The 114,110-nt window shown below is 39.7% G+C and overlaps 1 protein-coding gene and 2 pseudogenes across 5 annotated transcripts; 1 reads left to right on the plus strand and 2 right to left on the minus strand.

Moving 5' to 3' along the window:
• Positions 1-14,177: 14,177 nt before the first annotated feature.
• Herc6 (HECT and RLD domain containing E3 ubiquitin protein ligase family member 6) lies at positions 14,178-90,183 on the minus strand. Of its 5 annotated transcripts, none has more exons than XM_076932147.1 (23): positions 89,751-90,183; positions 87,961-88,120; positions 86,497-86,573; positions 72,191-72,418; positions 70,940-71,034; positions 67,387-67,508; positions 63,999-64,135; positions 63,476-63,543; positions 59,968-60,086; positions 59,036-59,095; positions 52,429-52,522; positions 51,510-51,699; positions 46,195-46,349; positions 29,744-29,842; positions 28,819-28,926; positions 23,906-24,040; positions 21,690-21,833; positions 19,881-20,047; positions 18,350-18,413; positions 17,960-18,030; positions 16,017-16,200; positions 15,818-15,920; positions 14,178-15,574 (listed from the first exon to the last, which is right to left on the minus strand). In XM_076932147.1, the coding sequence occupies exons 1-23, from the start codon at positions 89,941-89,943 to the stop codon at positions 15,366-15,368; spliced, it is 2,982 nt and encodes a 993-aa protein (XP_076788262.1). In that variant the 5' UTR covers positions 89,944-90,183; the 3' UTR covers positions 14,178-15,365. The 5 variants fall into 5 exon arrangements, with proteins under 5 accessions (XP_076788262.1, XP_034355283.1, XP_076788264.1 ...); XM_034499392.2 differs by having other exon boundaries at positions 63,470-63,543; positions 89,751-90,181; XM_076932149.1 differs by lacking the exon at positions 21,690-21,833 and having other exon boundaries at positions 63,470-63,543; positions 89,751-90,182.
• Positions 47,776-49,696, minus strand: LOC117706552 (peroxisomal carnitine O-octanoyltransferase pseudogene; annotated as a pseudogene).
• LOC117706553 (small ribosomal subunit protein eS27 pseudogene) lies at positions 53,910-54,447 on the plus strand (annotated as a pseudogene).
• Positions 90,184-114,110: the final 23,927 nt, after the last annotated feature.

A 114,110-nucleotide genomic window follows, 5' to 3' on the forward strand; every position in this document is an offset into this window, starting at 1 on the left:
CCCACTCGCAAACACCTCTAACTGTTCAGGTACCGGTTATTCAGGCAAGGGCCGGCTGGACTTAGACCTCTCATCTACCCAGTGCAATGGGCCTAACCCCTGGGGTGCATAGACTGAGGGTTGCAGTCATAGTCAAATTTCAGGGAGGGATGCTTGCTCCAAGGCTGCGAGTGCTTAGGCTTTAGCTACCTTGTCACGTTTTTTGCTGGGCTTTAAGCTTACAAACCAACCATCTATGAATACGAATCCACATCATAGGGCTGTACCAAAACAGGCCTACCTTCCCTATTAGAAAGAAAGAAAGAAAGAAAAAGCAGAAGAAATTCAAGAAGTAAAATCTCCAGGGGAAACAGGTTCCATCCGCACTCCATCAAGACTCGAAATCCGGATTTGCAATTGCTGCTGTACCTGGTCCAACTTCCCATTCCACTTTCCTTCTAAATAAGCAGAAAGATTATGGCTTTAAATAAATGTATCATTCACAAATCTCAGAGGTGAAATACCTGGATGTGGGGTCGCTGACACACAGCTCATTTGAACCACATCCGCGAGCTGTTTCACATGGGCTTGGAGCGAATCAACTCTCTGATTGACCAACAGGATGCCTGCAACACATCCACTTTCTGTGGGAGGGTCAAAGCCTCAGAGGTTTTTTCTGAAATTTGATTAACAACAGTAGCTGCTGTAACTTGATTAACCATGTCTGAGTCAGCTGTCACAGCTGCAATTGTAGGGATGGTAATAGCAGCGATAAGGGCTGCAGTTATATCAAAATAAAATCAAGGTCTCAGACATCTGAACAGGGATAGGGATCAGAGTGGTAAACTGGCTATTAGGCCTGCTTATAGAAAAGCAGACCAGCACTGGAATATAAAGCGAGTTACATTGGTACAAGTTAGCAGAAGCAACGCCTTTTAAGAAGGCAAGGGCATAGGTTTTTGAGAAGCAGATGGGTTAACCATCTAAATTCACTGTATATACTAGGAACCCGATTTAGGAGAGTCCAAATGGGAGCTGGGAGCGTCTGCAGATGAATCCTTCGGGGGGGGGGGGGGGGTCCTTTTCAGGAACCGCGAGTTGCCGCGTCAGTCGCTCTGGCAGCCAAAATGGATTGTCTTCCCCCTGTGGAAACACACAAACCGCTCCCCGGGATCTTATTAAAATAGGATCCAGGCCTTTCCATAGACCAGTCAAAACGTCTTTCCATTTTACCATTTCTTTTGGCCTAGTTGGTTCCAGGCAATGGCGATCAGCCGCTGTGTTGCCCTGACTGTCCAAATTCAGAAAGTTGAGGGTAAAAAGTGCCAGAGAAACAGTAGCTCGTGGCACCGTGGGCAGAACTTCCTCAACTTCTCCTTTTTGTTTTATCAAATAAGTTTTAAGGGTACGATGAGCACGCTCAATGATGCCCTGTCCCTGGGGGTTATAAGGAAGATCCGTCAGGTGTGTCACTTCCATATGGCGACAAAATTGTTGAAATTTTTGAGAAATGTAGGCTGGCCCATTGTCAGTTTTAAAGATTTTAGGCTTTCCCCAAGCACTCCAAGCTTCGAGGCAATGTTGAATAACATAGGCCGCCTTTTCTCCGGTCAAAGGAGAGGCGAACATAACTCCAGAACAGGTATCAATGGAGACATGCAAATATTGTAATTTACCAAAGGTTGGGATGTGGGTAACATCCATTTGCCAGATTTGTAATGGCCTAATTCCCCGAGGGTTAACTCCTGTATGGGGAACAGGTAGGAATTGACAGCAGTTTTGGCATTGAGTCACAATATCTCTGGCCTCCTTTCTAGAGATGTTAAATCGACATCGTAATGTCTCAGCTGTCACATGAAACCTTTTGTGAAAAGCTTTAGCCACATCTAATTTTGGTGAAAGGGCAATTGCAATTAACCTTGTGGCTTGATCTGCCAGGTCATTTCCACAGGACATAGGTCCCGGTAAGCCTGAGTGAGCCCTAATATGAGTTATAAAGACAGGGAATCTACGCTTAGCCAGGGTAAGCTGAATCTTTTGAAAAACTTCTACAAGTCTGCTAGATGTCTTAACCCAGCAACTTCTAATGCTTTTACTGCATTAACCACATAGAAGGAATCTGAAACAATATTTAAGGGACCTGGAAAGATTTCCAGAACCTCTGACACCACTAAGCATTTCACAATTTGAGGTGAGGTTTCATGATATTGTTTGGATGTAACCTTATCATTAACCACATAGGCACCCACTCCTGTTTTTGACCCATCCGTATAAACTACCATTCCATCTGGGAGCGGCTCCTGAGACACAATATGTGGAAATATGATAGCTTGAGTTAAAGCAAATTGTATGATGGGATGCTTAGGATAATGATTATCTATTTGACCATTGAAGGAAGTAACCAGCACTGCCCAAACATCAGAGGTCGCCGTTAATATTTGGACTTGATGGGCAGTATAAGGCACTATCAAAACCTTAGGCTCTCTTCCAAAATGAGTAATGGCCGCTTTCAGCCCATGAAGGGCAAGTTGAGCAACTGCATCTGGATACCTTTCAATGATCTTTGTGGGAGAAGCATTGGGATGAACCCATAACAAGGGCCCCTCCTGCCATAATACAGCAGTTGGTAAGTGTCTAGTTTTAAAAACACATAAGTCAAAGGTTTTGGTTTCATTTATGCGTTTCAACTGAGCATCTTGTAAAGCGTTTTCTACTACTTGCAGAGCACGGCTCGCAGCTGGTGTTAAGGCCCTCGGTGAGGAAATATGAGCATCCCCTTCCAAAATATCAAATAAAGGTTTCAGCTCGGCCGAGGGAATTTTTAAAAATGGTCTTAACCAATTTATATCACCTAATAATTTCTGAAAATCATTTAAAGTATGTAAATGGTCTCTATGAATCTCCAATTTCTGAGGAATTATCTTTTCTGGATAGATAACTGTCCCTAAAAAGGAACCAATCTCTGAAAATTGAACTTTCTCAGTAGCAACATGTAGACCCCACTGTTCTAAGGTTTTTAATAATAAGGGGTATGAGGTCTGTAAAGTACCTAAATCCTTATAACACATAATAATATCATCTGTATAATGAGCCAGCAACAGCGAAGGAAATTGCTTCTTAATTGGCTCGAGGGCCATTTGTACATACAGCTGACATATAGTAGGGCTGTTGGCCATGCCCTGAGGCAGAACTTTCCACTGATATCTCTTATCAGGTTCAAAAGGATTAATAGTAGGTAGTGTAGGACTTGGTCAGTGAAGACCCAGGACAAAGGGAACTCTTGGCTCCTGAGCTGCAGAGCTCAGTCTGCATTGTCTTAATTTAAATGTAAATGTTTTTAATCTCCCGCCTGTTCTCTGAGGCCTGAACTGCACATTTTTTTTTTTAACTTTAAATTTAAACTTTAAAAGACACGTGTTGTATCTTTTTTCTATAAACATAGGCAAATCAAAAATTTTCAAACTCTTGGTTGGTTGAACTACCAACTGTAGCCAATGGAATATTGGTAGTTTAACTATGTTTTTAAGCCTCTTTTTTAATGTTAGAGTATAACCATATTTTTGAGAAACAAAACCAATCTTTAACGATGTAAGCAATCTATTTTCTTTAAAATCAACACCAAGTAAATTACCTTTATGCTATAAAGTTTTGCTGCCAGTTCTTATATATAAATGCACGATAGTGCAGCTTTAAATATCTCACCAAAGAGACACTGTTCTTAAATCTTACCTTTACACATCTGGTTTCTGAATGACTCCAACCCTGAGTCACCAATCTTAAGCCATCCTTTTTTACCAAGGTTGTAAACCTTTTTATCATATCCAATAACTTTAGGCCAATAATTTATAAAACCAGTTGGAAACAAAAATGAAATGACAACACATCTATATATTTAAACCAAACAAAATTTCTCGATTTCTCTAGCTGTAATTTCAAGATAAAAGCACCTTGTCACTTTGATTTTTCTAGGACAAACTCTTAACTTCCTTATTTAATCCAAAAAACATGTTGGTCCCTAGAAAAAGCAGCCTTTTCAGCTGAGCTCAACTCTTAGCTACATGTGTTAAGCAAACTTATCAGTCACTGCTCTGCATATTAAAACTGCCTTTGAAAACCAAGTTAGTCTAGACCAAGTGTTGAATCAAGCAATTTTAACGATCTTTTAAACATTAAACATAGAACATAAAACATAGACAACCAATCATTCACACAATGAGACACGTGGACAAAAAACACAATGAGACACATGGACATTGGTGCACCAAGGACAAGACAATAAACAAGGAAAGCAGAACTAAGGATTTCTCTTATACTAAGACGTCTCCTGAATTGTCTCTTGTTCCTCGGAGAGTTTTAAAACCGCCTTTTCACCCTTTTTTTTTTTTAATATATATATATATATATATATATATATATATATATATATATATATATACCAGCACCGCTACCCTTTGTATAGGCAGCTGCTTCCTGCCCCAGGCTCTCTTCCTCGGAGCTGCCCAGTTCTATGGAGTCAGGCTCCTTAATTGGGTGCAAGGGGCTCCCCCCGAACTCTGGTTTCTCTTCACCAGCCGGTGAAGGTTTGTTAGCTTTAATAGGCCCTGCAGTGGCCTGTATTCCTCCTGAATATTCTTTCCTATAACCAAGCTCTCTGGCCTGTCTCTCTCCAGACTTCTTCATCTGTTTCTCTTTTCCCAACCCTATGGCTGAGCGCCTGTTGCCACATCCTGGTTCTGATAGCTTGGAGCAGACCTTTTTTGAAACCTCTCGGCTTGCCCTATTAGCTGTGCCTCGGGCTGGGTCCTCACAACAAAAATAGACTGCCAACAAAAACCACACGAGCACAAGGCCAGCTGCTGCAGCAGCGGCAGTGAATGAAAATTCGGTCACAACAAAGGTCTCCACGCCAAGCATACCTTCCAAGATGCACCTCGAGTTCCGCAGTTTTTAACCCGTTGCAAAACTTGGGTGGTCTCCCGCAGCGCCTTAAAATTCCCGGGTTTCGGCACCAGATGTAACGAGCGCCCCCCTAAATCCCTTTTCGCCCGCGAATAAGGACAGGAGGCGGTAATCGGGTATACTGCCACGAGGACTTTTTACTACTCCACACGGTAAAGCAGAAAGACGGAAGAAACCGGAAGCGGCTCGCTTAAATACATCCTAGAGTGACGTATTCACTTCTGAATGGCTGTTCGCTCACCACCCAATATTACACCTTGGGATAGGCCAGTGACTTGGCGCTCTTTCTGCCTAGCAGCTGCGCAGAATAATTGTTTACTGCTGGGAAAACACGAGGCCAGCGCCATCTTGGAAAATGCAAATGTATAGCCACTGATAACAGTGGCTCACTACAATAAACATTATTTTTAAAAAATTTATAAATGCAAAAAGGAAAAGGGGGCATGGGATAGGGATTTCCTAAGGGGGGTGGGGGGGGGGAATGGGGAAAGGGGATGCCATCTGAAGTGTAAATAAAATATCTACTAAAAAAAAAAGTATAAAAAAAATTCTCATAGACATTATGAATATGTCCGCAGGGGATTCAGAGCTAGAAAATAAGTTTTGCAAAATGACAGTTACCAGAACAGCACAGGTTATGTCTGCTTAGTGTCTGGGTTGCCACATGGAAGCTAATTATTTGTTTATTCTCATCCAGCAGTTCTCAACTTGTGGGTCATGATCTACATGATGATTCTTAACAGTAGCAAAATTATAGTTGTGAAGTAGCAGTGAAATAGATTTATGGTTTGGAGCCACCAACATAAGGAACCATGTTAAAGGGTCACAGATTAAGTGTAGGTAATTGGGTAGAATGGCTGGGAAATCACTGAGGGTTCCTCCAGGGGGAAGGTAGGCCGGCTGCTGTGGCTCCACAGCCTCATGGCACAGCCCCAACGACACGAGAAAGTCCATGGGATTTTACAGGCTTTAATGTCATGGCGGATGTAGATGGATCTGGATGCACTCCCCCCAACCCCCACCCATAAAACCCACGGCAGTCCTGAGTTAAATAGCAGGGAGAGAGGGGGGAGGGGCTTGGGAAGTTTGCTTAGTTGGCTCCACCCCCTGGCCTTCAGGAACCTCATTAGTATGTAAACCTCTCTAGGGCCTAAGGCCTGTTATTCACGCCCTCCACCTGTGCCCTACTTGACTGAAGGGTGCCGGTTGAATGGAGATTAGACCTCTTGTCCAAGGCCCGACATTAAGAGTGTTGAGAAGCACTGGTCTTAGCTATAGACACTGGCCCAGATGTTTGGTATCTGCACTAACGTGGAACTCTTGTCTATTCTACTTTCACATCTGATTCAAAGTTCAAAATTTCTCTTACATTTTACAGCAATGGACACAAGGATGCTTAATTCAGGTTTCTGGGTGACATTTCAGCTTGATCCCAGGGGAAGAAATAAAAGTGATTTCAAGTAGAATGGCTATATGAATAAAACTGGAGGCCCAAAGTGTTGCTTTCCTTATAACGGGATTTTGTGTGTGTGTGTGCTATTAAAATTTTACTTATCAGCAAAAACAAAACAAAAATCCACAAGCAAGCAACAAAAAAACCTGACTTAAAATAGCATTTACTCATTAGATCAAAATACAAGAATCCAGAAAGTTAGCCTAAGTCGGTTTTCTTTACTACTGTATAATATTCCTCTTCATTTTGAGAAAATTTCTGTTTAAAAAAAAAAAAAAAAAAAAAAAAAGAACCAAAATGTATAGATTCTAATTCCTTAGACTGAGAGTTTTTACCATCTAAAGTACCATATACTTCAGTTAAGAGCATTAAAATTTAATGTTCTGTAGCACAACACAATGACTAAACTTCATGACACTTTATAAGATACAAGAAATATCCCTAACAAAATGTTTATGGATAGAGCAATTAGTTTCCTTATTTGATCATAGTATAATGTATACATGTATCATGCCCCTTGAGTATATGTAGTTTTGTATCAATTTAAAAGACACCTTACATTTTAGTATTTTACACTGTATCATGATTGCCTGTTTTTTGTCTTCTGTCTAGGCAGTAAACTCTTCTTCCAAAATTTTGTTTTCCTTTGGGTACTTAATTGCACCATGGAACTTTCTGTGTGGTAGATTACCATCACAACATTTTTATTTGTTTATTTTTTAAAGATTTATTTTATTCATACATGTCTGTGTGACTATGCTCACACATGTGTGCAGGTGACAAAGAGGCTGAAAAGACAGCAGATCCCTTGGGTCTGGAGTTTCAGGTATATGTGGGTATTAGAACCCAAATTCTGATCCTCTGATAGAGCAGTAAGTGCTCTTAACTCCTGAGGCATCTCTCCTGCTCCTTGTTTGTTTGAGACAGGATCTTTAAGCTCAGGCTGAAGCACCTACAAATCCTCCTGCCTCCTGGGTGCTGGTTTTGCACGCATAAGCCATTACACTTGGTTGTCACGACATTTCTAAAATAAGGCTTAGTACAAAGCAGGGAAGACATGACTCAGACAAGTCTTACTAATTTTTAGTGGTTTTATTTATTCTTAGACAGTCTTATACAAATACATACAGTGTACCTTGATCATATATACCCCCAAGTTCAACCCTAACACATGGCCCTCCCACCTTCATATCCTGCCCCTCCCCCCTTTTAAATAACCTAGTGAATTCAATTAGTGCTTCCTGAATAAGCACAGGGAGCTTACCAGGAAGTTTTATCAATTGATGACTTAGGTTCATCTTGAGAATTAGAAAACCTTTTGTTTAAGTAGAATTGTGAGGATCAGGGTTGAGGAGATGGCTCAGTGGGTAAAAGTGTTTTATTAAGCCTGAGGACATCATTTTAAGTGCCTAAAACCCACATTTTAAAACATGGATGTAGTTATACAACCTCAGTAGTCATAACATTGCAGAGTGCAGAGGCAGGTTAGGTAGGTCTTACTGACTAGCTCCAGATTCAGTGGAGATGTCTCAGTGGAATAACACAGTTATACAATGTATAACAAAGTAATAAAATAGACTATGCAATGACCTCAGCCTCCATGTGCATGCACCCAGGCACAGGTTTAACTACACATAAATAAATATATGACATACACAAACATTAAAATTCTGAGCATCAAGTTGAAATTTACAATGGGAAAGTTCTTCATAAAGAATTAAATGAGTTAAGCATCATGGGACACACCTTTAATCCTGGCATGCAAGAGGCAGAGGCTAGTGAGTTGGAGGGCATCCTGATCAACATAGTTCCAGGATAGGCAGGGCTTTGTAGAAATTCTGTCTCAAATAAATAAACAAACAAACAATATTGACTTGTGTAATGATAGTATATGAAACTCCACAAACCAGTTCTCTAGGGAAACAATCCTTCAGTTAAAATTATAAAACATAAATTGTTTCATGGACATACTGCTTTTGAGACATTTAAGAAAACCTTAGTCAGAACAGTGAGCTGTTACTGCCTAGGCCACCAACAATTTTCTTTTCCCATCTCAGTGCAGAGCGATGGCCACTACAGTAGATGTAGCCAAGAATCTAGGACTCTTTTCCTTAAGAGTTATCAGGTAAAAGTTAAAGTAACTTTTTGGAGGATCACCAGAATAATTATGTAATTATTAAAGACAATATATGCATTTATTTCTTTAACTGATTTGTGGAACAACTGAAGAAAACTATATATAACTCTATTGGTAGGCTATAACATAACACTCTTGCTATTAGCTGTGTGGGGGGAGTAGATGTGAGCAAAGCTGTAATTAGAGCAAGCAAATGATACCAGATGGTAACTTAAATTCACAGTGACACAGAAGAGACTCAGAAACCATAAAGGTAATGTAGTCAATTCTATAAACATACTTGTTTTTTTTTCTAAAAAAAAAAAAAACAACTTTCAAAAATACCAAAAGAGAAAAATCTAAAAAATCAAGCAAAGAAGCAATAAAAAAAAAAAAAACAACAACAACAAAAGAACACCCTTTAAAATGCCCAAACAAAGCAAATGAGATAAAAAGTCTACAAAAATAAGATTGAATTAGAGTTGGGTATGGGGTTTGCTCTTAAATTTGGTTACTATACCAAATGAGACTCCCTTGGAAAAAATCTGATTTTTCCCTTTGCTACTGGGTATGAATTACAGATAGCTTCCGGGTTGTGGATGTAGACTGTGCCTATTTCCGTCTGTCAATCCTGGGACCCTGTGTATCTTGTACAGGTTTTATGTGTGCTGCCACAGACTTTGTGAGTTCATATGTTTATTAGACCTTTTGTGTCTGGAAGACACTGTTTCTTTAGAGTCATCTATCACCTCTGGTTTGTATAATCAATTCACTTATCTTCTGCATAGATCCCTGTGCCTTGAGGGAGGACTTTGATGAAGGTATCCCATTTAGGAGTGACTGCTCCAGAGAATCTCACTCTCTTCTTGCTGTCCTGGAGAAGCCAGCAACTACGGATGCCAGAAGCAGCGGCAGGGGCAGGCAATCTCCCCTCTCCGATCACGCCCTGCCACCAACCTGGAGACTGTTGAGGGACATCCTCCAGGACCAGGGTTCAACAAGGGTCCATATGCAAAATTCTACAATAAGCATTACACTGGGACTATATTAAGATAAAAATAATATTTCCATTGCCTTCATGCCTCAAGCAGCTTGAAGCCAGATTGGGGATATTGTGCCTTCCATCTATAAGGCACTTTGTTCATAGGCCTCAGTGGAGGCCAGAAATGTCAATAGTCTGGAACTGTATGTAAGTTATATTTTCCTATGAGTGCACACTTTTTCTAAACATTCAAATTTTTACTTCAAGAGACTACTTGATTTAAGCATATTAAAATTTGCCATATCACTATTAATATACCATGGAGCTATAACTAAATCAGGGATACTTGATCCCAGGCACTGTGATACCTCCTTGTCAGTGTGGAAAAAATAAAAGATGGTTTATATCTTGGGTGAAACAGAATAAGATGGTACTTAGAATATTCAACAAATTCAATTGTATGAGATGTTTGCTTTTGTTTAATATTTTTGGGTTGAAGGTAGGCTAAATACTAAGCTGAACTACAGAAAGTGAAACCACTTTGATTCTTGTGTAGAAAAAGGCAAGCAGAAAAAAATGGGTAAAGTATAAGACAGGCAAGGAAGAAAAACATTCCCTGGAGTATAAATGGCCTACATATATGGGAGAATACAGCACTCTGGGAAGACTGGTCAGATGTCCCATTCTGAACTAAATATTCAGAAATAGGCTGAACCTTCACAGAGGGCTCTCAATAATTCGGAGTGTGTTACAACATAGATGTGATTTATGAAGATAAGAAAAAGAAGATAACTGTTTCTCAAAGGTAAGGACTCAGAAAATCAAAGGTAAGGCTGAGAAAGTCACTGGTGAGGTGTGGAGGCACATTGGAAGGAACTGAGCCTTAAAGGCTGCAACTCTCCTCTGTAGATGGAGCCAACTAACCCTCTTTACTCCTGTGACCTGGTGTCCTCCTTGCAGAAAACATAATTTAAGACCTTAATAGACTTGTTTTAATGACTCATTATACCACAAAAAGGGACACAGAAAAGGGCAGAGAAATACCAAATGATGACCAGATAGATCATGTGCTGATGGTAAATAAAACGAGCAGGGGGGCACAAAGGCAAGTAACATGCTTTTGCTAATATATGCGACTTAGGGGAGTGCAAAGGAAGGCATCGAAGTAAAATAGCCAATTAAGGATGAGGAAGGGGGACGTAACATCAAAATCTAATTTGTAAAACTGATTTATTATTTTATGTGTACGAGTTTTTATCTGTGTGTATGTGTATGCACCAAATGCATGGTTGGAGTCCAATGACATCAGATCCCTTGGGACTGGAGTCACAAAGGGTTGTAAGCTGCCATGGGAGTCAAACCTAGTTCCTCTGAAAGAGTCGGTTCTCTTAACCACTCAATAACCACCTCAAAGATAATATAGGGGTTGGATATGCTCAAAATGCATTTTCTATTTATGAAAATGTCAAATTGAAACCTGATACAAGTAATGTATGCCAATCAAAAAATTTAAAAATGGTAAGTGTGATCAATAGTTCAGACAAAATGACAATATAAAAAATTTAATGAGGAAACTAAAATTTTACACTTTAAAGAGTGTAACAACTAAAGTTAAAATGTACAAAATCTCCTGTATTTAAAGAGGCTAGAGAACTGGAAGGTGTCAGAAAATTAAAATTTAAGGGGAAAACTTCCAAAGTATCCCAGTATAAAGACTTGTTATTTCAAAAGAAGCCAGGTGTGATGGCACACACCTGTAGTACCAGCTACCCAGCACTGAGGTAAGAGCATCTCTTGAACCCAGAAGTCCACAGCCAGCCTGGGCAAAAAAGAAGACTGCCTCAAAGAAAAAAACAACAAATATTCATAAAGTTTGTTATAAACTAAAACAAGAATAAGCAACCCATTTATTATATGCTGTTGATAATAGACCTTAAATGTAAATACACAAAACTATGTAATTAAGGTCAGGGTTGGGAAGAAGGCTGCATGGGTAAAGTGTTTAGTATATAAGTATGAGGACCTGAGGTTGGTTCTACATACCAGCTTCCATGTAAGAGCCAAGAGAGGCAGATTCTAGAGGCTCACTGGCTAGTAAGTCTAGATGAGACAGAGTAGTCTGGGTTCAATAAAAGACCCTGTCTCAAAAAGTTAGTAGAGAATGGTCAAGGAAGATATTAAAACTCAAACTCTGGCCCATACAGACATGCCAATGAAAATACACTCACATACCCACATATACACATACCCACATACCCACATACATCCATGCATAACACACACACACACAGAGAGTGAGAGAGAGAGAGAGAGAGAGAGAGAGAGAGAGAGAGAGAGAGAGAGAGAGAGAGAGGGACGGACAGACAGACAACATGAACATAAGGGAAAAAAGAAGAAATAGTTAAAGTCAAAGAATGGGAAAACCTGGAGAGAAATGTCATTAACAAATTGGATGGGGTGTGGGCAGAATCATGAGAGGGATAATGGGAAAGGCCAAAGGAACCCCTTCAGAGAACATCTTTGGGAGCACCTTTCCCAGAAAAATCTTCCTAGAGCATCTCAGCTTAATCACCAGAAGAAAAAAAAATCTGACCTTTTTTCATAATTTTTAGGTGTAGCAGGAATTTGACACCATGAAATTTATTTTAGTATAGTGTATGTGATAAAAAGCATGGAAAAGCCAGATACTGGTTTGGACCATAAATGAGGAGTTTCTGTTGGGCCACAGTACAGACTGAAAACTAACTCTGTATCTCAGAGAAAACTGCTGGGAAGTGAGGTCGGATTCAGGCCTGTGCTCTTACCAAGGGTTAGGTTATATAATTCATAATATTTGGCTAGCATGTACAAAGTTTTATACTCTACTCCCAGATTCAAGGAAAGAGAATCTTGGTTAGCCATATTTTATTGGACATATTTCTGACTTTTCAGTTCTGGTCTATGTGATCGTACACACGCCCTCCCAATTCACACCATCTTTTTCACTTTATACTCAAAGTGAGTCACAAAATCAATATATGTAAGCCCCCTGTATTAGTTACTTTTCTATTGCTATAATAAAACATCATAAACAAGGCATCTTATAGAAGGGACATTTATTTGGAGCTTTAGGTCCAGAGGGATAAGAGTCCATCACAATCACAGTGGGGAAGTGTGGCAGAAGTGCAGGCAAGCATGGTGGCTGCAGCTGCAAGCTTAGACCTTGATCTATAAGCATGAAGCAGACCATGCAAACTGGGAATGGTGCATAGCTTTTGAAACACTAAAGTCCACCCCCAGTGATGCACTTCCTCCAGCAAGGCCAAACCTTCTAAACCTACCCACCCAGGGCCACCAACCGGGAACCAAGTATTTAAATATCTTAGCATATTGGACCATTCTCATTCAAACAACCATACCCTTCACCATTCATCGCTTTTTAAAACTTTGCCTCAGCTATTCTGAACCCTTTGCGTAATAAATTGAATAAACAGAATAAACTGCTGAAATTAAATGATCATTTGACTACATGTGCTAGTCAGTAGTCTCAGCTTTTCTAGGTCTAAGACCAAACAACCTCTCCAAACAGTAAGCAGCACAGTAAGTCTCATACACAGACATAGACAGTCACACCACACACACATAGAAAATACACAATATACACAAAAATATAGACACAGACACACATACTGAGATACAGACATGCACACATACACACCATACACACACGCAAAAATACACACACAAACACATATCATATACACAGAGACACAGACATGCACAAATATACACACACAGACAAAGATACACACACAAATGCATACCCTACATACACACAAACACACACATACACACAAACCTTGGAAAAATGGCAATGTTGCTATCAGTAAATCTGACATTTCTACATGTATTAATTTATGACTTTTTTAGTTTCTTTAAACAATATAGTTTCATTGTAAAATATTTAAAAACATTAAAATTACCCTCTGTTATTTAATATTTTTTATATTGTAGATGACAATGTTTTTCCAATTCACTGTGTGTCTGTGATCTTGAGCCCTGAGCTCTTTCTATATTTACTTAATGTGCTTTTTAATAGACTCTTCTACATAATTAATGTAATCTAAAAATAAGGCATTTTGTTATTTGGTTTTGAATTAATGTCTTTTATTGTCATTATTTATAATATGAATTCATATCCTGAATATAATGTTACATGGATATGATATGACTTCCCATCTCTTTGGCAGTGGGCAGCATTTAGTCTTTTGCCATTAAGAAGTCAAGTGTATCTAGGTTTTGTCAAATTGGCAGTTTCCTTTAGGCCTTGTTTGCTTTCTCATACATGACTAGCTGCTAAATTTTGCTCAGTTACTTTTCTACCTATTCTGAGGTATTATATGGGCATTCTTTCCTATTAATCTGTTGAGATGATTTTTAAGTGCATCTTTGGGTTAATTCCTACTTGGTTGTGAAGCATTATCCTCTCTGCATTTTATTAGATGTTCTAAGTATATTAAAATGTAACAAAGGATTTTGATGTCTGTTTATATAAGATATCTATGGTTTCCTTTCTCTGTGACATCTTTGTCTGGTACTGGAGCAATGTTGGGACCAGAGAACTAACTGAGGAGTATTCCCTTTTCTAATGATTCATTTGTTTTTGTTGTTGCAATTGATGACAATCATTTTATTATCTTTAAACAATCTGTTTTTAATTAGTTTATTTGGTTACTTTGGAGTCCAGTAAACACCTTACATGTGAAGTCTGAGAAGTCTATAATGATACAACATCTTTATAGAAATGGAACTTTTATAGTGAGTGCTTGTCACAGCAGCTTATATGTCATTCTTACGACCAATTATGTGAGTTTATGAAATCATTTCAAAGCAGTAGAATGCAGTTTAAGTTTTAACATTAGGTAGAACTAGTATACGAGATGTGTTGGTTATTTCCCATAGCAGTTATGTTGCTTTATTAATTTACTCTATAGCATCATAAGAAGACATATTTCAACTGCTTCACATTTTGCCAGCCACAAGTAGGTGCAAGTTCCTAACTGTGTTCAGTATTTGACTAAAATCACAGTATCTATATTTAGAGTGTATTTTGGAACACTGTACTAAGTATAAGTATCTTTGAAGAGTAATAAACGCCAACACTTGGAAGTTGAAAATAAATCATTTAGCATTTTCTAAAATCACAACTCTAAATATATTCCTTAATACAAAATATACATCTATATGATTCAAAAACATGTTGAAAGCAGTGTATACTTTTTCTTATTTTTTCCAAACTTGGTTTCTTAATAATTTCAAACTAATAGTTTATTATTGTTACAATAACACTCTAAATAAATACTATTTTATTTATTTTTATTTTATTTTAATTTAGGTGTATAAGTGTTTTTTAGCATGCATGTCTGTGTACCATATCCATGAAGTGTCTTGGAAACTAGAGGAGGGTGTTGGATCCTCCAGAACTTAAGTTACAGACAGGATGTGAGCAGCCATGTTGGTGCTGGGAATTGAGCCTTGGTCCTCTGGAAGAGCAGCCAGTGATCTTAACCACTGAGCTCTTTCCTTAGCCACCAATATTGAACATTTTAAATACTTAGTATATTATTAAATGAACATTATTGTTCAGAAAATATTTCAGTGAAAACAAACATTCTAAAATAGCAAGGTTAGGAATGCAGCTAATAAAAAAGGAATACAGCTAATGTTTTACAGAATTTTTTCACTAAAAATATTAACTTATAACTTATTTATCTCTAAAGTAAAAATCTTTTAACCTCCTGTCCCTACTTAGATTAAGGAAAGACAGAAGAACCCCAAAGTGAAAAACCTCATTCCTGAGCCTGCGACTGCTAGGGAGGTGAATGTTGCTGCTTCACTCATGAGACAAATCTCTTGTTATTGTTGATTGCAACCTGAAGTGCTTCCTTCATCCTTCTCATTGAGGAATATTTAGGCAGGTCTAGAATACGGTGACATGTCAATGATCTTGGGTTATCTTTTTCACTGAAGCCTTCAGGACACCGAAATACTATCCCTTCATTCTGTAGGCCTTTAACATGTAGCTTATCACATCCTGTGAGAAACACTAGAAAGCAATACAATTTTGTTAAGAATTTTCATCTAGAAATTTTCAAGATACATAAGAAGAATGAATGATCACATTTAATAAATATTGAGTACACTTTTTGTGCAGAAAAACTGCACAGAAGCAGGGGCAGGGAAAGCCTAGAAAAGTCAAGGCTTTGGGGGTTTGTGCTCCACAAATATATGTGCCTTGTCATTAAAATGATCTATTACATAAAGACTGGATATCTATTGTAGTACTTACAGAGAAATTTTCTCTTTTCATCCAGAGTTAATTCATGGAAAGCCTTCCAAAACAGCAGGATAGTTCGGTGTGATTTGTCATATCCATTTTGATACTTTGAATTCTTGAGAACAAGAGAAAAAAAGAGTTAGAGAAATTTTTAGACGAGATATGTATCAGTTATTTGGAAAAGTTAGAGGGTACTTGGGTTAGCACTTACATTTTCAAATTGTTTCCAGTCACAATTAGCATTTCCAATTATTGCTGACATTAGTTCTTCAGGCTGGAAATGCCTAATTATATCCCAGTTACACACTTTGTAAAATCCTCTATGAAATTCTTCATAAATTGTCCTTATAGAGATGTTAAAAATGTAATCAACATACTTAGACACATAGTCTCTCCTTGAGGGAAGAAAAATAAAATACCAATGATGTGCCTTATCCATGACTAAAATACTATTTTTCTCTTTTTACTCTATCGAGAAAGAAAAGTTTATCTTCTGTATAGCCCACAAGTCTATAACAAGATAGGAAAATGAAAACCTGGCTAACTAGAAAAAAAGGTCCTTAGGGAATATAGGAGAAGGACTCAGACTGTAGGGTCTTCCCATTTTCCTTATTGTAAGCAGCAATTATACTCCAATCTGAACATTTGACTTTGAACAGGGATTTGTCCCAGTAAGCTCGTTATACATGGAAAATGCATTTTAACACATCTGACCTACCAAATATCGTAGCTTAGCCATTTTTCCTCACTAGCTGCTCTCCAGCATCAAAAGAATGTATTGTATCATATATAGCTAAAGAATGGTAAAAATCCAAAATTTATGGAGTATGGTGACTATGGAATGTCATATGCTTTCACATCACAGGAAACACGGGGAAACATGCTTCCTCTTTCCTGGCAATTGCTATGCAATCATCAGATTTTCCTATGAAAATGAAATTCTCAGAGCTGGCTCTTCTGTTCTCCCCCTCCCCAACACCTCCCCCCCCCCCCACCTCTCTTTTAGTGGATCACTTTGTGAAAATAAGTTCTGCACGGCTGGCCTTGCATTATAGGATGCACTTTCCATAATATGATAGATTAGTGATACATAATATGATAGATTAGTAAGTGATACCGTGTGACTCTGTCCCAAGCATATATGCAGTGAAATTTATTTCTCCCATTGGGTATTAAGAAGGTAGAAACTTGATCAAATGATAGTGTTCATGGTGGGACCTTTGGAGAGGGATTACAGTTACATGAACTCTGGTAGCCTTACCAAGTAAGGGAGGAAGATGAAAAGAGACACACATTCATCACACTCTTTATGTCTGTCAGGTGCTGCCCTCTCACACTCAAGATGAAGCTAGCAAGAAGGTGACCCACAGATATGGTCCTTTAATTTCCAGAACTGTGACATAAATAAAACCTTTTCCTTATAAAGTTTTCCAGTGTTTGATATTTCATTATAGTAATGGAAAGTGAACTAAGTGGAGTAGCCATTTAGAAACATGTCCACCCCCACTCCCCACCCCTCCTTTAAACAGCTTTTGGTAACTATGAACCACTTCTCCCTGTCCTCCCTATAACCAATCGTGTGCTGCCAGTGTAACAGTCAGTTCCCAAAAGGAAGGAAAGAAAGGGTGGGATGTAAGGAGACAGAAAGGAAGAGAAATACAGAGAAAGGGCAGAGGGAGGGGAAATAGGAAAGACAGGAAGGAAAACCTAATTTGGATCATTTGCCAATGTTTATGATCTAAATGTTTCTGCCATGGCTGACTTCAAATTACTAATACTTTAAATAATAACCTTTGAACACTGATGAAAATTTTACAGTCAGATCCCATAAACTGGTACCAACTGGTTTATTTGATACATTACATGATCGTCTATTTGGGTATCAGCTTTCTGACCACTAGGATATAAGTTACGTATTTCACCTTTTGCATGCTTCTAAAACCAATATCTATAATACAGTGTGGCATAGAATAGGGACTAAAAAGAGGACAGAAATATTTATTCTTGAATCATTTCTTCTCTTCTCCTACATGTTTAGCATTCTAAAAATAAAAAAATCTAAACCGAACATCCAAGAAGCTCAATACTTCAAATTGTATCAATACAAACATTTTATGCCTATTCAAAATAGATATTTTGGGTCTCTAAACATACTTGTTGGCTTCGTTCACAGGCACAGAGATCCCATTTGGAATTAAATCAACATCTTTTTGATCCCAGTATATCTGTAACCAAAAAATAATCAATTGATAAACATGAACATGAATCTGTCATTATTATGCATACATCTTCCCTAAAATTTTACAGAAATTAATTATCTTTAAGCATATTGATATTTCATATTAAAGGTTCCATAATAAAATTATTTTAAAGTAATAGATAATGGCTGGAGATCTATCTTAATTGTATAATACTTTATTGGCATAAGTGCAATCTCTAGCAACTCCTTGTGACACTAAAACATACAAACATACATACATATATATATACATACAACAAAAACTGATTAAAGCCAACCTATAATCTAGATTTCTTGCTACTCACAGAAAAATACATCTGAAGTTCTTCAATATCACCAGCCTCACAATTTAGAACTTCTTGCAAATTCCTATTGAAAAATTGATTTAAAATGATATATTTGACACAATAAAATTTCAAAGTAATAATCATTCAATGGGGAAAATTAAGTAAAACAGACATGAACAAAATTTAGTATGAATTTTGTCTCCTACTCCTTCCCACTTCTCTTCCTAGAATGATCTTGATTTAGAATTTGATTTGTTAGTCCACTCTACCTCATTATAGTGCTGAGTATTGTGAGGATGATTATGCAGACAAGATTCTAAAGCAGAGAGGATTTATTCTGCAAAGTCCAGGGGTGTCTTTGGTTGTCACGGTTAAAGGTTGTCATCTAGTGACTATTGAATGCATCACATGCCCTGAACAACCTGCCACAAAGAGAGTTAAAACAACCACATGCCTGTGGTTATGGCTCAGTAGATGCTCTTGTTTAAGAGGGAGGAGCCCAGGGTCAGATCCCCAGTCAAAAAATTCAAAACAGAAAAGGCCAAAATGTCAAAATTGCCACTCTTGAGAAACTCCTCCTTAATAAAAATCTACCACTAATGGACAGTGAAAATAAAAGGACTCATTTCATTCAATTTGCTATCAATACTCTGAGAAAAACTTGTGGCAGACAAAAGGCATTTTATGTATATCTACCTAGTCCCTAGTGAACTTGAACATGCTTTTAGTTTTGGGTAAACCATATACATATTTACCTATGGCACTATATGTTTATAAACCACATGTACATACATTTATGGTACTAAATCAATTTATAAACTGTATAAATGTACTATATTAATAAACCATATCTATATACATGCACTTATAACACTGTATCTATTTATAAAGTAAATCTCTATAAACATAGTCATTGTACTATATTTTTACAAATCATATCTATCTATCACACTATATTTATAATCATTATCTCTGTATATATACAGACTTATATCACTATATCCATTTATAAACCACATCTATGTACATGTACTTATCACATTATATTTATTATAAATCATATGTATATATATATGAACTTATAACACTATTTATAAATCATATCTATCTATACATATATGCACTTATAGCACTAATTTACTTATAAACCACATTGCATATACTTGTAAGTATAGCACTGCATCTGTTTATAAGCTACATATAAATGCACTTATACATTGCACACATTTGTAGGCCATATCTATATAGGTGTATGCACTTATAGCATTATATATATTTGTAGGATGTTCATCCTGAGAACTCCCCTAAGAACTTTCTACCTTGATAAAGAGCCCAGGTTCAAACTCTTTATTATATTAGTTCTTTTATCAGAGGAACATCTGATTTTTCTTCATTTCTGATGGCTTACTCTATTTGTTACTAATGGAAGCCCATCTACAGAACACACAGTATTAAAATTGAAAGCCTTACCTGTGTCATGTGTGATATTATTTATACTTAAAAAGATGAGACTTAATGCTGCTTTCATAAAACAAATATATGTACTTACTTCCCCAAAGGAAGACTAAGTTCTTTTAAGTCTTCCAAGGATGGCTTTTGGTTCAAAAGTTTTTTATATAAAGCCAGTGGGAAAGGAAGGTTGATAACCTTTAAATTATGTAAGGCGAGTCCACATAAGATCCCAAATAGGAAATAGTTTCTCTTCTCAAACTTGGGCTGGAAAACAAATTTGAAAAAAGTTCCTAAGCTATTATAAATAATCAGTTATACAAAGTTACAATTAGACCAAAAAAGAACAGATTTTAGCTCCCTTTTCTAACTAATATCACAAGTTAGATAAAAACTGGGTTTCAAAAGAATAAAAAAATCCAGACTTTTTAAATAAGTTATAATACATTTTAAATTTCTTCCATAATGTTCTTCCTATTCTTTATGCTTATTTGTTCGTTTGTTTGCTTGAGACACACTGAGCAAACTTCCTTTTGATAGTTCTCAAAACTAACTGTGTAGCTGAGGGTAACCTTGAACTCCTCTTGCCTGTACCTTTTAAATGAGGGATTATAGCCATGTGCTGCCATGCCCAGGTTTTTGCATAATTTTCAATATAAATTAACAATACAGAACATTAAGTAAATGAATCTTTGGTTACTGATAGTATTTCTGAAATGTAGAGACATGCTCAGGTGGAATTATAAATTTTCCTTTGGAATTTTAAGGTCCTGGCCTTCCAGTTCATGGAGACAGGTGACAATGAAGGACAGTTGTTCCGTAGCAAGATTTCAATGTAGCAGAATGAATGCCAGATGAGTGTTCCGGGAATGGTGGTGCCACTTGGCAATGCAGCCCCACATGGAGCTTACCACTGGAGTGGCGCTTTGGGGCCACTCTGGCATCCTGTCTTACAATGTAGACTCTTTGCCTGCAGACGATCCTGTTAGGATGCCTTGTGACAGGAAACCTCTTGAGAGCTGAGGCCAGGCACCAGGCCCTTGGACTTCGACCTCTGAGCTCCTTGACAAAGTAACAAAAACAGACCAAGGAGGCTGCCCTCACTTTTCTTCACTGCATCTTGTAGTCCTCATTAGAGAAACCAAATCAAAACAACAAAAACTTTCCAGACCAAAACCGCAGCCCAGGGAGGAAGCTTTCCTAGTGTGACATTTCAGGATACCTGCTCCAGTTCCTTTCTGGGCATTAGCAGGTTCAGTGACGTACAGGATGTGTCCCAACTCGCCCTACCCGATTTCTCCTGCAACACAAACAATCTGCAAACGCCTCTCCCAGTCAGTTTTCCATCTCATAATATGTAATATGTATTCTGGTTCAACTCAAGTTTGCTGTTTTATCAAGCCATATACAAATTAAAATAAAATTGTGTGTGTGTGTGTGTGTGTGTGTGTGTGTTCTACTGGACAGAACTGTATGAATGTGCTTAAGAGTGACAGTTTGCTGAGTGTGGTGCACTCCTACAATCCAAGCATTTAGAAGGTGGAGGCAGAATTGGAGTTCAAGGCTAGTTTAGAATAACACTGAATAAGACAACTTATAAAAAGATAAAAATGAAAAAAATTATAGTCAAAGGAATCAACCAACATTTCAGAATTACTAGTCTCTATTGGTTTACCAACAGTTTCTCTCTACTAATTTGAAACATTCTGCATTATAAGTCTAAACATTAAGGACACATGCCAGGACATGGTTTTCTACAAACGGCCTGATCATGCCATAGTTCAGCTGCTGCTCCATGGGTGATGTGGTATTACTCAAAATAGAGGAGCCAGGCTGTACAGTCTTGAGTTTACACGATGGCTTGCATATTGCAGCATGTAATGTGTTTCATGAGAAAGCCAGGGCTTACATTGACTGGAAACCACATGCTGGAACCATCTTCAGGATACATGAACATTTCATATTTGGCATCTGTCATCTCTTCAAATATACAGTGGAAGAACTCAGAACTCACTCCCCCACCCTCAGGACGAATTTCTTTAATAAATTCAACCTAAAGAAAGAAAATTTCAAGGCGCTTATTTAAAATATAGCTCTCTGCTCTTTATGCAAACGTCTTCAGCCTGTTCTGGCTTCTTGAGCTCACTACAATGCAAGATCCACCCAGCTCTTTTCCTTCTCACACTCTGTCTTCCCTCAGTCTGCTGCCAAGCAGTGAAAGCCAGGAGCCTATTTATTCTCAGCTTGGTAAAACAGTGAGTAGATCCTTTAGATTGACACTTAACCACTGGAAAAGGAACAATATCTTGATATAAAATTTGATATGCCTTAAACCCATGAGCCATGAAATTCTCAAGTTATTCCACCTCTCTGTCTTCATAGTAGCTTTCAGATTGAGCAACCTTGGTTCTAATGAACAGCCATTTGTATTCTCCAGCCCCTACTCAAAGTACTTCTAGTAAGCATCCTTTCCAGTGGGCTAAGTGTGCGTGTGCGTGTGCGTGTGCGTGTGTGTGTGTATTACACATTTCGAAAAAGACAATACACACACACACACACACACTCGATTCTCTTTTTAATAGTTCTCCGTGTCTCTGGATTTGACTTGATTTTACCCTGCCAATTCTGACAATTCCTTTTCTAGCTAACATAATTGCTTTCATTAATTTATATATCTGATTTTTGGTGCTAGGGATTGCACTGGGTCCTCAGGCACGCTAGGCAAGCATTGTACCACTCCCAGGTCTTGTATTTTGAATATGCGTGTCCTCACACTTCATTTTCCCAGTTTTTGCTCTTCTTGCTGTCTGAGAGCCCACACCTGCTACTGTTTGATCAAATGCTTTGGCCTCCTCAGGACTCACAGTGATGCCAAGGGTTAGGAAAGATGGTCTTGTCATGTGCAGTCTATTTTGTATAAATCTTGAAGTTAACATCTCCCTTACAGGAGAGTTATACAGGAGAGAAAAGAATTTTCTACTGATATCTTACTCATAGACAAAGTATAAGAAAACTAAATGCAAAGGCAGTCTGGTTTCTAAAATAAACTTGTTTCTTTATTTTCTACTTGAATCACATGCTGGGAAATAGCCCTTTCTGGTTTGAGTACTCTCTTCCAGAATCTGTTTTCTCTGGGAATTGACCACTCACACTCTCTGCTGGTATCAGGAAAATCCACTCCCTTTGGAACTCCAGGCTCCAGCTCTTATCCCAGCATCTGTCAGTATTCTGTTCTATATGTAATATTACCTGAGGTGCTGCACAGTAAACACTCTACCAGGCATACACAAAGGGTTAAATGAAGAGCGGCTGGAATCGAAACCTATTATTGCAGAGCCTAGACCTACAATGTGGGGGAAATGTGCATGTTATACTTGCTATCTGTTGGGTGCATGCACTGTCCCAGTTCTTCACTATTTCTTGATTGAATTATTTTGAATATGATTTTGCAACGTTTCTCATTAAGAGGTTAGTATATTTTCCCAGCCTTTGGCTTGGGTTCATTCATGAGTCTTCTTCAGCTCAAACAATATTTAATGATTACTAACTTGCATTTCCAGCACTTCTCTGAGAAGAATATGCTTGCTGGTCCCCAAAGGAAGGACATTAAAGTGTAACCCAATGTCCTCAGACAGTATATCATAGCATAGCCAATCCCCACCTAACTTTTGAATATGTAAACAAACTCAAGCAAAAATTTGTATGGCTGGGACTGTAGCTTATGGTAAAGCACTTGCTTAGCATGTGTGGAAACTCTGGTTCTATTCCTAGCCTCATACATACAAACACATATTCATAAAAAAAAGGCACCCAGAAATTCAGCTGAACTAGAAGATTTTTAAATAAATTGTTATTTTTATGGCATTAAGTATTGGAATGATTCATTATAACCATCAATAAGTTAACCTGAAACTAATTATGTAATTAAACATTGTATTGTCTCAAGGGAAAGGGGAAATTTCTGGAAACTGGGTTGTGAATGCAGCTCCTTAATTACGAAGGTTCCTTCCCACAAAAAGAAAGAGAGAAAGAAAGAAAGAGACCCAGTGAGGTGGTTTTTTTTTTTTTTTTTTTTTTTTTGTTTGTTTGTTTTTTTTTTTTTTTTTTTTTTTTTTTTTTTTTTACCGTTAGTGGTTTCCTAAGGTCAGAGTCTTCAGCTATTCTTAATTGACGCAAGGTGTCTTCCACCAGATGACTTCGTCTGACTTTCAGTGTAAAGAATTGGAAACCCATCATTTCTGGAGATGCCATGGCTTCAGACTTTTAGAAAAAAAAAATTTTTTTAGCTGATTATCTTTTGGCCCTTTAATACTGTCAGGGATAAAAGTGTGAATGATGGAGCAGGCCTTCAATCCCTGGGGTGGAGGCTGGAGGAGCGAAAATTCAAGACCTGAGATGGCTTAGTGGGCAAAGGAGCTTCCTGCCTAGCCTGCTAACCTCAATACCTCTCGGGAACCTACATGCTGGAGGGAGAGAACTGACTCAAGCAAGTTGTCCTCTGAACTCCATATGTCGATGGCAGCACATACATGTACAAGACATAAACGTAAAAGGCTTTTTAGAAACTCAAGGCCACCTTGGGTATATATACAAGACTCAAATTCAAGGCTGGTCTGGGCTACCTGGTTCCCCACCTTTTTACACTAAAAAATTTTAAGTACTTCTTTATTGTTTATTTTTTTGGTTTTGCTCTTGCAAAAGATGCAGCCACCATGTCCCACCCCAACCCCGCCACCCACCCAGTCAACCTTCTGAGTGTTGGAATTACAGGCACAAAGCATCAGGCTTAATTTATATGGAATAGTTCTAATAAAAATATCTTTTGTATCTTGCTGCCACCACTCTATATACTTATAATATGAGAAAGGTGTTATTAAACTGTAAGATTACAGGATCAAACAAGTTGTAGCACCTAGTGTTCATGTGCAAAAATAAGGAACTGGCCATGAGCAGTTAAGGAGTTAAAAATGTCTACGACTCCTTACTATAGCAGTCACAATGCCGACATCAAACGTGCTAAGTGCACAATCCACCAGAAATCCAGTGTTGCATGACCCTCAGAATGACTTCTAAGGGTCATGGGGCAGATGAGCAAAACTGACGCCAATAGGAAGAAGATAAAGGGAAGACATTTTCTGAGAGGATCCTCCGTGAAAATAATAACCATCCACTTTGGAAGTCTCTAAAACTGTCTCAGGGAACCACACTGTTCTGGAGCGTTGTTCTGGCCATTTAAAACAGGAGTGTCTAGAGCTGTCTTAAGCTGTCAATATTCCTTTAGCAGAAACAAGGCCTTGGTCTTGTTTCTGCTAAACTCCTTTGGATTAGAAATACAGCACTGGACTTGACTACTCTTGATTTAAACCTCTCTGTACCTCTGAGCTTCAGGTCTATCACACAAACAATAAAGCAATGTTTAGGAATTATGAGTCAAGATAGTTCCCTTGCGGTCTGATTTGCAACAGCAATACTTTGATTAATGGATAACGGGTTTCTAGGGCAGGTGTGCTTATTCACACAAGCTTTCTACCATCTTAGGTAAGGCGTATTCTATTCTGGGCTGGGGAACCCCTACTCCAGACCTCTACAACCCCACCACATACTGAGACATTTATACAATTCTACTGAATTGTTCTGTTATTCCTTGGGCTTTTCATTGACTCCTGTGTTCGGGAGTCTGTAGTTCCGGATGCTTAGCAACACTGACTATTAGACAATGTTGTCTATGGCTCTGAGTGACACATAGTGGCCATTGACCATAGCAGGCAGAAATTTCTCATGCCCAGTGAAGACCTAGCTTAAGCATCTTCATCTTATCCTACTGTCCACATTATCTCCGCCTGTTCTCTGTGTCTTCCCTTCCTACGCTTTTGTATTTGAATTGGTTAGGTTAATTTGGAGCTTACGGTTTTGACTTTATACATCAAATCCTTTGGAGAACAGAGCTATGAAGTTCCAGATATACCAGGAGAATTACTACTAGAAACACTCTCACGTAGTCCTTCTTTTTTGAAACTTGTAAAAGTTCACAAATCTTCTCATTAACATGATAGATCACACATTTCTATACAGGAAAATACTACGCAGGGAAGGAACTGCTTAAAGGAATTTTATGGGGAGGTTTCATTTGGGAGGAAAAGGCTTTACTTTTTCCCTTTGCCAGAATGTCAGGCAGATGAAAATAGGTAGGACTTGGTCAAACTGACTAATGACATGGTGATTAAAAGGAGCTAGTTATTAGCATTCCTTCTAGGCTCCAACCCACAGTTACCTGGGAATAGCCGGGTATGCCTGAATCACTATGAAAAGGGCTGTTTGCCCCCTCCTCTCTCTCTTTCTCTCTTACTCTCTTACCCTCTCTGTCCCTTCTCTCCCCATTCCCCCCACCTCCCTGTGTTCCTGGCCAGCCTCCACCCTCTACTCCCTCTACTCTTCTATTTTTATAAAACACAACACTAGTAACAGTAGAGGGATAAATCTTTATCCTTGGAATGATATTACTACTATGCTTCTTGTGTTATGATTTCTTATTGTAAAAACCCTGGAATTTATGGCATGGTGCCCTGGCAAAGTCATATCTAATTAATGCAGAATAAAAAGGAAATACTTTGTGGTCAAAATGGCTTCTTTTGTGGACATGGTAGCCTAGACTTCTTTGTTTTATATAAATGGCCAATGTTGTTTGGATTTATAACAAATATAATAATGTGTATGATGCTGGAGTCTAATAAATCATTAACATCTAAATATCATAAGTCAATATAAACCCTTCCTGAGAAATGACCTAGAAAACAAGCTGTAGCAATCAAAACAAGTTTGGATAATTTTTAGTATAATGTCTAGGACAATATTATGTATATATAATAATTATATATGATATAATTGCATGTTATACATAATCATTATATATAATATATATACAATTTTTCCTTAGACAAAATATGATATGCAACTGTGATATGTAAATGCTGTATGCTAGTAATATAATTTCGAGAGAGGAACAAAACAGTCAAAGTAGAAAGTAGTTCTAAAAATTACAAAGTATGTGTTAGATACAGGAGGTAGCTGTCATATTCGGCCTGTGCATTCTGCAGTCTCATTATTTGCATGTTGAGCAGTTATGGGTCTCTGTGCTAACTGCTATGTATTATAAGGAGACCTTTCTTTACTAGAGCTTGAGAAATTCACTAATAATCTATGTTTATAGCAATAAATCATTAGAAGTTATTTTAATACCATGTCCATTTAGCAGAATAATAATAGTAGGTTCTCTTCTAGGGCCTCTAAACTACCTAGAGGCACAAATTCCTCGGTCCTGACACTGGTGCAAGGTATTGGTTTAATCTCATAGAATGAGCTTTAAATTGAACAACAACAAAAAAAATGGTTGTGTTTTTCCATACACTCATGCCACTAGCAGCACTTGGCATATCTTGCCAGGACAGCCGTTATCTTGCAGGATTCATCTCTAGGTCAGACTGATGATTATTGTTTTTCTCCTGTGGTAGTGTGCATAGCACCTTCTAGGACCATAAAAGCTATCCAATAGGAATGAAGCTTCCAAGTCAGTACCTACTTGATTTGCTCTATGTTCTATGAGGCAAGTATTCAGCGTCTTCAGTGATAGGGCCTATATCACACCATCTCCCTGCGGCTCAGGGACCTTCACAGGAGAAGGGGTGGTAAGACTGTAAAACTCAGGAGTGGTAGATGGGCAACACTAACTGGACTAAGGATTAAAAACAGGGTGGAATGGAGAGAAAGAACATTAAATGAGGGTTAGGGTGGATCTGGGAGGAGCTTGATGAGGAATTAATATGATCAAAATACATTGTATGACATTCTCAAAGAATTAACAAAATAGTATTCAAATATGTTTATACTTATAAGCCAAGTTCTGAGAAACTGGGCAGGTAGGGGAGCACCCTCTCAGAGGCAGGGGGAGGGGGAAGGGGTGAAGAACTCGGGAAGGGAGACTGGGAAGAGGGCAACTTTTGGAATGTAAATAAATAAATTATTTATTAAAGTTAAATTAAAACATTTAATAAAAAAGAGTGAGAAAAATATTAAACTGGAAGCAGCATGAGATGACAAACACAGAAGAATGAGGTGCCTAGCACACAGAGGAATGAGGTTACCAGATTAGCACATTAAAGAATTTAATCCTGAAAAGAAATTTGAGCTGGCATTTGCCTTAAAATACTTCAGAAGAAAGAACTAGTAGTAACTGAAAAATTAACAAAAGTGGTAGACCAACACATGTGGTAAAATGTTTATACCTGAGGGTCTTGATAAAGGGTACCACTATTTTTAGTTTATACATGTTTTAAATTTTTCATCACACAAAAAAATGGTTACCCATATTGGCTTTGACTGAGTCTCCAAACATTCATGTGAAAGTTTGTCTTTAGTGTGGTCATAACTTTTAATTTGGAACTCCTGGAAGATAATTAGGTCATGGTACATGACCCTTGGAGTCATGTTGCATAAATTTAATTTTGGATGGCAAATCAAAGATAAACAGAAAATCACGGAAAATAAAGATATCAAAGGGTTGTGTAGACAACTAAAAAAGAAAAAAGAAGCAAACAACAATTTTGACAATAAAAAAATAACATTCATTTCTTTCATAACTTCATCACTATATTTACTGCTAGGATTTTTTTTGAATCTACTACAACAACATCTCCTCTTCCTTCTGTCATCTGTCTGTCTTTCCTTCTTTGTTTTTGAGACAAAATGTCATATATCCTCACAGAGTGTCATATATGAGCCTCACAGAGTGGGTTATTTCCTGTGAGAACAGGTTGTTATAAAGTGAGGCCATCCAATGCAACTGGCCCTTTTGACACATGGCAAAGTCCTTTTGTGGTTCTCCTCATGTTTTAATGCCGGTGGTAGGAGACAGGGTAGTGAAGAAATAAGAACAGGCCTATCAGGATTCCTACATCATGTCAGTAAACATTTAAGTTAAATAAATCTCTTTATAAAGGATATAGCCTCAGTTATTTTGGCATAGTAACAGAAAACATACATACCCACAGTTTTACAGATGAGTCATGTTGCATAAATTTAATTTTGGATGGCAAATCAAAGATAAACAGAAAATCACGGAAAATAAAGATATCAAAGGGTTGTGTAGACAACTAAAAAAGAAAAAAGAAGCAAACAACAATTTTGACAATGAAAAAATAACATTCATTTCTTTCATAACTTCATCATTATATTTACTGCTAGGATTTTTTTGAATCTACTACAACATCTCCTCTTCCTTCTGTCATCTGTCTGTCTTTCCTTCTTTGTTTTTGAGACAAAATGTCATATATCCTAGGTTGACCTCAAATTCACTATGTCCCAGAGAATGACCTTGCACTTCTTTTTTAAAAATTATTTTTAAAATTTTAAATTATTTTATCGTTTAAATATATGGGTTTTTATTTTTGCATGTGTGCCTGTGTATGACATGCATGCAGTGTCTACAATGTTTAAAGATGCCAGAAGATGATATCTGATCTTATTGAACTAGAGTTGCGGACAGTTGTGAACTACCATATGGATTCTAGGAATGGAACCAGGTTCTCTGGAAGAACATCCAGTTCTTTTAACCGTAGAGCCATCTCTCCAGCCCTGACCTTGCACTTCTGATCCTCTACCCTTCACCAAAGTATAAAGGTTATAGGCACTCACTGCCATACCTGGCCTATGCAGTACTAGGGATCAAGAACTCAGGCCTCATTTGTTCTAAGTAAGTACTCTAGCAAATGAGCGAAATGAGCCCTTAGAGATAATTTTACAACAAAAATAAATTTGTTTCATGAGCAAAGTGTTTAAGTTTTCAATGGCATGCAATTTAGCAAATTTAGTATTGTAATAAGGACATTTTGTGATGTAGGGATGACACAGTTGCTAACATGTCCTGCTTTCAGTCATGAACATTCTTACAGGGCGATATGTTATACTTACCAGATTGTTATTCAGTATTTTTATTTCTCCTGTATTGAAGTTAAAGATGTCAGAAAGCTCGTTTATGATGAAAGCAGTTTCTGGAAGTTGACAGTTAGCCTTAAAGAGAACATGATCTTGAATTTTACTTTCTATTAATGAATTATGTAACATGTAAAACCTAGATTCATATGCATATATACATTTGTCAGCAACTGAGTAAATGTGTTTTAGGCTAGTTGGATTGAATGGGATAAACTTCACTCAGCATATTTCACTAAAAAATCAAATTCTGTCACTCAAGAATTTTCCATATGCCAGGTGGTGGTGGTGTGCACCTTTAATTCAAGCACTCAGTAGGCATAGACAGGAGGATATCTGAGAGGCCAGTCTGGACTACAGAGTGAATTCCAGGACAGCCGAAGCTACACAGAGAAACTCTGTCTCAAAACAAAACAAAGGAACAAAAAAGCTGAACTCAAAGGAAAACAACAACAACAACAGAATTTTCCATCCTCATGGTATCTATCAGTCATTTAAAACAAATTCTGGCTTTTCCATAGTATCTTTTCTCATGCCAGTCTCTTTGTGCACTAGCAGGACTGTTGGGGTTTTTTCCCCCTTTACTTACAAATAAAACACTAGTTCTATGTCAATTTGTATGTGTGTCTTGCTTTTTCAGTTTCACACATAGATATGTTTGATTCTTAGGAAACACTGTGTTTATCCCATACAATCCATGTAAGGGACTCATGGTCATTTTACAAAGATCTTCTCAATAAATTTAATTATATATATATTTTAAAAACTATCTTGGGGGGAGATATTATTCTATGTCGGAGTAGGAATGGAGGAAGCGTAGGTCATTGTAGGAACACTGGGGTAAGGAATCCTTTAAAGTTATGGACAGGCCACAAAGAAGGTGACACATATATATTGACATATATATTGAAGGTGACAGATATATTGTTGTGACAGAAGAATTGCTTAAAACTACATCTTCCAAGAGCAGATAATTGTAAGAACTCCTGAGACACATCCTCAGAGGTTGCTTGCTCTGACCTCAAGCCAAATTGCTACTAGGCCTTTGAACCAAGATACCTATGACCTTGAGAATAAATTGCTGCTGGCTTAGCCAAAAACGTTTTTTTAAAAATAATAATTTTGTGTTACCTATCAGTTACTATACAGACACTAACCAGCAAACATCATCCTAAATACAGATAGTAATATTTTGTGCTTGGGTCCACATAGTTTCCCATAGCTATTCAACCTGGATATTTGGTATTACTCAGGGCAAGCCAATGAGTATGCTATGTTAAGACTTTATCTACAGAAGGCTGGAGAGATGGCTCAGCAGTTAAGAGCACTTGCTGCTCTTCTGGAGGACCTGAGTTCAATTCCCAGCACTACATGATAGTTCACAACTCCAGTTCTAGTGGATCCAGGGCCCTCTTCTGACCTCCATAGATATTTGTATACAAGCAGGACACAGACATACATGCAAGACAAACACCCATACTTATAAATTAAAAAGAAAAGTTTATTTGAAAAAAAAAAGAAGAGGCTGTTTGCAGATATGGATTGCCCACTTGTAAGTAATCAGAAAGTAGGCACACATCTAGGATATAGTTTCTCATTAGCTATGGATGTAAGGGCTGTGTGGGATGTAGCTTAACATGTAACAACAGAAGGGCTGTGTGGGATGTAGCTTAGTTCTGTGACAGAGTGCTTGCCTAGCATCTGTGAGGCTGTAGGTTGCATCTCCAGCACCACAAAAAAAGAGAGAAAGAAGGAAGGAAAAAGGGAGGGAAAGAGGAAGGGAAGAAGGGAGGGAGGGAAGTAACAAACTTTCATGCTTCAAAGGACACCACAGAGAAAGTGAAACAGATGTACAGAGTAAAGCAAAAGTGTAATAGATCATATAAAGAATCTGTACTTAATTCCTTTATGTCTTCCTTGACCAAGTTATCACTGAGTAGAGCGTTGTTCAGCTTCCATGTGTATGTGGGCTTTATGATGTTTTTGTTGTTATTGAAGACCAGCCTTAGTCCCTGGTGAACTGATAGGATACATGGGATTATTTCAATCTACTTGTATCAGTTGAGGATGGTTTTGTGACCAATTACATGATCCGTTTTGGAGAAAGTACCATGAGGTGCTGAGAAGAAGGTTTTAGGATGAAGTGTTCTATAGATATCTGTTAAAACCATTTGGTCCACCACTTCTGTTAGTTTTACTGTGTCTCTTTTTAGTTTGTGTTTCCATGATCTGTCCATTGATGAGAGTGAGGTGTTGAAGTCTCCAACTATTATTGTGTGACGTGCAATGTGTGCTTTGAGCTTTAGTAAAGTTTCTTTAATGAATCTGGGTGCTCTTGCATTTGGAGCATAGATGTTGAGAAATAAGAATTCTTCTTGGTGGATTTTTCCTTTGATGAGTATGAAACGTCCTTCCTTATCTTTTTTGGTAACTTTTGGTTGAAAGTCGATTTTATTCAATATTAGAATGGCTACTCCAGCTTGTTTCTTGGAACCATTTGCTTGGAAAATTTTTTTTCCAACCCTTTACTCTGAGGTAGTGTCTGACTTTGACACCCAGGTGCATTTCCTGTATGTAGCAAAATGCTGGGTCCTGTTTACATATCCACTCTGTTAGTCTATGTTTTTGTTATTGGAGAATTGAATCCATTGATGTTAAGAGATATTAAAGAATAGTGATTGTTACTTCCTGTTATTTTTGTTGTTAGAGGTGGAATTATGTTTGTGTGGCTGTCTTCTTTTAGGTTTGTTGGAAGATTACTTCCTTGCTTTTTTCTAGGGTGTAGTTTCCCTCCTTATGTTGGAGTTTTCTGTCTATTATCCTTTAGAATTTAATGAAAATGAAGGCACAACATATCCAAACTTATGGGACACAATGAAAGCAGTGCTAAGAGGAAAACTCATAGCTCTGAGTGCCTTGAAAAAGAAACTTGAGAGAGCATACACTAGCTGCTTAACAGCACACCTGAAAGCTCTAGAACAAAAAGAAGCAAATACACACAAGAGGAGTAGATGGCAGGAGGTAATCAAACTCAAGACTAAAATCAACCAAGTAGAAACAGAAAAAACTATACAAAGAATCAACAAAACCAGGAGCTGGTTCTCTGAGAAAATCTATCTATCTATCTATTTATCTATCTATCTATCTATCTATCTATCTTTCTTTCTTTCTTTCTTTCTTCCTTCCTTCCTTCCTTTCTTTCTTTTGTTCTTTGTTTTTATCAAATATAGTCTAACAGGAGTCAAACTTCAGTTGAGAAAATGTTTCTGTCAGATTGTCTAGTAGGCAAAAGATCATTGAGTATTTTCTTGACTGATAATTTACTATTACAAGTGCCATCCCTGAACAGCTGGAATAAGAAATCAATCTGCACAAGATAGTGATTCTATTCCTTCATGACCTTGTCTCCAGTGCCTGCCTCCAAATTCATGTTTGATTTCCTGTCCTGACTACCATTCATACTGTACTGTAAGATATAAGATGAAAAAACGTCTTTACTCTAAAAAAAAAGAATCTGTATATGCTAACTATATGCAATATACACACATACATATATAATTATAATTCAATAATAAAAACAAAGAAAACAAGAAAAAATGTCAAATAAGATTTATTCAGAAGGCTAAAGATTGGATGCTCCAATGTTCTGTAGTATAGGGATTGTCCAGGTATTCAGTGGTCTCTATAAATTGGCTAAGTTTTAGAAGCTATACTTTGTGCTTCCCATAATTTCAGTTAACTCAGTCATTCTGGATTTCTGACAGGGTTGAAAACCTATAGAGAGTTTAAATAATGCTTTGTTGACATTAATATTTAAGTCTTAAATTTAGTTGTGTGTGTGTGTGTGTGTGTGTGTGTGTGTGTGTGTGTGTGTGTGTAATTTTAAAGAATGCTGAGACACTGAGGTGTATTTATTCTGGCATCCTGCCTGATCCTACCTCAGACTGCCTCAAGGAGACAAATAACATAACTGCTAAGCTATGAACTATGGAAAGACTGGCTGCAGCCTGCTTATATTAAGGATGTCCTAACCTCAGAATGGAAGGAAGGAAATGTGATACTTTGGGGGAGAGATTTTGTATTTTTTCCATAGAAAAGAAAAGCTATACATTCCTTCCAAACTGAAAAAAAATCAGATCTGACAGATTTGACTTCAGACCCCTGAGATTGTGGCTACAGATAAAAAAAAAACAAACCAAAGCACAAACAAACAAACAAACAACAATAATCAAACAAAAAACCATGAAAACCAACTAAACAGATAGCTTGTTTTGCTGACCCTTCTCCATGGGGACATGGGGACAGTTCTGAGACTGGCTGACACATGAAAATGTTTTGAGCCAAAACTTCAGCTATGTGCAGCCAATAAATCACGTTGGCTATAGATTCCCAAGACTTATGATACCATCCTTTCAAATGGCCTAGATACAATTTATGTTATAGTATGGTTAAACAATCCATACTAACTTATAAAGAAGGACAGATACTTTACCTGCTCAAACAGAGAAAAGAGAATCATCTTAGGCTGGATTTTAAACACTTCACATCCCATGCATGTATAAATACATAAAATATGTACTCTAAACGCTTATATATTCATAGAGAAAAACAATCAGACAAGCAGCCCTGACAAGATTACCTTAAGGATACTGAAAAGGATACTGAGACATTGAGATATTCAAGCATCCTGCCTGATCCTACCTCAGACTGCCTCAATGCTGTTTCCTCAAAATTCTGTATCCAGGACAGATTCAAAGAAAGCTGCTGACCCAATTAGTGAGCATCACAGACTGTTCCACTCAGGACTTCAGTTAAGCCCTGAACTCTCTCAGCATGCAAAGACTGGACAATAAATGTTACAACTAGCTTTCTTAAGACTGACCCAAATCACAATTTTTAGGTGATTCCCAAAAGAAAAACAATGTCCCAAATCAGCAGGATGCAATTTTAAGATAACAACACCCCATTCCCCAAAAGACGATAAGTTAATCAAAAATAAAACAAGAAAGAACTTTTTTTTAAATTCTAGAGATAAACAAATATAAAAACACAACACCTGACATCTGAATACATTAAAAGGATTCCTCAGAGGGAAATAAAATAAGTAGAAACAATTAAACAATACAAAGTATCAACTAATCTAAGGCCTGGTTCTTTGGGAAAAATAAACAAAATCAATAGACCTTTGTCTCAACTAACTAAAATAAAGAGATGACCCAAACTAACACAATCAAAAATCAATAGAGATAGTAAGTCAATTAAATCTAGAGAGCAATAAGTCAAGAAGGATTTCCCTCAATTAATGAGGGATAACAATAAGAAAATAAGAATAAGTAAAATGCCCTATTTGCAGATGATATGATATGCGTAAAAGATACCAAAATCTTAATCAGAAAATTTCTAGAACTTCAGAAAAGTGGTAATATAGAGAATAAACTTAACAAAACTCATTAAACTTTCTATAAGCCCTAGAGGCACAGGAGTAGCAGGGTTCCACCCCAGGACCCTGAACCTGCCAGGCTCTACCGAGAGAACACTCAACCAGCCATAATGGCTGGGTCAAACCCCTCAAATAGGAAGTGGCCACACTCTGTCCCACAGAGTAAAATGGTCCAAGATCAGGCCATAAAGGCATTGTGCCTGTACAACACATTTAGGAATACAAGGCTTACACCCAGTCCTTCTTTAACTTTTTTAACTGATTTGGGACGGTTAGCCTATGAGTTAAGGGACTATAGCAAATTCATGGCTTTGAGTTTATTGTTAGGGTGTTTTCCATATTTTATTTAGAAATAGCTGAGAGGAGTTAACAGACTTTTGTCCAGGTTACCTTACATGGATAGTTGGTTTTCAAAAACGTCATAAGTCCATAGAATTGATGTTACAAATATTTCTATATTAATGTTCATTTTGATTAGAGACCTGTCTGCTCCTGACAGCTTCCTGTCGTGGATTCTAAGAAGAAATTGAGCATCCTCGGAGTTACTCCAGTTGTGCGGTGACAGCCACTAAGCAAGAATTGCCTCTTTCCATCTACAGACAAATTACTGTCCAGAAAAGGACACACTTGCAGAATAGTCAACTGATTATATCTGCCTAGACAGAGTAATCAGCCCTTAATAATTCTGCATCACTAAGGTCTGTCAGATGATTCTGGGCCAGAAGGCTGATGATTTGATGCTCCAACATTCAGTAGTATAGGGGCTTTCCAGGTGTTCAGTGGTCTCTATAAATTGGCTAAGTTTTAGAAGCTATGCTTTGTGCTTCCCATAATTTCAGTTAACTCAGTCATCCTGGATTTCTGACAGGGTTGAAAACTTACAGTCTCACAGCCAATCCTGGCTATTTACTTTGAGAGAAAAGATTTGAGAGGATGGTTTTCAGCTGACATTCATTCTAAAGCCAAGAAAAAAAAAAAAGCCAGGTTCAGAACTAAGTCTTTTATTTAGGAGAGATGACAGAGGTTCTGGTTAGTCAACAAAATGATGGACTGGGTATTAGGACTATCTTGTACCTCACTGGTACAATTAGGAATAATTATGTTCTAATTATATTTTGAGAGAAAAGTTTTATTTTAACAGGAAGAGTGATATGTAGGAGGAACTAAGGGGGAAGGAGTACTGAGAGGAAGAGATGGAGTAAGGAGAGGAGAAGATGAAGGAGAGGAGAAGCTAGGTGATGAGAGAGACAAAGAGAGAGAAAGAGAGTGGGGGCATGGAGGCAGATGTTCATGTGTCTCCACCAGTCAAAGATAGTTGATATATCTAGGTAGGGTATTGGGTTACACTTCTGATTGAGCATTACCAAACTTATAAAGCTTTTGATTAACATTAAAAAAAATTGTATAAAAGCCCAAAGGAGAAGGGGGTAAGGGATAGAGGTTTTCTAGGGAGGGGAAATGGGAAAAGGGGATGGCATGTGAAATGTAAATAAAATAAAAATAAAAAATCAGGCCATAAAATGCCACCAATTCCAGGCCACCCTAGAAAGCTCCGCCCTCAGGAAGCCCTATATTAAGTCTGCCTCCAGCTCAATTCTTTGATGCTTCTGTGCAACCAGAGGCAGCCACCCAGCCACCCTCCTGTTTTTTTCCCAATGAATCTTTTGTGTGAGGTTTGTTGTGCAGTGACTCAGTCAGCAGGCTGGCTTTCCAGGCCAAACATAGAGACACCCCTTATAGGCCCCACCCTTGGAGACTTCCAGCTGAAAGGCCTGACCCCTACCTGCATGCAAAGTAGGACATCCCATCCCTATGCCTTGAATAGCTCCAATTCCAGGGCTGGGCTCCTGAGAAGCTCCAGAGGCCCTTGAGGTAGAAGAGTAACCAGGGCCTACTCTATACAGAAAAAAAAAAAAAAAATCTCACCAAATCCTGAGCTTGCCCCAAGATCAGGCCATATAATTCCTCCAATAATCTCAGGCCACCATGGAAAGTTTCACTCCACAAGAAACTCTATATAAGTCTCTGATGCTTCTCACCCTGAACAGAGGCAGTCATTCTTCTGGGATTTTCCCTCCCAAGAAGTCTATTGTGTGAGGATTGTTGTGTGGTATTCCTCAGCTCTCAACTGCCAGGATATCTTTCCCTTCAGAGATGTAACACTTATATTCTCTATATACCAACAGGCAAAGATGCTGAGTACAAGATCATAAACACACTCCCATTAACAAAATATGAAAAATAAACCATCTAGGAATAAACCTAACCAAGGAAGTAAAGGACCTCTACAGCAAAAACTTTAAATCTCTGAAGAAAGAGATAGATAAAGATAGTAGAAAATGGAAAGATAGGCCATGCTTGTTGAAAAAAATTTAATACTGTAATTAATTAATGTTGTAATCAGTACAAATTAGTCCTGTATTACTCCAATCCCAATCAAGATATCCTCATTATTCTCCACAAAAAATACAAAAAAAAAAAAAAAAATAGAAAAATGCATATGGATCCAGAAAAGAATCCTTATAGTCAAAGAAATCCTAAGCAAAATGCTGGAGGGATTGCCGTTCCAGATCTCAGGATATACTGCAAAGCCATAGAAAAAGAGGAGGAGGACGGGTAGAAGGAGGGGGAGGAGGGGGAGGGGGGGAGGAGGAGGAAGAGGAGGAGGAAGAGGAGGAGGAGGGGGAGGAAGAGGAGGAGGGGGAAGAGGAGAAGGAAGAGGGGAGGAGGGGGAGGAAGAGGAGGAGGAGGGGGAGGAGGAGGACAGGGAGGAGGAGCAGGAAGAGGAGGAGGAAAAGGAGGAGGAGGGGGAGGAAGAGGAGAAGGAAGAGGGGAGGAGGGAGAGGAAGAGGAGGAGGAGGGGGAGGAGGAGGACAGGGAGGAGGAGCAGGAAGAGGAGGAGGAAAAGGAGGAGGAGGGGGAGGAAGAGGGGGAGGAGGGGGAGGAAGAGGAGGAGGGGGAAGAGGAGGAGGAAGAGGGGAGGAGGGGGAGGAAGAGGAGGAGGAGGGGGAGGAGGAGGAGGGGGAAGAGGAGGAGGAAGAGGGGAGGAGGGGGAGGAAGAGGAGGAGGAGGGGGAGGAGGAGGAGGGGGAAGAGGAGGAGGAAGAGGGGAGGAGGGGGAGGAAGAGGAGGAGGAGGGGGAGGAGGAGGACGGGGAGGAGGAGCAGGAAGAGGGGGAGGAAGTGGAAGAAGAGGAGGAGGGGGAGGAAGGGGAGGAAGAGGAGGAGGGGGAGGAGGGGGAGGAGGAGGAGGAAGAGGAAGAGGAAGAGGAGGAGAGGAGGAGGGGGAGGAAGAGGGGGAGGAGGGGGAGGAAGAAGGGGAGGAGGAGGAACAGAAAGGAGAAGGAAGAGAAAGGAGAAGGAAGGACACCTGCCTGCTCTGGCCTCATTGGGGAAGGTGCACCTAGTCCTTGAGATGCTTGAGGCCCCAGGGAAGAGGGCTGCCTAGGAGGGAGGGAAGGAGGAGGAATGAGATGAGGAACTGTTGGTGGGGGGACCTGAGGAGGGGCAATGGCTGGAATATAAACATACAAAATAATTTTAAACATCTAAAAAAATTTTAGAGAATGAGCTATGGGTCAGAAAAGAGTTCACAGGACAATAAATAAAAATGGCTAAGAAACATCTCAAAAAAATGCTCATCATCCTTAGGAATTAGAGAAATGCAATCAAACAATTTTGAGGTTTGATCTTACCCTAGTCACATGACTAAGATCACTAAAGCTGGTGACAACAGATACCAGAGAGACCTGCAGAGAGGGGGAACACTCATTCACTGTTAGTGAAATTGCAAATTGGTGCAACCACTCTGGAAAGGAAATCAGTGTGGAGAATCCTCAAAAAGCCAAAAATAAATTTACCACATAACCCAGTTATACCACTCCTTGATATATGCCAGTGGTTCTCAACCTCCCTCATGCTGTGATCTTTAATACAATTCCTCATGTTGTGGTGATCCCCAACCACAAAATTATTTTTTTATGTCAGCACTGGAATAATTCTTATTAATTTTTATTCCTGCCCATTGACCTCCATGTATCTTTACTTTTCTCCAGGAAAATCAAACACTACCAATATGGAAAGAAAGGAATTTACAAAAAAACATATAGGATGAAAATCAAAATCATTCACAAAAGCCAACTCTTCTCAGTTACAACTTTGAATGTAAGTGGACTTAACAGAAAGATTAAATTAGAGATTAATGCAACAAATTCCATAAAATTATTTTTATTGGATATTTTATTTATTTACAATACAGATGTCATCCCCTTTCCCCATTTCCCCTCCCTAGAACTCCCTGTGCTATACCCTCTCTTCCTTTATGCTTTTATACCATTTTGATTACATGCATAATACATGCATGTCTAGGTTGAGGGTCTAGCAATATAATAGATGCAAATAGTTGAGGAACAAGCAATACAATAAACACAAATAGTCAAAGAAAAAGCAAGGCATTAAACCCAGTCATGAGAACACTCCCGTGATCACTATTTCTAAAGGCTTATCAGGAGGATCAAAGTATCTGAGCCTACTTCCCTGTCCTAACCAAAGGTCATTTTCATGTCTGAAGCCTACTCCCTTGTTCTAGCCTAAAATTTAGATTACTGTCTGAAATTACTTCTTTGTTCTGGCCTAATATTTAGATTCCTCCCTTAGATTACTTCTTTGATGTAGCCTACAATTTAGACTCCTACCTGAAATTACTTCTTTGTTCTAGTCTAATGTCAGATTCCTGCTTGAAGCCTACTTCCTTGTCCTTGGCCAATGTCATATTCCTACCAAGCAGCCCCTTCCCTTGTCCTTGGCCCATGTCAGATTCTTGCCAAGCAGCCCCAAAGGCTCTCCACCTCTCTCCCTTTTCTTTTCTTATTTCGTTAACAAGACTGAGCCTGTCTTAGGTCATTTTGACAAGAATGCCTTCTTTACCAGTCATGGAATATGCATTATCAAAACAATGCACTTATGTCTTAGGTTGGTAAGGCTCTGTGCAGAATCTTACCCATCCTTGGCTTGCCAGCCTGTTAATTTGATAACTCTGTCTGGGGGTCCATTTTCAGGTTTAAGCCATGTACTTTGGCGGCCAACATGTTGATGTGGTTAAAGATAAGCTTTAACACAATGGGCAGGAATAAAAGTATTCCCAGGACAAAAAGGGCTAGCCTGATCAAGCTATCTATGCCTTCCTGAGGTTTGTCTAAAATGGAAATACTGAACTCAGGCCATGAATAATTTTATTGGCATTATCTGCAGCACCAAAGGTCAACAGAACAGCATTCTTTAAATTCATAATCTCCCTATGCAAAGTTGACATATCCAGAGAGGTGTGAGGATTATGCCAAATATTGTACAGGTGTCTTTTAACTTTTTTCTAATTATAATGACAATCATTTTGAATTTCAAAAGTAACACTACTCCAATGATATTTGTCATGATACTTGGGATGGCTCCTAACTCTTGAACCCTGAATCTCCTTCAGATAATTTGAATGGGTTATAGAGTATCATTCGTTGTTCTAGATACCTATATAAATCCTTTTGTATGCCCAATACATTAGTAACATTTTTTGCTAGATGGTTAACAAAAATAGTTGTCTTAACTCCTTGTGTCGATGCTATTGCAGAAGCAGTGATGCTAGTAATTAATGGAATTAAAGCTGTTATACCAGTAATAATCAAGCCTGCTACCCTCTTGCTTCTGCGTAAAGACTAATTCACCTTTTCCAGTACTTTCAAGCTTTTTTCAGAGAATCAAGGTTTTCTAATACTCAGGACAGTGAGATAAAAGCTGGTTGATAAACTCCCCCACCCCTGTAACAGACATGCCATGTTTTAACACTCGAACATAATTGGAAATTATACAGTCAATGCAACTTACAATAAATGCTGTAAAAGAGACAAAACCAATTTTAGCTTGACAATTAAAAGAGCCTTAAAACATGTACTAACCCCTGTTTGAAATCTAGATCCTGTCCCAACATTATCTCTTGCTATCCTAACATCATAGCGAGCCACAGCTAGCTTCCAAGTATGTTCCTGACAAAGTCCAGATCCAGTCTTCCAAAAGTAGACTGTTATTTCCCGAATTGGATTGATTTCTAGACCAGTCCTTATAGTCCCAATAGCTGGGCACCTTTAAGAAGAATGCAAGAGACATAATTTCTCTTTTCGATTCTCTATGTCATAAGGTCTAAAAACTTGAGGCAAGGCAGTTTGTCCCATCTGGGATATAGTCAGGCAAAGGTGAGTCAGGAACATATGTTCAATACAGCTCCCCAGTCACCCTTGTCAGGGCACTCAGCAAGCTCACAGGTCAGCATCATTCTTTGTCTCAGCAACAGTATGTCTCACTGATCTTTTTAAAGTTCCATGGGCCTCTTCCACAATACCTTGTCCTTGAGGATTATAGGAAATCCCCATAATGAATTGTTGACAAAGAGTCTGGACTGCTCATCTACATTTGCCAGACCCATTATCTGTTTTTTTTTTTTTTAAATTGGATATTTTATTTATTTACCTTTCAATGTTATCTCCTCTCACATTTCTTCCCAAAACCCCTACCCCATCTCCCATCCTCCTATTACTATGAGGGTGTGCTCCAACCATCCTCCCATTCCCGCCTTCTTGCTCTGGAATTCCCCAACACTAGGGAATCCAAACTTTCAGGCACCAAGGCTGTACACTTTCACTGATGCCAGGCAAGGCCACCCTCAACTACCTATACAGGTGGAGCCATGAGTCTTTCCCCTTGTGTTCTCGGGCTGGAGATTTTAGAGTGGCTACTCCAGCTTGTTTCTTAGGACCATTTGCTTGAAAAATTGTTTTCCAGCCTTTGATTCTAAGGTAGTGTCTGTCCTTGTCACTGAGGTGGGTTTCCTGTATGCAGCAAAATGCAGGGTCCTGTTTACATATCCAGTCCATTAGCCTATGTCTTTTAATTGGGGAGTTGAGTTCACTGATGTTAAGAGATACTAAGGAACACTGATTGTTGGTTCCTGTTATTTTTGTTATTAGAGGTGGAATTATCTTTGTGTGGCTATCTTCTTTTGGATTTCTTAGAAGAGGATTACTTTCTTGCACTTTCTGGGGTATAATTTCCCTCCTTGTATTCAAGCTTTCCCACCATTATCCATTGTAGTGTTAGTTTTGTGGTAAGATATTGTGTAAATCTGGTTTTGTCCTGGGATATCTTGGTTTCTCCATCTATGGTAATTGAGAGATTTGCTGGGTATAGTAGCCTGGGCTGGCATTTGTGTTCTCTTAGGGTCTGTATGATATCTGTCCAGCATCTTCTAGCTTTTATAGTATCTGGTGAGAAGTCTGGTGTAATTCTGATAGGTCTGCCTTTATATGTTACTTGGCCTTTCTCCCTTACTGCATTTAATATTCTTTCTTTGTTTTGTGTACTTGGTGTTTCGATTATTATGTGATGGGAGGTATTTCTTTTCTGGTCTAGTCTATTTGGCATTCAATAGGTTTCTTGTATGTTTATGGGCTTCCCATTCTTTAGATTAGGGAAGTTTTCTTCTATAATTTTGTTGAAGATATTTATTGGCCCTTTAAGTTGGGAAACTTCAGTCTCTTCTATACCTATTATCCTTAGGTTTGGTCTTCTCACTGAGGCCTGGATTTCCTGGATGTTTTGTGTTAAGAACTTTTTGCATTTTGCATTTTCTTTCAAAGTGTATGGTATCTTCTGCACCTGAGTTTCTGTTTTCTATCTCTTGTATTCTGTTGGTGATGCTTGTACCTATGACTCCTGATTTCTTTCCTAGGTTTTCTATCTCCAGGGTAGTCCCCTTTGTGATTTCTTTATTGTTTCTATTTTCATTTTTATCCTGAATGGTTTTGTTCAATTCCTTCACCTGTTTGGTTGTATTTTCTTTTAATTCTTTAAGGGATTTTTGTTTCCTCTTTAAGGGCTTCTACCTGATTACCTGTGCTATCTTCAAATTCTTTGAGAGTGTTATTTATGTCCTTCTTAAAGTCCTCTATCATCATCATTAGAAGTGATTTTAAATCTGAATCTTGCTTTCCTAGTGATATGGGGAATTTAGGACTTTCTTGTGTGGGAGAACTAGGTTCTAATGATGCCAAGTACCCTGGGTTGCTGATGCTTATGTTCTTGCACTTGTCTTTTGCCATCTGGATCTCCTTAGTGTTACCTACCCTGTCTCTGACTGGAGCCTGTCTTCCTATTATCTTGGTTGGGTCAGAACTGTGTGGGGTGGGTGTTGCTACTGGGGTTAGAGCTGAGGCCCAAGATCTGCTCAGTGCTTGGGTGCAGATGGGCCAGGAGTGAATTCCTGGGTCCCAGTGGTTCCCAGTTACTCCCTGTTTGGGGAAGGAGGGTGTTGCTGTCTCCTTACCTAAGATACTGCCCAGGTTAGAGCTTTTAGTAGCCCTGCTTCCTCTGGGTTCTGTGAGATTGGGTGCAGAGCTGCAGCCCGGGATCTGCTCAGTGCTTGGGCCCAGACTGGAAAGACCATAAAATTATTTTTTGTTGCTATATCATAACTATATTTTGCTACTGTTAAGAATCATAATCTGAATATCTCTGCTTTCTAATGGTGTTAGGTGAACCCTGTGAAATGGTTATTGGAACCCCTAGATAGGTTGTGACCCACACATCGAGAACTGCTTGTATATGCTCCAAGGACAAAACATCTTGACCAAAAAAAAAAAAAAAAAAAAACATAAAAGGAAGCATTTAATTATGATTATTGATTCAGAAGGTTGGAGTCCAAAAAGGCATGGCAACAGGAATAGGTAAGAGCACATATCTGTATGTATGTATGTATGTATGTATGTATCTATGTATGTATTCACACATCTTGATTACAAGTAGGAAGTAGAGAGAAGCAATCTAAAATAGCATAAATCCTTGAAACCTCAAAGCCTGCCCCCAGGGGCATAATTCTCCAAGTAACACACTTCCCCAGAAAGACCATATCTTATAATCCTTCCCAAACAGCCACCAACTGGAGGACAAGTATTTACACATAAAAGCCTGTGGGGCCATTTTCATTCAAAATATCACAACACCTTACTCCACAGATACTTTCTCAGCCATTCGCATTGTCATGCTATCTACAATAGCTAGGAAATGAAAACAACCTAAACAGAAACAACTTATGAATGGAAATGTAATGGGGTGCATATACACTACTGAATATTATTCAACTCTAAATAAAAGTGAAAATTTCATGGAAACAGAGCTATAAATGATTATGCTGCGTTAGGTAATGCAGACCCAGAAAGGCAACGGCACATGTTTTCTCTTATCCATATCCAAATCTTTGGGTGTGCGCATAGAACATGGAGAAACCAAAGAAACCAAGATGGTAAAAAGGGACTATGGGAATAGAGTGAAAGAGAAGAAATGCTTGAAGGGGAACAATCAGATACAAATGATATGAAAGGGGAAATGTGAAATCCTGAGAGACTTTAATTAGAGTGGAGACAGAGTATCAGTAGAAAAAAGGATGGGCCAGGGCAGAGAAAATGACATTAAGGATGTTCAAAAAAGCCATAAAAATCATTTTATTTTATATTAACCTACAATTACACACACACACACACACACACACACAGACATGCACTCACATTTGTGTGTGTGTGTGTGTGTGTGTGTGTGTGTGTGTGTGTGTGTGTGTAAAATGAAGTTATGTCACTTGGACTCAGAATGCACCCCACAAAGGCTATAGACTATCTAACAAAAGCTCCAGTGCTATGCATAAGAAATTACTTCCTTTAGAGTTTTGGTCATGGTAGCTCAAGAGACTCCCCAAAACAAATATGGGATATTGCTGCTGCCTTTGTCTGCTTCCCAGAGGGTAAAGACACCATATACTTCAGATGCTGGACTAACAGATGTGGATCTGACCTGAAAGCCTCCTCCCTGGGGTCCAGTTTTTATAGTCTCAGAAGTCTCAGAACATACTGCCAAGGGAGGGAAGCTACCATAGCCCTACCCAGTCATGATGCCTATGCTCCACGGCATGACCAATATGGCGAAATATCTCTAAAGGTGGCACTCAAATCCTGGTAGTAACCAACATCTCTTAAATTGGATGTAAGGCTTATTTAACAGGAAAGAAAACATACCTGGTACTGGAAACCTAGCCAATTACCCAGAGCTAGTGCGGTCATAGTCTTAGAGAAGACCCTACTACTGCCCACTTTACTAGACCAGTATAGTTCCTAACTGCATTCTAAACAATCATCTTTGTATCCCCAGATAATTGTAGCTCTTAACCCTCATTAAAAACTGCTTCTCTTTGTAACAAATGGAGACCATTACAGAAAACTACAACTGGTCAGAATGCAGAGAACAACTGATCATATGTTGCCCAGACCTAGAAGATACATCTACAACTTCTATATCCAAGTTTCAGACAACACTGTGAAGGAGGGGGTGAAAAGACTATAAAAGGTAGAGGACCAGGAAGTCTGGTGCATGATAGCATTTCCTAGAAATGAAAGGGAAGCTACACCTATTATGCCTTAATACTGAGGTTGCCAAAATGAGGATGGAGCAATGACAGTACCAACAGACATGCTACTGCAGAAGGCAGAACAGTCACAGGGTCCCACCCCTACAAAAAAGACGACAGTCAACCCAAGAACTGCTGAGAGGGAAATTAGTTATCTCCAGGGAGGATCCTCCAATTGGTTAGTTAATGCTAAGTGGCCAACTCTGAAATCACACGCATAGAAGCAGTGCTAATTGGACTCAATATATGAAAAATAATTAAGGAGTCCATGAATTTGAGAGAAAGTCAGGGAGACATGAAAGGGGTTTCAGAGAACAAGGAGAAGGAGAAATTATATAATTATACTTTAATTTAAAGTATTTTTTAAAATTTTAACTGACTGAGAACTAGGAATTATTATTTAATAAAATTTAAAGTATTTTTTAAAATTTTAACTGACTGAGAACTAGGAATTATTATTTAATAAATTGGCATATACATTCCTTAAGAGGAAAATTTACCTTATGCACCTTTTTTATCACTTCTAAAAGAACTTTAATATTAGACACATGCTGCATCGTTGGAACTCCATCACACAGTTGAGAGACGATGGTTTTCTTTAGCATCTGGACCAGTATGTTCAGAGAAGAAACTTCCAGAGATGCCCATCGCTTTCCTGAGGGTGTGAAAATCAAACATAATAAATGTATTCCTCTTCTTAGCCCTTAAATCCCTGTTTCTTCTGGGATGTTTAAGACAAGAAATAGACAGTGTTTCCCATATCTACCATCATAACCATAAAACAATTCTTCTATGGATATTATGACAAACATCATACTATTCAACAGATGTAGAGCAAAGTTCTAATCTACTAAAATTAAAGAAACTCAAATTTAGAATTTGAAGAAAATTGTTAATGATTTTGATTAACCAACTGGCCATCATTTTCTTTGCTTCTGCTGTTTTTGTTTGATTTGATGTTTCTGAGATAAGGTATTTTTATGCAACCCTTAATATGTAGCCTGAGCTAGCCCTGAGCTTCTACCAAGCTTCCTGCCTCATCATCTGGGTGCTTAGGTTATTATGTACTGACTTCATTACTTTCAAACTAGCAATTTTGTCAAACAGTTACAAAAATCTAAAAAATATACAGATGAATGCCATGTAATATTACTGACACTTCTACTTAAAAATTAAGTAATGCCTATTTTCAGATTACATAGACAGCTGTCACATATGGATATATACTTATTTTAAATAGCTTATACCTCACTTTTAATGTTATTGAGATTACACTGGATTTTGGTACTTTTAAAGAGGAGATGGTAAGAACATGTGGTTTTTAAAAAATTTTTTTCTTTGTTTTTTTTTCTTTGAGAATATAAACTACTTTGAATAGCAATGGGAGAAAGTCTATAGGCCACCATTTTGAATAACAATGAGAAACAATTGTAAAGTTCTGAGAATCATACTCAACATTTAACCCTTTAAAAGCTACTAGCTCTAACAAGTTTAAATGGAACTGCTTTAATTTTGTATTCACAAAATGAATTACAATATATCATAATGAGTCTTGCTAATATTCTTTTCTGTGGTAGTATAAAAATTTCTAATACAACTTGATCATTTTGTCTGTTCAAAGGAGCTAGTTTAGATCACTATTGAACAATAGTGGTTTTCCCATAAAATCTCACAGGCTGTGCTAGGTATGGAAGGCACTGATGTCAGGGAAATTAGTATCTAACCATGTGCTTTATCCCTCTGGCAATCAGAAAGTATTAAAGTGCTTGAGAAATAGACTCTACAATTACATTCACACAGGATTTGCAACCTACATATGTGCCCAAAAATATATTAACAATAGAGTAGAATTTGCATTGTTAAGATACACAGATTTGCACTGTTGAGGCTTAAACACTGCACAGTTGTATTCACTATGTCTGACTTTCCACTGCTGTTGCAACACAGGAGGTTTAAGGTAGAACAAATCTGGAGAGCATCACTCTCCGAATCCATACATTAACAGGCTTCCTTAAGCCGACGTTCCTTCCATGTCAGATCACCGTACTGAGTTTCTATGATCTGTGTCTGTCTCTGAGTCTCTAAAGATGAGCGGTGTCATTCAGCTGTACCATATCATGGAAAGCATGAAAAATCATCTGAACTAGTTTTCCCGCATCAGTCTCTGGACATGACCTGCAGGATGTACATGTCACCACAAACCTGTCATTTCTAATATGGTAGAAAAATCCATATCCATTATGTACCATAGGAACCACGACTCCCTGAACTTGTAAACAACCAACCAGACTTGTTGAGAGCACAAAATCTTCACCTCCTCCACTTCTGGAGAAAAGTGGGTCCTCAAATAGTTCCGGAACAGGCAGACCTTCCTCTTTTGCTATGAGCAAAAGGTGATGGTCAAATCCTTTTCCATGTGAACAATCTTTCATCATCTTATGCTTCACAAAGGACATCTTTTACTGACATTCAAGGAGACTGGCAGAGGGATATGCATGGCCTAGTACCACCTGATGGCCTCCATTGTACACAATCGCACAGTCTCTTTTCGGCCATGGTAAAAGTATCTTGTCATAGCTGTTTCATAGCAGCAACCAGGGCGTCCATGAAGTCTGTAATAGGCGAGCTGATGAGCAAGCTGAATAAAGGTATCAGGGTGAAGGGCCTCCTTCTTAGTGAGCTTTTTGCCAAAAGACATGAAGGTAGATACTGCTATCTGCAGATCAGACGCCACTTTGAGGTGTTGGGCTTTGGCTTGGGAGATATCATTCAGTATTTTCTCATCCACGGTAAAAACCAGCTCCTCTGGCAATAGTATATCCCAGACTTTTTCTGAATCCTTCCATCTTCCTTCTGTCTCTAAGAGTCTCTCATCAACATAACGTGAAATGGTCATTATAACCATTGTATCATAAGGAACATGCTCACAGCAACAGCCAAATATTCCATTAGCAAAGGAAATCAAAATATAGGACTTGTCACCCCAGTGTACTGCTGGATCTCCACCGAGAAGCATTTCAAAAACCTGAGAAAAATCTTCTGGGGTTGCATGGCAACTGGTGTCTTCTATGGAATATACAAATAAACTGGTTTCAATTTTCTTCTAATAAAGTCAAGTTCTCTGGATAAAGACCAATCAGATATTCTCTTGCCTTGGCCCACCGAGTTTGCTCCTCATTAGTTAATGCCACTATACTGGGTCCAACAGGTTTGTTCCAGCACTTCTTGTGGATATATGTCAATTGTCTGAGAAGTTTTGGCGGGGTGATCAAACATCCCTCATGCAGTAACATCAAAGACAAACGCTGTGCCTCGACACAACAGGGCAATCTGGGTTGGACAATGGCCTTCACTCTCAGTCTTAAAATAATTCATAATCGAATTTCTAGTAATTCCTGAAACCTCACAAACAGAGAACAACATTTGAAATTGGTTCATGTTTAGAGGAGTATTTCCGGATTTATGTACAGGCGATTTTTCTTGTCTTAGCAGCTGACAGTAGTTCAAGTTGTACCCCAGCAGTATCCTTCCTCTTTCTAACTGAGTGCCTTCCCTTGCAGGCCAGTAGTGTTCAAAATGGGGAGATGGACCCATGAAGTTCACGTTCAGTTGTGATGGAATATGCATGTCCAGGTAGGCAACACTGAGCCACCAGTCTTCCAGCCAGTTTCTTTTTTCTTTACCCCTTTCAAATAACTTCTGATGTAATCCTTTGCCAACTCCATCTTGAAACTTTTGAACTATTTCTTCATTTGTCTTATACTGTTCTTTATTTGCAAATGGCTTCACTGATTCAAGTTTTTTTTTTTTTTTTTTTTTTTTTATGATTCTTCAAGTGAAGAAACAGGCAGTGACAGAAGAGAGTCTTGGTACTGAAATGTTTGTTCTTCAATTGCTTTAGCCAATTGATTTTCCATGGTATAGACACAGTAAGAAAACAGTAAACCAAGATGAAGCGTTCAGGACTTCCAGGAGCCTGCTTGAACAATTCTGATAGGAAATCACAAATTCTGGAAAATTCTGATAGGGAAACCTGAACTGGCCAAGCCTGGTGACTCCCGTACCTGCTTTGCCCTCTGCATTCAGCCACCAGGTTCACTGGCCTGCCCTTGTTTGTTTTTTGTTTTTTTTTTTTTTTATTGTATTGTATATTTTAGCTATTTACATTTCAGAGATAGTTTAACCTTAAGCAACACTTGATAGTTCTTGAGAGAGGGTTGTTATAAGACATTCTCTCTCTCTCTCTCTCTCTCTCTCTCTCTCTCTCTCTCTCTCTCTCTGTGTGTGTGTGTGTGTGTGTGTGTGTGTGTGTGGTATTTACAGATGTGTGTGCTCATTTGTCGGTACATGCCCCAAGAATAGAACAGGATGTCCAGTGTCTTGATTTATCATCCCTTGAGAGATGGTCTTTCACTGAATCTAGGCCTAGAATGGTAGCCAGCAAGCCTCAGTTCTTCTCCTTCCTCTGTTTCTTGCAGCTCTTCCGAGTTTTACAAGTACACACACCATGCTAGTTTTCCATGTGGTTGCTGAGCTTGGAACAAGCACATTTACCCACTTAGCCATCTTCACAACTACCATAAAAGGATGCTTTCACGGTTATACATAAAAATTAGAGTCTGTAACTGCGCCTAAGTGTGGGGAGCCAATAGAAGCTGGCTATCATCTTTGCAGCCATCTTGAGCCATATACACTGACAAGAGACTTGTTGACAACAGCCTACAACAGCTGAGCACACTGTGATAACATCTTATTTTAGATACCCAGGATTTTCCCTTGGGTGTGTGAGACTTAAAGGTGTGATTTAGAGCTGAGACTTAAAGGTGTGACTTAAAGGTGTAATTTAGAGATAAGACTTAAAGGCATGACTTAAAGGAGTGGCTTAGAAGTGAGACATATAAAAGGTGAGAGGCAGACAGAAGAAATTATTAGACACTTGTACTTGGAAGAGTACTTGAGATTGGAGGCAGGTAACTTGGAACTGGGAAAGAGACTAGCAACTAGGAACTAGACACTTGGACTAGGTACTTGGAATTAGACACTTGTACTTGGATGAGACTGGAGACTAGAACTTGGAACTGGAAACTTAGAACTTGGAGGCACTAGGGACTAGGAACTAGGGACTAGGAACTCAGACTTGGGACTTGGACTAGGAAGAAAGACTGAAGAAATAAACGGAATTGAATCACACTCTATCTGGTCTCCATTCCTTGAGTCCATCCTCACTCTGTCTCTTGCTGAACCCTGACCCGCAGAGCGGAGAAGCCTGCACAGTGTGAGCTCTAACAATTTAGCCCCCAAGGCTTTTGGCAGTGGGGGTTCCAACATTGACAGAGAGGTCTGTGACATTTTGGCCCTCAAACATGGGGCAGTGCGGTTCGCAACACCTAAGCTGTTTCAGGGATAGTATATAGCTATATATATAGCTTTGTATTTCTTAAGTATCAGACCTTCAACATTCACTTAAAATTATGAAAAATTCCACAATTTGAATACAATATCAGTGATGAGAAGTTTAATATTGCTTTTCATCACTCTTGGTCAAAATTTTGAGGTTTCCAAATAGTAATCAAAAATTATAAAGTACGATTTATCTCGACTGGCACTGCGGTTAACAAAGTCTAATGCCAAAGACCTGTCTACTTGCTTTGTGTGGTAAGAAATGTGGCAGATGTAATAGTTTTGGGTTGACCTTTATAAAACTTCATATAGCATTTACTAAAAGAAGTATTAGAAAATCTCTCCAGTGTTTGCTATGATTTCTACTTCGAAAGTGATTCTACAGAATATATTTGTAAAATGATATAAAACTTACTCAGGCATGATAATAACTGTGGATTCATTTTATGAATAGCTTTTGCAAATTCAAATGCCAGGGTCTTCCAGTTCTTTGGATCCTGCATAATGGAACATTCTGGGAGCAAAAGAAAAATCAATAGAGCTTCTTGATGTGGAGAACTGTATGGAAGACCTCCGAGCAGATTCGCTTCAAGACATGTGGTTATCTGTGGTCAAAAGGGGACAAAGAGCAAGGCCAATTTACACACGACACAGTATTGTAAATGACTACAAGTTGCGGCTGCAGGTTTATTGCACCATCTTCCAATTAGAAAGCTCACTTAGACCTTCTGGAGCCTATTGATGAACCATAGTCAGACTTTCATTCACATACCCTGAGGCAGTCCTGAGTGAGCCATCTGTCCATTTTATATTATGGGACATGAAGGAAATAAAGGGAAATCACATGCAGATGAACATACACAGCGACTAGTCAGTTTGAAACCGATCCAAAGTTCCCCAGAAACAATTCTGTAAGCTAGTTGCAGTGGCACACACACAGAGTCTGAACTCAGAAGGCTGCACCCAAGATTCATCTCCAAACAGACGAGTTCTGTGATCACTCACCAGAGAGGGCATCCTGCTTCCCAAAGCCCTGTTCTTTCCATGTGCATTTCCAGAGAGAAGTTTCATGTCTCAATATTACTTTCTTCATGTTGAAAACCAAAGACTATATCTATTGTGCATTTAATGGTTTAATAAAAAAGTAAATTCCACCACCTATGACAATGTCTGGGCTAAAGTACCTTTATAAAGTGACTAGCCTTCTATTCAGTCCCATGTACAGGTCCTTATTACCCTCCTCCCACCAAAACTCAGCTGCTGTTTTATTTATTCCTATAAAGAAGTATGATTGTGCAGTGTCTCAGGGAAATTTAACAAATAGTGGCTGTTACCAAGGAAGAAATCCATTTCTCTGCTGTTAAATTCTTGAAGACATCCCTTGCCAGTTTTAAGTCCACATCAATGAAATTATTCTCTCCAGTATCTCTATGGACACAAAAAGCATTAAAAATACACAAACAGATGAGAATAAAGCATTTTAAAACTCCATATAATATTATTTGTTTTTTTGTCTTAGCACACACAAAATATTAACTTTATTTAAAGATTGCTTTTTTTCAAAATAATAGACTAGGGCAACACAGAAGTGTAAAGACGTATTCTTGTTAAAAAGGAATAAACCACAACTTGTTATCCCTGAACCAGTAACATCAAGCATGGGGTGCAATTTTAGCAGGATTTTATTTTTTAAATTAAATTAAATCTTATAGTACTAGGATTGAGCCCAGGGCCTCTGACCTAGAACCTCATACATGGTAAGCCATACTCTACCACAGAGTTACAAGCTGATCCCTAGAAAGACTCTGTAAATTAAGTCTAAAAATTAACAATCCCGACAGTCAGTCTATTCCACAGACTGGAACTGTTTACTCTCCACATATGGTACCATTTATATTTAATTATTTATTCATATATTTATTTATTTATAATTGATTACTTTTTGAAACAGTCTTAGTATGCCCAAGCTGGTCTTAAACTTGTGACCTTCTTGCCTCAGCTTCCAAGTACTGGAATTACAAGAGTGCACCACTGTGTCTGGCCACCAGAGGCAGGGTGATGTAATAATAGTGGTTTCACTGTTGCCAGGGACCTTGTCAGCACAGAGATCTGATAGTTCATTTTAGAAATTTTCTGAAAGACACATATGATATTAGAACTAGAATTTATACAAATTGTAACTGTAAATATTTCTCCAAAATTCTTTCTCTTTTGCAGCTGTCACCTGGAAGTTTAAAACTCCCAAAAAGTGGTCATGGATATTTTTCTTCTTTAAAAAGACAGTATTGTAGAAGAGGAAGAGATCACTTCTGCCTTGTTCCTGGCCTTGTGGCATCTTTAGGTGGGCCTAAGAAGGATATAAGTAAGTATAGAGGTTTCTCCTACACATAATAAACATAAGAAAAGATTATCATGAAAAAGAGATGTGTTTTATTAAAATTATATGTACATAGGAACAAGATAAATCCAAAGAAATGACAAAAACATGATGTTTTATACTTTTTAGACAAAGAACAATATGTTTGTGAAGGAATGATAAGATAAATGGGTGGGTAAGCTAAGCTGATAACTCTTAAGGAGTAAGGAAAGGTGTGTGTGTGTGTGTGTGTGTGTGTGTGTGTGTGTGTGTGTGTGTAGCTAAAAGGGCTACTACAGTGAGTATCCATGTAGGTTCCTCACAACTCCACTTCCATTCTCCTTTCCCTCACACACCCTTCACTCAGCCCTTAAGTAGTTGTTGCTTGCTACAAATTTGTTGCTTCTACGTTTGTAGAAAAACAAACGTTTCCAGCAGTGATGACCTCCCTACGAGAACATGCCTGCAAAGGATTTCCTTCATCCATCTCCAGAAGAGAAGAGGAAGCACAAGAAAAAGCACTTTCCCTACTTTGTGGATGTGAAATGCCCAGGATGCTATAAAATCATCACGGTCTTTAGCCACACACAAACGGTAATCTTGTGTGTTGGCTGCTCTGTCAGCCGACAGGTGGAAAAGCAAGGCTGACAGAAGGATGCTCCTTCAGGGGGAAGCAGCACTGAAAGCCCCTGATTCAAGATGAGTGGGAACTTTCCCAACAGACATATTTTGGATAAAACAAAAGAAAAACAAACAAAAACAAAACAGGCCAGATAATCTGGTTAATCTGTTCTGTAGTTATCATGCCTTAGGTGATTTTAGCTGGAAATAAGCAATATACTGATTTGACATATTTTGAGCTGATATGGCATTAACTCTTAGAATTTAGTATAGTAAATTCCCCTATGTACAATAAGCATGAGTCTGAAGAAAAAGGGGACATCGTGTCCTGGAGAGTCTTTCCCTTTCAAACTGAAAAGAGAAAATGGGGGAGAGATGGCAGAGGGCAAGACAAACAATGTCCAGATTTCTTGTCTGCTTTTAGCTGGGGCCTGATATAGATGCACAGATGTTTCGCAGACTCTGAAAAGATGATGCCTAGTGAACTGTTAGCCAGAAGCCATGGCACTTATCTTGCTAAGTTTCTCTAGTTCCTAGAAAATTCTTTCCTCTGGCTAGTCCTCATATTGCCAGAAAGTACTTTTAAAGCTGCTTGGGAAGAATTGTCCTTAAGAGTCTTCTCAGCTGTGAACCTCGAATTCAACAGTACTGACCGGCCAGGCATGGTAAACTCTCTGGTACAATAGATCAAATTGTCTAGTAGTTACCTACCACTTTCTGGTTGAACTTGAGGTCTCCTACACAGGAGGGAATACACAGATCTTAATGGGGAGCTATTGCTCTTGTTTTGCTAAATGAATATGAACCAGTTTTTCCTCTGAAAAATTACACTTATGCCAAGAAAACAGTGCCAGTGTCAGCTTTGGCCAGAGAAACTTCCTTTTACAGTGGCCAGTAGTAAATTCAGAGACTCAAAATAGGGCTAAAAGATGGTTCAGGAGGGGAGAGTGTATTTGTGAAGGCAAGAGGACCTGGGTTCTCTAGCACCCACATACAAAGCTGAACAACCTTGGTTCCTCTGTGCCTATGACCTGAACTGGGAGGTGGAGAATGATATCCAGGGACCTCTTGGCCATCAAACCTAGTCACAGGAGCAAGCTTCAGGTTCAGGGCTCAGCTCTTATCTTCAAAACTAAGGTTCCCTTCACTGTTGTTGGGAACTATTGCACCGCCTTTCAACAAACCTGGTTTGTTTGCCTTTATTTCTACCTTTTTACTACTTAATGTTCTCTGATAGTTTCATAAGCCATATGATGTTTTCCAGTTATCCTTTCCCCATCATCTCCTTTCATCCCTATCAATGCCTTTCCCAGATTCATGACTTTTGGGTGTTTTATTTTGTTTTGTTTCGGACTCTGTCCTACCTGGGATATCCATGCGACTTTGGAATTACAACTATCCTAGTGAAGCCACCCATGGATTTGCAGCTGAAAGCACTGATGCCTGATTTTCCTGAATCAATCAGCAGCAAACAGTTCATCAGCAAGGGAGAGAACTTCCCGAGCCCATTCTCCTCCCATGCCTGAGTGCTGCTGGGCCCACTCTCATCTAGACCCAGTTCAGGCGGCCACAGCCCTGTGGAGTTTGTGTCACAGGCTGTGTCCTGCCCATAACATAGCTTCTCAGACCTTTTCACCCATGGACAGTTTTTTGTTTGCTCCCATATTTTGTGATGATCCAGAAGCTTACGAGGAATGGCCTGAATGCCTTCTTTAAAACTGAGCATTCATCCATCACTTATTCTAGGGATTTTATGCAGCCATGAGCTTCTGCATTTACCAGCAAAAACAACAACAACAACAACAACAAAAAACAACAAAATACATTTGTTAAGGCTGACATTTGTTTCTGAATATAATCATAAATATTCAAAAAGCAGTTTGATGATATTCCACTTTAGTTAAACAACAGTTTTAGTTCCTCCATAGTATCTGTTGTATCCCCCAGCATATGGTTTTGCCCAGCTTTATAATACTAGCTCTGGCTTTGCCTCCATGGAGTGGGTCCCACATCCAATCAAGAGAGAAGCTGGTTACACCATTAACAGTAGTGCTCTACTGCACAAATGGGCATACCTTGCAAAACAGATTGGTAGTGTAGCTTGTTGGGTACACAGTTGTTTATCTTTTCTTCCCTAGAAGCCTACAGTGCCCTTCTGAGACTATAAAACTAGCCATCAGGGAGGAATCTTATAGCTTAATTCCAACTTGATTTCTTAATATCATTTAACCAAGGCATGTGGTCTTCACCAATAGAATCTTACCAACCAGTTCTACCAGTGACTTGCTCTTCTTAAAAAATAAAATGAAATATAAGCTGCACAGAAAGAGACACCCAACATCATTTGATGGCTTTCACCTGTATATCCACAAGCATTACACACACACACACACACACACACACACACACACTGAGATGGCTAGTCTTATATCAACTTAACACAAGCTAGAATCATCAGATAGAAGGGAACTTCAACTGAGAAAATGTTTCCGTAAGATCAGGCTGTAGGAAAGCCTATAGGGCACTTTCTTCATTAGTGATTGGTGAGGGTGGGACCAGCTCATTTTGGGTTGGGTCACCCCTGGGCTGGTGGTCTTGAGCTCTGTAAGACAGAAAGCTGAGCAAGTCCTGAGGAGCAAGCCAGTAAGAAGCATCCCTCCATGGCTTCTGCATCAGATTCTGCCTCCACGTTCCTGCCCTGCTTGAGTTCCTATCCTGACTTCCTTCAATGATGAATGTAGGACCGTGAAGGCCAGCCTAGTTTTCTGGTCAAGCACCAGCTGGAAATCTCCAGAGACCCCACAGGGTTCCCTGCAAAAGATGGCAGGCATTTGGCATGAGGTCACAGACCTTCATAGATTTGGGTCCTTTCATCACATAGAACAACGCCCATTAGCCCCTCCACAGGTAGAAGGGATGACTACAGGCCATGGAGCCTCAAGACAAATTGCCATATTAATGAAGTACCTAAAGTCCAAAGGGGCGTAGCCAATTAAGTATTCCTTCCCAAACCCTCCTCCTTGCAAAAGGTATTTAACCTCAGGCCCACCATGAGGAAATGGGGATATAGTTTTCATCTACTTTCCAGCATGACAATAAACATTTTAAGACTGTTTCTCTTCTTTGAAATATGCCTGTGGGGAACAGTGGAGCTGGCCTTCATTGTTGGGAACTGCACTAGCCCCACGTTCCGGCGCCAAAAATGTTGGGGCCTAGGCTGGCCCACTTTGGGCGACCTAAAATGTTGAGGCCCTCTCCACTCCACGCTTGGCGGCCACTGTATCCCGGCCCAAGCTGCCGCTCCGGTCCGAGGGTCAGGGTTCAGCAAGAGAGAGAGTGAGGACAGACTCGAAGAATGGAGACCAGACAGAGTGTATTTCAATCCTGTTTATTCTTCAGTCTCTCTTCCTAGTCCAAGTCCCAAGTCTTGAGTTCCTAGTTCCTTGTTCCTAGTTGTACTCCTCCTAGTTCCTAGTTGTACTCAATCTCTGTTACTCCAAATTGTTCTCTCCTTTTATATGTTTCACTTCTAAGCCATGCCTTTTGGTCACACCTTTAATCATGCCCTTAGGTCTTGTCTCTAAATCTGATCTCTACACTTCTAAATCATACTCTTAAATTACACACCTTTAATCTCACACACCTTTAATCTCACACACCCAAGGTATCTAAACCAAGATTATCAGAGTGTTCTCAGCTGTTGTAGGCTATTGTAATCCAAGTCTCATGTCAGGGTATATGGCTCAAGATGGCTGCAAAGCTGATAGCTGCTTTCTGCTAAAAGTCGGCTCCAAACACTTCATCTATAGAGCTGTCACCTAATCTCCCCCAGTAGAACTCTCTGCCTGCCACGACCAAGAACTCTCATCCCTACAGGACACAGCTGGAGCTCATCCCTCCCCCCTCTCCTCTCTGGCAGCAAGCCAACCTAGCCCATATGCCTCATTTCATTCTCAGCCCTTATGTGGCCCCCTAGTGGTGCCTGAGGGCCCAAGAGCCTGAGAAGCAGCCAATTCTTGGATGGTTTTTGGCCTGGGGACCCCAAAGTCAAGAGCTCTGGCTCCTCAGACTGTGCTCCCCCATCCCTGAAACAGGGTCCCACGGCTTCACATAGCCTGACACCCACCCAGCACCAGCATGTGGGGAATACAGTCAAATTCTTGTGCCTTTGTACCCATGAGAAACCCTAGCCCATGGTGAGACAGATGCAGGACCCAAACATCAACCCAACAAGTCCCATGCACAATTCAACCCAACAATTTAACCCAATAGATAAACGGTGATTTGTAAGCATAAGCCAGACAAACCCTTTTCTCTCTAAATTGCTTTTGGTCATGTTCTTTCATTACAGCAATAGTAACCCTAATTAAGACACATGCAAAGGAAGAAAAAAAAACTTGATGGAATGCCTAGGTATATGGAGTGTGTGTGTGTGTGTTTGTGTGTGTGTGTGTGTGTTTTTGTGTGTGTGTGTGTGTGTGTAAGAGAGAGAGAGAGGGAGGGAAGGAGAGAGAGAGAGAGAGAGAGAGAGAGAGAGAGAGAGAGAGAGATTCACATGAATGAGAGAGAGAAGGCCTAAATACTGAGCATTAAAAGAATGACTTAAACTGTTAGGTAATGTCAGCACTTAGAAGATGAGGACAGGACAGTCAGATGTGCAGGGTCCTCCTCATCTACACAGTGAGATCAAGGCTAGCTGAGCTACACGAGAGTCCTGGTTTTGAAACAATAAAGCATGTTTAGGCACAGCTGTTTATCTGTAGATATAAAGAGCCTGACTAAAATGCCAGTCTCTCCAATTAAACAACAGAGAAAGAAATATAGAGGAGTTAGTTTATCAACCAGAAAATTCTCTACAGAGGAATCTGTGTGCTGACAAAATTCACACTCAACTTGGTTCTATAAATTTTCTTTTACACAGCCCCCAGTATTTTAAATAAAGGTCATTTCCACTGAAGCTTTACCTTTTCTTCAGAAAGCTTGCCATCAAACAAGCAGAAGATGAAAATATCAAGCTGATTTCTCTGCAAACATAATAACAAGGGTAAAGTCACATTTGGGCAGTGTCCAGCCTTTTGACATTTTGAGGTGACATTGTCATATGCCAGTGCTTCTCAACCTGTGAACTGCAACCTCTTTTGGGGGTCAAATGACTATTTTACAAGGGTGGCCTAAGACCATTGGAAATACCAGATATTTACATTATGATTCGTAATAGTAGCAAAATTAATTATGAAGTACCAACAAAAGTAATTTTATGTTGGAGATCACCACACATGAGAGACTGTATTAAAGGGTCACAGCATTAGGAAGGTTGAGAACCACTGTCATATACACATGTGTTGAGCAGTACTTATAGGTAGCCTAGGATTCATGTGACCTGTGGACTGGAGGTTAGAAATACCTATAGCTTCCTTTATCTTATATACAAATAAATAATAGAACTCTAGATTCATTAATTTCCATATTATGAGCATACACCTTGTAGATGTTACTACTGTATCTCACCAGAACTGTTTATAGTTGATTTTCTATGCATTTGCATTTGAATAATAAATACAACCAGTCACTCTGAAGGCCTAAATTCTGAAATGCTAGTGAATCAACTATGAAGACCTGAAAGCAGTACAACTTGCTGCTAAGACTCATTCATACATCTCCCTTACTTAGAAAGTTACGTGCCATATACCTTCTCCCTGTAGCTCTAATATTAAATAAACGATAATTATCATGCACATCAATGACCAATCCAACCAAAAGGTAGTAAAAGAGAATCATACCCACAATGTAAATTCTGTTAGGACCGAGCAATCCTTCTTTGTCACAGCTAGGGCAAAGTGATTAGGATTTCAGAAACACAGAAGGGGCTCTACTCTAAGTCATCAAGCTGGGTCACCTTTTGGCATCTTTTCGCTCTTTTCCCTTGTCTGCTGTTCTCCATTTCTTTACCAGAGACTGGTTGATTCGGATCATTTCTGGCAGGATTTTCCTGGAAACACTTATGGACCTAGTATTCTTTAAGGAAGAAAATAAAGGCAAAAATGACCAGGGACATGCACACACATGGTGAGTAACAATCAGTACGGTGCCTGGCACACGCAAGGCCTGTCCTCTTGCACAGGTGTTTGGTGAGCTTTTGCATCAGGGCTGGCCTGTACACTCTGTTTCCTAACTTGGGCAATTGCTTGGTCTGCATTTATAAAAGTGTAATCATGCAAGAAAAGATTAAAAATAGAGACAGAAATAGGTGCTTATAAATTAATATTCATCTTACCACCATCCAAATGGCCATAAGATGAAAATATCGATCAACAGATGAGTGCATCTGTTATATTTTACCATTTTCAATGCTAAGTAATATTTCACTGCATATTATATTATCACATTGAAAATTGAAAATGTGATAATATAATATGCAGTGAAATATTACTTAGCATTGAAAATGACACTCTAATATAAGGTGTGTGTATTCTAGACCATGCTAAGTGAAAATAAATCAAATAAAAAATAGGAGAAATTTTATGATTCCACATATATAAAGTATGTCAAACAAAGAGAAGTTACCTAGGACTGAGGAGGTCAGGAAATGAGGAATTATTGTTTAATAGCTATAAGGTGTCTGTTTGGGGTGATTAAAAGGTTTGAGAAACAGTGATGATACTTGATAGCGTTAGGGATGCAATTAAATGCCACGAAAAATTGCAGGCAATGTGTTTAAAATGCCATGAACACAATCTTATATGTAATTTGAGATAGGGTCTCACTATATAGCCAAGAGTGACACTTGATACAAACACACACACACACACACACACACACACACCACTTTTCTTCAATCAAATAAAATCCTCTGGGGAAATATGTGTAGAATACAATGCTTCACGCGTCCCCGCCCACTGTGCTGGGGACGGGGTCTGTGCCAGGATTTTGTTCATACTGAGCCACATTTCCAGCTCCTACCTGAGCATTCTGATTTAAATTCCGGTGGTTTGGAATTTATCAATCACAAAGGTTTATTTTCTCTTGCATCTAAGCATCTCAGTACAATGATCTGCCTCCTACTGGCAGCTATGTGTCATTTATTTTCCTCTTCAAAGTCCCTAGCTTCTCCTTGGAAACTTCACAAGCACCATGGCCCTTGTGGGCTCACCACTGCTCCTGTCCTCATGCTCCCTGCTCCCATTCTTGGCAACTTCAAAGTTGATGACAGCGGTCTATCTCCTGCTTCAACATCTCAGCTCCCAATCTTCTCTCCACTCCATCCTCTCCTATTTTAGCTACTCCTGACAGGGAGAAGGTTTCTGAACTGAAGCGACTGACTCCTGGAATTAGATAATTCTTTGTTGTGAAGGATCCCACACATAGTAAGATATTTAGTACTTCATGTTCCTAGCCCTTACCCACTAGAAGCCAGTAGTAGTCACTGTCAGTATACCAACCTAAAATGTCTACAGACACAACCAAATGATTGTTAGAATGCAAAGTCCCCTTACTTAAAAAGCACCAACTTATGCCTAGGGCATAAACCGGACTTTTACATTAACAACTGCTCCATTTTAAAGCATCTGTTCGGAGCAGTCTCTCTGACCATGACATCGCTCTCACTCTGTGATCATCTCCTTACTCTGGAACTAGCTTAGCTCCTATGTTTCACTCTTCTATTCACTCCCACAACTCCTTTATGCCTCCCTTATTGGACTGAAAAATTCTAGATGTTCAAGTCTGGGTTACCCCAAAGCCAACTCCCAATGCCTAACACCACTGAAGACAGCCTGCCCATCGTGCTGGTCAACCACATGTAATCTTTAATCACAAATTTCAAGTGGGCACTTCCAAAGACAGTTGCTTTCTTATACTCTGAGACACCTGTTGCTCATGTCTCTGGCTTTCCTCATGTTCCTCGGCTTCTTCTCTCACTCTCACATCAGCTTTAGTCATCAAGCAGTTACTAATCACCAACTCACCCTCATCTGCAGCCACAATGGCATATTTCTCTCCTTAGACATCTCCATTCTATACTTAACGTTTTGTCAACTTTACATAAAGCTTAGGGAATCTCAACTGAACGGACTGTATCAGATTGGCCTATGGTTTTTGTCTCTAGAGCATTTTCTTAATTAATGGTTAATGTGTGAGTGCCCAGCTGACTATAGGTGGTGTCATCCCCATGCAGATAAGTCCGGGGCATATAAGCAAAGTAACAGAACAAGCCACAGCAAGACATTAAGTACTGTTCCTCCAGGGCCTCTGCTTCAGTTCCTGTCTCCAGGTTCCTGCCCTGAGTTCCTACCCTGACTTCCCTTCATGATGGACTAGTGAGCTGTTCAGCCCTTTCATCCCCAGTTTGCTATTGGTCAGTGTCTTATCACAGCCAGTAAGAACAACTGATACAGCACTGGACTCTGTTTCCTGTCTCCTGCTCTGCTATTGGTCAGTGGTTTATCACATGCAGTGAGAACAACTGATACAGCACTGGGCTCTGTTTCCTGTCTCCTGCTCTGCTATTGGTCAGTGGTTTATCACATGCAGTGAGAACGACTGATACAGCACTGGGCTCTGTTTCCTGTCTCCTGCTCTGCTATTGGTCAGTGGTTTATCACATGCAGTGAGAACGACTGATACAGCACTGGGCTCTGTTTCCTGTCTCCTGCTCTGGGACATTCTTCTGCCACTCATGAGAAATCATCCCATTATCTTCTAATTTTACTTTCCTGTCAAAATGTCTCTGTTGTCAAAAGCCTTGTTTCACTTCCTCTTCTCTTCTAGCACTGACCCCATCCAGGGATTTATTGCTCTCTGTTAAAATTAAACTCTGTGCTTGTCTGTCTTGAGCTTCCTGCACAGTTGCTTCTCTGGAAAAGCTGCCTCCTAGCTCCCAGGTACGAAACCGTTCTTTCACATCTTCTTATTTGGTTCCTTCTCTGCTGTCCCAAGTGTGCCTCGCAGACTGATTCTGTACCTCTTCTTCCCCTCTGTTTCAGACATCTCACCTGCCCCATCTTCCCTCTCTTCTTTTGTCTTAAACCTACCCCTCATTGCCCACACCTTTTCCTGCCATCCCCATTTTGGACCCAAATTTAGGGCTATTGCTTTTGCATGCAAGGCAAGTAATCTCCCACTGAGCCACATCTCCAGCCCTCTGTTCATTTACAGAGACAAGGTCATGTGAACATGTCCACCATTTTAACAGAACACATTAGTAAAAGATCTGAAAATGAGTAATATACTGCTCCAAAAAATAGTCTGAAATTTAAGGAAAGGCAGGTACAGCTCAGGAGAAAATGCTTGCCTAGCATACACACAAGGCTCTGGGTTTGATCCCCAGCACCAGAGAAAGAACTTCTGTAATTTAAATTTAAATTCTGTAATTTAAAAGGAAAAAAAGGAATAACACGTACTGATACCTGCCGAGTTGTCACAAAGTTGGCATGTGCGCCAGCAAAAATGTCTTTGACTTCAATATCCACAAGGTCTAAAAAATTAAGAAATCCATGTTCAAAGTTTTACCAGGGAAAAATAAACCTATATATAACTAAGCCAAATTTACTCACTTGTTAAAAATTTATACTCTCCTAAATTTTGACTACAAATAGCATAAGAATCCATTTTGACCAGATCAAATGTTATTTATTCACTCAATAAACATTTATAGTTGTCTAGGCCCTTGCATAATGAATCAGGGTCGATTTGCTTAGGTATTTGCTTGAATATATCAAACCATGTTATTAATATAATTAACTAATTTTGATGTTTTTTGAATCACTTAAATCTTTAGAAATGATTGCCTATTACTCCAAGAATAAATTCAGCAGTTTAAAATAAAAGTACTAAGAACTATAATCATAGTTCAGTGGGATCCTGTGAAAGAAGGATAGCTGGGGTGTCTCCTTCAGTCAATCAGTCACGAGCTAGTGGAAGGACTCATACCCTCTGCAGACAGCAGGCAGGTAATGTCAGAGTTCTCTGCTGGGGCCTCCTGATGAGTTGGGTTGTTTGAGTGACTTGATCCACGGCCTAAAGATACCACCTGACCAGTGGTGCAGATATATGCAATGGTGTGATAACTACAATTAAAAATACAATAGAGTGATAATATGATAGTCCAAAGAACCAGACACCCATGAGTCTAAAAAGAAATGAAAATGACAGATTTACCTTCACCATACAGCCAGCTGTCTCATTACAGTATTAGTGTTGTAGAGTACTAGGCATCCCCCATCCCTGAAGAGGTGGTATTAACTTACTAGTAATAGTAAAGATACTATTAGTCATGGGGATTTACTATGGTTTCTCTCATGATCCTTTTTTGGTTTTGTGTTGACACAGAATCTCATATAGACCAGGCTTGCCACCATCTATCTCTCCATGTAGCCACGTATAACCTTGACTTTTTGATCCTTTTGCCTTGACTTCCTTAGTGCTGGGATTAGAGATATATCTCACCACCACCACCACCACCACCACCATCACTACAGCTGGGAACACTGGTACCACACCCAGTATATATAGTTCTAGAGATCTATATGAGGATCTATATGAGGACCACTGAGTGTTAGGCAAGCACTCCATCAGTTTTTTATTTATTTTATTTATTCTTAATTTTAAAAAACAGCATACTGTTGCAGGAGATATTTAAATTGGCAGCATCCAATCTGGCTTTTCTTAATCAGCCACCAGGTTCCCGACTAGCCTAGGCCTGCGGCCAGGAGCGGCTGCAGCTTCTCGCCACTGCTCAGTTTGGGCTGTCCTCTCAGGCAGTCAGAGACACCAGCCCTACCACCCACGAGACGCCAGCATGGCAGATGGCTCTGCCAATCTCCCACGCTGTCTCCACAATGCTTGGCTGAGCCCAGACCATTCTGCCATCCACATGGGCCTGGTAGGAATGAGACTCTAATGCTTAGATAATCCAAAGGCTTTATATATTTGGTAATGCTCAATAACAAGATGCTCACACAATCAGAGGTGTAACCCAATGCCCAACCAAGATATACTAACCACCTTAGAGTGCTAGAGACATGCGCACATCCACCTCCATCTTCCCCCCTCTCTCTCCTGTTCTCTCTCCTAGCCCCTCCTCTTTCTCCTCCTCCTCCTCCTCCTCCTCCTCCTCCTCCTCCTCCTCCTCCTCCTCCTCCTCCTCCTTCTCTTCTTCTCCTCACTCCTCCCACCATAGCTCCTCCTACAGCATATAAAATATCAGGCTTCATCACAATGCTTGTTTTTATTGGTCCCCTCTGCTATATCTGCTCATATGTCTCTGTGTCCCTGCTCCTTTATCCTTCCACCCCTGTGGCATCCTTGCTGTTTCATGTCACAAGTGTTCCATTGCCTGCCTTCTTCATATTGTCTACTTTTCTTCCTTTTGGTCCCCTTTATAGTTTTATGACCCATCACGCTCCCACCCACACATGTACATACAAACAGTAAAAGCTAAGCTCTCCATGAAACAGTACATTCTTCTTTCTGAGTCTGAGTCATCTCTCTTAAATAGTAATCTCTAGATTTATTCATTTTCCTGGAAACTTTATATTCCTTTTTTTCTTGATAGCTGAAGAAAATTCCATTGTATATGTATATCACGTTTTCATGACCTATCCATCTATCAAGAGACACCTAGGCTGATTCTATTTTCTGGCTTTTGTGAATAGTATGTAAGTGTCTCTGTGGTAAGATATCTCAGTCCTTTGGGTGTATGCCCCGGAGCTGAGTCAAATGGTAGCTCTACTTTTAATAGCTTGAGGAATCTCTCTCCTGATTTCCATGGTAACTGTACCATTTTACAGCCCCAACAGCACTGACTGGCTTTTTCTCTCCCTCACCAGGATTCCTTTGGCTTTTTTCCTGGTGACAGCTGGTCTGACATGGGTGAGGCTGAGTGAGGTGGAATCTCAAATTAGTTTCCATATGCATTCCCCTGAAGGCTAGAGATGTTAAAACATACCTAAAAGTGTTCATAGTTATGCATAGTGCTTATTGTGACACCCTTCTGCCCAATTCGTGGCCTGTCTATTTAGCAGTTTGGGTTTGTTTATATGTTCTAGATTTTAACCTTCTGTTTGAAGTACCTGGCAAGGATTTTCTCCCATTGAAGGCTGTCTGTTAACTCTACTGATAGATTTCCTTGCTTTGTTTAAGCCTTTAAATTCCATTCAATTCAACTGTTAATTCTTAGAGCTATCCTTATTCCCCTAGATTCCTACAGAAAGTTCTGCTATGCCTGCCTACATCTTGAAGGATTTTCCTCTTGTCTCCCTCTAGCATTCTCAGGGCTTTGGCTTTCAAATTAAGGTTTTAATCCACTTGAGTTGGTTTGTTTTTTTGTTTTTTTGTTTTTTTTTCAAGTATCTGTGTATGTATGATGGCCATGTGGGTGTGGTGTCTGGGCATGTATGGTGCCTGTGCATGCAGGTATGCATACACAAGTGTGGGCAAATGTATGTGTGAGACTGTTGGGTCCCTGGGCAAGAACCTTCTTCCAGCGCTTTTATCCCTTCATCACTAAGGTAAGGTCTATTAATGAACCCAGCCAAAGACTGCAGACATGACTAGCCTCTTGCACAAGGCCCTGCTTTTTAACTTCCAAGGCTGGAATTACAGGTGGACTGCCACATCCACTGCCATTGACATGGGTCCTGGGGATGTGACCTCTGGTTCTCCTGCTTGTGCTGAAAGCACTTGAATCATAGAGCATCTTCCCGGCTAACTTTGAGTTAATTTTTGCAGAATGAGAGCTATGAATCTTGTTTTACTTTTATTCAGGTGGATATCCAGTTTTGCTAGCACCATTTGTTGAATAGGGAGGGATCTGTTTTGGTTTTTTCCCCAATCAAATACTATATAGCCCTATGTGTGTAAATTTATTTCTGGGTCCCATATTCTATTCTATGTGTTCTAAGTGAAAGACTCTCATTTTTAATGCAATGGGTTAGATACATACATACATACATACATACATACTCAAAATGCCCTCAGAATTAGGTTATCTAAAGCCCTGAATATATGCTAATCATCATTATGTCCTGAGTACATGAAATTAATTAGTCTCATCAACTTAACCAGGCAAACAACCCCACCTTTGCTGTTTAATTCTCTCCTACCTTCTACTCAGAGTAAGGTAGTCTATACGTCATAAGCTTCTAATAATTATTTGTTACATAGTTATTAATAGAAATGAAAAATTTAAATTAAAAGGTATCTTAAAGAAATAAAATTTCAAAGACAGAATCTTTATTAAAAGCATAACCATGTGTTTTGGGGTTTCTAAGTAATAAGCATAATACTGTCTATTCAAACTTTTAAAAAGGCCTGATACCTTCCACACTCTATCTGTGAAACACAGCCGTCAATCCCTTTTATGAGTTGTGGGCTGCTTCTCCCACTCCTGTGCTGTAGCTTTCCAGAGCTATTGCCTCCAAATGTAAACACTTGTCCATCCTGTTTAAGAAATAAGAAATCAGATTAATTTCATGTTTTAAAAGATAACTATCACAAAATGTTAGCATGAAAGTGATATGTAAAATTGTTGTATCTTTTATGCCTTGATTTATAAATTTCCATAAATATATTCTAAAATTATTTATTTATGTATATTTTAATATAAGTTTATGAGACTTAACCTCATGCATGCAGAACATGATGACTGTTAGCATATATTCAGGGTTTTAGATAACCTAATTATGAGGGCATTTTGAATATTTCTGTATCTAAACATTTAAGTTAAAATTACATCTATTATATATTTATAAATTTCCATAACTTATTCAAAAATATTTATATTACTATTCCAAAAATATTTATAAATTTATTTATGGAATTTCCTTTAAAACGGTGTACTTTGAATATGTTAAGAATGTATTACATGTTTAAATTTTCTAAGAGAGGGGCCAGGAAGATGGCTCAGCATTTAAGAGCATGTACTGCTTTGCCGGGAACCACAGTTTGATTTCTTTTTTTTTTTTTTTAATTAGATTTATTTAGTTTATGTATAAGTACACTGTTGCTGTCTTCAGACACACCAGAAGAGGGCATTGGATCCCATTACGGATGGTTGTGAGCCACCATGTGGTTGCTGGGAATTGAACTCAGGACCTCTGGAAGAGCAGTCAATGCTCTTAACCACTGAACCATCTCTCCAGGCCCACAGTTTGATTTCATCATCCATATCAGGTAGCTTACCACCACCTGTAACTCCAGCTCCAGGGAAACCGAATCCTCTTATACTTATGTACACACGTGCGTGCGTGTGCACACACACACACACACACACACACGGGGTGGGGAGGATAGAGATAGAGTTAAAAATAATAAAATAAATGTTTTTGAAAATTTAAAATGCTGAGCATATCTTAAATATTCTCATAATTCTCCTCCTCCTCTTCCTTTTCTTCTTCCTTCTTCTCTCTCCTCCTTCTCTCTCCTTCTCCTTCTCCTTCTCTCTCCTTCTCCTTCTTCTTCTCCTCCCTCTCCCTCTCCCTTACCCAATTCCTATCCCTCTCTCTTTCCCTTTCTATTATTTAAGGAAGAGAAAGATACCTTTTCCACATATATACTATATATACACCAGGCATATCTATAATTTTGTGAGTTGTGTTCCAATAAGGCAATGAAAAGAACAACTACTTTTTATTGTTGTTATTAATTATTTTATTTTCATCCCAGTCCCTACTCATAGAGTTCTTCCTTTTATACCCCTTCCCATTTGCCTCGGAGCAAGTACCCTCCTTTCCCACCCTGGGGCATAAGAACTAGATACTTAATAGGTGTTTGCTGGCAGAATCAATGACAACTTAACTGCTTATACTCTAACACTAACATTTAAGTATTGGCTTTGCTGCTTTATTTATTTGGGCATTTCCTGAAAATACTTTCTCCTCAAAAGATGATTCTTAGGGGCTGGAAAGATGACTCAAAGCTAAGAGCACTGGCTGCTCTTCCAGAGATCTGGGGTTCCATTCCCAACACCCACATGGCAGCTCATAACTGTCTGCGACTCCAGTTCGAGGGGATCTGATACCCTCATACAGACATACATGCAGGCAAAACACCAATGCATATACAATAAAAGTAAATATATCTTCTTAAAAAATGATTTTAAAATATAAAAAGAGTTTTTAATGGTGATTCTTTATTTAAAAAAAATCTAGGAGATTGGGGGGAATAACTTAGTGAAATGTTGGTCACATAAGCATGGGGAGTTGAATTCAATGCCCTGCATTCATATCAAAAGCAAGGCACTCACATAAGAAGCAAGGCATTGCAATGTGCACTTGTAATCCCAGTGCCAGCAATATTAAAATAAAGGATCCTTAGGCTCCCTGGATTGTGGGTTGACAATGAGCTCCAGGCAAATGAGAGAGACCCTGCCTCAAAAAACAAGGTGGCTAGCTCCTGGGGTACAATACCAAGATACCAAAAAATACTATCCTCTAGTCTTCACAAGTGCATGCATACATGCACAGACACAGAAACACACACACACGTCTACCTTTCTCTTGACAACTAAGATTAATATAATTCAAACAAATGATTAATATAATTCAAACAATTGAGGTTTCCTAATTTAAGTCATGGTTTTAAAACAAGTAATAAAAATAATAAAATTAAAAATTAAAATAATCTGGTGGACCAGAAACGCAGTGCAGTGGTGCAGCACTTATCTAGCATCCTACGGTACTGCACTTTATTTGTTGAAAATTATTGTAGTTAATAATAATAAATTTTAAAAATTATTTGATACATTATTTTTTTTTTTTTTAGTGCCGAGAATCAATTCTAACACCCAGGCAAACGTTCTACCCTTGATATACTACTTGGTCCTGCAGGTTTCAGTTTTTAGACAGACATCTGAATTATAGAAACCGTTCTCAAGTCTATTTCTTATGATGATGGGAAGAATCCATCCCATTCAAATACATTGTACAGCCAGGATAAGAGGCAGAAGAAAAAAACTAACAAAACTGGCTGTCATTATACCAATCAAGGAATGTAACAAACTGTGTTCTGGTCTGTGGGGTGGGTTATTAAAAATTATAAAACAAATTTTTTTTGTAGCTCTACACTGCCAACGAATAACTGCCTAAGAGATTAGCTGTTGCATTAGCTTCTATTACAGTATCTTGAAACATCTACTGGTTTATATTTAGTTCAGTTTTTCACTTTAGATATAGGTAGGTTTAGATATTGAAGTTCATTTTGTGTCATCTCTGAGCATTTATGTTCTTTTAAAATTTGTTTATGCAAACCCTAACTCCTGGGGTTGTTATATCCCCTCCAGGGACGGCAGAGCAGTTAGGAACACTTGTTGCTCCAACAGATGGTCTAAGGTCTGTTCCTAACACCCATAAGGAGCCTGACAGCTCTGTAATGACAGTTCCATAGGATCTGGCCCCTCTTCTGATTTCCATGATGCTCAGACACACATGCATAAACACACTTCTATCCACAAAATAAATCTTTAAAACAAAACCCAATTTCTAATATACTGCTATTAGGAAATGGAATCAGACCTTTGTTAGATGATCAAGTCACAAGGGCAAAGCCTTCATAAATGGAGTTATTTTCTTTATAAAAGAAAACTCAAGCAGAACACCCTGACTCCTTCTACTGTGGGAGAACCAAACAAAACTATCAGCGGGGAATCAGAAAGTTACCCATCATTACTTGTAAACATGGAGGCACCTCTCGGATGTCCCAGGCTCTAGAGCTATGAGAAGCCATACCTCTGGTGTCTCTAAGCTGCACAGTCAGTGGGGTTTTGTTACAGTAACCTGGACTGAGTAAGATCACTTGCTTTCAATAATAAACAACATATACATGTTTTTAATAATTCTCTGATATCTAAAAAGGAGAAGCACATTTGGAATTACCTCAGTAAGCACTGCAGTGTGCTCATAACCACAGCTAATATAAACCACACTCAGATTCTTCAGAGCACCAATTGAATGAGGCTTGTAGATTTGTTCTGTTGAAAGAAAGAAGACTTTCTCGAATATGGGAAAAAGACTGAAAGACAGGTTTGTAAATTTGAGAGCAGCTTAGGCTACAAAGTGAGGTTTTAGAGTGTGTGTGGGAGACAGCTTCAGAATTTCTTATCTTCATATTTTTATAACTTTTATAATCTCTACATTTCTGACTTATGACTCAACCTAATTTTAAAAGTGAATATGCAGAAGTATTAAAAAGAAAAATTGTGTTTTGATGGGAAAAACATGCACTCTAATATTTATTTCTGGAAACCTCTAACCTTCTAGAACAGCTTCAGTCCCAAGCTTTAATACCAATTATGTTTTCATAGTTTGTATTCATTTCTGATGCAGGGCAGGTGCCAGAATGTACGTATTAGTGACACCGAGAACTAGAGAACCTACCATAAGAGATTAAATAAGATGTAAGTGCTCCTCACAGTACTGGCACATAGTAGGTGCTGAAATATCTGAACCAAAATGCAAAGAATGAACAGAAAAGAATGAAGTTCTTGGAGACAAATTCTGAATGGGCATCAAGAACTTTAAAGGCATCCTGTGGTAGACAAATGGTTTATATCCCAAGGCCAGAGCTTGTAAACATGATACATTACCTGGCAGACAGCCAACAAGGAAACCAGTAGAATTTTAAAACTCTAACCAGTTGACATTAAAATAGAGAAATTAGTCTAAATGATACAGGTGGACCCAATGTTATTCCTTTAACTAAGGAAGCTAGAGGCAAAAGAAGCCATCGTGACCATAGCATGATTTTAAAAAGATTTAATCCGACACCACGGGGTTTGAAGAAACAGGAAATGTCCTATCAATGCTAGAGTCCTATATAGGAGTTAGAATAGATGAGAAAATGGGGATTCTCATTCAGAACCTTCAGGAAACAAGGCAACCCTGCTGGCTGAGATTGAGTAACAGACTCCTCTGACTCTACATTAAAAAAAAAAAAAAAAAAAAGAAAAAAATCATTGTTTTAAGTTGCTAAATTTTATGATATTATTCCAGAAGCTGATACAGCTTTCCAGGTAATGCCAGAGTGAGTTTGGGAACCACTGTGATGTACATGTACGCTGTGGCAGGCCACTCTTACAGCTACAAAGGAATAACAACTTGTTATAAGCATAAAACTATTTTTCTTACCTTTAATTGTGTTCCCACTGAGAGCCAGCTGCCCAGATCTGTTGCTCCCCCAGCCAAATGAAGTCCCCGTGAGAGACAGAGCAAAACTGTGTGTGCCACCTGCAGCCACCTGAGCCAGTGGGATTCCCTCTAGAGATTTCACCTTCTGTGGGATAGCTTGGGAACAGAAATTCTTCCCCAGGCCCAGTTGTCCTTGACTGTTACTTCCCCATGAAAACACATGGCCATCTATAAAAACAAAGAACACGTAAGAACTGTATACCTACTGGATTCCCAAAACAGTAAAATCTATCACCTCAATTACACACACACACACACACACACACACACACACACACACACACTGGTTTTACAGAGGTATCATTGACAAAGGAAACGTATACATATTTGAAATATTGAAGTAATGTTCTAATATACATATACACTGTAAAATAAATGTCAAAATTAGCTAAATAAATTGCCTCAAACAGGCAGTTTTATTGTTTTGTTCTATTTTTCCAAATTCTACTTGTAGGGCTGGGGCTGTAGCTCTAGAGTATGCTTAGACTAAGTAAGACCTTGGGCTCAATGGCCAAGTCTAAGAAAATAAGCAAACAGGAAAGTGAAACAAAGCAAAACCCTACTCTCATAGTAAATATCAAGTACACAATGTATTATTATTAATAATATTCACATCATGGGACAATGGTTTCCAGACCTCATTCATCCTATACTTCGGTTTATAGCCTTTGAATATTTCTCCCTTCCCACTACTTGCATGTTCTTCTATTCTGTTTCTATGGGTCCAGTGTTATTTGATTTTATGTGTTGGTGACTTAGGTAGTATTTGTCTTTTTATGCTTGGCTAAAGTTATTACTATAATATCCTAAAGTTGCAAATGCATGATTCTCCTATTTTTTGTACTGGACTTACTACTACAAACCTTCTAAAAATAAAACCAAAATAAAAAGAAAATATGATGAAAAATTTTGGACAAAAGGCAAGGCATATTCAAGATCCCCTTCAAAACAATGTCCATTCTTCTCCCTTGTAAAGGCAACTGTGTTCTTACACCTTTTCTGCCACCAGATAATTGGAGTTGTCCCTGACTTGTGTTTTCTATATGCTTCAAGCTAGAAAATCTTAAATCCCCATTCTCCCTCCCCACTGCCAAAACTATGCACAGTTCAATCCTTCCTTATTTCTTAATTGTTACCACTTTATAGTAGTCCCAAATTAGTGTCCTGCATGTCTCCCTTGCTTTGAACAGTCTTTTCTGTCAAGAGTGGCCAAAGTTATCTTTAAAAAAAAATTAAGTGCAGTTCCCAACTCAGGTCACCCTGCAGCTATATCCCTCAGTCCCTCTACTCACCAGATAACAGGCTCCTTTCTAATAAGGACCTTCTAGCTGGACCATGCTATGGAAAGACACAGGTAACCCACCTGCATGACCCTTCCTGACTCTGATCACCCCATAAAGATTAGGATAGATCCATTCTCCAGTACACACATCCTGTACTAGAGCCCAGCCTCACTTTCTGTTGCAACCACATCAGAAACAGCCAACAAAAAAGTCCAAATTCCCTTATCATCATGCAAAAACAATCTGAAAGATCAAGACAGTATGTACACACCCAAATCAACCAGTGCTATAGAAACATTCCTCAGTAAAAATTATCTAGATGGACACTGAGGCACAAACTTTAAATGAACAACCATAAGTGTCACCAAAGAATTCAAAGAGTGTTTTTAAAAGGGACACTATTTAGTGAATTTGGAGAATAAATGTCTTATTGATGCTCAATAAAAGCAAACGAGTGAAATGACAAAGAAAATACAAAATTTGAGATCCAAATTTAATAAAAAGAAAAAATATTGATGAGAATTCAAGCTGAAATGAAAATTGAATTCTAAAAATATCAATATGCCAATATGCCCTTAGAATCCTCTAAGGAAGGTTTCCAAATAAACTGATCAAGTAAAAGATGGAATATCAAGGATAAAAAGTAGAATTAGACAGTACAAGCAAAGAATGTAAAACATATTTTTAAAAACAGGAAAGGAAGACACATGTCTCGTGCAGGACATGGACAAATTATGGAAAAGCGTGAGAGACCAAAGCTTGGAGCTCAGACACAGATAAAGGGGTCAAGTCCCAGATGAGCATTATAGGCCAGAACCTGAGCAGGATCACAGAAGAAACAACCTCCAACTAAAGAAAAGTATACCTAGAAAGATATAAGAAACATACAAAATACCATAGACAAGGTCAGAAAAAAATTAGTTATGGCATACAATAGTTAAAGCATTAAAATGTAAAGAAGGAAGATGTATTGCAAGTTGTGAGAGGAAAAAAACAAACAAACATACAGGACAACCCATCATAATAACAACTGGTTTTTCAATAGAAACTTTGAAAGCCAGAAGAGCTTGAAGCAATGTATCTAACTCCTTTTTTTTTTTCCAAGACAGGGTTTCTCTGTGTAGCCCTGGCTGTCCTGGAACTCACTCTGTAGACCAGGCTGGCCTCGAACTCAGAAATCCACCTGCCTCTGCCTCCCAAGTGCTAGGATTAAAGGCGTGCGCCACCACCGCCCGGCACTAACTCCTAAAACACTATAGTGCAAAAACAACCTATAACAACTATATAAAACTATATAAAACTCCTAAAACAACTATAGTGCAAAGCTATACGTCTGGACCCAGTGAAAATATCAGCCATATATAAAGCAGAAAGAAAACCTTTCATGATAGAGACATGTTAAAAGAGTTTGTGTCTACAAAATCAGACCTACAAAGAATACAGGAAGACTGAAGATAGGAATATGCATAGATAGGAATATGCATAGAAGGGGGAAAAGACAATTTTAAGTTAAACTCTAGTGTACACAACTTCATAGCAACTATAGAGCTGGAATTAAAGACAGATTAACACCAACTTAAATAATTTTAGATAACCTTACTTTCTCCAATAGATTGGCCATCTGGAGAACCTAACAGATATCCTCAGAACTTTCACTGAAATGCCAAAGAATATACATTCTACTGAGCAGTCCATGGAAGTTCCTCTAAAATATACACATACTGGGACACACACAAAAAATTAAACAAATTCAGAAAAATCCAAATAACTCAGAATCCTACCTGATCATAATGACATAAAAAAATTGTCAGCAAACAAATCTCTATCAACATACAAATTCACTGAGATTAAACAGCTCATTCGTTGGTGACGAATGGTCAAAGAATAAATCAAGAAAATAATTTTTAAATTTCTGGAAATAAATTAAAATAAAAACAAATACACACAACCTCTGGGCCACATTAAAATGTGAGGCTTAGAGGAAAATATACAGCTCTAAGCTCCTGCATTAAAAACGATAAAGATTACAAATAAATGACTTCATGATGCAACTGAAGGATTTGCAAAAACAAGAACAAACCAATCCCAAATCTAATAGACAGCAAGCACTAATAAAAATCAGTACAGAAATTGATGAACGGAAACAAACAAAAAAATACAGAGTTCTTAGAGTAGGCTCTTTGAAAATATAAAAAGATTAACACAGTGTTGACCCAACAAATCAAAACAAAAAAATAAAGACACATTCCGAATGAATAGAATTAAAAACTAACATACAAACATTATAATACATACCAAAAATTAAGAATATTATAAGAGAATACTTGAAAAACTTGTACCCCATTAAGTTAGAAAACCTAAAAGAAGTGGATAAATTTCATGATTCATCCAAACCAACAAAGTTAATTCAAGAAGTGACCAACAACCTAAAGAAACCCGTAACAGATAAGGAAATGGAAATTGTAATAAAAGCCCTACCAACTAAAACAATACCAGGCCCAGAAGAATTCACAGCAAAATTCTTCCACACTTTTAGAGAAGATATACAACCAATACTTCTTAAAACATTCAAAAAGGAAGAAACAACAACAACAACAACAACAAAAAACCACTTCCAAACTCCTTTATGAAGCTAATGCCAGTCTAGACCAACGTAAAGAACACAACAAATAAACTTAAACTACAGGCCAATATCCTTTATGAACATAAATTCAAAAATGCTCAATAAAATGCTTTCGAACTATGCAGTCAAAAGATTATCAAAGCTGGCTCTATTTTAAAAATACAAGGTTGGATCAAAATATATAATCAATTATTAATAAATAATATAAGTAGGCTTAAGAGAAAAAAAATCACATCATCATCTCAATAGATACAGAAAAAGCCTTTGATTTAATCCAATATGCTCCCTCATCAAAAGTTCTAGAGAGCCCTTCCACCCAGTCCTTTTTGCTGGGGCAAACTCCTGGCTGGTCTGCTCCTGTGAAGACACCATCCTAGAGGATGCTCTGTACTCAGAGCAGTTGGTAAGAACACCTTTCCACCCTAATTCCAGAGCTGCCCACCGGAACTCATCACCCACCAAAACCCCTGCCCCCAGAGTACCACTTGCCTTCCACCCCTTCCTCCTGGATCTTTCTGCTGGGGCAGTCTCTTAGCTGGTCTCCTCCCATGAAGATACCATATCCTGACCCACCCTAGAGGATCCTCTCCACTCAGAGTAGTTGTTAAGAACCTCTCCCAACCCCCAAAGTCTTAGAACTGCCCGCTAGGAGCCCCAGTGGACTCAGGACCCATTGTCCACCAAAATCCCCGCCCCTCAAATACCACTTCTCTTCTGACCCTTCTGCCATGTCCTTTCTGCTGGGGCAGACTCCTAGCTGGTCTGTTCCAATGAAGACACCATATCCTGACCCATCACAGAGGATCCACTGCACTCAGAGCAGTTGAAACCATATCCTGAGCCATCCCAGAAGATCGGCTACACTCAGAGCAGTCAGGCAATTGACACCACAGCCTGAGGCATCCCAGGAGATCTGCTGCACTCAGGGCAACTGAGTTGATCACAAGCTTGTCTGCTCCCCTGATGACACTACAGCTTGAAGGTATCCCAGAAGCTCCTCTGGACACGAAGAAACTGGGCAACAGACACCACAGTCTGAAGACCTCCTGGGGGGCTCTGTGGCATGCAGGACAACTGACCCAACAGATTGAAAGCCTCCCTGGAGTTCTGCTACACACAGGGAAACAGAAACCACACTCCATAGGTTCTCTGGAGAACATCTTCACGCAGGACAACAGCTTGACTGCTCCTCTGAAGACCCAACAGTTTGAAGGCCTCCCAGGAGATCTACTGCAGCCAGCACAACAGATAAGAAGCTTCTCTGCCCCTCTGAAGAGCCCCTAGTTGGACGGCCCCATAGGTGGTCTGCTACAGCCAGGACTGCAGGCCTACCAGAAAACCTGAAGCAACCCAGGGACAAAAGAGGCAGACTACAGACAGTCACCCAGACCAGCAAACACCAGGGATAACCAGATGGATAGAGGCAAGTGCAAGACCATAAGCAACAGAAGCCAATATACGTGGGCATCATCAGAACCTAGTTCTCCCACCACAGCAAGCCTTGAATACACCAACACACCTCACAACCTGGAAGCTGACCTAAAATCCTATCTCATGAAGATAATAGAGTCCTTTAAGGAGGATATAAATAACTCACTGAAAGAAATACAGGAAAACACAGGTAAACAGGTAGAAGGCCTTAAAGAGAAAACAAATAAATCCCTTAAAGAAATATAGGAAAATGCAATCTAAAAGGTGAAGGAATTGAATAAAGCAGTCCAAGACCTAAAAGTGGATGTAGAAACAATAAAAAAAACCACAAATGGAGGCAAACCTGAAAATGGAAAGTTTAGGAAAGAAGTCAGAAATTATGGATGTAAGTATCACCAACAGAATACAGGAGATAAAAAAGAAAATCTCAGGTTTAGAAAATACCATAGAAGAGATTGACACAATTTTAAAACAAAATTCAAAACGTAAAAAGTCCTAACCCAAAGCTTCCAGAAAATTCAGGACACAATGAAAAGACCAAAATCAACAGACCTGAAAATGTCTTCAACAAAATCGTAGAAGAAAACTTCCTCAACCTAAAGAAAAAGATGGCCATAAAGGTACAAGAAGCCTATAGAACATCAAATAAATGAGACCAGAAAAGAAAATCTTCGTATCACATAACAATTAAAACACTAAACCCACAGAACAAAGAAAGCATATTAAAAGCTACAAGAGAAAAGGGCCAAGTAACATACAAAGGTAGACCTATCAGAATTATACCAGACTTCTCAACAAAGACTATGAAAGCCAGAAGATACTGGTCAGAGGTCATGCAGACTCTAAGAGAACACAAATGCCAGCCTAGGCTACTATGTCCAGAGAAACTCTCAATCAACATAGATAGAGAATACAATATATTTCAGGACAAAACCAAATTCAGACAGTATCTATCTACCAATCTAGCCCTACAGAGAATCATAGAAGGAAAACTCCAACACAAGGAAGGTACCTAGACTAAAGAAAAGACAAGATATTAAGCATCTCACAAGAAAGCAAAAAAAAAAAAAAAAAAAAAAAAAAAAAAAAAAAAAAAAAAGCACAAGCACACAAAGCCACCTACAAAAACAAACATATGAAGTCATCTGTCTTTAATATCTCTCAATATCAATGGACTCAACTCACCTATAAAAAGACATAAGCAACAGATTGGATGGGCAGACAAGATCCAGCATTTTGCTTCATACAATAAACACACCTCAATAACAAAGACAGAGGGGCTGGAGAGATGGCTCAGTGCTTAAGAGCACTGATGCTCTTCCAGAGGTTCTGAGCTCAATTCCCAGTAACCACATGGTGGTTCACAACCATCTGTAGTAGAATCTGATACCCTCTTCTTGTGTGTCTGAAAACAATGACAGTGGATTCACATACATATATTAAATAAATAAATATTTTTTAAAAATGACAAAGACAGACACTATCTCAGAGTAAAAGGATGGGAAAAGGTCTTCCAAGCAAATGGTCCCCCCAAACAAGCTGGAGTTGCCATCCTAATATCCAATAAGATAGATTTTCAACAAAAAATTACCAAGCATGATGAAGAAGAACACTTCATATTCATCAATAGGAAAATCCACCAAGAGAAAGTCTTAATTCTGAATCCAAATGCAAGGGCACCCACATTCATAAAAGAAACTTTACTAAAGTTCAAAATACACATGGAACCCCACACAATAATAGTGGGGGACTTCAATACCCCACTCACCAATGAACAGGACATTGAAACAGAAACTAAACAGAGACACAGTGAAATTAACAAACCAAATGGATTTAACAGGTATCTACAGAACATTTTACTCTAAAATGAAAGAATACACCTTCTTAGCACCTCATGGTGCCTTCTTCAAAATCAACCATATAATTGGTCACAAAACAAGCCTTAATTGATACAAGAAGATTGAAATAATCCCATGCATCCTATCAGATCAATGGAAAGCCCACATACAGGTGGAAACTGAACAACTCTCTATTCAATGATAACTTGGTCAGAAACTAAAAAATAAGAAATTAAAGACTTTTCTGAAATTTAATGAAAATGTGGACATATCATACCCAAACTTATGTGACACAATGAAAACAGTGATAAGAGGAAAATTTATGTGCTAAGTGCCCTGGTAAAGAAGCTGGAGAGATCTTACCCTAACAACTTAACAGCACACCTGAGAAGTCTAGAATAAAAAGAAGTAAACTCACTCAAGAGGAGTAGAAGGCAGGTGTAGGGAGCCAACAGTAGGCAGCTATCATCCTTGCAGCCATCTTGAGCCATATACCCTGACAAGAGACTTGTTTACAACAGCCTATAACAGCTGAGCACACTCTGATAACATCTTGTTTTAGATAACCAGGATTTTCCCTTGGGTGTGTGAGACTTAAGGGCGTGAATTAAAGGTGTGATTTAGAGATAAGACCTAAGGGCGTAACTTAGAAGTGAGACATATAAAAGGGAGAGGCAGACAGAAGACAGGCACTTGGAGTAGGCACTTGAGACTGAGACAGACAACAGAGGATTAGACACTTGTACTTAGAAGAGTACTTGAGACTTGAGACTAGAGACTAGCAACTTGGAACTGGAATTTGAGACTTATTACAGCTGGAACTAGGGACTAGAAACTTGAGACTTGGGACTTGGACCAGGAACTAGGGACTTGGAGAGAAGAAGAGAGACTGAAGAATAAACGGGATTGAATCACGCTTTGTCTGGTCTCCATTCTTCGGGTCCATCCTCACTCTCTCTCTTGCTGAACCCTAACCTGCAGATTAGAGCAGCCTGGGCCAATGCAGGTTCTAAAGCCTCAAGGCTTTTGGTAGTGCCGGTTCCAACACTGACAGAGTGGTCAGGTCTGCGACATTTTGGACCCCAAATGGGCCGCAACAGGCAAGAAATAGTCAACACAGGGCTGAAATCAACCAAATAGAAACAAAGAGAACAATACAAAGAATCAACAAAACTAAAAGCTGGTTCCATGAGAGAAACAACAAGATAGATAAACCTCTAGCCAAACTAACTAAAGTGCCCAGAGGCAGTATCCAAATTAACAAACTCAGAAATGAAAAAAGAGATATAACAACAGAAATGGAAGAAATTCAAAAAATCATCAGCTCCTACTATAAAAGCCTATACTCAACAAAACTGGAAATCTAGATGAAATGGATGGTTTTCTGGACAGATACTACATACCAAAATTTAAAAAAGAGCAGGTAAACTATCTAAAAAGGCCCATATGGTACAAGGAAATAGAAGTCATTAAAAACCTCCCAACCAAAAAAAAAAAAAAAATCCAGGGCCAGATGGATTTAGTGCAGAATTCTACCAGACCTTCAAAGAAGACCTGATACCAATATTTCTCAAACTACTCCATAAAATAGAAACAGAAGAAGCACTACCTAATTCATTCTATGAAGCCACAATTACTCTGATACTCTGATACCTAAACCATACAAAAAAGAGAACTTCAGATCAATCTCACTTATGAATATCGATGTAAAAATACTCAATAAAATTCTTGCAAACTGAATCCAAAAACACATCAAAACCATCATCCACCGCAATCAAGTAGGCTTCATCCCAGGGATGAAAGGTTGGTTCAATATACAAAAATCCATTAATGTAATCCACTGCATAAACAGACTCAAAGAAAAAAATCACATAATCATCTCCTTAGATGCAGAAAAAGCATTTGACAAAATGCAACACCCCTTCATGTTAATAGTATTGGAGAGATCAGGAATTCATGGCCCATACCTAAACATAATAAAAGCAATTTACAGAAAACCAACAGCCAATATCAAATTAAATGGAGACATACTTGAAGCAATCCTACTAAAATTGGAGACAAGATAAGGATGCCCACTCTCCCCATATCTATTCAATATAGTATTCAAAGTGCTAGCTAGAACAATAAGACAACAAAAATAGATCAAGGGGATACAAATTAGCAAAGAAGAAATAAAGGTATCACTATCTGCAGATGATATGATAGTATACATAAGATGATATGATAGTATACATATGCAAAAATTCTACCAACAAACTTCTCCAGCTGATAAACAACTTCAGCAAAGTGGCTGGATATAAAATTAACTCAAATAAATCAGTAGCCTTCCTTTATACAAATGATTAACAGGCTGAAGAAGAAATCAGAGAAACAGCTACCTTCACAATAGCCACAAATAATATAAAATATCTTGGGTTAGCTCTAACCAAAGAAGTGAAAGACCTGTATACAATAACTTCAAATCTCTCAATAAAGAAATTGAAGACCTCAGAAAATGGAAAGATCTCCCATGCTTGTGGATTGGCAGAATTAGTATAGTAAAAATGGCCATCCTACCAAAGGCAATCTACAGATTCAATGTACTCTCCATCAAAATCCCAACATAGTTCTTCAAAGACATGGAAAAATTAATTCTCAAATTCATTTCAAAAGGAAAAAAATCCAGAATAGTTAAAACAATTCTTAACAATAAAAGAACAGCTGGGGAATCACCATCCCTGACCTCAAGCTTTACTACAGAACAATAGTGATAAAAACTGCATGGTATTGGTACAGAGCAGACATATTGACCAATGAAATAGAATTGAAGATCCAGAAATAAAATCACACACTTAGGGACATTTGATCTTTGACAAGGATGCCAAAAATATATACAATGGAAAAAAAACAAAACATTTTCAGTAAATGGTGCTGGTCTAACTGGCTGCCTATATGTAGAAAAATGAAAATAGACCCATATTTGTCACCTTGCACAAAGATCAAGTCCAAGTGGATCAAGAACATCAACATAGAACCAGATACACTGAATCTAATAGAAGAGAAAGTGGGGAAGAGCCTTGAACTCATTGGCACAGGGGAAAATTTCCTAAACAGAACTCCAATGGCTCATGCTGTAAGGTCAAGGATTGATAAATGAGACCACATGAAAGCTTCTGTAAGGCAAAAGACATAGTCAATAAGAGAAATTGGCAACCTCCAGGTTGGGAAAAAAAAAAAAAAAAAAAAAAAAAAAACCTTCACTAACCCCACATCCAAAAGAGGGCTAATATCCAAAATATATAAAGAACTCAAGAAGCTTATCACCAAGAAACCAAACAATCCAATCAAAAAAAAAAAATGGGTATAGAGCTAAACCAAGAATTCATAATAGAAGAATCTTGAATGGCTGAGAAGCACATAAAGAAATGTTCAAAGTCATTAGTGATCAGAGAAATGCAAATCAAAATGACCCTGAGATTCCACCAATCAGAGTGGCTAAGATCAAAACTTCAGGAGACAACACATGTTGGCAAGGATGGGGAGAAAGAGGAACTCTCCTCCATTTCTGGTGGGATTGCAAACTGGTACAACCATTCTGAAAATCAATCTGGAGTTTCCTCAGAAAATTGGAAACAGATCTACCTGAAGACCCAGCAATACCAATTCTTGGGCATATACCCAAAAGATGCCCCACCATGCCACAGGGCACATGTTCACAATGTTTATAGTGGCCTTGTTTGTAATAGCCAGAAGCTGGAAACAACCCAGATGTCCCATAACAGAAGAATAAATACAGAAAATGTGGTTCATTTACACAATGGAATACTACTCAGCTATTGCGAACAAGGGCATCCTGAGTTTTACAGGCAAATGGATGGAACTAGAAAATATCATCCTAGGTGAGGTAACTCAGATCCAAAAAGATATGCATGGTATGTACTCACTAATAAATGGATATTAGCCAAAAAAACAAAACCCAAAACAAAACAAAAAACAAAAAAACCACCACCACCAACAACAAAAAAACCCAACTGCAGAATACCTAAGATACATTCCATAGATCTCAAAAAAAGTCAACAAGCTGAAGGGCCAAAGTGAGAAGACCTCACTCCCACTTGGGAGGGAGAAGAAAGCAATCACCAGTGGGGAGGGAGGAGGGACCTGGGAGGGAAAGTGGATGGGTGGATGGGGGGAAAGGGGGAAACCTGATCTGGTGTTAGGTGAGGGAAAAAGGCTGAATCCCTAAGGGTCACAAAAAAGAATGGAACCAGGCAACCTCGGTAGGTAGGAGGTTGTGGGGACCCTCCAGAAGGCACCAGAGACCTGGGAGATGACAAGCTCTCAGGACTCAAAGGGAGGAACCTTAGAGGAAATGCCCAACAGTAGGGAGAGGGAACTTATAGAGCCCACCTCCAGCAGAAAGACAGGGCATCAAGTGAGGGAGGGGTTTGCCATCCCACAGTTAAAACTCTGACCCATAATTGTTCCTGTCTGAAAGAGCTACAGGGATGGAAAAGGAGAGGAGCCTAAGGAAAAAAAGGTCCAGCGACAGGTTGAAAGTAGGATACAGCTCAAGGGGAGGTCCCAAGGCCTGATACTATTACTGAGGCTATGGAGTGCTCACAAAAAGGGGCCTATCATGACTGCCCTCCGAAAGACCCAATAAGCAGCAGAAAGAGTCAGATGCAGATATTTGCACCCACCCAATGGACCGAAGCTGCTGACCCCTGTGGTTAAATTAGGGGAAAGGCTGGAAGAAGCTGAGGAAGAGGGCAACCTTGTAGGAGGACCAGCAGTCTCAATTAACATGAACCCCTGAGATCTTTCAAACACTGGACCACCAACCAGACAGCATACACTAGCTGATATGAGACCCCCAACACATATACAACAGAGGACTTCTAAGTCTGGGTTCAGTCAGAGAAGACACACCTAACCCTTAAGAGGCTGGAGACCCCAGAGAGTTTAGAGGTTTTACTGAGTGGAGGGTTGGGGGGTGGTGACATCCTCATGGAGACAATCGACTGGGGAGAAGGTATGGGATGTGGAACAGCTGGAGGATGACGGGGGCAGGGTAGGAATAAAATCTGCAGTGAAATAAATAAATAAATAAATAAATAAGAAAATTATTAGTACAAAGCCTTAAAAAATTATATTTCACAAAGACACCTTAAAAAGAAGTTTTAGAGATAGGAGGACTGGCGGGAACATGTCTCAACATAATTTATTGAATATGACTGAATATGACAAATCTATGGCTAACATTATCCTAAATGGAGAAAAGCCTAAAGCAATCATATTAAAATCAGGAAGGAGACAGGGCTACCCACAATCCCCATTCTTTGTCAATATAGGTATTAGTACTCTAATATTAGCTAGAGCAATAAGACAATAAAAAATTAAAGGTATGCAAATAGAAAAAGAAGTCAAATTATTTTATTTGCAGATGATAAGATGTTATACATACAAGATCACAAAATTTGTACCCAAAGGCCTTTTACAAATGATAAACAATTTCAGCAAAGTAGTGGGATACAAGATGAACTTAGAAAACTCAGGAGCCTTCCTATGTAACAACAATGAATTTGCTGAGAAAGAGCTCATTGACACGATCCCACTCACAACTGTCTCTATGAAAATAAAAATCTAGGAATAAACCTAACCAACATGTCTATGATGAAAACTTTAAATCCCTGAAGAAAAAGACTGAGGAAGACACAAGACAGTAGATAGCCCTCTCACGGGGGACATGGACGGACAGAATTAATATTGTGAAAAGAAATGTTTTATCAAAATCCACTTACAGATTCAACAAAATTCCAAACAAAATCTCCACAGCATTCTTTACAGAAACAGAAAAAACAAAACATTCTAAAATTCATTACGAAACTACAGAAAACCTTGGAAAGTCATAGCAATCCTGAGCAAAAAGAACCATACTATTAACTAATCTAAGTGCTGGCTCTTTGTGAGATAAACAAAACTGACAGACCCTTAGCCCAATTAACCAAAAGAAAGACATGTCCCAATTAACCAAATCAGAAATTAATATTGAAATATTATAATACATGCCAAAGAAATTGAGAATATTACAAGGGAATTATTTTTTAAAGAAAACTTGTACTCTATTAAGTTGGAAAATCTAAAAGAACTGTACAAATTTTTCGATTCATCCAAACCACCAAAATTGAACCAAGAAGAAATTATCACCCTAAACAGACTCACAATAAATGAGATTGAAACAATAATAGAAAGTCTCCAACTAATATAAATAGACTTAAAGATAAGACAAATATCTCTATAAATGCAAATGCCTTTGAGAAAAATCCAACATACTTTCAAAATAAAAGTCCTAGAGAGAGTAGGACTAGAGGGAACATAACTGAAATTAATAATTAATAAGATTAATTTTAAATTAATAATTAATAAAACTAGTTTTTAAATTAAAATTAATATATGAGAAACATTATTCTAAAGGGAGAAAAACTTGAATCACTCCCATTAAAACCAGGAAGGTGGAGAAGCTGTCTACTGTCCTCTCTTTTTCAATATAGTGCTCCAAGCACTATCTGGAGCAGAATGCAACAAGAGGAAATGTAAGAGTCAAAAATAAAAATGAAAAAGTAAAATTATCCTTATTTTCAGATGACATGATATTAGGCATAACTGACTCCAAATACTCTATCAGAAAACTTCTAGAAAGAACCATTAATTTCTGCAAAATCACATTTTACGAAAATCGACTCGTGAAAATCAGTAGCCTTTCTAAAGGCCATCAAAAAACAGTATGAGAAAGGAGTGATGGACACACACCCATTCACAATAGCCTCAAAGAAAATAAATATCTAGGAACAAAGGTAAGCAAGGAGGTGAGAGACCTCCACCATGGAAACCTGAAATCTCCGAGTGAAGAGATTTGGAGACATTAGAAAATAGAAAACCCTCCCAAGCTCATGAAAGGCAGAAATAATACTGTGAAAATGATCATCCTACCAAAAGTGATTAACAGAGTCAACGCAGTCCTAATCAAAATCTCCACAACATTATGTTAAAGTATTTCTTAATGACAGAGGTCCTGAAAGTATTCTTTACCTTCTGATAATGCCAAAGAGTGGTAATGTCCACAGGAAACTTGGATTATTTTTATGTCATTCAGAGCGTTTATTTTCCTATAATAAAAAAGTCATAAAAATTTGTTGAACCTTCTTTAGGATGTATTATCAAAGAAATTATAGACATTTAAAAGTATTTTGGATAAGACAACAGATCTCAGGGAACAATTTTATTCTATGCTTTTGGAATACCACTATCTCAAAGTCTCAAGTTGTATTTTTCTTTCCTTTCCTGCTTTTTATCATTTTTGCTAGTTAGGGGAAGGGTTTCACTCCCAGCTTCCAAGAACTGAGACCACCTCTGTTCCTCTTTGAAGACAGTGGCATTGGGTTTCCCCACTTATTCTGCACCTCCCATATCTTTGCAAAGGAAAGAAAGTCCTCTTTCCCACAATGACCCTGCTAATGCCACTCCCATGTCTGTAATTTCACTGGCTGTAGTGTTCGGGGACAGTGGGAATGTCATTCATCTAACCTTTGCAACACAAAATGACAAGGCATCTGACTGCATGACAAGGACCACAAGTCTCTGCTATGCACTTCTTAATCTAATATCTTCCCTCCAAACATGGCACACAGCTACAATTACCTAGCATCTGTTGTCTTTCTTTGGTGTAGGTTGGGTTTTTTTGTTTGTTTGTGGGACCTAGAAATTTTAAGGGGAAATGGGTAAAAAGGGGGTCTCATATAGGTCTGGTTGGCCTCTGACTATGCAACTGAGGATGACCTTGAACTTCTCCTGTCTGTGTCTCAACAAAGGCCTATGTATTTTAAAGCTTCTGTGGAAGAGTATAGCATGTTCCATTAACTTTCTTCATCATAATGGTAATGGATAATCTCCCACATAGGAGCTTGAGTGTTTGGGAAATACATAATAAGTTAATGTGAGAGACTCTGCTTTAGTCAGATACAAGATAATCTAGATTTCTTTCTGAATCCTTGGTATCTTGATGGTCTGTACTTAAAATAGTTATTTCTTTATTTCTTTATTTCTTTACTGTCGAAGTCCAAATGGGTTCACATACTAACATTACAATAAGTAATATAAGGACTTAAGGAATCACAGATTATCGCCCGGCGGTGGTGGCGCACGCCTTTAATCCCAGCACTTGGGAAGCAGAGGCAGGCGGCCTTCTGAGTTCAAGGCCAGCCAGGTCTACATAGTGAGGTCCAGGACAGGACAGGCTATACAGAGAAACCCTGTCCTGAAAAACCAAAAAAAAAATAAAAAATAAGAAATAAATTAAAAAAAATAAAAAGAATTGCATATTATCATCCTTACTCTCTCCTTCAAGGCCCTCTATTTATTCAAATGATTCTACACATGATTTCCTGACCACTTTTCTCACCACATTTTAACCCTGGACACTAGTAATCTTTGTGCCCTGGCATTTGAGTAGCTAGCACTTAAAAATATTGGAAAATAGTGAATTGAAATACTTACGTAGGCATAAAACTTATTTCCTTAAATTCTCCAGTCCCCAGCTGCCCTTCAGATCCAGCTCCCCATGCGAAGACCTTTCCTTTGTGGCAGACAGCTACCGAGTGCTCCTTCCCACAGCTCACCAGATCAATTGGCAGAGTATTCAGTGCCTGAATCAGTTCTTTGGAAACAGAAACAACAACAACGGGAAAACAAAACAAACAAACAAACAAAAACAAAAAAGAAAACCTCCCATAAGAGTATAAACCTCTAAAGTTAAAGAAAGTAGTAATTAGCTTCGTAGAAAAAGGAGGAGGAGGAGTTACACAAATTATTTGTCTCCTTCAATGTTGGTTAAATCAAGTCTAAAGTCCTTAGTAAACACCATGAAGAAACAAACCCAATATGTTTATACAAGTGTAGAAGACAGTTGTGTTGTATGGACTACCTGGACACAACTTGGCTAGCAAGGTTTGACCACCCTGAGTTTCTATATGAGCAAACTGCTGTTCACTGTCTAGGAAAACAAAACTGAACGGGGCCCATTCGTGTCTGGAAGGGCTCTATCATTACTTCATAGATGGTTCCCCACAATTTATTATCCAACCTCTTTTCTTTTGTGAAATTCAGTACACAAGTTCCTGAATCTAAGCACTTCTTTTCATTTACTTAATTTGAATTCCTATATACATACAAATTACTCTCTAGGAAAAAGACTAATAAAATCCCATGTTGGTTTTTGCCTATTCATTTTTTTAAGTTAAATTTACAGCTTCCTGAAACTGAATCAAAAGGGTCAGAGGAATAGTGTTCATTTTCTACACACATAATCAAATATAGTCAATGGGAATTTAAAATAGTCCAGTGGTAGAATGCTTGCTTAGCATATAAAGTGACCTCCCCTCCCCCCCCAAAAAAAACCCAGAAAACTAAACTAGAACTTTAGTTTGAGCCATACTTACAAGTGAATCAATATCAAATATAAAATCCCCAGTAGATTAATGTTTTGGTAAAAATATAACTTGTTGTTTAGATACAATTATAATAATTTATAAATGAAAAGATTTCTCTAAGGATTAAATACATAAGCAGAAAATAAAACAAGGAGGAGCTGCAATGTTCTTCGAGCTGCTTTTGGTGTGATGACAGGTGGCTTCTTTAGAAAAGTATTTTATTATTTTTATGTGTGTGTATGTGTGTGTGTGTGTGTGTGTGAGTGTGCGCGCGCACGCATATGTGTGTGTTGGTCCCCATAGAGGCATCGGATCCTCTGGACCTGGAATTATAGGTGTTTGTAAACTGCAGCATACGTGCTAGGAACTGAACTCCTAACCACTGAGCCATCTCTCCAGATCCTACAGGTGGCTTCTTTAGTACATTCCTACATCAGCCTTAACGCCCAAAAATGCTATTATACTTTTTTTTTAACTTAGGAGGAAAAAATGCCCCAAGGTACGTTAAGCTAGTTAGAGGCTTGGAAGCTACTCGGTTTGGAAGACAGACCTCCCCAGAAAGTTCTCTCAGGCTTAGCTTGGTAAAGAGGAAGGGCTTTTTTCTATCCAGAGGAACTCGCGCGGTTCTGTTTTGCTTTCAGTTTCTCAGTGAAGAGGAAGTAGAAACTGAAACAAATACAAACCCTAGAGCTCTGGAAATTGAAACAGTTGACCAGTTGACGCAAGTGGCTTAAAATAGGGCTCCAGCTTCTAGATACCCCTGGTCCAGCCACCCGGTATTCCTGGTCCCCTTCCCTGGCCCCGTGGTCCAGCGACCCGAGGCTCCCACATCCTGTCGCACAGGAGCTTGATAGTTACCTGGCCGTTTGGTTCTCTGCTGTCTCCTCTGGCCCAGCTGGCCCCAGCTGTTGTCCCCGCAGGAATACACCCTGTGGTCGCTGAACAGTAGCAGCGAGTGGCGTTCCCCGCTGGCAGCCTGCAGAAGTTTAAGGCCGGTTCCAGCCTCCAGATGTCTAGGCTGCTGGCTTCCTGCAGCCCACCTGAAGTACATCCCTGCGGTGCCCAGCCACCTGCGGCTCTGCTTTGTCAGATGGGCTCTCAAATATAAGTGACCTAGCTTCCCTAACTCCTCCCAAGGACGCTGCCCAGCCCCTTACGTCATAGTTCTTTCTTTCTTATCCCATGCCACTAACAGCTTTCCCAGGGGGGCTTCTTCCTTCTCAAGTCATCTTAAAACTGGCTGCTTGAATTTTAAGTACTGAGTATCTGAGAAGTATCTGGGAAGAAGAAAGTATCTCCATCATAAGTAAGCCACTTGTGAGTCCTGCTGCTCTGGGCAAATGGCTAGGTCTGTGAAATATTAAGTGACAATATTCACAAGTTGTACCAATTTCAGTGGAAGCCAATCCCCAGGGAATCTGCTTTCCTTGGCAATTCTAACTAGGGTTCTTTTTATTCCAGCCTTGATTATTAATTTTCAAATTACACATTAAGCATCACATAATAAATCTATATGTATAATAAACAGATGATGAAGTGGGTACAGGTGGTTAAAGAACTTTTTTAAAAGTTTCAAAGAGGCCTAGAAAGCCAAAGCTGGAAAGCCTAGAGGTACGTAACAATGAACTCCAACTGAGCTGCAAGGGAGAAGCTTTTGTCCAAATGAATCCAACTGCAGAGTCCGGCTGTAGAGAAATGAAAATCTTCACATCAAAGCTGTACAAGCAAACAGAACAATGAAAGAGCCCAAGAGAACCCTCTTTTGCAGGGTTTGCTGAGCCCTGAAAAGAAGAATTTGATTGAAACATCTCCTTTAGAGCTACGTGTTCCAAGTTGAATCAATCTCTCTCTCTCCCCCTCTCCCCCCTCCCCCCTCCCCCTCCCCCTCTCTCCCCCTCCCCCTCCCCCTCTCCCCCTCTCACCCCTCCCCCTTCCCCTACCCCCCTCTCTCTCCCCTTCCCCCTCCCCCTCTCTCCCCCTCCCCCCTCCCCTTCTCCCCCTCTCCCCCCTCCCCCTTCCCCTACCCCCCTCTCCCCCTCCCCCTCTCCCCCTCTCCCCCTCCCCCTCTCTCCCCCCTCTCTCCCCTCTTCCTCTCCCCCTCTCTCCCCCTCCCTCTCCTCCCCTCTCCCTCTCCTCCCCTCTCCCTCTTCCTCTCACTCCTCTCCCTCTTCCTCTCACTCCTCTCCCTCTTCCTCTCACTCCTCTCCCTCCTCTCCCTCCTCTCCCTCCCCCTCTCCCTCCTCTCCCTCCTCTCCCTCCTCTCCCCCTCCCCCTCCCTCCTCCTCCCTCCCCCTCCCTCTCCCTCTCCTCCCTCTCCCTCTCTCCCTCCTCTCCCTCTCTCCCTCTCTCTCCCCCTCTCCCTCTCTCTCCCCCTCTCCCTCTCTCTCCCCCCTCCCTCTCTCTCTCCCTCTCTCTCCCCCTCTCCCTCTCTCTCCCCCTCTTCCCCTCTCTCCCCCTCTCCCTCTCTCCTACCCCTCTCCTCCCCCTCTTCCCCCCTCCTCCCCCTCTCCCCCCTCCCCCCTCTCCCCCCTCCCCCCCTCTCCCCCTCCCCCTCTCCCTCTCCCTCTCCCTCTCCCTCTCTCTCTCTAGAAACAAATACAGCTCTGAAATGGCTGTGGGTTGCTGTATTTATTTCCATCTGCTGCAAGATGAAGCCTCTCTAATGATGGCTGAATAAGGTGCCATATGAGTCTATCGGAATATTATTTAGTCATTTTATTGTTACTTTTTTGGGGTTTTAGACTAGTAGTATTTGGTTTTGTCCTAGGTCTCTGGGCTATCCAAATTCTGGATCTTGTTCACCTAAGCAGTTTCAGGTATGGGTTCCATTTCATGGTGTGGGCCTTAAGTCAAATCAGATATCAGTTGGTTACTCCTGAGTGGTTTATGCCACCATTGCCCTAGCATATTTTGGAAGCAGGACAGATTGTAGAACAAGAGCTTTGTGGTTGGACTGGTTTACTTTTTTTTTTTTTTTTTCTTTTAGTGCTTAGTGCTATGAACTTGACTCTTAGAATCATTTTTCTAGTCCTTTGATCTGGGTTTCTTCTCCTTCCTCTATACCTATTATTATTAGGTGTGGTCTTTTCATAGTGTCCCAGATTTTTTATCTTTGGATGTTTTATAGCAGAAGTTTTAGGTTTAACATTTTTGCTGACCAATGTACCCATTTCTTCCACACTTGAGATTCTTTCTTATCTATCTTGGGTTTGGTTTTGTTTTGTTTTGTTTTAGTAAAACCTTCCTCTGTAGTTCTTGTTTGAATTCCTAATTCTCACCCTTGCTGTGTACCTGCCTTCCTCCCCACCTGTCTCACAGCTTGCTCCTGGAGATTGCTCTGTCTCACTCACCTACTAGAGCCTAAACTAACCATGGATTCTTATTAAACTCATTGACTCTTAACCTGCCTTTTAATCACTTTTCTTCCATATACTCAGAGAGTCCATTAAAGTCTCACTGACTTAATTGAAAACAGCTTGGCCTCAGTATAAACTAGATCATAAGTCTCAATGACTCGAAGACAGCACACTCAATTTCCAAATTCCCACAGAGAACAACTTCTGCCTCTGCACAAGCAAATAATCCCCAAATCGTCTTATCTTTTGGCTTTCTTTACTCTCCACTATTGAAAATCTCTAAGTTTTCTTTATTCTCTGCTTTTGAAAAAAATCTTTTAAGACCATTTTTTAAACTTTCTGTGTTTTGGGATTTAAAAGTATATAGGTTATGGTTCAAAGATCTATAAAATCTATCTTTTAAAAAGTTAGTTTAAAACTTGAAACAAAAAGGTGTGGGACAGTGGGCTATGACAGGCAGCTGGATACCTGGTCAAGTAGGCTTTGAACCCTGGAGACCCTCAGGGATGGTAGAGTTTGGCCTTACTCCTGGGCCCCTGGCTCCTTTCACATAGCTACAGCCCCCCACAGAGAGGTCTGTGGCCATGGTCTTGTAGGACAACGCTCCTACCAGTCCTTCCACAGGAAGAGGGTATGACTACAGGCCACAGAGCCTCAAGACAGATCTCCATATTAAGGAGGTATGTAAAGGCCAGAGGTGCAGCCAATTAGGCATTCCTTCCCAGACCCTCCTCCTTACAAAAGGTATTTAACCTCAGGCCCACCCTGAGAATACTGGGGTATAGCTTCATTCATTTTAAAACCATGACAATAAATATCTCAAGACCATAGCCGATTTCTCTTCTTTGGGGCCCATATGGGGAACCATGGAGAAAATCTTCAGCTGCAGAGTAGGCATTCAATCTCCTCTCTAAGTTCCAGGCAGGGAGACCCGGCTAAGTGAGTCTCATCACCACAGGATGCAGCCAGAGCTTCTTCCCCTCCCCCCTTTGGCTGTGGGCCAATCCAGCTTCTATGTCCCCACTGTCTCTGTCTTGTCTTTCTACCTCTCAGCAGTGCCTGAGAGTCCAAGAGCCTGAGAATCAGCTGGTTCTTAGCTATCTCTTGGCCCAGGCACCCCCAACTCAAGAGCTCTGGCCCCCGAGGGACCTCAGACTGTGTTAACCCACCCCAAACAGAGTTCTGCCACTCCACAGTCTGATGTCTGCCTAGTGCCAGTGTGGAATGAACACAGTCAAATTCCCATGCCTCTGCCTCTCTGAGCCATGGCCCTAACCTCTTGCTGGTGGCAGACTCGGGACCCACAAGTCAACCCAACAGGACCCATGCCCAGGCATGCTACAACCCAACTAAAAGGATTCATAGTTAAAAATCTATACATAGGTAATCTTAATTTGCTACAGCATGCTAGTGTGACAGAGCAAGATAGTGCAGAGTTTCCTCCATCCTTAAGGTATATTTAGGCTTGACTAGAATTTGGTCTCCCTGATGAAAAGCCCCTTGGGAAATTACCCACCACTGTCTAGAAACCCAGGGCCTTGATGCCCTATTTAACTGGTCATCACTTCTGTTAAACTGCTTGCTTTCTCAGAATCCCCCCATCTAGCAAATTGCTTTAAGAGACTCAAAGGTGTTGTGACGTGACCAGATCAGACTGAATTGGCAGCAGTCTCAGGTTTATTAGTGCAGCTCTCTAGCAAGGTTCACCGTGTGACCAGAAAGCAGTGCAACTGTGGAAGTCAGTCTGGAGCAAGAGGGATGTCAAGACGTGGCCAAACACCAAAAGTCTCATCCTGAGACCAGCAGGAGTTAGGACAGTTTTCTCCTTGCTCTCTGCCTGCCTGTACGTAGCCTGTATGACCCCACGTCTGCCACTCTTGAGATAGTCACGTAGCCTCATGGGCACATTACAAGTTTAACTTCCTCTCTCCCTATAAGGACATGTCCAGCCAGCACATGGAATTCCTCTTCAGGTAAATGAAGCTTTCCCAGCACCTTAGCCCCAGTCAATGTTGTGCACTCACCCCCCAAATTCTTACCCACTTCCCAAGGTTTATATATCCCTTATTCATCCCTAAAAAAAAAACAAGAGTTGTTTTTTTTGGTTTTTTTTTTTTTTTTTTTTTTTTTTTTTTTTTTTTTTTTTTTTTTTTTTGGTTTTTCGAGACAGGGTTTCTCTGTATAGCCTTAGCTGTCCTGGAACTCACTCGGTAGACCAGGCTGGCCTCGAACTCAGAAATCTGCCTGTCTCTGCCTCCCAAGTGCTGGGATTAAAGGCGTGCACCACCACCACCCGGCCACAAGAATTGTTTAAAAAAAAAAAAAAAAAAAAACCTCAGAGAAGGCTGTTTCTCCCTATACTTGTCACCAACTAATGTCCTGTGGAACCCACCCATTCAGCTCATTCCTTGCAGCGGTCCTGGTAAGAAATGGTGCCTGGACACCCAGAAAGCAGAAGCAGACACAGGCCCCCAGCTCACCTGTCCCAGGACACTGGGGTGGGAAAGTTGAATGCAGGACCCAAGGTTCTTATAGTCCCAGGCAAGCAGAAGAATGACTTGTCAGGCAAGAGGTGGCTATTTTCTGCATAGGTCCTTCTTTGATTGCCTGATGGTTGTTCAGGAGGGGGTTGGCACCACCTGGAACTCAGTTTCAGCACCACATGAAACTCAGTTTTTGTGTGATCCTGGTAAGGGACTTTACAGTGTAGCAAATGGAAACCAGGGCCTCGCCAAGTTGGTCTTTATCTCAGACCCAGCCTAATATACTTATCTTCTGTTAAAATGCTCACTTATACAAAGCCCTGCCCCCTTCCGCTACCAAGAATATGCCAGGACATGGCCTTTACCTTCAAAAATCCCATGCTCTGTGTTAGTAGTCTGTCTAGACTCTACCTCCACAGTTACCTGGCAACCACCAGGTAGGCCTGGTCCACTATAAAAGGGGCTGCTTGCCCCCTCCTCACTTTCTTAATCTCTTACTCTTACCCTCTTGCCTCTTTGTCCCCTTCCCCCCCTTCCTCTCTTCCAAGTGGTCATGGCTAGCCTCTACTTCTCTACTTCTCTACTTCTCTCTCTCTCTCTCTCTCTCTCTCTCTCTCTCTCTCTCTCTGTGTGTGTGTGTGTCTGTTTCTCTCTCTCTCTCTCTCTCTCTCTCTCTCTCTCTCTCTCTCTCTGCCTCTACTACCCTCCTGGCTCCCCTCCCCATGCCCTCAATAAACTCTATTCTATACTATACTGGTGTGTGACTGGTCCCTCCCGGGAAGAGATTCCTCTGCATGGGCCCGCTGAGACATCCCCTTCCCATACCTCTCCACACACCCACAGAACATACTCTCTTTATCTCTTTATCTTATAAACACTTCACTGGTGCTGTGACTTGGATACGAAAACTTCCAGAAACGCCATGCTGCCGGCTGCCGCAGCCACTAGCTGCTGTAACCAGGCAGGACCAACTCCACGTGGCCTGCCTCTGCCTCTGCTGCCAGTGCCTCTACACCAAGTGGACTCCATTGCTACCTGCCATCACTGACCTCGTGAATTTCCACCACTGCTGCAGACTAACTCCGGCTTCAGCCCACCACGTGGTACTCTGCCAAGTGGGTTAGGCATCCAGACAGGCCCACACAGATCCCCTTGTTCCATTTTCCTGATACCAGACTGCATAAGCCTGCAAACACGCACCGGCATATTGATTGGTAAGGAGATTCCAATTAGCGGGAGGAACCCTAGACACCCAGATAAGGCCTGGCCAGCCTTCCCTGGGCTGAGAGGTGTTCGCATTTGACTGCCCCAGTCCATATGACTGGCCTCAATAGCTGAACTACTACTTAGGACATTGGCCACTGGGTGACTCCCCCCCCCCCCCCAAAGCAGTTTACAGTCTCCCCACCCCAGCTCTTACAGTTGCCGGAAATCCTGGAACCAGGTTAAACTGCTTTCGGAGATCTTCAGAGGCCCCTAGGTAATCTTGTGACGACCTGAATGTCTAGGCTGTTGCCTGATTTATTACCAACTTTTCTATCGGGATGCCGATACAAATAGTTCAGTAAGCCTCCCCCCCCCCCCCCAGGTACCCAATGGGCACTACATTGTCTTCGGCAGCACCCCCAGACACCCCAATAGGTTGTTTCCTTAAAAACCTCAGATCTCTAAAATTAATGCCTGATTTGAGTCCTTCCAAATTGATATATCTCTGCAATAAAGTCTGGATTCGGTATCTTCTAGATAATGGTTTAAAATGGCCACCTAATGGCACACTAGACCCAACCATTTTAAAGGATCTTCATACATACATACAGCAGTCTGGTAAATGGAAAGACGTTTCCTATATCCAAGCATTCATCTACTTTTGCTCTAATCCTTCCATGTGTTCTGCCTGTTCCCCACTGATCAGAGTAACCATCCACATGGTCCCAAGAAAGATTTCTTGAGCTCACAGCTAACACTTTCCTTCCCTAACCCTTGTTCTAGGACTTCCCTTGGATGAGACACATTCCCTCTCCTCTTGAGACAGTTTCTTTCTCGCAGCTGAGTACCCCAGGCCGGGCCTGGACAGACTGTTCTCTCTCTCTTTCAGGAGCACTGGCTCCAAGCTCTAGTCCCTAGCGTGTCTCCCCCAGGGGTCAGTCCGCCGCCTGCTAATGTAGGCCTCTTCTCCTGCCTCCTCCATCATTTGCAGCCAGCTGTGACCACTTAGTTCAGCCGGTTTGCCTGAAAAGCATCGGGTCCGGGACCCTGCTTGCCCTCTTCCCTTCTGTGTTCCTTAGCTCTGCTCTGGGTCTACTCCTTACATTCTGCCAGGGACCCTCTCTGAGACTTGTTTCCCCATGTGTGCAACCACCCACGCAAAGGGCTTGGCTGCCTGTGTACTCGAGGGAGGCTCTCTCTCTCTTCCTCTCTGCCCAGGACCTAGAAAGTAAGTGTTAGTGATGGCTTCCACCACAGGAGCAGCTAACATGAACGCTGCTGTGATATGGGACTTGTGCCTGCTTTTCCTTGCCCACTACAGACTCTTTAGCCACCAGAGGTACTGTGCAGTGACTTCCGGCTGCTAGTAGGAAGTCCTGCCCTGCCGCCACAGCGGACCTGAACTGCAGCACATATGCCCTCAGCTGCAGGCCAACAGCCCCAACCTGCCAGCCATTTGATCGTATGCCACTGATGCCAAGTTTTTTATTCTGGTCCTAGTCAAATGTTTCTTTGCTAATACAAAAATGTGCTTTTTTCTACCTACACAACCTGCCAACGTTACTTAAGACTCTTTCCTATCCTGTCTTAATAGATTTTTACTACTGCTATTAAATTCTATTCAGTTACAACCAATCCTTACGGCTCTCAATCTTGTCAGAAGTCTGCTAATACTATATTTAAGTTTATGGCCGACAGAATTCCCAAAGCCTTTAACAGTTGACCCAAGATGGTTTCAGAAGACTTGGACACCTAGAAGTTACAGCCTGAATCTTATGCGATGATACAGTCACTAACAAATGCAGTGGACTGAACTGGATGCTCTGAGTCAAATGACTTGACTAAACCAAGGTAAGTCATTTCTCATGTCACGTGTATCCATTCCACAGAGAAAAATCCCTGTGTCTTCTGTGCTTGGAAGCCAAACTGACTTCACCCAAGAGACTATGGAGACCACAGGAACTGTTGGCTAGTGGACTCTGTCATTTTTTTAAATAATATATAACTGTTAGATTATTGTTTACTCTTTCAGACTTCTGACTACATTGACAGCTAAGCTTTCATAGATGTAATCTATTACCTCATTACCTAAACTCAGTTGCCATCAATTAAATGCTTCATATTTCCTCTTCTTGCTATGCCACTATCCTAATATTATCTGAGTTTCTATAAACTTGCCTACCTCTAATAAAACATTCCACTATACAATCCAACAAAGGTTCATCTTAAAGATAGCTCATGTTATTAACTCATGCTGTTATCTCTTTTGTAAACTTATGAGCTATAGGAAACCCACTCAGCTCTACCTCTCACAGACCAAATAGACTCCATCCAGATGAGTACATCTGCCTAAAGTTCCCCACTTATCTATTCCAATGGGTGGGATCCCTCTGGGTTTCAAATGTACATCTTAGAAAAAATTTCTTTTCCCCAAATGTACTTAATCTTATTCCCTACATCTTGTCAAGTCCAGGCACATCCAGAACAGCTCCATAGATGCAACCTCCAGATGCTCCGTCACTAGCAAAGCGTTTATAAAAAAATAAAGAGATAAAGCGAGTATGTTCTGTGGGTGTGTGGAGAGGTATGGGAAGGGGATGTCTCAGTGGGCCCGTGTAGAGGCATCTCTTCCTGTGATGGACCAGACACAAACCAGTATAGTATAGAATAGAGTTTATTGAGGGCATGGGGAGGGGAGCCAGGAGGGTAGTAGAGGCAGAGAGAGAGAGAGAGAGAGAGAGAGAGAGAGAGAGAGAGAGAAGCAGAGGAGTAGAGAAGTAGAGGAGTAGAGAAGTAGAGGAGTAGAGGAGTAGAGAAGTAGAGGCCGGCCATGACCACTTGGAAGAGAGGAAGGGGGGGAGGGGACAAAGAGGCAAGAGGGTAAGAGTAAGAGATTAAGAAAGTGAGGAGGGAGCAAGCAGCCCCTTTTATAGTGGACCAGGCCTACCTGGCGGTTGCCAGGTAACTGTGGGGCGGAGCATAGCTGGTTGTTGCCAGGTAACTGTGGAGGTGGAGTTTAGACAGAATACTAACATTCTGGACACTCAATGCAACATTTAGGTGTCTAAATACCTAAATATAGTTCCAGCCAGCTGGAATAAAGACTTTCAAATGGTTAGAAACTGTGTCTGCAGAACCTTGGTATACTAAAAATTGCTTGCAAGTACTGGAAGAAATGAGTCAGACTTTACCTAGAAGCAAGAGTGTAGCGGCCTTGATTATTGCTAGTATAACAGCTTTAATTAAATTAATTGCTAGCAATTGCTGTGACACAAGAAGTTAAGACAGCTACTTTTGTTAATCATTTAGCAAAAAATGTTACAAATGTGTTGAATATACAAAGGAATTTAGATAGGCATTTGGAAGAATGGATTGATGCTCTTATCCTATTCAAATTACTGGAAGGAGATTGAGTGTCATGCCAAATACCATTGGATTCATTGTTAGTTCTACAGTTTACAATGGTAGTCATTATAATTAGGAAGCAGTTTAATGACATGTGCAGTGTATTTGGCATAATTCTAACACCACTCAGATGTTTCAATGATACATAGGGAGCTAATGAATTTCAAGAATGCTTGCTGTTCTGCTGAGCGTTGATGCAGTAGATATTGCAGATAAAATTATACATGGCCTAAGGTCGGTATTTCTATTTTGGTTAAGCTTCAAACATGGCATATATAGCTTGATCATGCTAGCCCTTTTTGTCCTGGGAATACTTTTATTCCTACCCATTGTGTTAAAGCATTTCTTCAACAACCACAACAACATGTTGGCAGCCAAAGTACATGGCTTAAACCTGAAAATGGACCCCCAGACAGAGTTATTAGATTAACAGGCTGGCAAGCCAAGGATGGGTAAGATTCTGCACAGAGCCTTACCAACCTCAGACAAAAGTGCATTGCTTTTGATAATGCATATTCCATGATGGGTAAGGAAGGCATTCTTGTCAGAACAACCTAAGACAGGCTCAGTCTTGTTAATGAAATTTAAAAGGGGGAGAGGCAGAGAGCCTTTGGAGCTGCTTGGCAAGAATCTGACATGGGCCAAGGACAAGGAAATGGGCTGCTTGGCAGGAATATGACATTGGCCAAGGATAAGGAAGTAGGCTTCAAGCAGGAATCTGACATTAGACTAGAACAAAGAAGTAATTTCAGGTAGGAATCTAAATCGTAGGCTACAACAAAGAAGTAATCTCAGACAGGAATCTAAATATTAGGCTAGAACAAAGAAATAATTTCAGACAGTAATCTAAATTTTAAGCTAGAACAAGGAAGTAGGCTTCAGACATGAAAATGACCTTGGGCTAATATAGGGAAGTAGGCTCAGATACTTTGGTCATCCTGATAAGCCTTTAGAAACAGTGATCACGGGAGTGTTCTCGTAATTGGGTTTAATGCCTTGCTTGTTCTTTCACTACTTGTGTTTATTTTCTTGCTTGTTCCTTGACTATTTGCACCTATTACATTACTAGATCCTCAACCTAGAACTGACCTTAATACATGCATGTAATTAAAATGGTATAAAAACATGAAGGAGGAGAAGGGATGTGATAGGGGGATCTAGGGAGGGGAAATGGGGAAAGGGTATGACATCTGTATTTTAAATAAATAAAATATCCAATAAAAAAGAGAAAGAAACTGTGTCTGAGTGGTCATCTCCGGTTGACTCTCTGTAACACTAGTATGTAACTTGGATTCAGTTCTTGTTTTTAATAAAGAGATTTGCTACAGTTTACTTGAATGTAACTTGAATTCAATTCTTGGTCATAAAAATAAAAGCTATTGGGTTGGAGAGATGGCTCAGAGGTTAAGAGCACTGGCTGCTTTTCCAGGGGTCCTGAGTTCAATTTTCAGCAACCACATGGTGGCTCACAACCATCTATAATGAGATCTGGTGTTTTCTTCTGACCTTCAGGCATACATGCAGACATAACATTAAATACATAATAAATATATCTTTATTAAAAAGTTACTGACAATAAATGTTTGATAAATAAGGTTTATAAACTCCTAAAATTAAAAAGGTCTACTCAGGCTAACAAAAACAGACTTAGAGTTGTATGTCTAACCATGTATGTCTTTGCTAAGTGTGTTCAACACCAGGCTTCCAAAAATTTTAGATAAAGAACACCATGTGTTTGATAAATGATTAATGAATGATATGATTAATGAATTCAAGCCAGAAAAAACTGACTTGAAGATATCTAGCCCCTTTGTCTTTATTAACGTTGTTAAGCTTTAATGGTTTATATAAACTGAGTCATACAAGAAACTGTGGTATTCTGTATAGGTACACTATGAAGGAATTAGGGAAATTAAGTTCTCAGCCTCTCTGTGGACTGCACTTGTTTAAAGTTTTGTTTTGATACTAAAAAATTTCTATTGAAACTGTGATAGTCCATAAAGATCAGGAAAATATGGTACCCAGTCTATGGGCTATATGTATGTTTAAACTTTTATTTTGTTGCTATAGGATCTTGGAGACCAAGGCCAAAACAAATACCTCACAGGTTAAAGTGAAACCAAAACAGAAACCATGTCTTCCAGGATGAGAGATCTAGTGTTAGTTAAAACAGTTTTCTTGGGTTTGGACAATTATGGACTCATATTTTGTTTGTTTGTTTGCTTGCTTGCTTGCTTTGTTTTGTTTTGTTTTGTTTTTTATAAATCCCATATAAATCACATATCTTCATAAATCACAGATCTTCAACTCAAAATATTTAATGCTCAAATTTTACAGGGATAAAATTCTTAACTCATAATCTTATAAAAGCTTATAACTTGTAAACTGTTAAATATATTTAAGACATACAAGTTAATGATCAGTTTATAAATGATCAAATTCTTTAATCTGTTCAGAACTACGCTTGTAGTCATGCTAAGTACATTTGCAATTCACTTAGAGACAAGCTTCAGCCTTCTGTATATGCTTTCAAGGTTAAGCCTGAAGCAAGTAATTAAAAATAAGAAAAGTTTGTTTAAAACCAGGTATACTTAGTAAATTAGATGATGGCCTTCAACCCCCTCAGAGAAATGTGCAACATGTGGCTTTTAAGGTGTTTAAAGAAAAGTTTACCCCTTATATCCAAAAATACCAGTGTCTGGCAGTGCTGTGGTTATCTCTAAAGAAGACTCCTCTTGTAATTACTTCAAGTGTGGTAACACTGACCCCTGGGCAAAAAAATACTTCATGCGTCTCCCACCACCAGGGCCCTGCAAAACCTCTGGAGACAGCTGGCTTGACTGTCCCACTCTGCCTTGCCAAGCTAGGTCAGTTCCCCAAGTTTCTCCACGTAAAGTAAAAAAAATCTCTCAGATCTTCTGGGTCTGGTGGCCAAAGGCCGATGTTGCCCTATGTAGTATCTGAAGACTTAACACTGTCCTGTGTGGACACCAAGACTGATGATCTCTGGTCCTCCAAAAAGCCATTGAGATTACCATGGAGGATAACAGGCTGGCTGTCCAGGTAGTGAGTCTCCATCATTTTAAGTGGTACAGAGGTCATCTGATCTATACTTTCTGTTCAACTTCAACTTTATCCTTATATTTCTGTGTTGGAATTGATGGAGGACCCTAGTTGGGTCCCAGTTGGAGCCTTTGGTTCACCACACCCCTCGTCCACTCAAAAACCCTATTAACTCTGCAGAGAAATCTATTATCTTGGTGCCAAAATTCAGGAAAAGTTGAGCCCCCAGCCAGGTGGGACAGGCTCCTCTCCTATTTTCTCTCCTCCTGAGGTGACCAATTTTTGACTTGAAGTAAACTAGCCTTCCCACTAGCCAACAAAGACTTCTCCCAGATCCAGGACCCATCAGGCTCCCTCCCAAGAGAGGTAGCTGCATCAGGGAAAGCCCATTCAGGAACAGAGACAGTCCCTGTTCTTGGGAGCATCATGGAATTGAGAGAAGTCTCTCCCTGGGTGTTGGGAGCTGACTTTAAGCAGAAAGCAGCTATCAAGCGGCTATCAACTTTACAGCCATCTGGAACCATATACCCTGATAGAGACTTGTTTTTCAAAAGCCTACAGCAGCTGAAGCACACTCTGATAAATATATTGTTTATCCCACATAGCTTGTTTTGCTGTTGAGTGACCCCAGCTGCATGGTGCACGTGGTAAAATGTTTTCACCTGTGTTCCCCTGCTTGTGCTTATAAATACCCAGGATTTCCTTGTAGTAGTGTGGTGTAGAGTAGTAGGTGTGGTGTGTGTGGTGGAGACAGTAAAGGAGACCTGACTACAGATCCTCTGGTTTGTTTCCATTCTTCGAGTCTCCCCCCCTTCTCCCCCCACTCTCTCTCTTGCTACACCCCGACCTGCAGAACAGAGCGGGCTGTTACAGTTTGGCCACCCAAAGTCAGGCAGTTCGGTCATTACATCTGGGCTACCCCATCACTCACTGTACAACCTCAGACTATCTCTTGAGATGCTATACCATAGGCTTTGGTCCCAGAACAAACTGGAAAGATGGGCACTGCCAGACCTAAACTCAACTCTCAGATGTCCCTGGGGTGTCTCCTGCAAAATTTATCCAAATTAGGATTGCCTCAGACCTTGCATCCAAAATGCCTGATTTTTCTTTGTTTTCTTGTTTTATAGCTTGGCTTTAGTACACTAGATAAATAGCCACCAGAGATCACTTTAAATTTTAGCATCCTCTGTGATCTTGAAATTTTCCGATGGCTTATGGACAAGTGGCCTGAACTCCCTCGTGTCCAAGTTTTTGGGAATTGCACTCCCACCCATCCCTCTGTAGCCAATGCTCAGCAGCCCAGTTCTTATTGTCCAGGTCTACGGCACCTCCAGACACCCTTTCTTCTGGGGACTTGGACGCTGAGCCATCTGCCATAACTGAGCTGCCTGAGTCATTGGCAGCTCTCTGCTTTTCCCTGATCCCCATCTACTTTCCTGGACCTTCTACACTGCCATGTGCTTTACCCGGTGGCCAGCCTTCCTCCCTTTACCCATCCCTTTCTCCTTCCCTACCCAAACCTCCCCCTCCTACACTGTAATGTGCTTTAAGAATTGGCCAGCCTTCTTTTTTCTCTTTCCTTTCCGTCTCAGACCCCAAGCTGGGAACTCAAGACCCACCTAGCTTTTTTCTCCCCTTCCTACAGGCTGTAGGCATTTTTATTCAACCAATAGTTTTAAATTAAGAAATGAGATTTGCACAACAAAAGCTAGCATATATGAGAATTTACTGGTCTTGAGGCAACTAGACCTTGGTACACAAAATTTAGCATTACAATACAAAGTAACTGACTAAGCCTCAACAATTCCTCTTTTTTGTCTAAATAAAAAAGCTCTTATAATAATAAACAACATACAACAAGAACAGAAAGGAAACAGTTATGAAAATTATTAGGAGTTACATTCATATGTCAAGTCTATTTATATTTGGCAACTTAGATAAAGTATCCTATCATTTATCCTATCTTGATGGGTTCAGAATTTTGTATCTAACTCAGTTTCTATCCTAACTTGAATTACTAACCTACAAACACCTATCTATAATTTCTCTCAACCTTTATAAGACACTTTCTGGGCCCTCTAACCTTCATTTACCATCCTTAAAACATCTCCTTAGGGTCCTAAAACATTTTCTTAGATCCTTCACAACTTAAGGTTATAGTAAGACTGTTTAGCTTCAAACGAAAATTATATTAATGACAGAGACAGGATAGTCTTCAATATTCTCTAAAATACTGGAGCATCATCTTCAGCCTTGTGGCCCAGAATATCTGACATACCTTTTGTGAAGCAGGAATTATGAAGGACTTACTAACCCTGTCTTGGCAGTCAACTTGTCTATATCTGTTTGTTCTTTCTGGAAAGTATTCTTTGCCTGGTGGCTAGCTTGCCACAATTAAACTCATCTCTAAATGGAGGTCCTTTGATTCACATCACCTTCTTCTGAGTCAAATGGGGCACTGCCAGTAGCTTAATGTCTCAGTGTCAAAAAAGGCTTAAATTAATAAAAACATCTTTAAAGACCGTATTTTGTGAGTCTCTGAAGTTTTTGAAAACTATATAGGACAGATAGTAGAGTTCTTTCTCCAAGAATGCCAAATACAAATGAACTGAACATCATGAATGTAATTCTTACCAGATTATTTTTGTAATTTTTCTTATTGTACATAGTTTTTTATTGTAAGGGCTAAAAGGGGAAGATGTTGGTGTACATTGTGTGAAATTGTGTCTCTGTCCTTTCTCACCTACCTAAGTCATTTTTGGATTGTCTTTAATAAAAAATCATATAGCCAATTAGCTGGGCAGGAAGTAGAAGGTGGGACTTCCTGAGAAGGAGAAAGGAACTTTGGGAAGGAGAAGAAAGAAAAGCTTTTTTTTTTTTTTTTTTTTTTTTTTTTGGAAACATGGAAGGAGAAGGACATGATCACAAGCCTCAAAGGTTTAGCTAGCCATGTGGCTGGATGGAGGTAGGTGGTTCAGTTAACTTGGAAGAGCTAGATGAGAATCTGACCAGCTAAAACCCAAGGCTTTGAAGTATTGAAAGGTTTCTGTGTGGTAATTTGGGGGAAAACTGGTTGAGGAATAATTGCCAGTATATTAATTTCCAGCATTAATATATATGCAGAATGTTAATAATCATTTTTAGTCTATACTTTCTAGACTTCCCATCTCTGAAAACCACCACAGTCTCAAGCCTGTCATTACCGACCTCCTACCTCAGGGACTCTTAATTTCTCTTAATTTCTGTTGACTATCCCAGAATGTAAGCCTTCCAATATGTTAGTCCTCCAGTGACTACTGCTTAGTACAGGACCTCCACTTGACTAATGAGGAAGTAATCTCAGCCCACCCTGTGGTTATCAATCCCTTCTCTCTAACATTCTTCCGACAACTTTCCACTTTACCATACTGGACCTGAAGGACATTCTCTTTACTGTCCCCCTAGATCCTGACTCATTTTCTCTTTTGCCTCCACCTGGAGGACCCTGATACACAGACTTCAGGACAGTTCACATAGACAGTTCTCTCTCAGGGCTTTTGGAATAGTCCTCATTTCTTTCTCCTCCTTTGACCTCAATCCTTGCATACTTCTTTATTATGTTGATGACATCTTTCTTTGCAGCCCTGTCTCATTCCCAAGAAAACATTGTGTCACTCTAAAACTATCTTAGCTCCCAGGGATATCACATCTCTCTGTCTAATGCTTAGCTGTGCTCTCCTGCCATGTAGGGTTATGAAGGGATGATTTGGTCTCCCCGGTAGAGCACTGGGTTTGAGACCCAACAGGTGACCATGGCCTGTGAGGGACATGGCCTGTGAGGGATGGCACGTATCTCCCCACGTCCTCAGATTCCAGACTCCTCCATGTAGCCCACATTTCCATTAACCTGCGCCATGCAGACACGTTTGGCTCAGTAGCTCCTCCCAGAGAGGTTTTGTGTCACTATCTACAGCTACAGGTAGAGGGCATGACTAACAGGCCTCCACCTCGAGATTTCCATATTCATGAGTTACCTAAAGGCCAGGAGCCATAGCTAAATTAAGTTATTCCTTCCCAATCCCTCCTCTTTTCCCCCTCCCTATTTAAGCCAGCTCTCCTCTGGCTTGGATGGGGGGTGCGCACACCATCTACATTCACCATGAACAATAAAACTTTGGAACCGGACATATTTTTGGGACTCGTAGTGGAGGGTCACGGGACCGCTGCCGCTGTGATTTTGTCCAACACTGCCATTGTGTACTTGGGTGTCCAAGTCAGCTGAGTCTAACTTTTACAGGTCTTGCAGCCCCTGACCACAAAGAATCAGATCCTTTCATTTCTGGCTCTAATAGAATTCTTTTACCACTGGATCCCTAACTTTGTCATTACTGCCAAGCACCTTTACCAGACAGCCGGGACACCAATGGGGCCTCTTGCCTACCCAACTATGGTCTGCTATCACTTATCTTTACTGAAGGATGACCTCTTTGTGGCTTCTGTCCTGGACTGCACCTGCCCCTACCACCTCTTTACAGATGAGAGGATGGAAGTGACCATGGGTATCCTAGCTCAACATGCTGGGCCTTCCCATTGCCCACAGCTTTTTTGTCCAGCTAGGTCCCACCATATTTCAGTGGCAGACATGTCTGAGAGCCCTAGCAGCAGCATCAGAAGTTACCTGAGAGGCACTCAAGGTCATGCTGTTCCAGCCTATCACTGTATATTCCTCCCACTGTTTCTCAGACCTTCAAAGTCTTTCCCTCATTGGGCCCTGCTGGCCCAAACCTTTCATCTATTGCTTTTAGAAAGCCCCCATATTACTTTGACCTCCAGTCCTTCCCTAAACTCTGTAACCCTCCTCCAAGTTTCTCCTCTGATACCCACCTCTTACTCCTGCCCAGAGGCTATGCTTATACTTGCCCCATCCTGGTCTCCTAGGCCAACTCCTCACAGACCTCCAACTTGCCGTGTGGTCAGCTCCACTGAAACCATCGAGGCAATCCATCTGTTGATAGGGACCTATCTTAGTTAGAATCTTACTGCTGTGAACAGACACCAAGACTAACACAACTCTTATAAGGGCAACATTTAATTGAGGCTGGCTTACAGGTTCAGAGGTTCAGTATATTATCATCAAGGTGTGATCGTGGCAGCATATGGGCAGGCTCTGATGCAGGAGATCCAGTGACCTTGGACAGTCCTAGACACAACGGCCCAAGGGGTGGTCTCTAGCTCCACTAGATCCACAGGACATAATCTCTTTCTGGAATCCTCCTATTGGCCTAAATACCAACAGGAGGAGAGAGACTCACTCCTCAACAAAGGAGCCATACAGACAAAGGACAAATGGTTCTATTTGAACAACTGCCTTATCCTTCCCCAGAATCAGGTGCTCTCCATCATCTTGATAACATCAAACTCTACACACTGGCTCCAAAGCTCTATTCCACTTTCTGGACCCTTTCTTTAACCACCCCCAGGACTCCAGGCCTACATCTTTCAGGTCCGTACTCTCTGCCAGACAAGCAAAGGCCAACCTGTTAGGGGCTCTCCAGATACACCAGCCCCTGCACTAGCTCTGAGGACAACAATGGGGGAGGGCTGGGTCACTCATAATAAGCTGCATTGTCTCCTAACACTTGTTGACACAGGATGAATTGAGGCATTCCTTTTGTCCAGGGAAACGACAGATGTGGTGTCTCAAGTGCTCCTAGAACACGTCATTTCTCAGATTGTCATGCCACAGACCATCTAGACAATGGTTCAGCTTTCCCCTCCAGGGTCATTAAGCTTGTGTGTGAAACTCTCAGCATCTCCTAGAAACTCCACATTCCTTACCATGCACAGTCCTCAAGAAAGGTTGAGAGAGCCAATGGAATCATCAACAGCAGCTCACCAAGCTCTCTCTTGAGCTCAGGTTATCTTCCTTCCTTCCCTTGCCCCTATTGCCTTACTCACCTCTAAGCCACCCAACTCTCCTACAAGTCTAAGCCCTTTCAAGCTCTTATGTGGGAGACCTTTCCTCCTCGTCTAAAACCTCCCAGCCCAGAATCCTCTGCTGACCAAGTACCTCCCCTACTTCTTCTTCCTATGGTCCCATCTCTGCTCACATGCTGACATCTACCTTCCTGCCACCATGCTGGCAGACCTAACTGCTCCTGAACCCACCCCTGATCTCCTCCAGGGAACTAGTACTCCTCAAGCAGTTATCTCTTAAGTCTCTAAAGCCTTGGTGCAAAGGACACTGTGGTCCTCACCACCCCTTCAGCTGCAATCCCTGCCTAGGTGGCCATATTTGAGCACCAGCCCAGCTTGTGGTAGACATGTCATTTTCCTTTACCTACAATCCATAAAAACCACCCTGTCATAGCCTGGCCTGTTCTCTAAGATGGATAAACCTCCCTAAGAGCTGCCACCAATAAACCTGTTTTCATACTTTTAATTAGGCTTGAATTAGGCTTATTATGTTGCTGGAGAAACCTATTACCTAGGTTTTGCAGAGTTTAGCAGCCCCAAGCAAGCATCAGCCAGCCCCTCCCCTCTGGCAACACTCCCAAGTCAGTACATTCATAGCTAAAAAGTCTGTTTTAACCTTAAAAGCATTTTTGGTTTTATAATTTTGTGTAGAAAAGATAAACATACTACTTGATGATACAAATTAAAAACACCTTTAAAACATTTAAATTACACGAGTCTCTCAAAATTAAAAAAAGAAATGGCTTTGAGTTGAGGTTCAATTACCTACCAGTCTAAATTGGTTTTGTGTGTAAAAATCAGTCCTCCACTTGCCTAGAGCTACTAGGTCTACCTTCAAGAAAGACAAACTCATAGACAGTAAGCCTACTAACAGTGACAAACTCATAGACGGTAAGCCTACTAACAGTGACAAACTCATAGACGGTAAGCCTACTAACAGTGACAAACTCATAGACGGTAAGCCTACTAACAGTGACAAACTCATAGACGGTAAGCCTACTAACAGTGACAAACTCATAGAAGGTAAGCCTACTAACAGTGACAAACTCATAGACGGTAAGCCTACTAACAGTGACAAACTCATAGATGGTAAGCCTACTAACAGTGACAAACTCATAGACGGTAAGCCTACTAACAGTAAACATGTTAACAAGCTACATGCCCCAGAAGATAAAATCACAAAACAGGTTTAAATGTAAAAGCAAAGTCCAGCTACCATGTTGTTGTCTTAGTGCTTTAAGGTATGTAATAAAAGATGATGCCTAAAATTATACTTATAATATTAAGACTTCAAAGTTCAAGGTTTAACCTTAATAGAGTTCTGATGTTAGTTTAGCCTTAGTAACAGTTACAATAAGCACTTACTGCTAAACCTCCTTTTATAAAAAATCATAGTCACAGGCTCAGATTTTTAAGTTTCATTTGGACATGAAAAAAATAACTAGTTTTTAAACTTATAAAATCTTACTTTAAATCTTGAAAAGAAAACTCCAACTGGGGTACCTATAGCTTAAACTCGAATTCTTACAACCAAAGGAAATAAATTTGTTCCTATTTAAACTGTGTTGCATGGAGGCTGGAGACAGAGCTCAGCAGTTAAGAGCCCTGACTGATTTTCCAGAGACCCCGGCTCAATTCTCAATAAGCACATGGCAGTTTACAACTATCTGTAACTCCAGGATCTGACACCCTCACATGGTGAGACACCAATATACATAAAATAAAAATAAATTATTAAGGTTTTGTGTGTGTGTGTGTGTGTGTGTGTGTGTGTGTCTGTCTGTCTGTGTGTGTGTGATTTTAAAGACTGCTGTCTTTTGTATAATTTGATAAAAAGAATTAACATTAATTTGATTTATTTTAGCTAGAGATACCCAAAGATTCATGTTAATTCTTTTTATCAAATTATACAAAAGACAGCAGTCTTTAAAATCAACAGTATTCGTGATATTTTATACCATAAGTACTGTTGTTGCTTGATTAAATTAGTGTCTAAGGTGTCCTGTAGTATAAGAAAACAGGATTTTGAAAAAAATAAACCAAACAATACTTGTATTTTGCTCATAAAAAGGAAATAAGCAATACTGCAGTGATTCCTTTTAGAGTCTCATTACATTTCTGACCGTTAAAATAAAATGTAATGTTTGCTTATACCTGTAAGGACTGATTTCTTGTTTCTATCTTTATTAATATAATCAATAAAATAGAGCAAGTCATTATTCATGTAGAAGAGATGATAATTTAAATATTAAAGGTCAGCCTTTCCTAGAATTATACTTAACCATGCCACATGAAGTTAAACTATAAGATCAGACCAGACAAAATCCCTAAGAGAAAGAGAGAGGAGGAGAAAGAGGAGAAGGAGGAGGAGGAGGAGGAGGAGGAATAAGAAGGAAGAGGAGAAAGAGGAAGGAGAAGAGGAAGAGAAGAAGAAAATTTGTTTAAGTATCTCAAATGTAAGGTGGTTCATAGAATAAAAATAACTGTAAATACAGGTAGAAGCAAGTCTAGCTTTTTAATTTTAATTTTAGGTAACAATAATGTTATATTTGAAATGTAAATGTTATGTCAGATGAAGAGGACACAAAAGAAGTCTGATCCAGATCATGATGGCTAATAATATAATTTGAGTCAGGAATTTCTTTTTTAACGGTTTTCATGGTTTTATCAGCTATTCTTCTGTGCTGAAGACTGCTGTCCTGCCCACTATTCGGCTTTATCTAGATCAAATCCTAGAAATTAGAATCCTAGCCCTGTGGGAATAATTAAGTGGCTTACTGCACTCACAATATGTGATGCCTTTTCAGCAGGGGGCGCTGTGAAGCAGAATTTCTGGAAAGAACTGAGGGCCTCTTGACTGTAAACATCAGTGGAGATTAGAACAGAATGCTCCCTTTTCAGAACCTAGTCACAATTTATGTAAGGCTGTCTTTAGCCCATAAACAGCCTTATTTTTACACACAGATGTGCAAAAATAACATCCTGTGACTAACAGTATGAGCCTTCTATAATGTATTAATATATTAATTTGACAAAGCCCAATTTTCAGCCCATCAAAGGACTAACAACATTTTCAGCCTATAGCAGAGATTTCTTCCTTGGGCTTTGTTTACATTTTTCAAATGAAAAGTACCTTGAGTTATGACTTTTTTTGTTCTGTAAAACTATACAAACCTTTATGAAACTACATCCATGTCAAAACGTGGAGGTTGGGGTAATAAAAACGTGTGTGTCTGAGCCACGGTCATTCATATTTGCTCCAGAATAAAGTAGCTTTTAGCCTGTGTGAGGTGAGATCTGTGCTTTTGTGCTGACAGTAACTACTTCTCCACTGAGCATTCTCTTCTGGAAGGAGGAGGAGGCTCTTAAAATCAGGAAGCTAGTGAAATGTACTAGCATCAGGACTCTCAGAAAGTTATGAAGATCACAGGGCCCTCCACAGGGCCGGAAAATCAATGGCAAGTTGCTATGGAGATAAAACTTGTTGGAAGAGTTGTCTGCATGGTGTGTGTGGAGTTCAGTGATGCAACTTTTGTGAGTATTGCTCAAGATTCTCTTCTGCCTTTGAGTTACTCGTGCTCCTGTAGGTTAGCCTCAGAGCTGTGTTTCTGTAAGTAATACCAATAAACCCCTAATAGAGAACTATATCTCTATTAAGATATAGTTAATCTCTCTCTCTCTCTCTCTCTCTCTCTCTCTCTCTCTCTCTCTCTTTCTCTCTCTCTCTCTCTCAGGTTTTTTGTCTGGTTTGATCTTATAGTTTAACTTCATGTGGCATGGTTAAGTATAATTCTAGGAAAGACTGACCTTTAATATTTAAATTATCATCTCTTCTACATGAATACTGACTTGCTCTATTTTATCGATATATTAATAGGGATAGAAACAAGAAATCAGTCCTTACAGGTATAAGCAAACATTACATTTTATTTTAACAGAAATGTAATGAGACTCTAGAAGGAATAATTGCAGTATTCACAAAGATAAAATTAGGTGGGATTTCTTTCTTTCATTCTTTCTTCCTTTCTCTCTTTCTTTTTAAATTTATCATCATCACAACAGAAGGAAAAGAGATATTAAAAGGAAACTCAACATTCAAGGGAAGTCTAAATAAGCCCTGCATTTTCACTTTCTTTTAGATGACTTTAAAAATCACAAATTTAGGGGCTGGAGAGATGGCTCAGCAGTTAAGACCACTTGCTGTTCTTACAAAAGATCTAAGTTCAAGTTCCAACAGCCATATCAGGTGGTTCACAATCTCCTTTTCCTTCTCTTTGTCTCTCTTTCTCTCCTCCTCCTCCTCCTCCTTTCTCCCTCTGTCTTTTTTCTCTGTCTCTATCTCTGTATGTCTCTCTCTGCCTCTGTCTCTCTCTGTCTCTCTGTGTGTGACTTTAAGTAGCTTGTTAAGATATAGATCATATCCTGTAGAATTCATCCATTAAAATTAAAAAGTTGTGAGATACAGATTTCTGTGTGTGTGTGTGTGTGTGAGTGAGTGTGTGTGCACGTGTGTGTGCACATATGTTGTGCATGTACACACAAAATTCTTACCAACTTCAAAAGGAGTATTTCAGGTCAAATTAGAAATTAGGTCTGCCATCTAGCTGCACAAAAGTTTCAGTCTCCTTCAAGATGAGTTTTTATGGCCCATGATTCCTAAGTAGTCTACCTGAGAGTGGAAGGTTAGTTTTGTACAGACTGCGCATTCTACCTCTTCAGTGACAGTCAAGTAGAACTGACGCAAGAAAGGGAAGATTCCAAAAACCCCATTCTTTCAAAAAAGAAAAAGAAAGAAAGGAAAAGAAAAAAATTAAAAAGTTGCTCAGTTTGTAGAGTGCTTATCTATCATGCGTAGTGCTCTGGGTTTTATCCTCAACACCATATAAAACTAGTCATGCTAACAAACCCCTGTAGTGCCAGCATTTTGAAGTTGGCAAGAGGGTTAGTGGGGCTGATTAGGTGGTTCAGTGGTAAGGCACTTGCTGTCAAGACCAAAGACCTGGGTTCAGTCCTCTAGACTCACATCGTGTGGCGTGAATTGATTCTTGCAACTCGTCTTTTGACTGTCACACATGTGACATAATATATGCACACGTGCACGTGCATACTCACACACACAGAGTCATTGTTTGTTTTCTGTTGCTATTTTAAAACATCTTGGCCAAAAGCAAGCTGGGGAAGAAAGGGTTTCTTACATCTTCATTTTATAGTCTGTCACTTAGAAAAGGCAAGGCAAGGCAGGAACTGAAATGGAAACCATGGGGGAAATACTTCCTACTCCCTTGCATATAGCTGCAGTTTACCAGCCAAGGCGTGGTACCAGCTATTTGTGGTGGACTAGATCCTCTCATGCCAATTGTTAATCAAGAAAATATCCTACACTCCTGCCTACAAGCCAATTTGATAAAAATTGAGGCTCCTTCATCACAGATGACTGTATCTTTTGTGAAGTTGACAAAATCTAACCAGTACAACTGACCCCTTGTCAGCTGGACACACAAACACATCACTTCTAAACCATAACCTTTCTTTTCTTGTTTATCCCTGAGATTTCCTGTTAACATTGCAATATAAAATACTATGTTTTCTAAAAGCCCCAGTGTTTTAAAAATCCCAACAATTTGAAGTCCAGGTTATCCTTAAGAATTGAAAGTCTCTTACCTATAGGCTCCTATAAAATCAAAAACAACTTTTATATTTACTTATTTCAAAGGGAAAACACCAGGGCAGTCACAATCAGATTAAAA

This window comes from Arvicanthis niloticus, chromosome 4 (genome assembly GCF_011762505.2).
Source record: "Arvicanthis niloticus isolate mArvNil1 chromosome 4, mArvNil1.pat.X, whole genome shotgun sequence".
Taxonomy (NCBI): domain Eukaryota; kingdom Metazoa; phylum Chordata; class Mammalia; order Rodentia; family Muridae; genus Arvicanthis; species Arvicanthis niloticus.

What these genes read in the sequence shown, in the direction of transcription:
- Herc6 (XM_034499392.2), bottom strand. Translation starts at nt 89,943, where the DNA reads ATGTACTTCAGGTGGGCTGCAGGAAGCCAGCAGCCTAGACATCTGGAG. An exon ending in CTGCCTGCTGTCTGCAGAGG is followed by an intron (nt 63,544 to 63,998) that starts GTATGAGTCCTT and finishes TTAATTTTTTAG; the next exon opens with ACCTTGTGGATATTGAAGTC. An exon ending in AACTTCAGATGTATTTTTCT is followed by an intron (nt 18,031 to 18,349) that starts GTGAGTAGCAAG and finishes TTTTGGTTACAG; the next exon opens with ATATACTGGGATCAAAAAGA.